At 39.2% G+C, this 121,896-nt stretch overlaps 4 protein-coding genes across 4 annotated transcripts; 1 reads left to right on the top strand and 3 right to left on the bottom strand.

The window, feature by feature from the left end:
* Positions 1-1,338: 1,338 nt before the first annotated feature.
* On the bottom strand, positions 1,339-22,870 carry abcc12 (ATP-binding cassette, sub-family C (CFTR/MRP), member 12). Its single transcript, XM_062419873.1, has 31 exons — positions 22,807-22,870; positions 19,375-19,431; positions 18,964-19,115; positions 18,702-18,848; positions 18,336-18,483; positions 17,170-17,406; positions 16,795-16,968; positions 16,366-16,513; positions 15,699-15,847; positions 15,298-15,405; positions 12,301-12,531; positions 12,145-12,216; positions 11,893-12,017; positions 10,767-10,839; positions 9,564-9,767; positions 9,302-9,436; positions 8,803-8,899; positions 7,507-7,557; positions 7,223-7,318; positions 7,010-7,113; positions 6,530-6,712; positions 6,194-6,420; positions 5,685-5,822; positions 5,388-5,577; positions 5,200-5,289; positions 4,072-4,261; positions 3,711-3,870; positions 3,540-3,618; positions 3,127-3,240; positions 2,671-2,835; positions 1,339-2,589 (listed from the first exon to the last, which is right to left on the bottom strand). The coding sequence occupies exons 2-31, from the start codon at positions 19,423-19,425 to the stop codon at positions 2,488-2,490; spliced, it is 4,140 nt and encodes a 1,379-aa protein (XP_062275857.1). The 5' UTR covers positions 19,426-19,431; positions 22,807-22,870; the 3' UTR covers positions 1,339-2,487.
* Positions 22,871-26,946: 4,076 nt separating this feature from the next.
* cep89 (centrosomal protein 89) lies at positions 26,947-82,431 on the bottom strand. The gene is given in 19 exon segments (XM_062416712.1): positions 26,947-27,961; positions 27,964-28,165; positions 36,615-36,763; positions 62,144-62,233; positions 65,345-65,486; positions 65,983-66,150; positions 68,147-68,327; positions 68,511-68,626; positions 69,670-69,773; positions 70,873-70,956; positions 71,673-71,723; positions 73,661-73,803; positions 74,475-74,714; positions 75,671-75,778; positions 77,036-77,087; positions 78,631-78,841; positions 80,490-80,636; positions 81,403-81,509; positions 82,314-82,431. Coding segments are annotated over 19 exon segments (2,577 nt in total). The 5' UTR covers positions 82,356-82,431; the 3' UTR covers positions 26,947-27,721.
* Positions 53,280-54,821, top strand: zgc:165481 (uncharacterized protein LOC100073327 homolog). The gene is made up of 2 exons (XM_062417342.1): positions 53,280-53,283; positions 54,076-54,821. The coding sequence occupies exons 1-2, from the start codon at positions 53,280-53,282 to the stop codon at positions 54,819-54,821; spliced, it is 750 nt and encodes a 249-aa protein (XP_062273326.1).
* A 3,169-nt stretch (positions 82,432-85,600) lies between the features above and the next one.
* Positions 85,601-108,876, bottom strand: rhpn2 (rhophilin, Rho GTPase binding protein 2). The gene is made up of 14 exons (XM_062416440.1): positions 108,765-108,876; positions 104,194-104,322; positions 98,817-98,892; positions 97,904-97,981; positions 97,020-97,144; positions 95,893-96,059; positions 93,429-93,616; positions 93,002-93,158; positions 90,864-90,983; positions 90,475-90,669; positions 89,945-90,021; positions 88,082-88,228; positions 86,624-86,779; positions 85,601-85,913 (listed from the first exon to the last, which is right to left on the bottom strand). Exons 1-14 carry the CDS (start codon positions 108,797-108,799, stop codon positions 85,647-85,649), a joined length of 1,917 nt encoding a protein of 638 aa, XP_062272424.1. The 5' UTR covers positions 108,800-108,876; the 3' UTR covers positions 85,601-85,646.
* Between the last annotated feature and the right edge of the window lie 13,020 nt (positions 108,877-121,896).

Genomic DNA, 121,896 nt, shown 5'->3' with positions numbered 1-121,896 from the left:
CACTTTCTTATTCAAGAAACATTTTTTTTCCCTTAGAGAACACCATTGTTTTGGTATTTTCTGTGCAATTTTTAAATTCATTAGTAGAATAAGCCTGAATATATGTCAACCTAACTAACAATAAAATAAAGAACACAGATTTTAAAATGTTGAACACACTGTTATCCTAAGATTTAAAAAAACAACAACTAAATACCAATATAATGAACATCATCAGATAGTAAATCAGCATGAAATCAGTGGGGACATTTAGAGTTCCATGTGTGAAATAAAATACATCTTCCTAGCATTTTTTTTAGAGAGGGATCTTTTCATCTGTGTCCAGGAAGGATCTATCACATTCAAAAACAAAAGAAATACAACAATGCCAGACTACATGAATAGTGATTGTGTTTTGGAACGAAACCCTTTAAACAAACACATTGTCAGTAATGTTTCCATCACTGGGCAGCCAAGGAGGACGACCAAAGGAAAACCTCTAGTGCCATCATGTGTCCTTAAGTGAGTTGACAGCTGAAGCACAGCAGACATAAGGATCCAAAAGGACTAAATTACTATTTAGTTTAGTTACTACTTAGCATTGCTAATTTCATTGACTAGAATGCAATATTGCTGTTAATAAAGCACATAGGGAAATTCTGTTTTAGTATTATTTTCAGTTTGGTTTGACTTGGATATAAACTTTAAACAGGTTTCACTAATACTTGTTCCTGCTTACTGTGCTCTAAGTAGACAACATTTATGGCCAAAACTGTTTCTTCATGCTCTGTTGCTTCAGATGAGCTGATAGCATTGTAAAGGCTTGTTTTTTTTTGGTAAAGTATTTTTAATATTCGACTTAAAAACAAGACTTATTTCCTGTTGCAGTTGAAGCTGTGTGGTAGGCAGCTCAATGGGGCAAAACTGGCAGGGATAAATCATTCCCAAACAGCAGCATATGTCTGAGATTAAATCATTTATACAGTGGGAATACACATGTGGGCTTGGAAATGGGGAAATTACCATTGTTGTTGGTGGTTTGATTCTCAGGACTGTAAAATTAACACTTCTAACACAGTATAGAAACATATCTACTCTATAAATACTGTATGTACAAAAAACATATTAATCTGTCTACATAGGTGCTTCTGTTTGAGTATTTTTGTGCCATCATGTTACTTTTTAAATTTACATAAATGGAGCTAAAATCCTTAGGGACCTGTGCCTTTGTTTCCACCTACCATGTAAAAATGTATGTTTAGGCAATTATAAATAATTTGTGTGCACTGATTTCAATGGATAGCATCAACATAACCTTGTTTTTATCTTTTTCGTCCTCAGCCAAACAGCTTATATTCATTTAAAATCCATCTGCTTAATTTCTATTGATTAATTGGTGATACACACAGCCCTCAAAGGGCCCACATAGATTATTCTTGTGTGTTTGCACCAGTTCAGATAAACATTAAGTATGTTTGCAACAGTGTTATAATTTGTTAAATAATACACAGTGCAGTATGTAGAAGATTATTTTCCATCTTCTTTTTCTTCGTCAGTTAGATTTCTATGCAATGGGGGAGAAATTTAAGCATGCCGTGCTCCGTTAGATTAGCTCTTAACATGCTTTTTTAAAGTGAGTCATCCCTTTATATCTTTATGTGTAAAGATTATATATCTTAATATGTATATTCTGTATCCCCATCGTCTTTATCATGACTGGAAGGTGGAGGATGGGGAGCAGAGAGATAAAAGAGGGATTGAGAGAGCACACTGGGGACGAGACCTCACCACTGAAACACAATAACCACAGCTGAAAGGAAAGTCATGCCTTGATAGGATTTCACTGAAGAAGTCCCTCTTTCTCATAAGGCACTGCCTGGATTTATTTCCTAATGTTTTCACGGAGGTCAACTGGTAACTGTTAATGCTAAAGAATTTATTTGAGACACTTTCCGGTGCAAACTACTGAATGGAAGAAAAAAGTGTGATACAGTAGATTGCACAGTTAAAATACAGCACACAGTAACAGAAGCTTACAAATCATAAGATTTATTACCACTGTTTGTATTAGCAGCCATATCTTGTCTGTGTAACCGTAGGCAGATAATGTGACATGAGGTAAATATTTGCTGTATACAGTTTTTTAACATGAATGAATGTAAGTTATTTTTAACTCATTAGATTTTAACTCCATGTGTTTGGTCAGCAAACTGGCATCAAACAAAAGAATAGAAAAATCAATAAATAATAAAAATGTATTTTAAATATACATCATACATCCTATCCACTCCTAAGAAAAACTCATAAAAGAACACTGTCCATGTATGTGTTTCAGCAGGCAGGAGAGATAAATATAGTACTATTTACACATAGTTTCAAAAGTGAAAAAACTAAATCGCATCAGCACTCTTTTGCAGCTATATCAACTGCCATCTTTGCTGTGTGATGACACAAGTCCAGATTATAACGTGGTTGTGTAAATGAATAAGTGTCAATATATTCCAGTGATTACTCTGTAGCAGTACCCATGGTGTTTGCAGCAGTCAGGAGTGAAGAGAACAGAGAGTCTGGTCTTTGAGTCAGCACTTCTGGATCGTCTAATTCTGCCACCTGTGAGATGCAACACGCACTGTAAGTCTATGGTTAGGGTTGCAGTGAATTTACCCGTGTGCATTTCTGTCTGTGTGTTACCTCTCCGTTGTCCATGACCAGAATACGATCCGCGTGCAGCACGGTGTTGATGCGGTGGGCGATGGTGAGCATGGTGCAGTCTTGAAAGGACTCTTTGATGGTGTTCTGGATCAGGGCGTCTGTCTCTGCATCGATGGACGCTGTTGCCTCATCCAACAAAATGATCTGTCGAACAAAGGTAGGGACGGTTAGTGATGAGGACAGAGGTGATGAGGGGGTTTGGGTTAGGGTTAGATGCATGATCCTTGAGGAGGAATTGTTTCATTATGTAGAACATAACAAAACGGTGAGTACTGAAGACATGATTAGACACGTTTTTTTTAGTTTGTGTGGTTTTGACATGTGGCAGCAGCAATCCAATGACTTACAGTGCAATACAATTGTAGTGTGCAAAAAAAGAGGAATCAGAAGTCAGAAGAGAAAGATAGACATAGACATATATACTTGTAGACAGACCTTGGAGTTGCGGAGTAGTGCTCTAGCCATACACATCAACTGTCTCTCTCCGACAGAGAAGTTCTCTCCATTCTCAAACACCTCTGCCTGTAGCTTCCCCTCCAGTTTGGTGATCTAAGGAAACAAAACAGTACTCATTGCACTGATTGTGTTACTGCTATTGCCACCTCTAAGAGTAACATAGAAAAACAGTGACTCATTTATTTGAAAAGGAAGAAGAGTCACTTAAGTATTTAAGTCTACAGCTTGATGACAAGTGTAAAGAAGTAAGATCAGTTTTTTATCAACTTCTTCTATGTTGTACACTAGCATCATGAACCATAAAATCAACAGCTTTATAGTGTAACTCTGGTTCCCACATTCTATTGCCTGCGACCCTATAAAGCAAAGATGTACACAGTACTGTTACATACTGAGTCCTTCATGTAGGTCTTCTCCAGCGCTGCCCAGATCTCCTCGTCACTATAGTTATCAAAGGGGTCTAGGTTGTACCTGCAGGCAAACACAGTTGGTTAGCTAGTGCTTATTCTTCCAAAGTGAAAACAGGGTGTAAACATAAAGCTGGGAGTCAGGGATAAGCTTACCTGACTGTGCCAATAAATAGCACGGGGTCCTGGGGGATGATGGACAGTTTACTGCGCAGATCCTGGAGACCAATGGCTGTGATGTCCACTCCGTCTATCAGGATGGTTCCTGCTGCTGGCTCAACCAGCCTGAACAGAGCCACCCCTAAAGAGGACTTCCCTACAGACACAAAGCATAGAGGAATGCTTTATAAACATAGCAACCTACAGCCATGGTCTCATAACTCCCTAATACCATAAAATTCTAATTGAAACCTAAGTCAATTGATTTGATCCTGAATTCGCTAAGACACAAGAGAAAACACTAAATTATACAAACATACAAAATTATGGGTAAACACTACTAGAGTCAGGACCTTACCAGAGCCTGTCCTTCCCACAATGCCCAGCTTCTCTCCAGCTCGGATTGCGAATTGTAGCCCATTCAGGACAATGGGTGTTTCCTCTCTGTACTTCATCTTGTAGTCCCGGAAGGTGATGGCTCCGCTCTTTGGCCAGTCCTCTGGGACTTGAGCTTCCTTTATGTGTCTGGGTCCCTCAGACTTACAATCCTGTACACAATAAATAACAATTACTTCATGAAAGTGGAGAGGAATGGACTCAATCAGAAATGAACTGCAAGATGAAACTCTTTGGCTTCATTGGTAAAATAGCAGAAATGGTGCAGCAAGTGTGCTTATTGAGTAGTTTAATGGACAGTCACATTAGGCAAGATACTGTTAACTGAAATACGGAGCTGATTTTATGGTTCTATGTACCTTTTTATTTTCAAAAACCATCCTTGGTAGACTTCCTGCTACAATTTCAGTGTCCCTGGAGTCTACTCAGAACAGAAACTGCACCTTCTATGCATGCTGGGCTTGGAAAAATATATGGAATGAGTGAATAAGGGAGAAATTTTGGACACAGCCAATGTATCTGAAGAGACTTCCTGGCTGAATAAAGGTTAAATAAAAGATCTACTGTGTGAAATAACAGCATATGCTCCCATGCAGCAAGCACCCATTCAAGCTACTTCACTTGCTCAATTTATCAGCACAATATTAAAATGTGGTTAACACTAAATAAAGAGTACAGTCTAAACCTGCTCTATGTATAAAGTGCCTTGAGATGATTTTTGTTGTGATTTGGCACTATATAAATAAAGATTGATTGATTATATAAGTAACCTATATTGTTTTGAGAAGACAAGAGGAAGAGTGTTTAGGGCGCTCATTGTAACGCTATATTGCAAACAGCTAACACAGATAGTCATAACTAAAATAATCTGACTTGTCCATTTAAGTGTGAAATTGCTACAAAGGATGATGTTTCCTCCTTCTTATTAGCCTCCATCCAGGTGAACCTAGAGGAAGTTGCTGTGTAATCACTGTGACCAGACCAGGAGGAGATACAAGAATGAATAGATGGATGGATTGGTGATAGTATCCAGGCAACCCATGTTTGAACTGAGATTATTTTTCTACAGCAATGAAGTTTAGAGTCTGACCGTGATGTATTCTAGCAGCCGCTCCACTGAGCTGAACCTCGCCTCCACCTCCGTCGCCTGCCTCACTACGTACTGAAGCATGCCTGTCAACTGGAAAACACACAAACATCATTTGTATGCACACGTTGCGGTTTGCTTGGAATGTGTCCTTGAAAAAATGTATGTATTGACATGTTATCTAAATGTACCTGTATGGTGTAGGACATGGCCAAGCCTTTCAAGGCCGGACTGATGACGTCGTTACTGCTAAGCACCACAAAGAGAGACACCATCAAGGTCATGGTTGAAGCCATGAAGTCAAGCCAGAAGGAGAGCCAACGAGTCCCAGAGTGAAACAGTAAAAAGTGGTTGGAGTTGATGTCATTCAAGGACTTGAACCTACAATATGAAAAAGGATAGGGTTTGTAATGTGAACATACTGCCTTAACCCACTGATAAAAAAAACTGTATAACACAGACGAGTATCAGGGACTCAGGTATCTTACAGTTTTATGTGGCTGTCTCTAACGTTGTAGGCGTGGATAGTGCTGAGACCTTGCAGGGTAGAGGCGGTGAGGGAGATGCAGGGAGAGCGACTGATGTTCTCCATTCTCTTCATCTCACGAACACTCCTCTGGAAGATACTGCAGAGAGACCGCAACTGGAATTCAGTGTACTGTACCTTCAACACTTTACTCTTTTACTGTCAATTTCTGTGCGTACTTTTAAGACACGAAGATCTAGATTTCTCCGTTTCTCCAAAGTCAGTTTCAATCTTGCAACACCAGCCCAGTATCATGTTACAAAACATATGAATGCAATAGCTGTGCTATGGTCTTAGCTGTAATATATATATAATACAGGTGGTCTAGTTGGGATAATGCAGTTGGAGTTTCCAATCCTTTGTAAAATAAATATTTGGCAGTATAGGTGGTTGGTCAACATTAGATTTGTTTACATGAGTTTCCCTATAGATTTTTTTTTTCACATCCAGACTTTAGTGATATTTACTCACAATAGAATGAGGGTGAACAAAGCTCCGATAACAACCACAGCTACCAGCATGGGGGGAAAGACAGATGAGATGATGATAATGGTGAAGGCGACCATAAGAGAAAACTGCAAAAAAGGGTCCATATTTAGGGGAAGCACACTGTCGACTTCCTCTTGATCTTTGGCGAAGCGGTTGAGGATGCGGCCTGTTGGGGTCGTGTCAAAGAAACTCATGGGACTGGTGATAATCTGAGAATGGTAAACAAACAAAAAATCTTCACTGCTACTGTATATTACCAGGTTTGAAAGCTGACATCTCTTTAAATATGAGAGGAGTGTTTCGGCCACACCACATTACCTTCCTAAACATATTGTCATGGAATTTGCAGGAGGCGTTCAAGGTGACGTGAGTGTAGAAGAAGCATTTGATGGTGGCAAGTGCCAACATGACAATCACCATCACTCCATAAATCATTTGGTAGAAGTGCAAGTCTGGGTTTTGTGAGACATCTCCCATGTCTGTCGTCGTCCTGTTGGCTGACTGGAACAAAACAAAGCACATTGAGGATGTTATTGGAAACTAGGGGCCAGAGAAATAAATGATGAACACAACTGTGGAGCAGTTTAGTCAATACTCAACAACGCATTGACTTGAAACAATACTTGTCATGGTTGTTTTTGCTTCATTTCTTAATTTTGAAAAAATCATTCTCTAAGATTTTAGTTTTCAACCCAATAATATAACAATATATAACAATATAATGATGTATAACTATAACTATAAATATATATAGGTTATGAATGAGTGTGTGCATGTCTGAGTGAGATATGTACTCACCCCATCACCTTGCCCTAACCAGTAGCTGAGCCACCAGTTGCTGAAGGCAGTGGATCCGATCATCAGCACGACGTTCAGGATTGTGAGGAAAGTGATGAAGTAACCTGCAGCAACATAGTCAAACCAAACGTCATCAGCCTGCTTGTACATCTGGAAATGTTGTATTTCTGTATAGAATCATGCTGATATATGTGTGTGTGTTTTTTATCGGACCTCCGGCTGCCTGGCAGTACTGATGGTAGATTCTCCAGGACACTGCGCCTTCTGAGGAGGACTCTTGACTGACCAGCTGGTTGCCTGCCCCAACAGCTGTTAAAGAGAAAGAAAACGGATTGTTTATTATATCATATTCATACAGACACTAGGAATAAAACAAAGAACTTGAATCTGCAGTAATGGTTTGGGACATAATCTTGCGTGCCCTTTGTATTTTAGTCTCCCACATTCAGATGGTACCATATGATGCAGAAACTTGAGTTATCACAAGCCAGGCTCACGTTTTTGGTTGGCCGCCTCTCCATCGTCCTTTTCATCTGACATGTCAAATGCTGGAAGGAAGCACAGATGTCGGTCATGTTTCCACTCAAACAGTATATGTTCTACAACTACTCAGACTTTAAGATACATTTCTGCCTTTTGAATAAATTCAAGTATAACATTGTACTAAATTCCATTACAAAAAGACTTGTCTGAAGCTAAACACTCCTGAGACTTTAACTCCTGACTTCTGTATTTTAAATGCACAATATGTCATTTCTGCCACTAGAGGTCTCTCAATCAAAACAATAACAAAAGATGGAGTTTGATGATGTAGTAGTGTGGGATCATGAGAGTTGTTGTCTTCATTGTCATCAAACAACCAGCTTCTCTTATTTAAGATTCTTTCTTATTTTAAGGTCTCCTCCTCTCCAATACAAACATACATGGTGATTTAAATTGATAAAAATACTGAATAAAGCATTTTAATGTTAAAAATCAGTGTTTCTCTAAGGCTGTTTGGTGGACACAGGATGTCCAAGAGGGACTGTGAGCCAAGCTGATAACATTTGCTCAGTGTGTTTCTCTGATAACTTAAAATCCAGACATCTGATGACTAAAATCCTTCATCCAGTTAGAAGATATACTTACAAACGACCATGATCTATAAAAAATATCGTCAAAATGTGTCTTAAAATGAAATAAAAGTCCAATTTAAAAGTAAAGTCAAACTTATGAGAAAAGGGTCGTGTCTAACAAAGAGTATACATGTACAAGAAGATAATCATCTTGGAGGTATGACGCCATTGATGGGTGACCAAAAAATTACAGATATCTCTGGGTTTAAAAAATTGTTGGAAACATTTGTACACAACTGTATAACATATATCAAATAGGTCTAGTCGTTTTTAGATATTTTAAAGTGGAATAGTTACATATTATAGCTTTAACAACATGAATAACAGTGTAATGAATGTCAGAATTGTAGGTCTGTTGCTCTATCTGCTATTGTGTATTGTTCCTCTTAACCCACCCTTTTGTCACCCATTGTCACTTTGTTACCGTTGGCTCTGCCTTTTACCTCCCCCTCGTTATATATTGGCTCTTTTACAAGCTTAAACTTTACCGATGACACATCTGTGGAGCAAAGTATAAAGCAACATGTTGCACCTATCTTACAATATCTCTGTGTCTGTGTTTGGACTTACTCTACTCTCGAAAACTGCTTTTAGGGATTCATTTCCAGTAGTTAGTACTGAATGTGCTACACTGTGTCCTGATGTGTGTGATGTTTTTTTCCTGGATTTATTCCCTACCTGGGTTCACAATGCCACTGTCTGCACGGTCTCTTAGCTCAACCTCCTTCAGCTGGGCAGGATCTTGCGGTGACGTCTCTTCTTCCTCTCTTTGAGTCTATGAACGGTGTGCAAAAACATGTTACTGCTGAAAATAACTAACTAGAGGAACGTGTGCTGTTGTAGAACATATGTTCCTCCCTCCTATAAACCTTTGACATCTCTGAATGATGATGTTGCACCTAATGCACCAGCAATTAAAAAAAACAAAAAACACATCATGGTTTATGTATATGACTGAAATGATGTAACGCATGGTCCTGTAAAATGACTGTATTGTACATTTTTATCAAATAAAAGTTACAAGTGTTTTACAGCCAGCTATTTTGTGAATAGTCTTTGAGCTAGTAAAACAATAAAGAATTGGTGACAAGGTTTTACAGCTAGTAAAAGAATGAGGAAATACATATGGTGAGAGTGGCACACAGTGTACATTAGAGTCACGTAGTGACAATCTTACTTTGGACTGCTCCATCTGGTAGTTGTTGATGAGCTGAGCGTAGCGTCTGTTCGCTGTCATCAGGGTCTGGTGGTTTCCTGCCTCCTGGATCTCCCCATCCTCCAGAACCAAAATGTCATCACAGAACTCCAGATACTGACAGATACAGGCAAGAACAGCTATGTCAAACAAATCATGCAAAAGCTCTACATGACTCGCCATACTGTGGTAGCAATCAGGCACAACTTTCTAATATTTACTATCAGTGCATTTTTCTACCTACCTGGAGCTGGTGTGTAACTAGTATTATGGATTTCCCCTGCAGCTCCTTCTTAATACATTCTTCAAAGATGTGTTTCCCCACATGGGCATCGACAGCAGATAGCGGATCATCAAGGAGGAAGATGTCTTTATTGGAGTAGACAGCTCTGGCCAGGCTGATCCTCTGCTTCTGCCCCCCTGACAGATTCAGACCTCGCTCTCCTATCTGCCAACAACACAGCAGGACGAGCAGTCCACTGATCACATGGTCTGCTAGCTACGGCTGAAAAGCCACTTTCCACATTCGCTACTTTCCCAGCCAGCCGGAACAAACAAAACTATAGCAAATCTTTGCAAAAAATAAATGAATAAAGCACAGGCAAGTACAAGAGTAAGCTCACAGGGACTCACTGCGGACTGACCCAGACTTGAGTTACAGGTTTGATTATGCCAGATTCAACCTGCCTAAATCAGTTGAACAGAGCAGTGTTTTTTTCACAGAGTAAGACCTTTTGCAAACTTTCTTTGCACAGTATGTGAGTGTTTTGTCTCCCAGAAAATGAACCTGAGCTACCAAATATAATACAGCATGGCATGTAATGAGTTTTAGTAGAAGTTAAAAAGTTTAAAAAAGGCCTAAAAACTGTTGAATTATGTAAATCATTGATTGTTCCAACTGATGTTTAAATAATGAGTGTTGGCTTAAGTAGAAGTAGCAAAGTTCAAGATCATCTTTACTGTCTGCTAGAAACATCTGCTGCGGCTCTTTTTTTCTTTTTTTTAGCTCCAGTTGTTGAGTTGTTTTTTTAAAATATTTTGGGTTATGTTTAGTTGCCTTAGAGCTCAAAACTAACAGCTTCAAACAAAAGTTTCTATTATTTTTGTCAAAATAAGCAGAATTTGAAGACTTGGCATCCCTTGATGAACCAATTTAGAATATACTGTAAAATGCATTGGTCAAATTATTATTATTAGTAGTATAATTTGTAATTCAAGGCCTGATTGCAATATTTTTGTCCAAACACTCAGAATGCCTAAATTACATTTTCAAAGAGAGCCTCTATGATCCTTCTCAGCACTGAATTAATTGTGTGAAACCAGACGTTCACAAGGAGCTTCACAGCGAGTGTCACTCTATAAAAGCTCTTCTTGACTTTGAAGAAATAATTAAAAAGTATTAAAACTGTGTGCTTGGAGAGTTCAGTGTACAGGAGGGGGCTCCTACCTCAGTTTGATCACCATATGGGAGGATTTTCAGGTCTGCTCTGAGGCTACAGGCATCGACAACTCTGTCGTATCTGTGAAGAGAAAATTAAATACAGTTAACTGCCTGAGGGACCAACAAGTAAAGTGTATTCATCAGATGGATTTCAAGGACAGGATTTAGTTGTTTAATTCAATTTTGTTAATATTGAAAAGTGACAAAATGGAATGTATCATTTTGCCATTTATTTGAAATACAGGATTCTGTCCTCAGAAAATGTAACATATTGAATGCAAAGTTAATACAAACACATACAGTTATCAGCAGCTCATTGTTGAGCAAACTCTTTATTTTATGTACTGTTCATTTAAGTTTACTGCCTAATAATAATAATAATAATAATAATAATAATAATAATAGGTATATATTATATATACAATTATATTATATAATACTAGTTTAGTCATTATAATTAACATCATTGAAAGAATTCAAAGCCACACTGGTTAATAAAATGTAAATCACTGCAGACATGCTCAGTTTATGTGAAGTTAAGACAACAAACTTGCTCTGTACTTCTTATTTGACTATTTCTGCAGAGCAACAGACAATGCCCATACAAGAGCATTGTGAGACTTTCAAGGCTGCAGTTCTGCATGACATTTTGGGAGACACTGTTGGGGTCAAGTGTATATTTACCATTCCTACAGTATTTACTTATTGCATAGTCACGATTACAGTGCAGGCACAGACGAAGTCATGAGTCGAAGCAGAATGACGAGAGAAAAAAAATACTGTGCACAGGTCAGCAGTCTCACTTCTTGCCCTACCTGGCAGGACAGAGTGACTCCCTGATGATAGTTCTATAAGATAACAGAGATTACCCCTGCTCTTCTTTCGCTAACTTGCCAGATGCAAGTTTACAAGGATAAGAGGTACTTACTCCCAGTTAAACATGTGTCACGTGAGATAACATTGAAAGGAGACCTATTCGAAATGAATAATCTACATGTTTGTTATTGCTGTAATGAGGACCTGTGGTAACTTATTAACATCTCATGCGGTATCCCCATAGTTTGTATAACCTCCCATTGTTTTCACATTATAATCAGAGATAATAATTTATGTAGGTTAAGTGATATATTACTTGGCCTGGTCAAAAGGTTCCCCCATCAGAATATTTTCCTGAACTGTTCCATGGAATATCCAGGCCTGTTGGGAAACGTAGGCAAATGTCCCATCAGCTACGAGGGAACCCTGTAGAAGGTGCATCTGAAATATAAAAATAAGATTGTGTAAAGTCATGAAAAATAATAGCCAATGAAAATGGCAGACATAAACATCAGAGGTTTACAAAGATGTTGAAAAAGGAATATTGGATAAAAAAAGAGGAACTAACCTGTTCCAAAATGCTAGAAATCAGTGACGTCTTCCCACTCCCCACGTTCCCACAGACGCCAAGCAAGTTTCCCTTTAGGAAATAACACAGGGCTTATTAGTTTATTAGTTTTACTTTTAACCCAATCTAGTTTAATCATTAAGTGGTAAAGCCTACCTTAGGCAATGTAAAGGAGATGTTTCTCAGGGTTGGCAAGGCTTCAGTCTTCTCATCCTGGGACGCTGTATCCACCTTGTTTCCCTTCACCCCATTGGCTGTACTGGGCGAGGGATCTGGCTTGCTGTCTGGTTTGGTCCAGGAAAATGTGGCGTTTTTCATCACCATAGCTAAATCACTGTCTTTCCTCTGCACCAGATAGGGTTCTGGATTCTGGATCAGCAATATTTTCTGGGGGGAAAAAACAAAACAAAATTGAGACTTTACTTGCAAACTGGGTAAAGGCTAGCTTTTCATTTGCAGTGAGCGACTCTGAATCCTCTACACAAGTATGTGCATAAACATAAACGTACAACACACACACAGTGACTCTGCGAAGACTGTGACTGGTCAAGTGTAAAACTAAAAAAAGAACTAAAGATACACAAGGCCTGCTGATGCATCATACCAGCCTCAGCTGAACTTTGGAATGCATTTTTTGCTCAGAGCGATTTCTGTGGATTTCTGTTTCAAGAGAATAGCTTCAGGGTCAGTATTAAGAGCACACATTGTTACAATGACTAAGAACCTTTTGGCACATTGTTATTGTATTAAGACAGACTTGAAAAAACATAACTTATCTTTTAAAGTCAAGTTGTACTGCAGGTTGGCATTACATGTTACAACAAGGCTATACAAGATGAATACATCTTGTTATTTAATCGAATAAAGGAATAGATCAACATTTTGGGAACTTTCGGTATTTGAGCAAGTTGATACTGCTCTCATATGCCTCAACAGCACCTTTTATATCACTAATTTACATAATACATCTTGTTTGTTTGAGCTGCACAAAGCCAAAGGGTTTTAAATGACAAATTGTGGTTTTACGCATAGTTTCGTCTTAGACTACTGCCTCACTGTGACGACAAGATACCAGGACTACAATGAGCTACACGTTACCAACATGATATAACATGTTAAATAGTAAGCTTTACAAGTGCTGGTAGACTGTAAAGCTCACTTCTGTTATCTTCAAACTGAGCTAGGCTAGCTGTTTCCCAATATTCAATATTTGTTCTAAGCTGAGCTAATTCATTCATACACGGTCGCCCATAAAGTTGGAATAAAATATTTTTTTACCTATTTCCATGAAATGATTGTGAAAATGTGATGTATTCTTGATAGATAAAGTGTTTATATTCTCAAAATTGTATTGATCAATCTCATTGTACCTGGTCAAAGGTGATTACTGATGTGTATAAATAGAAAATAAAAAGAGGAATGTGTCTGACAACAAAATTATTCCAACTTTATGGGCGACGGTGTATATTTAATGTTAATGTTGGAAAACATTGAGGTTTCCCCCATTTGCAATGATGCCAAGATAGAGTCAAAAGCATAACAGAGTGTTGATGTTGAGGATGTGTTGAAGATAATTCAATGTTTTTGGTGCAAAAAAAAAAAGCTAAAGACATATTTTCCCAGATTAGAATAAACCATTTGGGACCTGAAGCATAAGACAGTTAGTAGAGTGAGTTTGATGGGGTCCCGTGGTCCAGTCTAGCATAGATGTTATATAGGGTGTTTATCACACCTCTGTGCAGGAGAGGAACTATCAACTTTGTCATACTGAGTGCAATGGTGAGTGCCATATGAATCTAAGGTAGAGAATCTGAGGGCATAATTATAAACTGAGTCTATGGGTTTGAGAGTTGCAGTAGAACACTTGAACACTTGCTGAAATTGTCTGTCTGGCCAATGCCTAGCAGGTGTACAGTTTCACCCCCATCAAAAGTCTCATTCTCATTGCCCTCAAAAACCATAACAATATATATTTTTTATTTATATCCTGTGCAGTGAAGCTGATTTTTTAAACATGGAAACAAAAAACAGCTGCAGAGACAGTTTTCTTTAGCAGATAGCTCTCTGCTGAAGATCATGAACAAACATCATTAAGACTATACACATAACTGTTAAAGCTTAAAGCTAAATCAAACAAGAAACCAAGGATCAGTATCACAGGAGAGTTAGGTGTTTTTTTTGGTATTCTCACAGGCGCTTCTGCTTGCAGGACAGGCAGAGATACATCCATAGAGGCTTGAAAGTGACAGGTGATAAAAGCAGCATCACACCATGGGAAACTATGAGATAGTATAATCACTTTCCCACTTGGCAGGCAGTCAACTTAAACAAAAAGGAGCATTGACAATTTAAAAAAAAAAATTATATCAGGCAGCAGCTGCAGGTCAGGGATCCACCTGAGCAGCCTTTTAAAACCCGCCTGTGCCATCAACTCATAAAAAATTCAAACACAGTGTAAAAAATCCCAAAAAGTATTTAAAGTCAATATTGCAAGTTTACAGTGTCAAATTGTTTGTGGAGCAGGATAAAAGTGGAGAGTCAGGACAATGTACCTGACATGCTCTTGTGACATCTTGGTTGGTCAAACTGGACTTTGTAGTGATGTTTAAATGTAAATGTTTCATGAAGACAAATACCTAGTTATTTATACCCTATACTGTGACTCCATTAATATTGCTATCATTCAGTGTGAATTGGTGTAGACTGTAATCTCTTGCTCTAGAAAAAAGCATAAACTTGCATTGAGTCCTAGTTTAAGATTGACACGTGAATCTTGAAGGGCATTAAAAAAAAATCATAGGTACTTCACAGCAAGTTCAGCAAAATAATACAGAATAGTGTCATCTATGTAAAGATACACACTGCAGTCAGTTAGAGAGAGTTAGAGTTGTTTACAACTAATGCAACAGTAGACACTATACATAGGTCTGAAACCAGACTCCTAATAATCTCCTGACTGCACCTTCTTATACACAATACAAACAGGAGAGAGACATCAATCTCCTTGTGTAACTCCTGGTAATGAAGCAAATAAAAGTATTTCCCAAAATGTTGAACTATTTTAAAATGAGTTAGTTCAACATTGCTGTGTATCAATAAATAACATTTCAGCTGCAGTAACTTAATGAGCAGAGCACAAAGAGATAATGTTACCCTCAGTCGAGATATTGACACGGCAGCCTCGGCCAAGGACTTCACACACAAGGGCATCAGAGCCAGGCAGAACCTCATTGAATTGAAGATGGCGATGGTGGTGAAGGCCTGTTAGTAACACAAAGAATGATGCTTAAACACAACTTGACACAATGCCGGCAGTTTGCTCTTTAGGTTTGTTTTACAATTCACAGCAAATATACCATCAGCCTTAAATAGCTGTGTTAGCTCCATACAACATATAAGAATTAATCAATGATTATAAGGTTAAAATGTTGACATCCAGAGTTATTTGAGGGTGTTTACATCCACATCAAACTTAACTTAATGTAGGAAATACAGCCATTTGTAGGTATACAGTAATCCTCTTAATTTGAAGGGGCCATTGTTGTGGTACTCACATCAGATGTGTTGAGCTTTAAGCCCAACAAAGTGTGTACTGTGAAGGTGAGAATAGTGGCGAAGGTGGGGATGATGCTGGTGATGCTGGTATTGGCATTCTGGACGTAACCGGCCTTCTGCAGGTGTTTCTTCTCATGTTTCCTTAATTCTACAAGAAACAACATTAGATATTAGTCCTGCTGGAGCTGAAAACTGCAATCACATTTCAGCCCACACTTATCCACCACTCACCTTTTATTGTACTGTAGCAACTGGCTGCTAAATTATTTGTTAAAAAAAATAATCTAACATGTACTATAACTACACTATGGAGACCATATTTATCTTTAAAGCATTTTAATATGTTATAACTGAAGACATGTGGCCTCATTTCATTTTAAAAAATTGTCTTTAATATTGATGCTTTTACCTTGTAGCACTTTAAATGTAATGTGTGTTACAAATCAAATGTATTCTTATTATTATTACAGTTGTATAATACACATGACCCTGATTTTATTCCATCCTACTGAGGCAGTGAGCTTAATAAACAGGACAGTCTATTAATTGAATCTATTAATTTCAGGAACAGGACAGTTCTTACATCTATTAACGTCTTCCAGTCTGTAATTTGTCTTCTGGACTGGAAGACAAATTCATCATGTCGCCGCCTACGTAACTTCATACCTGCAATCGTCTTCTCAAAGGATTCCTCCCAGGCGTACATCTTGATTAGTTTGATACTGTTGAGAATCTCATTCATTGTGCGAACTCGGCTGTCCGTGATTACAATGGCTTTCCACCTGAATATGTTAATGAGCTTGGCCAGGATAAACTGAAAGCAGAAAAAACAACCGTATTAATATTAGTGACAGTAGTGATAATTAGTGACATACATCAAAATAGCAAATATAGTTCATCTGGGTATCCATGTATCTGAGTTAGTTAAGACCAATACCCAGAGAAAATAACAGAACATTGTTTTACAGAAAACTGAGATGTAGATTGTTGAACTCTAACCCGCGTTAAATTGTCCTTATCACCACAAACTATACATTTGTGCCATATGACTGAAATCAGTGTAGTAGAAATGATTCACTAGAAGAATGTGCAGACCTGTATGGGGATGAAGATGAGGTAGGCGCAGACTCCAGTCAGCGCAGTGTAGCCCAGAATGTGGCAGGCGTAGACCACACAGACAATAAAGAGCACTGGAGTGGACAGTATGAAGCTCAAAAACAATATTGCCTCAAAGACCCTGTGGCCGTCATTTGTCAAGACATTTATCATCTTGATCAGAGAGAAAGAAAGAGAGAGAGAAAAACAAATATTGAAATTCAAACTGAATCCTAGTAGGACATTAATTAAGATTTTTTAGAAATGTTGGTACACAAATGTTTTTCTTTACACTAATTACTGCTTCTCGCCAAGTGTAAGAAGAAATTACAACTCATTCTAAGCAGAACTGAAGAGTCAAACTGAAGACTTTACCTCTCCCATTGAAATGCCGCTGTGCACCCGCAGAGAGATGACTTTCTTGTAGGCCACTGCAGAGAAGGCACCTTTCAGTCGGACCGCTGTGCGCAGGTTCACGGCCCACATCGTGGATATTAGGTAGGCTTTGAGGAACTCTGTGGTGAACATGGCAAAGGACAGACCCACACCGTGATACACTTTGTAATTCTCTGGATTATCAACGTAGTTCAGAATCTCATAGACCACAACAGCCTGAAAGGAAAGAGAGAGACAGAGGTTTGTAACATTTCAATACAGAAACAAACAGCATTAAATAGTCTTGTTGTTGTGTAGTAAGCAAGGTCACAGCAGGTGCTATTGTGGCTTGGATCAATGTAAAAAAGAAACAAATAGTATTTTTTCTGTTCTTAGCGGTATACATAGTATGGAAACTTGAAAGTAGTAAGTTGTGTTTTTTCCGCTATTCATAAAAGCAGAAAACTACAGTCGAATGTGAATCACAAACTGTTTTTCTCTGTGTTTTGCAAACCTTTATCAGTCCCAAAACACTTTGTGACGTCACTCATAATGAGTTGAGTTGCATTTCTTAACTAGCTCTCCAAAATCTGTCAATTAACCATTACATGTTAACAAAGGTAGGAAATATGCTCAGGTGTAACTAGTCCTTAAAACAGTTACACAGTGCTAAAAAAAAAATTCTAAAATATAGTTCAAGTCCCGCTCCACTCAAAAATGTGCTTAACTAGTTTGGTCCAGTGTGAACTGTGTGGAAACCTGAAAGCTCCAGTGTACATACACTGAGAATGGACTGTACGGTGAAGTTGGAGAAATCTAGCATCCAGCAGTCAATCTTATATTTACAATTAACAATGTTTGCACATTCATCATTTCTGGTTTTCAACTTACATTAAACATGTATTAAAATGTGTCTGGGAGGGATTTTTAAATCAATATATACATATATTACTAATAATTGAAAGACATCCCTATACAGTGTTTGCTTAAAGTCTATTATAAAGCATTATTACCCATTAGTCACATCATCACCTTTGTGTTTTTCTTACTGAAAACTATTTCAAGAATGATTTAAAATCAATGTGCTAGCAGGATAAACTTCAGATGAAGCTGTTGGACTCAGCCGATAGATGAAGAAATTGAGATATAAAACGATGGGGACTCACCGGACCCAGAAACGCCATCACCATTGCAAAGACACCAGCAATTGCAGATAGAATCAGCCTGGTTCTTTGAAAGCGAAGGAACACTCGAACCAAAGACGCTTTCTCCAGGCCAACCTTTGCTACTTCTTCCTCCCAGAGTCTCTGAAGTCTGCACAACACACACCATCAGAGTTAAAACACTCTTTGCCGGGTAGCACAATACACAAATTCCCCATTGGATGTTTCCTCTCCTTTTCATGGTTTATTTTTTCTGATATAATTTCAGCCAGTAGTCTTGTGATTTTTTATGTCTACAAATACTGAAATTGTGTCAAATGACAGCAGAGAAATGTGGGGCATCATGAATAAGCATGAAGAGTGTCGCACCTTTCTCCGCTGGTGTCAGCAACGTCGAAAGGAGACAGGTTGAGAGATGTTACATCGATCTTATTCCTGAACATGCCCCACATCATGGGGGTCATCCAGGCAAACGTTGTAAAGGACAGGAAACCTGCATTGTCCAGAGGATGGGACCTAAACACAAGAAATGTACCCAGTATCAACCAACAGAACTGACATGTTACCTCAAAATTGTTTATGAAGTGCATCAATACAGGTGAAGTAGAAACAAGTAGAAAATCAAACTGACTCCGATGAGGACCAGCGGATGGGTTTGAGGGTCTGAAGGCTCTGCTTGTATTTTCTAAACGGGGAAGGATGGAGTCTTTCGCTGTATCCCGAAGCAATATGTTCTGGACTGGTGGCTTCAGATCCAGTTCTCCATTGGTCAACATTTTCTGTCTTTTGAGTCAGAAATACAAATATTATCAAACAGAAAGGCAGAGCTGAGCAGAGTATGCCTCAGAGGAGGTAGAAAAAACAGAGAGAGTGCTTTTTGTCAATATTCCAGCTAAGAGTCTGGAAAATGAGATCAAACACATCGGTCAGAAAAACAGGATACAGGAGGGACAATAGGAGAGGAAAGATCAGAGGCAGTGAAAGGAACATGTGGAGGGGTCAGGAGCATTCTGGGAGAAGTTGATGTTTGTTTTGTACTTACAAAAGAGACTCTTCGATTACGGTTTTTCTCCAAAGAATACTGCTTCTTCATTTTGTCCTGCACAGAGAGCAGCGAGCATGCAACGTGACTGTTTTAGCAGCCAGTAATATATTCGATGTAAAAACATTGCTTGGTTGCTTGAAGCCTAATTTCCCAGATAGATCATTTTGAGTGTATTTACTGTTGCTGGAGGCTGAGGATCACATTTCATCCTGTTATTACTATGTGTAATGATATGACTTTTCTTAAAGCTACTGTACATAACACATTAAAGTATGACATAACTGTAAGGATTGTTGTAAGCATTCATGATGTTTATGCATGACAAAACAAGGCATTACCAGTATATAACTTCTTAATTTACTTCAAATATCAAAAATTTGCGTGAAAAGTTATAAAGCGCTACAACCAACATGGTGTTACAGTATTTAGGAGCGTATTGATTTAAAGCTAAAATGCGACAGGACTCCACAATGGACATTTTGACAACTTTGTTAAAATACCTAATTGAGTGTTTGCAGTGTGGAGCAATATTGGATGTTTAATCAATAAGCTCTTGTTAATACCAGATTTGGTAAGACAAAAAATAATTCATTGTTTAATTAATTAAGTTTAATAAATCAATACTTTTTGATAAATGTAAGGATGAACTTGCAATACAATATGAATTCAACAGATTGTTACTTAATATAGTGGCATGAATGAAAGATGATGGTGAATGATGAATTTAAATGAAGGATATGTAATTATGTGGAAACTAAGAAACTTATTAAGTTTTACTGAGTTTTACTTTTAATGGAAATTTGAATTACTCCATCTGACATCAACCCTTGATTAAAGCAATATTTGGATCCTACTTTCATCCATGGAGGGCCTCAGCTGTCCATCCTTCAGAACCACGCGTACGCTCGCCAATTAGAAGATCTCAGAGAGCGTCGCTGGTCCGGGCGGGATGCTATGAGGATGGTCTGGGTCAACTGGTCTCCTGTCAGACTGCCTTGTCCAGTTATGATAAGTCTGCCTGCAGATTTTATCCCTCTCTGTTCTGATGAGTCGTAAAGGTTAACAGAGTTTATCTGCCAAAAAGCTCTCATAGGTTGATGACAGATGGAGGATAAAAGGCCAATTTAACTCGTTCTCTGTTTAATATCTGTTCAGGCAATTTTGTATTAAAGAGCACAAAGTCGTACGTTGTCTTTCTGAGAGTTTATTCGGTCGCCTGCAGACAGACTCCTTGCTGTCTCAAGTGTGAGATGGCACGAATGAGCCCAGAGCAGAGGAAGTTGTCAGATTATATACAATACATTATCTTGTGAAAAGGATGATCTTGTTCTACTATCAGAACAATGTAAGCACAATAGTCACATCATAATGTGTTGTACAATCAGGACAATGGTTAATCAGTAGATTTTAACATACAGGATGTTCACTCAATCAGCATTTCATGTAACAGATTATGACACACACAAACCTAATCATATGACATAGCTACTCATTTTATCAGAGAAGATGAATAATAAGAATTCCCATTACAGATCTCAGCGCACGCCAAAATCCTCAAAAATGTCAAAACAGGCTGAATGCTAAACTTACTGATGTGCTTACTTTAAGGGCCTTTCTCTGTACGTTTGCTGACAAAAACCACAAGATTACAAAAATGAGTTAAGAAGAAAAATTGGCGCGCAAACTAAGATAAGGTAAAGAATAACTAAAAGGTCAAAAGAATAATAGTAATATAAGGTGACAAAAGGAAGAGTGTGTGAGGTGAAGAGAGGAGCAAAGCAGAGGTGAAGTTAAAGCTGGTTTTACTCCCTGGGGAGGGTTTGTGTGTCAGCCAATCAGATTCATCACAGCTACTTTGAGGATCTAAATTTCTGGCTTTTTACCGTAAAACTTTTCATCATCATCATTCATTCATTATTTGATCCTGATTATGAATTGCATACTATAATATAGTAACACAGAACACAGGATGCATTACTCTGGCATTGATATGACATCAGCTTCCTTCATCCAGCTGCCACTCATTATGTAGTTCTGTCACTTTGGGTTTCTTTGTGGAATGTTAATGGATCTTTGTTTGTCCAAGAGAGAGACCGTGTCAGTCTCTACATCAAACCTGGTCCAATTGACTAATCTCAGGGTCAAAGGTGACTCTGACCAGATGATGTTCTGAGCGGTACTGATGCTGTGTCGACTACAAGTGTGTCAGAAGAAGAACTTACTTGATCCTATCCTGTACACACACACACACACACACACATTAGGACCAACTCTGGTTTTGTCTTGTTGGGGGGTACTAGCAGGAGAATTAGCTCTAACATACTTGTCTTTGATATTGAGAGGAAACTGGAGCACCCCGCGGAAACCCACACAGACACAGCGCTAACCACTGAGCCACCATGCTGCCCTCAGCATAACCTTTCTCTCACGCTTCATGAGTAACATCTAAAAATAAGGGCGTCAATGAATTACAGAGGCTTTCCTCCTACCAGCCTCTCATCTGCAATCTTACTGTGTCAAAGTGCCCACATCCAAAGTGATCATCCATGTGACCCTTATTAGTGTGTAATAAAACACAAAAAGGCAAAATGCTGTTTATATTGCATAACAGGCTTACATGCAAAATGGATGAATCTGTTGTAATGTGTCAGACTGTATTATGAGAGAAGGTATAATGCAAAATAGATATGATCATATAAGTAAGACTTTGTTTATTGTTCATGATCATAATTGTGACACACTCAGAACACATATTAGTTATTGCTTTACACAGACTTAAAGTACTGAAAGGAGTTTCTAAACTCATCTCAGCTCTAACAATGATCACTTAAGGACTCTTCATGCTAGGAGTTCAGGGCTTACACCTGCTGCACCTTTTAGAGATGCCACATACTGTAATGCGTGTGAGTAGCAACAATGCACCAGGTCCTGAAAAAATAAGACTACACCTATTTTAGAAAATTTTGTCTGCTCTCTGCTTTAAATTTAGATTCTAATCAAACCTCAAAACGTTCAAAAAGTGTTTAAATAAAATTAAAAAACATAATTTTGGCATTAAATGTGAAACAAAACATAACTAAATCTATTCACAGCTGTAACAGGGAACCATGGAATCCTTGCTATAATTCTATTATAAAACTGAGCTAAACTAGTCATAAAAAATGACATATAAGTTAGTATAGAACAGTTAAATATACTTATGTGAATAAAAGTAAATTAAATGGGACCAGATTAAAATAAGCTAAATTTAAATTAAAGTAAACTACCAAAATCTTGCCAAATCTTAAATTAAGTGACACAAGCATAATCTAACATACACTACGGTAACAAATCACTACGGTAACAAACAACCAAAACTTTTCAATACACGTTCAAACTGAACTAACTGTAAGTCTTGCTATTAAATGGCAGAGTGAAAGTGAACCATACCTCTGTGTGGAGGACGAGGACGATGCACTGCAACTTGTTCAACTAAACCCAAAGTTGACAGTGAGGCAGCATTTTGCTCTGCGTTACACAATTGGCTTTTTATAGAGATCAAAGGTTGGCCTGTTCAGAGGTAAATGTCCCTCTTCACTCACTGGAGGAAAAAACATGCAGTCAGTAAGACAAACCAAGTGATATCAGTGTAATTAAATCAGAGTAAGATATAAAGATTGTTAGTGGTGGTAGGTGGGGTGTCATCCTGATTCAAAATGAACAATTAACCACTAAAAAATGTAAAATAATTATGACATTTTGTGAAGTCACCAGAACTGTGCAGTGTGTATTCAGAGAGGGGCATAGAATTAATATGAGCTAATGGAAAGCCTCATTTTTAATTGTAAAAGCAGCTGATTGATTTTATTTGTCCACTGGAGGAGGTAACTGGTAAGAACTGGATTTTGGCCAGCATCTCATTGAGCTTGATATGTGGAGGAAATGGTAAATATGTGACTACAGCTGAGGCCACTGAACACAAAGACTACACTCCAGCTGAGGGGGAACCTCACTGGTCCAGTGTTATGAGGAAGCTTTTTTCTGCATAGTCATCCCTCCTAAATATAAGTCGGTGCTGAATAAGTGTGTGAAGAAAAACTGAAATGAAATTTGGCAACTTGGCAATATAGAGTACAGACAATCTGGTAGGTAACAGTGGGAAACTGCCCTCTGCTGCATATACTGTGGATCAGTCGAGATCAGCTTTGCAGGCAGGTGGCTGATAACTCTCAGGTGATCCACAGCAGGTGTAGCTTGTCTGGGTTTGGAGTGAATGAATAACAAACAGCAATTTTTTTACTTTCTGTATGGAGGAAGACATGATCAGTACTCTAAGCAAAATGAGCAGAAGTAAATACTCAATTACGATTGGAAACATTTTTTAAAAACATACAATCATACATATGTTTTCTGTGGCCCTGAAGCAGCTTTGTGAAGTTTGAGGAAACTGCTTGTGATCACTTGGAAATTTAAAGTCAGCAGATTTTCAAAGGAAAGACTGAATTATGGAGATTGAAAGATGTGGCTTTCCCTATTTAGGGACAGTCTAAAGAATGAAGCTTTCTAGTGGCATTATGGGAAGTGAGGTATCCAGAGTTTTGGAGCTTGACTCATAATAAGAACTTGAAGTCAAGATATCTTCACCCCTCCTGCATTGATGTAGTTTTTTTGTCCAGCAGTTGTGCTCCAACCTAATGGAAGAGCAATGCGAAATAGCTGGAGGACCCAACGAGTGCAGTAAATTGTAACATGCAATATGTGACATACAGAAAATAGTTGAGAGATCACAGACTATTTAAATGGAAGATAACTCACCCATCCAACCCTGGACACAGACTCTCTGAACTTCTTCCCTCAGGAAAAGTTTAAAAACTCTCACTCATTATACAGTGAAATGTAGTTCAGCTCAGTGGTGGTCCAGATTACTGCTTATATCACTTTATGCTGTATGGAAGACAGTTGTATAAGGCTGCAACAAATTATTATTTTCAGTATCTATTGATCAACCGATTAGTTTTTTTAATTAATCAGTTCAACACATTTTTTAAAAATCCCATTATAAATTCCCAAAGCATATAGTGATGTCTTATCAAAATAGTTGACCATTATTAATGGACTAATCGTTCCAGCTATAAAGGTATGGAGTACTTACAGATTTCACTTCAGAGTTTGGTGAGGCAGGTTTTTGCAGCTCGTTTAGTGTATCGGTGAAAAGAATACTGTTATCATGTCCGTCCATTTCTCATTAAATGTATTTGTCCTAAATGTATCATGTGCACATGATACTTAATCAGCCTGTCCTGTCCTTTAGCTGCCTATGTGTTGCACAATGCAAGTCATAACAGGGGTTTTATATTTCACGACAATGTGCACATGGGTTGTGATAGATCATTTTTATATTGTTCATCAAACGCTAGTCAAGGATTTCACACATGTTTTTAACTTAATACCTGGCAGAGCACTGAGTTTAATAACTCTTTTCAATGATAACACCTGTTTTGAAGAGGGATGAATGTGTAATTTAGATCAGAGAAATGTAGGTCTTCATATTTGACTTTCGTAATACAAAATTAATTAAATTTGGAATTCATCCTCTTCTAGATGATGAAGGGCAGAAGACTGTAATGTCTTTAATGAAGTGAATATAAGTGTCTCCTGCTATCTCTACAAGATTAGCTCTACTAAATATCAGATCACTACTCAACAAATCACTGTTAGTTAATGACGTCATTATGACCTATGATCCAGATTTTTTACTCCTTAGTGAAACATGGCTGACTGAATGTAGCTGTTGTGCTATTCTCAATGAGACAGCACCAACAAATGTTTGTTTTATGAACAAGTGTCGAACTGGTAAGAAAGGCGGGGGAGTTGCTGCCATCTTTAAATCTGTATTTCAGTGCAAGGAAATTACATTAGATGATTTTAGCTCTTTTGAATATCTCTGTTTTTTATTAAAAGGTGATCCAAAAGTTCTTTTTTTAATCATTTATAGACCTCCAAGATACTCAGGATGATGAGTGATGAGTTTGCTGAACTGCTGTCAGTTATCTGTACTGACTACAACTTTTTTATCATAGCTGGGGATTTTAACATTCACGTAGACAATAACATGGACAGTAATGCCAAAGAACTCTCTGCTCTACTTGACACTTTTGGCCTCTTGCAACATTTTGCAATTTTCTGTTAAATGTTCGTGTTATGTAAAGCACATTGAGTTGCCATTGTGTATGAAATGCGCTATATAAATAAAACTGCCTTGCCTTGCCTTGCCTATAAGTGACAGACTGTGAATAGGATTTTTATCAGGCTCCTCAGAGGTTTGGCTCCTATGAACGTGCCAATATGACTTTATGATGTTCAAGGATTTTGTCAAAATTGCTGTTCACCCTCACCGAATTCCACTTCCATCAGAAACAGGCCAAACGATAGAAAGTTTTAACATAGAGAGTCTGCAAACAACTTTTAAACACTGTGTTGAATCCAAAGATGAACAGTATGCCGGTGTCATAAGGTGTCAGCATGGCCTTCACTTTAAATGTATTTGTTGCATGTCTCATAAAGGCTGTGTTTTCACTTTTGTATTTGTTTTACGATTTGTGGTATTTTGAGCATGTTTTCATGTTTGTGGGTTTGCCCTTAGGGGCCACCATACATTTCAACATCGACATCCTTAAATTAAGTTTCCATCCTGTAAGAAAAGCCTGTAAGACCCACGTTCAGCACAGATTATGAGAAAGGTTGTCTAACGGCATTACTGCTAAGTCACGATTACGATGTGACTTAGTTAGTGTAATGATGCAGTTAATGTTGTGGAAATATCAGTCACATTGAATTGAGCAAGCTGTCATGTGACTGCTAATTTGCACTTGTGTTTTTTAGAGCATGAGCTGAAAATTTGTGACTGACGACACTGTGGCTGAGAGTGATGCTGTAACTCTGCTGATTGATTTGTTGGTCATATTTTCCAGCAGTCCTTTTGGCTGACTGTAGGCTGTTGCGATATGTAAGCGAGCTCACTAAGTTACACCAGGTATTAGCAGTATCCTTCATCTCTTAACGGCCACCATACATGTCTGAGCCACTGCTACGCCGTCACTTTAGGCCTGTGTTCGTCAGCAGGGATTTGTGGTGCAGCTCTACACAAAGTGCAGTCAACCTTGTGGTTCCAGTCTAATCCAGCAGGGCTGTGGTTATATTAAAGAGGTGATGTTATGGCGTCTTAGTCACTGTGTCATGACACCTTCTGGGTTAATGGTCTGTATTTGATAGAAAGTACTCAGATAAAATAAAAAACCAATGGTTCAAGTACGGCTTTGTAGTGAGAAAACAAATACTGCTGCACATGCTATTTTGATCACGTCTGATTCACGTTTTGAGTCGATGACAAAGAAAAGGACTGAGCCTTCGAATGTTGGAAAATCTGCTTTATTATTTACACAGTAGCAAGATAGTCACAACACTACTGTGTCTAAAGCACATTCTTTTGTGGGATGCAGTTAACAAATTTAGGATGTCACAAAATACAGCACAACACAATAGTTAACAAAAGTAATAATTATACAAAAAAAGAACTAAATATGTGCACCTCTATGTGTATTAACACTTATTTTACCTTAACACTTGTACTCTTAGTGTGCATTTATTTTTGACAAGCAAGTAAACTCCACTGAAATATCATCAAGTATCTCCTCTTAATAAGTCACTTGATATTCTTCACTTTAATCATACAGTCAGTTTGATTTCCTTTGATTAAAAGGTTTAAAGTCTGTGGATGTCTTTTATTATTATTTATGTCATTTAGTGTACCTGTTGCTTCTCCATGTCTGTACCGTACAGTATAGTGTTACTGCTGTAACCATCACATTACCACGTGTGTCCAGCAGATGGCAACATTGGCTACATTCTTTGGTAAACAAGAGCCCTAAACCAAGCTTAACAGTCCAACTTGCTCCACTACTGGGAATACGTGTCAGTTGGTCATATTTGGCATGGCCTGTAAAACCCTGAGTCTATTCTCAAAAGACAATTTTAATGAAATTACAAAACTCTTTGGACAACATACTGTTCAAGAAGTGGAGTTTTTCTGAGTGCACAGGCTGTAACAAAGTAAGGTGTGTTATTAAGTGATTAGTATGTTTCATTCTGACTTTTTTCCATTTTTTTTCAGTTTTTTATGTCCAAAGCAAGTTTTACTTACAGGACAAAAATGTGTTTAGTCAGCTTATCCACATTACTGTTGTCTCCCTTTACATGCTGGCTTCCACAGAGAGATTTCAGCTGTCATCGTATAAATGTCATTAAAATGTAGTTAAAACATTTGTGATTTGTTACAAAGTATGGTGCAAGTTTACAAGGATTTTATCTAAAATGCAATGTCAAGCTGGCAGGTTGATAGTGTAACTAGTGTATAGTAATATAACAAGTCTATTGTGTCAGTATGAATAGAGTCACACTGTGGGTTATGGCTCGAAGAGTTTTCACAATAGAAATTCAGCTCATGCTTGTGCTTCTCATCCAAGGAGTTGTTTTGGTCATCTGAGTCGGATTCAAGTACAGACCTTATCTTGAGCCCAGGGCTTTGATGAGAGGTGAGAGGTGGGGCTGGGGGGGGGGGCTGTGCGGGTGATGCTAGGTAGATGGGGTGGTCTCATCTGGAACTTGAGAAGGCCACCCGGGGGAGGTGCTGCCGGAAAGGGCCCAACCATGGAGGTCTCCGATGAGCCTAGAGTCTAAAAGAGTTTCCTTCATTTGCTGGTTCTCCCTGGTTGCTGCCTGCCACACCACCTCCAGCTCCTCTTCTACCTCCCTGGAGAAGCAAAGAGAGGAGGAAATTAAACACAAAATTAATTCTTCGGAAAATGTAATCTGACAAGGAAAAAAAAAAACTCAGAGAAAAAATAATACTATGTAGACTGACTTAAATTAAAATGAACGAAGAATGTGAATAGTGTTAATACACTGAAGGTAAGTGTGTGTGTTTGTGCGTGTAGTACGTGAGGTACCTGTGCTTAGCTTGAATAACAGGGGATGAACTGCATGGCTGTGGTCATGAAACTCCATTATGTGTCAATGGGATCAGGATGACCACAGGAAAACCTGAGAGTATCTCTACTGTCTTACACAGTGGAAATCAGTGGAGTCATCTCCGGTTCCTACAGTGCAATCGCCACCACCATCATGACTACAGCAGACAGTGGTGACATCCCAGAGGAGCAGCAAAGGCTCTCAAATTTCCATTTTCATACTTCTGTAACCATTGTGTAGCACTAAAGCACCTCAAATCCACCCATTCTCACCTGCCCTTATCCAAAAACAGACAGCTGCTGGAGATACAACAGCATGCATCTTCTTTCCCAATTATTTCTTAAGTAGTGCCTGAAGAATTGTATTTAGTAATGGATATAGAGAAAAAGGCCCACAGCAGCAATGAACACCAGGATGTGATAAAGCAGAATTGTGGCTGCAGGTGGTTCACAACACTGAGACGACAAAATGTAGAGTTTCAACATGAGTAAACTGTTTAAAATCTGTATTATTTTATATATACACACAGAGTGCTAACACAATATCCAGAGTACCTACAATGTGCAGAGCACTACATTGCTCTCATTATCTCATGAATGGTGCAGGTCTGAGCTCTTATCGGTTATCTTGTGGTGTCAGTTGCAATGCTTGTAAAAAGGCTGCCCACCCAACCAGACAGAAAACTAAATGGTAAATGGACTGTGTTTGTAGAGCGCCTTTCTAGTCTTCAGACCATTCAAAGCGCTTTTACACTACAAGCCTCATTCACCCATTCAGACACACATTCACACATTGATGGTGCAGCCTTTGGTAGGAATTTGTGGGTTCAGTATCTTTCCCAAGGACACTTCGACATGTTGGCTGGAGGAGCCGGAAATCAAACCACTGATATTCCAATTAGTGGGCGACCTGCTCTACCTCCTGAGCAACAAACGCCCCAAGACTAGCTGCTCAATTGTATTTTCAAAGTATAAAAAACATCAACATTTTAAGAAAACGAGTAATAAGGATTTAAATGGCTGTTATTAACAACACAGAGAAAGATGGAATAAATATATTAAATGTGCTCTTAGTTGTCGTCTAGTTTGAAATCCTTGAATGTGCGTGTGTATATGTCTGTGTGTTTGTGTGTAAGCCTAAAAATCAATGCCAGCAGTCAGTTTTTTTTTTTCCAGCTACCATCGGTGTCTATGACATGCAATAATGAAATCAAGATGCTATATCACTCTGAATGGCAGTGTTCTGTCCTGGTAAAACAAACCACACTTAGGATTGGATTAAACCTCATTACATCTTATGATTACACACACACACATTGATCAACTGGTGGCCCAAACACCCCTCCTTCAATAAGATATTATTAATAAAACATAGTTTTTTTCAAATCAGTGTGTCTGATGGCTTTATAGTAATTCCCGCTGGCCATAACACTCACCTCTGCAAGTATTAAGGATCGTTAAGCACAAGAGCACTTCCTCATCAAATAAACTCCCCAGGCACAATGCAGGAAGAAGTGGAGTGTTTCTAAATAAAGCAGCAATCATTGGGCTCAGCCAGGGTGTTATACTGCATTCAGATCATATGGGAATAACTGTCAGAGTGGCACGACGGACGTGTTCACACATTCAGACTCAACTGATGCCATAGGCGGCGCTTTTCTGAGGTTTCCTTCCATAATGAGTTATTTAACTTTGAGAAACATAAGCCTATTTAGCCAGTCAAATGAGCGATGTGATGACATTTGAGTAAAATGAGTTCAAGTTTCAATGTGTGAAATGTGCTCAAATACCACAAATTGTGGTAGAGAGAAAAATAAATCAACCATGTTAAATGTTTTTGTTTCTTGAGCTCGAGAAGTTACCCTTCACACTTCACATTCACGCAGCTTGTGTACAGAGGACCTTGGAATTCAATAGTCTTTATAAAAATAAATACAAGTATTATGAGATTATAAATGTTAGGTTTCACTGAGACGCTGTCAGAAGGATGTTGCAGTTATTTTGTCCATTACTTTGAGCTGTAATCTGTTTAAGGTATAAGACCATCAACCTAAGGTTCAGTCTACAGACAGAATCTGCCTTTTGTTGGTTTGTCACTGGTTCTAAAGGAGATGAAAAAACGAGGACATACGGTTATTTACTTTATTAATTTACATGTGTATTTGAGTTGCATGAATTGAAAATGACTAAACTAAAAACCTCACATTAATGACCACAAAACAATCTGTGCTTCAGAGTTTCAGTTTTAGCCACAAAATTGGATGAGATTATGAAATAGTGAGATATTTGAAAACTAAAAACAGCAGCCATAGATCTAGAAAATTATGATAATGTCTACTAACTTTGTATATTCTGCATATTATCGACAAAAAAAAACTCCTACACATCATGACATTCACATTTTTAAGTTTCTGCTTGTGCAATATACAGTATAAGATCAACTCAAACTAAATTCTCAACATGCTCATGGGCCAGTTCTAATCATTCTTTGGCTTTTTGGTTTTTTAAGTGCAAGAAAAACAACACTGGGACAAGTACAAGCATGCTGGATGAATTAACTTCTTTAAAAACCCACTACTTCACTAGGGCAGGAAAGAAGGAGAGATGGTGATAACAAAAGAGTAACAGCTCCATAGAGGCAGCATGTAATTACCTGTGTGTGCTGCAATTGTTACAATGGATGATGCATTAAAGCTCCTCTGTCATACGCTGCTCACACGTCAGCGACTGAAGCAATCAGCTGCTCTGTCTGGACTCAGTTTGCCTCTTATTATATGCTGGCACCAATTAGGTGAACATACTGCACCTCCACATTCTGAGAGCTACGTTCATAAATGTTTAAAAATGTACAGTGAACATCCACTTACGATGCATAGATAAGGGTTGGGGATGTAGTTTTGTAGTAGTAGTAGTAGTAATTTCACTGCCTTTAACGTTGCCGTCTGCTGTATTTTTGTACATGAGACAATGCAATCTCTTGAATCTTGAACCAGAACATTTGCTCATATAAATTAAGATTGTGAACCTACATGTTAGCATTATCATTATAAACATGTTAACATGCTGATGTTGGCATTTTGCCAAAAGCACCGCTGTGCCTCACAGAGCTGCAAGCATGTCTGGAGCCTCACGTGTCAAAAAAGTTGCATAAAGCCTTTTGTGCAAAATCTGATGAATTGAAAAACTGTACATTCTGAGTTTGTCAATGTTATAATACCTGCCAGTTAGTCTCAAGGTAAGAAAACTATGGTAAAAACAGCTGGGACCCTGTTTGTGAAGACATTTCTGGACAAGACTATGACCGTAATCTTTTTAGTCAAGTAGTTTTATTTGCATAACCAAACCTTACCCATACAGACGGGAGATCAAAAAAGGTCATATAAACACTTTTTATATCAGGGAAAGGAATCATTTTAAAGATGAGAACATCGACCTCTTCTGTTGTTTAGGACTTGATTCCTGTGGTCTCTCAGTGCCTCTGATACCAGAAATGTATCTTGAGAACAGACTAGACAATGTGGTGCCTCATTTTTAATTAAAGATGTTTCTTTCAGTCATTGACTGGGACCAAAAACATTCTGTCCCTCCCCTGTCTTTCCTGAGAGAAAAACCTCACAAACTCCACCGTCTGCTAATTACCTCCAACTCAAACTGCATGCGCACATGCGTTACCCATGGCAACCACCCTCATCATTGTTCCCTATGAAGCTGCGCAACAAACAAATAAATCTTGCAGCTATAAGAGATGGAAAATTCAATAGCAGCCTATGTTTGTGTGTGTTTGTATGCATGTTTTGGTGGGATATCTTTGGGGACCACTGGGCCACACAGCTGCAGTCTGACCTATAGAGAAAGACTCAGCAGCAGCTCCGATGCCACAGTACATATTCATTACAATCATAGTTTCAGTAAGCTGCAGCCATCTGAGGATTTGGTCTATCGCTCTGCAACAGAGCAACATGCTACTCATTATTCTTTGCCCTGTTAGCCCACAAACTAACATTATTCTGTGTTATTCTAAGTAGTAGAGTGTTTATATGGCAGGTCTGGCTGCGAGACAGCCACAGGGAACAGCACTTCCACTAGTACTGGACAATCATTTTAAGAAAGTCTTGGACCTCTGTTCTGTAACTGAGTAGAAGAGTGTCATATTAGTAAAAGTACTCATACAGTCATGTACAAATGATAGATCAAATCAGACACTGGCAGTATTAATAGTGTTAGTTGTGTGTCTGACATTTGTACATATCACCTGTTTTCCAAAATTGAATCTGCATATTCTTAGATCTGTTTCTGATGAGAGAATCCCATTACAAGTTTTGAATTTGACATCCAATTTTGCCCAGCACAAACTTGGTCTTAATCCCATTTTATTACCATGATAAAAGACACAAATTACATTGTACTGTAACACTATGAACTACTAACATATCAACTGTGGTTTATGTCAGTAGGTATGAGCCATAGCATCTAGGTGCAGGTTGCAGAAGGGATTATGGATAATCTATGTTATCTGAGTGCCGCTATTAGCAAAGTATTCCTTTGCCAGCCTTCTACCTGCATTAAACCACAAAACAAACCTTTCAGAGAGCAGCTGGAGAGCAATGGGCACAAAAAAATATGGTAGCTATGATTGCAAAGGTCACTATAGTGCATAATCAACATTCATCACGGTCATCTGGTAAAGAACATACTTGTCACAGTGTTATTAAGTGCTTTTCAGCAGATATTTTCTTGAAACAAGATGTAGGAAGTCATAAAAGACTTAGTTACTTCTAGAAATGTGTATCACTGAGGCTGATGTGATACGCATATTGATATTGATGCATTGCCAACAATGAAAGATACATATGACGAAACTACCATGTGATATGATTCACAATTGACACACAATTTGATTCAATGCAATAGAAAGGAATGATGCTATATGCAATTCAGTATGATACAGATAGTTTGATTTTATTTCTTAATGATACAGCAAACTCTAAATTAATTTAAAAAGCTCTATATTTACTTTAAGTATTGGTTTCTCCAGCACTGCAACTCAGTAAGCATTTCTGCTGGTCCTTTTTGACCTCTAAAAACAAAAGAAAATTTGACTTTTCACAAGTTTTTCTTAGTGTAGTGTTCTCTGTCTGTAGTTTACATGCATATCCTCCGTGACCCAAACAAATACTGTCAAAACAGTTTAATAATCCAATTACTCCGATGTGCGGAACTTTCAACCCTATAATGTTAGTTGCCAAGACACGAATAACACGAGAGCCACGTTCCCCCCTCTGATCCTCTCTGCTGTGCTGCAGCACACTCACAACCACTCCTCAACCTGTTGGGAAAGCAACGGATAATTGAGTACTACTAAAATGTGTTTATCTGCATTCACGGGCTTTAGCATTAATTATGTATCAGGTCCCCCATGTGTACGCCATTAACATAAAATAATGTCAGCGATTTTCACTGCTTATTTTCCAGTATGTGAAAACAGGAGAGATTAAAGCTGAAGCAACCAGGGGCCTCAACAGGCATGAAAGGAAGAGGACTGAATTAGAATTAGGACTGAGTTTCACCAAGTTGAACCAATTTTTAAAAAAGAAAAAGTTCACCCTGCATGTAACAGACAGGCGCTGTGCTCCCAGACTTCCCTAATCTATTCTGCCCATTTTACACTCATTTCAAACAAAATGTAAAATGTGATAATAATATTTCAAAAACCCTTCTTAAGAAAATCAAAGCTGTTCTCTAAACCCATTCTACATATTCTATACACCATTATCACATCATAACATTCACCACTTCACATACCATATACATGTTTTCAATTAATTAATCAACCTACAAATACTTTACACCTTTTACATAAACCCATAAAACCGTATATTCTTTACTCACTGTCAACCCATTCTTCATACATTTTTAACCCGTTCCAGCCATTTCAACCAATTATAAAGCTTTCCCCACAAACCGCCTGAACACATATTTCATCCAACCAATCCAAAATCTTTCTGAATGTTGTGTGTAATTAGCTAAAAGAAATCAAAATATGTAAAGTTAGTCAAACGAAAGTCAAAAGATAAAGATAATCTTCCCTCATATGTAGCAGTTCATTCTATGGTTTGTGGGTTGGTATAGGGAAGATAGGGCTGCTTTTAAGGGGGCAAGTGATCTGAAGGCTCAGTTCCCTCCTGAGCTCCTGGAAGTCTCAGGCTGTGCTGCCTCCCTGGAGGCTACGCAGAACTCAGCAGGCAGGCGGCCATCACAACCTATCAGTATCTCTGCGGCGGCGGCATGGGCAGAATACAAAGCAGTGGATCAGAGAGAAAAGAGAATGAGGATGATATAGATTTTTCCTCTATGTGGAGGTGAGAAGTTTGACTTCAGCCTAGCAGATCACTACTGGGCTGAACTCCCGAATCCCTAGCTGAGAGCAGGGAAAACTGCTTTCTCAAAACCGATGGGTCCTGAAGGGTACGGTGCATGTATAGGTAAAGGTGATCTGGTGGTGAAAGCGGTTTCTCAAAGCCAGTGATGCAGTGGTTAGTGGTTTGGTAAAACCAGTAGGTTTTAGTACTGTGCATAACGTGTGTAGTAGTGTGTGTGTGTGTGTGTGTGTGTGTGTGTGTGTGTGTGTGTGTGATTTCTTGATCACTCAGGATAGAGCACAACTGGATCTTCTAACAATCTGATTAGCTAGCTTTCATTTGATAGCTGCAGGCAGCGGGCCCAGAGAACAAGCTAAAAACAGACATACTGACAGGGGAATAAAGGGGAAGTGGGAGATTGTTTCAGGAGCAGCAAAGTACCAACAGGGATTTGTTTTTCCAGCAGTGTCACACTATACCTGTCATTTCAAGTAATGTAATTCTTTGCAATGTCTTTGTATAACGACCAGAGTTACAAACATGTTGGTTAATCTCACCAAGACAATTCAATTAGCTTAATGCAGCAGCCTGAGTTTATCATTTACAAGCAGCAACCTTCACAAGATCGCTCTTCTCTCCTTACAAGTGTTTTTTCTCAAGAGTCAACAAGAAAAAAAAACACTGCATACATAAATAGAACACGTGCAGTATAAATACATACTCATTCTCATTATATTCAGTACTAACACAAACCAATTATTGCTCACCAACTGATGTTGTTTGCACACCAGGAGATCTTTCTCTGTAATTCTAAAACAAAATGCTTGAGGCACTACTTCCTGCTGCAAAGCAGACGTGGTTGTTCATTGCCAGAAAACCCTCCAGATTAACTGATTTAGTGTGGAGAGAAATGTAAAAATGAAGCTGTATGATCTTCTGTGTTCGCCGGTTTACGGTGATGTCAGCATCTATCTCATGAACACGGCCATGACAGTAGAAACTGTACAGCATATAGAGATAATACAGTCTCAAAGGAGTTATTGTGTTGTTTTGGTTGCTGCACAATGTGTTGATGTTTTGTGTAGTTTTGTGTGTGTACTCCCATTTGTTGCGCATTGCATCGTTGAACTGTTGTGGGTAAATGATGTCTGTAGCCCAACAGATATTATATTCATTTTTTAATATAATTAACACATAATATGTTTGAAAAGATCTCTAATATTTAGTGATGAAAGAATTATGTAGAAGATGTGGTCTCAGCAGGATGTTTGACAGCTGAAATACAATCAGTGCTCTCTTGTGGACAAGATGTGTAATAGCAACACTGTTTCTAAATTAACTCGCACATCTAACTGCATCACAACATATCTTTGACAATGATGTGCTGTATTTTATTCTTATTTTACAGATACCGATACATCTGCATTATGTTAAGCTAAAATCAGCTGATAATTAACCATACAGATGTGCTGTGTGGTTATTCTTGTTGAAATATTAAACATTTCAGAATAAGACAGATGATTTACAGATCTATTGTCTAGACCTCTCTCTCTCTCTCTCTCTCTCTCTCTCTCTCTCTCTCTCTCTCTCTCTCTCTCTCTCTCTACTCAGTAATTGTTTTGTGTTGTTGATATGACCGGCTCTGCCTCCATGCACATTATTGCTGCCTGTCATTGTCTCTCTCCATTATTTCTTTTTTTACTAAGCTACACACACGAACACACACACACCATCACCTGTGTCTTTCTTTTCCTCCTCTCATTCACACACTCTCTCCCTACTCTCCTCCCTTTTTCCTGCTTGCCTGCCCCTTACCGCTCCTTCTCCACTCTCTCCTCCCTCTCTCTCTTTTTCCCTCTCCCTCCCCTCCTACCGCTTGGACTGCAGTAGTCTCTCCTCAGCCTCCTGTCTTTCTCTTAGCAGCCTCTGCAGGTGAAGGATCTCCCTCTGGTGGGAAGCTGTTCTCCCCTCCGCTGCCTCCTCCAACGCTGCCAGTCTGGTTGACGCCTGCCTCCGGTACACCTGCACAGCACAGCACACACACACACAGGAATGAGATGTGGAGTGTTGCTATGAAGGAGGTGGATTTACATGAAGGACAGTGCAGCTGAGACAAGTGGAATGGAGGAGGGGGAGTTGCAAACATTGGGACAAGGTGAGGAACAAAACACACACACACACACACACACACACACACACACACACACACTAACCTACAGATCTTTTGTGGAAAAGCTGGTACCGCATTTTTTGTTTATTTGTTGCAGGGTGTGTTCTTGTCTGTCTGTCTGTGTATGTGTGTTTCAAGAAAATAATAGTCCTTTAGACTTATATTGAAGTTGTTGTATCAACAGAGCAGCAACTGTTGGGGCTGCTGACAGTTTTTAACTACTGCTGGTGGTGCAGCACACACACTCATACAGGTGGAGTACATGTACTGTTCTGTGAATTGGTTTGCTGCGGCTGAGGGAGAATAACAGTCATGACAATAAAGCAAAAAACAGAGCAAGGCAAAGTGAAAACATTTTAAAGAGAGAAGAAGAGGTGGACGCACCCCTCCAAACACATAGAGGTTATAGATTGTGTGTTTTGCTGCTCTGCGGTTGAAGATTTAGTGATGAGGAAAACAAGGTCTGTGTAAGGACAGAGAGCTTGTGTGCTTAACTTCTACCAGGCTATTTATTTGTTTGTGTACGGAGGCGTTCATCACTATGTCTGCCTGGTAAAGGGTAAAACAATCAAGTTGTTTTGACTCTTTCACCCGACATCATCGTGGATTATAGACTGGCGCGCTTGTCTGGATTTGATTATGAGACATTTTGCAGAGGAGCAGTTAAGCACAACGTCTTGTTTTACTGCTGGTGATGAATTTGATACTGATTTATCTGCAAGGCTGTACTTCTGAAGCTACCATTTCCCTTTAAGTGTAGTAATTATGATACCAAATCAGACGACTGCTGAGTTGTAATTATCCAAACATGTTCCTATTGCACACAGAAAGCAACAGGAAGCATCTACCATCCATTTACTATGTGTCTGCTCTGCATGAAGTATTTTTGGGGAAAGGTGCCAACAGATTCCTTTTTTTTTTTATTGTACGGCCAACCAATCACAATCAAGGAAAAGGTGGTATCCATGCTATTCTCAACATCAAAAAACATGCAATAAGTAAGTACATGTGGAACGGACTTTGGAAAGCTAAGTAGTGGGATTAGATACAACACAGCTTCAGGTAGCTGAAATCAACAGTTTGCTATGAAAATGAGGCGCTGCACATGAACCACCTTTGAACTACACTTCCCCCTCAGTGACCCTAAAGAAATGTATCATAACGTTATCTATGACTACACGTAAGGTTTGTTTCTCACACTCTACTAACAATTTTCTAATAATAATAATAATCTAATATTCCATTTAATTTTGTCTTTTAAATGTTTGGGTTCTTTAGAAACACAGCTTGCTCTCAAAGAGGCTCCCTGATGAAAAACTTGGGGGAAAAATTCATTGCCTGCATGGGAAACACTTGACAACTGAGAACATATAAAAACAACTATTGCTTTGAGTGAAGGGGAGTAGGTAAAATGATTTTAGTAGCATGAGTGCAGAATGAGTGCAAATACAATGAAAAATAACAATAATCATCATTAAACATTGTAGGCAAACAACACATTCTACATTTGTAACAAAACAAACAACTGATAGTTACTTGTAACATAAAAACACAAACTCATAATGCTGATTTATTTCATTATTGGCTGTAATCCATGTGAGCTGATGCGAATATAATTAGGCTGAATTATAGTGAAATTAGCTGAAAATTGAATTATAGTGCTCATAGCTGAAAATTTATACCAGAGGAGAATATTTTACATATAGAAGAAAAAGAATAAGTTATACAAGTACATGTTAAAAAAAAAAGCTAAAACCATCATTTTTGCCAAATGACATCATCTTCGCTGTCAGTGATGTCTCTACAACTCCGAGGCCGGTTCCAAGAGATTTGCAACATGAGATCATTCCCTCTCGCGTTAATCACTCGCAAAGTCATCTGCAATTTGCAAGTGACACTCATTTGTGAAACGGAACAGAGGCACTATTTATAATCTGCATGTAAGCAAACTGCTTTTATGAAACAGGCTTCAGAAATATGTGCTTTCCAGGCTTTTGACAGGATTAGCCAGTGCATTCATTATCCAGCTTTACTTATGAACACGTCATCATTAGCTGATGGCTAGACATGTTGGGAAGACTTTTTTTTTGTGTGACAGTAGGCAATTTGAAAATGTCTGTTTTACTACTTTAAATTATTGATAGCAGCTGCAGTTGCCCAGGAGCTTATTGGTATTTTGGTACAGTCTTTCTTCGATCAAGCATCAGTAGTTTCAACCAATATCTAACAATTTGCATCGAAGCATCCTCAGTCTAACAACTGTTCATTTTAGATGTTGTAATGCTCTAGTTTTCACCTCAGTGTTGTTATCAGACCTGCTAACTGTGAGCTATGCTGGGCAGGTAAGAGGCCAAACAGTGCAGACGGTGTGGAAGCAAGGCATAAAATAAGCAAACACTGGGCTAAGCAGTTAATCATAGTGTCGAAAATAATGTGTCTGACTGATTAAGTATCTGATCCAGCTTTCATCTACCAACACCTTATAAACACAGCATACAGCTGTGAGTGCAGGCTGGTGTATGTGTATGTGTGTGTGTGTGTGTGTGTGTGTGTGTGTGTGTGTGTGTGTGTGTGTGTGTGTGTGTGTGTGTGTGTGTGTGTGTGTGTGTGTGTGTGTGTGTGTGTGTGTGTGTGTGTGTATGTGTGTGTGTGTATGTGTGTGTGTGTGTGTGTGTGTGTATCTGAGAGCAGGTACACAGCTCAGGACTTATGAACACACTGAAGAAGCACAAAGACAACATTGAACATTCAACAGATAGCTAACAGTAACAGTAACAATTCATCAGTATTAGTACATACTGTACATGCAGCAGCCTGATGTTCAATGTCACACAGGGTCTAGTTTCTAAAGAGCTGAAAAGGCAATACAGGCTCTCCCACGTAAGCCTGCAGAGGTGACATGCTCACCACTCTTCTTCATCAGTGACCATCTAAGTGGTTATTAGGTGGCGACATATGTCGTCAGCCACCGTCCTGCTGTAGTCTGACGTACTTAGAGGTCGGCAACAATGACAGGCTATTTTCTCTTGACCTACTTTAAGGGCAAGTTTATAAGTGTCTAGAATCAGCACAGTCTGTACAAGTGAAAGCTCTGATTTCTAAGTGTCTGAGAAAGTCATATTCTGTATCAAACTAAAACTCACCAACCATCCTAAATGTTTCCACAGCAGACAATACACTCAACATTTTAACTAAAATTTAAACAGGTTTGACAAACATGCTATATGGGGTCATCCAAAACTGTGCATGATATCCTTTCACTTACTATTTTTTTGTAGTTTGCTTGAGCTGGTCATTTAGCAGATGATGTATTTCCATAGAGGGTATTTGCAGTGCATGCACACACACACACACACACACACACACACACACACACACACACACACACACACACACACACACACACACACACACACACACACACACACACACACACACACACACACACACACACACACACACACACACACACACACACACACACACACACACACACACACACACACACACACACACACACACACACACACACACACACAAAGAGAGAAGTCAAAGACACGGAGCGGCGCTCAAGATCAAACATGTTTGATAAAAATGAGCACATGCCAGACACGTTCAAGATGCACTTAACAAACATTAGAGAGCTCAGGAACAGCAGATTGCCAGGCTTCTCTTTAACAGGGTGGCTACAGGGTCCTGCTGACAAGTGGATTCTGAATATGCATCTGAAAACTAATCTGAATCTGGTCTCATTATACAGTGAGCACTTGGCTAATTAAGAGCCTTAGCCCTAAGATGAATATGGCCCTAGCTCTCTTCCCACCTAGTGTGCTAATTCTCAGTTATGCTCAGTAATGAATAGAAGGGCTATTTTTCTGCTGAAGAACTATAATCTGGGAAGCTAAAAGTCTCCCAAGCTCCAGCTTGAAACTTCAACAAGCCTCCAGGGAGGCAGCAGGGCACCAGATCAGCCCAGCCGAAGCAGTGACATTTAACCCTCCCAGCAAGCTGAACAGCGCCAAAACAATATATACCCCCATCCAAGCTGAGCCCAGAGGCTGGCTGACCTTCTCCACAGTGTAACTACAAAAAATACTACAAATTCAGAATAAACAAGTTTTTGTTTTGTTTTTTGTTTTTTTAATCCAGTGGGGGATTGTAGCTTTATTACAGATGATTTTCATTATTTTTTTAACACCTGTTTACACCTGTTAGACCACAGAAGTTTAACTGAGCTCAGCCCGCAAACAGCATCTGACAACTGCTTAGTACAACTGTGGTCTTTTACTGTTGGCTACAAGATTTTTGCAGCAAGGACTAAAATGTGCTTTTCTATCAGTGTCAGACCCATTTCTCTCAATTGAAAGCTAATACTAAATTACTGGGTTTTTTTTTAGATTTTTAAGATAAACGTAACCTTCTGTTCAATTTGACGTTAAGTCACACAATTGTGCTGTATATTTTGTATGCGAGTATTAGCTGTAAGTGCATTTTGCTATACTGAACATTAGGGCTGAACAATTAATCAAAATTGCATTTTTTACCCTCGAACTGCAGGAGATACAATATTCGTTGTAGGAGTGCACATCAGAACAGACTCTAAACTGACAATAATGACTTATCTGTAATAAAAGCCAGAGGCTGCAGGTGAATGCTTTGGGGGAAAAATTGGAAATATGTTGTACCGACTAACAGCACACTTGGGTTGTTCCTCTGAAAAATGATCGCATGACTTCACTGATAAGTCACCTGATTCCTTGTGGCTTGACATGAAAATCCAGCTCAATTTGTGCTTTGAGATTTTCCAACCTGTTCAAAGCCAACCATGTAGCGCTGTCCTGCCTTATGCTGGAATACGATTTGTGCCGCAGTCAACAGCTGTGTTAAAGGATATAGTATGTATACACCCTCCTCTCCTTTTATTCGCCAACCTGCTGCTATTCTAATTTACACATCACATCCTCATTAACAATATCAAACCCTTTTATCCAATTCATTCATTCAAACAGTGTTCAAAATCCCCGCAGCAATCAACTCCATTCCATCAAAAGCAAAGCGTCATTGCATGTGTAAACAGATTAACCTTTCTGCTGCAATTGGCTGTCTCATATCCTTAACAAAAGAAAATACAGAAAAGGCAATGAAGCCGTTCCAAAGGGGAGTCAGAATTAAGCTGCAATGACATCCTGCTTTATACATATCTTGCAGCATCTAATAAGTAGATACATTGGATGGGAGCTTAGTGAAAAAAAACAAGAAGACAATACAGGTTGTAGACACAAGTTGTGACTAAAGGAACTAGCAAGATACTGTATGATTCTTACAGTTATTAGTGATGTGCAAGCAAGTCACTCCCTACAGTGCTCTGGTAATGAGTAAAACATTGTTCATTTACTGGACAGTTTCCAGTTCTTAGACATTGTAAGACTGTGGTTGTAATTCTGAGCTGCTGAGGCCAACAGACAAACACTGCGGTAGTACATCCAGTGGTTAACCACAGAACCATAGAAAACTAGGATAATACATAGAAGCTCCCAGTGGCCAACAGCAGAATCCTGTGGGTATCTGGGAAGCATCAAGGTGTGAATATATAAAACTTTACAACTGTGAAGCAGTGTGGGCTTTAAACAGCGAATTTAATGTAGGTCAGCTAACTTTTCTTGGCTCGGTAAAGACAATTCTCCTTCAAAGCCAGCCGTGTGCAGCATATAACACATGGAGAGTCTGAAGTGCCACCTCTTGTTAAAAATCCCTGACCTTTGCTGAAGAGTGAAGCTCTTACAGCATGGAGAGTCCACAGGTATGTAGGGGTTGGCTAGCAGTGGAAAAGATAATACTGTTGGGTAAGTGTTGCGTAGTAGTGTAGACTTGCAATGTTTGGGAGATTTTGGCTCTTCTGCTGATACAGCAATAATCTAGACCAACATGTCTACCGGCAGCACACAAACACACACATCACACACACACACACACACACACACACACAAACATGCACCTTCCTCGGCAGAGAACTGAGAAAAACGACACATCCCACAGCTCATCAGATTAACTCAGCTCTCCTGCTCAAGTGTGTCACAAACATCTGCCAGTGTTAAAGTCAATGTCACAATTACTTCTGGTCATAAACAAGACAACTGACAGGCCTGTCGATAGGGTGGTCTGCAGGGTGCTTCAGTCTGGGTGGTAAATTACCAAAAGCAAACAGTAAAACATTAAGCATACGACCACCATTGATTTGGAGTTGTATTGTAAAAATCTGGTTGGATGGCATAAAGCAGTGGAAAAGGCTGAGATGGGCCAGACTCAGTGGCAGCTGGGAAAACAAGTTTCCTGATTCATTAAGCACTAATGGTTTGACTGTGTCATATGGTTTGTTAGTATTTGCATGTTGTAGCTGTGGAGACGGCTGGTTTGGTTCTGTTTACCCCCTTAGCAGTATTCTTTGCTTATCGCTTGTCTGTCACATAAAATAATTTAGAAGGTAGGGGTAGAATATCAATGTTAATCTTTACACATATCTGGAAGTTATGTTCTGTATTTTTTGGAGTTCAGACCTTTAATCGGCATCTTAATAGTCCTTACCCCTAGCTCTGCCAGATATGTTGCTCCACAAATGTGTTCTACATTTTGATGAGAATGCAACAGGACACAACAGCGCAGTTGTGATGCAGATGTTGTACTGTGATATCAAGCTGAACTGTTTTCTGCCCAATTAGCAGCAGCAGTGATACAGGGATGCACAGTATATGAGAATACTCATACTCAATGTTTTTATTTTATTTTGTACTGGCTTCCAATATTTAATTAAGCTTGTTCCGATGGGCTGGATGAGCTAATGAGCTCTTGAACAGAGTACCAAACTTCTTAAGATGGATTTATGTTTCTGTGAGTGTCAGGGAAGCTCTGTCCAGAGAAAAGGGTTGACTTTTACCTCCTCAAAAATGCAACTATGCAGATTCCACATTAACACCACAAGAAATGTGATTGGTCAGTTTGGGATTTATGTTTCTTTTCCTTTAAAAATTGTTTATGGTGAAAACAACATGAGGGAAATGGAGGATGAGCCTCGTGATTACTGCTCTTTATCAGAGTAAATGAAATAGTTTAAATATGATTATTGACTGCTTTTGGTAGTTGAGTAGTACTACCATACTGAATCTATTGCTTTGTATGAAGACACAATTATTTTGGGAATTTATTAAAATCACAAAATGGGCTGATGATGAACTACAGACTCATAAAAGATTCATTAATCCTACAGTAGTAAACAGGTTAAAGGTGTAGTGTGTAGAACTGAACAAAATACTGGCTCTAGAGAGGGCCTTCTACATTTTTTAAGGAGTTTCGTGGCTGCCTTAGGCTTTCCTACACACTTGGAAGGAGAGGGGGAGGGGTATTCAGTTTGTTGCAATCTGCAACCTCGCCATTAGATGCCACTAAATCCTACACACTGCACCTTTAAACTAATGCTGCAATAAATAATACAATATAAATCTTCCTACACCAGAGGCCACTACCACAGGACATCAGGAACTCTCTGCCATGGGAGCATAAATCTACCATTATTCAACTATGCCTGCCAAAACTGTGACAGTAAGATGTTTAAATGATCGATTTCAGAGATCTGTTGACACATCATACAGCTTCCTTCGACCATTTACAAAATCCCCATTTCCACTTGTGTTGCACCTATGTGCATTTCATTTTAATGTTATGCTCTTACTATTATCTTGGGTTTTGTTCAATAGTGTTAACATATTGGTACACATTCACACATAAGTGTTAGCTCTGTTGTTGTTGCAGCAGGTTCTGTTAGTATTCACCTTTCTCTCTGCTTTAGACTGTGCTGTATTAAACCACATCCCCAAACATTCAGTAATTCCTTCTTGTGATAAAATATACTTTGACAAATGCAGTCCTGACTGAATATTGTTTGTGTCAGATGTGTCATTGTAGACACACAGATGTCTTTTGATAACAGTTTAAGATAAGAGAAAAGTGACTGAATTTGAGTTTAATGACAGAAACAGTCACATGGAGAAAAAGGAGTAGGGAGGCCACAATAAATCAATTGCATATGAAACACAGTTATACACTGTACTATCAAGCAAGGTTGAATACTGAGTAGTACCCCTAACAATAAACCTATTCAACTGGGATAATTAGTAGTTCATAGTGGAAAAGTACACTATTTAGGACTCTCTGGAGGCCTAGCACCAACCAAACAGTCAAGAGCCATCTCTCTCTATCCTTATCATATACATAGACAATGAATATTAACTGTTTTCATCACTAATAAGTTGCTATATCAAACTGTCAAATCCAATTTTGTCAAATGCTGTAAAAAAAAAAAAAAGAAGAAAAAAAAAAAGAAATCCCGGTCTGAACCACTTAAACAGAGGGGTTCCACCAGCATTAGAGCAACATACATTTTGATATTGATCTCTGTTGATTGCTTCTAATGTCAACGATCAAAACATTATAGATCGTTTTATTGTCAAACAAGTAAGTAACAGTGTGGCTGTATGGCTAAATGTGATTGCATTTATGCCTAGAAAGATATGTTGACTTTGAGAATGTATTATTATTTCAGAGCAGTATATAAGATGCTAGAATAGAAAAGCCCTGACAAATCAGAAGTGTCAAATATATTATTAGCAGAAGGTGAAGTTCTTGCGCTACCCATCGAATTTAGGTAGTACAGTTTAAGCTTATTTTACTCATTTAACAGGTTAACTCCAACAAAACATGAGGTTTACCAGTAGACTGCTCTGTTTTTACAAGTAATTGTCGTGAACAAAGATGAAAGATCTGCCAACAGCAGCATGAACCTAATCCTCCGGATCGATAGCATAATTTAGAGAAACATCATCGAGCAGATATTCTGACAGCAAAGGTCAAAGCTTTCATCAACAAATCTCACTGAGAGGAGGAGGGGAGAGGAGGGGACAGCTGAGCAGAGAACATCAGGGATGGGGAATGCAAGCACTTCATCTTGCCTTTCATATGTAAAGGGAGATTTGATAACCCACAAAGACACAAATGTGTTGCTAATCAGAAGGAAGATCGTCCGCAATTTAGCTTTTAGTGATATACAGTGGAGCGTTTTCTCTGCTGTTTCCATTTAAAACATATAGTATATTTTAGTAGATCATATGTTTGTGCTGAGAGCAAATTGTTAACTCAAGGAAAGCAAGATTGCCTAAATTCAGAAAACATTATCAGTGGAATCATCCTAAACCTACCATACTTTTTTCCAGTGGAAAGCATAAATGTACTATTTTCCACATATACTATAGCATGCTATAAATGCAGTTAAACACAATGTTTGATCTAGTTTGTCTTGCCAGGATCTATGTAGAATATTGACTGTGGTGTAATTGTGCTTGTAGCATCAGGGGCTCAGTGTTGTACAAACTTCTATAGACGGAGAAATGCAGCTTAGACGTTGCTTTTATCTTGGTGATCAAAGTCTTTCCCTATACGCAACAAAACTTGTTGATCAAAGCACATCTGCCTCTAAAATACCAACTTGTTACTGGTAGCTGTTCGTAGAATAAATTAATGTGATGCTTTATTGATTCCCCCGCCCCCCCCCCCGGGTAAATTCTCCTCCTATGAGAGCTCAGGGTCAGATGCAGAACAGCATGAACAGAGTTACACACAGAGGCTCATACTATTTTAACGGTATACGTGAAATTAGCATGGGGGTTTTTCTAATTACACAGTTAATGATTGGACATGTTTTACTGATGGAATCTGTCCATAAATTGTCATCACCACGGTGGGACAAAAAAGAAAAACCTGACCCTAAAAAAAAAGCTAATTCATGTAATAACACTTAATGAGAGTAAGACTGCTGAGTGGAAGTGAGAGAAATTGAGTGTTAACCAAAAGTTGCGTGATTTGTTTATTTGTAATAGACTAATAAAATGCATGTAATAGATTAATGCAACAAGATGGCAAAACAGATGTTCAACAACTAAAAAGCTTGTTTTTTTGTTTGGCAGTAAGCCACTGCAACAACCCAGAGGATGAATAATACACTACTGGAGATTGTAGATGGCACTCGTACTGCTTTAAGACATATGTCATATATCAATGGTATAATCAATTGGTATTTTCCTAAATTGACTGCTCTGCCTTTTCACCACAGATGATACAAGAGTGATACTGTATGGGAATGCAATAACCTCCAGTATCTGTTATCTACACCTGCTTTTAAATGCCTAAAGCCATCTGAAGGCGACAGGACACTAATCCATGTAGAGCAGTCTGTAAATTTAGCATCAGTCATGCCACAGCCACACTGACTACCTACAGTATACTGACTCAGGCCCAACCGACATTACACTGTTGCAAGATAAACACAAATATATTGGTGTCCAGGGTGCAACAGGTGTTCACACTGTATTTTCAGTTTCAGTAGGTGTGATGAAAAGCTGCATTAGGCCCATAAAAGGAAATGAGATTGATTTTATTGATTTATTTTAATTAAAATGCAGTGCTCTGAAGGCGGTGAATAAGGTTCCCTTTATATCATGCAGTATTCATCATGCAATAGCATCATTTCAGGTGGTTAGAAAAAAAATGTCAGCGATGATAAATATTTATCTTTTGCCTCTCCGTCCCCACAAGGGTTCACTTGTTTTTATTTTTGTTGATCTAGTATATTCTCTCACGTGCAATATGCTTCCAGTTTTGTCTGCTTAAATAATGCAAGTTTCTAGTTGCTTCACAGTACATCTGAGCTAAGGTATAAAACGTTGAGTAAATCTAGACCTCTGTATTTTGCTCAAGGATACTTTAAACCAGACTCTTAGTCTACCTAATCATTGCAGTACACAGCATACCCTCCTGTCTGGAAAATTCCAGTGTCAGTAAAATATTGCAAAGACCAATGTAATAAACCAGATGACACAAGAAGATGGAACTGGAGGCCCAAATTACTCTGGAGAGCAGGAGCACAATTTCATCCATTCCGGCATCATGACCCCTACAACTCTCCTCCAATCCACCAGATCCTAAATATCCAGCATCAGCCAATTTAAAATATTCACCCACCTGTGAGTTAGTCAACAGGTCAAAAACTAGAAATTAACTAGTATGTCAATCACTGTTCCAGACAATCAATCAGAGTGTGCACATACAAAGCACAACACTAGAAGTTCTCTTACATTATTTTCTCTTCATGTAAAGTTTCCTGAAGTAGCAATTTGATATTTTACCACACTATTGCTGTTAGTTAGTTACTATTAACAACTACAATTGACTTTTATATTTACTAATACACTGTATGTATTATGCTATTACTAGTCACTGCCCTTCATTATTTATTGTCAGTCATCCCTCTACAGCCTCGATCATGCACCCCCTTTTTTACCTCTCTACCAATCTTACAATACACAGAGATCATTGTGCCCAGTTAGCTAACCCCTGCAGCTTGGTAACCTAGCAATAGTATCCAGTGTACAAATGAGAGTTGTTCAGTCTGTGACAGTTCATTGCTAATTGGGATGTTCTACAGTACTACTGGATATCTGGGAATGTCTGTGTAGACCTCTGACAGAGAAAAACAGCAAATTAATACGGAAGATAATACATTGGTGTCAACTGCAGTTTCTGTAATGGCCATTAGATGGTGCTTCCTTTAACAGCAAATATGGTGGCCATTAGATGGTGCTTGCTTTAACAGCAAATATGGTGGCAAGCAGTAAACCCAAATACAACCTTGCTGTGATCTCGGATGTTGCATCTGTGTTTTACTAAAGTATATTTAACAGCTGACTTTACTGGATCACCATTGTTTCTGACATATCAGAAGCTTTTAGAGGCAGACCTTCAAACATACAGTTGGATTTGTATTGTTCTTCACACAGTGCAAACAATAGACAAAAAGAGAATACAGTGAACCTGCATATACGGCCAATAAAATAATGCATCCTGACATTTATTTCTATCTGACCACATTGCAGCAGTAAAAGGGCTGCCTGGCATGACAAAGCCAACTCTATAATTCTTCAGCAGCCACATCAACACATTCTTCCCCCATTGTAATAGAAAGGGTGTACGCTAATGAGATTGTGTTCATCCGCATTGCAGAACTGTGGCAGGTAAAGCATGGAAATCAGTAGGTTGGTGAGCCAGAGCAGCCCAACTTGTTTTCTCCCAGCTGCAAAAGAAGCTGGGCTGCTCTGGACTATCCATCTGGTCACCTGCAAGGACATTGTGTTGTGTGTCCAGCAAAGTGATGACATGGGCAATATTGCAGGGAACATGTGTTGCATGGTGATGCAATAGACTGTGGTGAATGAATGAAAGAGCTTAGCATATGGGGCATACTCTGCAATGCAATTAGTCAACTCAAAGCGCACTGTTTAGCTTTATCATCAAAAATTGGTGACATATTAAAACTAGGAATATTACCTTGCTGTTGTATGCCTGTGCCAATCAGTCAAGTTGCAGTTTACATCCATGTCTGTCCAGACTCATATAATATTCGTAGTGAAAAACTGAAGGAATTTAAGAAATTAAGTGTATTTCCTTGCGCGTGTTCACATGCTTGGCATATAAAAGCTGATTCTGATAGAACACAAAGTTGTGGTCATGACAGTAGATGATGCTTCAGATATGGATGTTGTTGCAAAGAAGCTACAAATTCTAACGTGGATGCTTCACAAACATCTTCAACCATTCAAGATCTATAAAATCACCACAGTTTCAAGGTGGGCACCCACAATTAGTGTCACTAATTCAGTAATCTGCCAAATTTGAAATACAGTCATAATCTCCCCTTCTGTTCCTGAGTAATGGCATTGAGTATAGGAAAGCACTGATCCAATTTTCACCTGGGCTTTGGGAATCAGCCGATACAGACTACTGATCCAATACCAGTTTATAATTGATAAGCTGTATGGCTTAGTGTTTGGAAGAGACTGAAATCATTCTTTTATTTGTAAGTCAAAATTCAGGATGACTTAAAAATTGCTTTTCAACTTTGTAAAACTAAATGTAAGAATACCAGATCAGCCCATTGTCACCGATACCTGATTCAGCTATTTGACCAATATCCAATATCAGTGCATCTCTAGTTGAATAATGAATGCCAGAAAGTGTTTTTGTTGAAAATAATTATGTCACAGTGACACTGATCTTTGACTTGTTGCATATAAAATGTCATCGCTTCATCATTCTATCCTATTATAATCTGTGTATGAATTCTTGAGTTATGGCCAAAAACGTGTTTGGTGAGGTCACAGTGACCTTGACCTTTGACAACCAAATTATAATCAGTTCATCTAAGTCCAACTGGTGTCCAAGTGAATGTTTGTGCCAGATGTAATGAAATTCCCTTGAGACATTCCAGAGATCATGCATTCGTGAGTTTGGGACACATGTGAGGAGATAGTGACCTTGATCTTTGACCACCAAAATCTAATCAGTTAATTCTTGAGTCGAAGTGGATATTTGTGCCAAAATTTAAGAAATTGCCTCAAGGTGTTCCTGAGATGCTGCATTCACAAAAATGGGATGGACAGACAACCCAAACCCATAATACATTTGCTTACAGCTGTTGCCGGCAAGGAAGAATAAAAATGTATAAATAAATAAAATACCTTTTACCTAAATAAGTTAATTACTGACTAACTGCTATCTAGATGAGTCTGTGCAGTCCAATCAAAGGTTTGAAACACAAGAACAGGGGTTAGTTTCATGTGTGGATCTTGGGGAAACTCGGAATGGGAACACATTTCTGGTAACTGCAATTGATGCATATTTGCAGTAGCTGATTGCAGTAAGATACAATCAAAGGTATAGTGCATCAGTAATAGAGGTTGGATGTTTGTTTAGCCTTTATGTTCAAGTTTATGTTACATTATGCATATCAAGGAGCTGCGTTTCTATTGTACATCCCAGTGTTCTGCCATTTCTTTACAACATTTATTTGTCTAGGACTTCAGGGAAAAACTGGGTAATTCTGCTCCTGGGATTGATGTAGCTCTTTCTGGCTCTTTCTGTCATCTTTCATGCAACAGACTAGCGACTGAAATATTTAACAGTCAGCAAATCACAGAGAGGGCTGCTGGGTGATTGCCAATGCAACATCAACCTATTCAATCTATATTTCATGGTCATGAATGAATGAATGACTGGCATGTCTTTATATAGCACCTTACTGACGGGAGGGGGACTTGTTAATGACCAAATAACTAACTATGAAGGAAGGAATCTCCGTCTGCATGTATGTGTGTCTTTCCTGTATCCCAACAACCGTTCATTCGATCTAGCAGTCCTAACTTCCTGACAATCCATAAAACTGTTGTCAGGTCTACATATGAGCCTAAACTCTAATCCCTCTTAAAAGAGCTACTGTAGGAATGAGCCCTGAATGTCTTGGAGGTGGATGGGGCTCATGCAAGCTGACGATGGAGCTGCTCAGCTCTCCTTGCTCAACCATGAGTCACTTGCACAGAACCAGATGGGAAGAAATGTTTAATTAACTTGAGACCTGAGAGAGTTGTGAGGAAAACCAGTGACAGCCTTACATTACCATTCAAGCCAGACCCAGAATCCACCTGGAGCATGGGGTTCTGACCCCAGCAAGACATTTTATCATTTCTAAGGACAACACTCGGTGAGAAAACATCACTAGGTCACAGGAGAGCTAACGGAAACAGCTTTTCACCATTGGATGCAAGAAGGTCAGTTAACAACCAGCCAAAATGCGGCCTGACCTGTGCCCAAACAAGTGATGAGCATCCTTGGATATCATGTCTGCCCCTAAAGAGGCAAGGCACATGCCTGGTCCTCAGAGACCACAGGTAATGATTGTTCCTGAGGACAATCTTTTGCGCTTTTCTGGAGAGGCTGAGAACTCTCACTCCCTCTTTTTTTCCAGGTAAGGCATGGCTGCTGTGTTGTCTGACCTCAATTGTCTGACAAAATGGACAACCCTGTGAACTGCTGTAAATTACAAAACCTCTGAATGCAAGGGAAAAGCTCCCCTCACCAGGACCAATAGGGACAGTGTGAGTGTGATCCTCTGTACCTTGAAGTGCACTTAAAGCAACATATCCAAGTGTTATAAGATATACTGATATTTTTTATTACATTAGTTGGGCTCATGTTAGCCATCGACAGTATTGTTCTATATATTATTTTCTTGCATATCATGACCAATTCTGCTGCTGCTCTTGCATTCTCAACACATGCCCCATATCCCAGTTGCATTTTAGGAACTCTTGTCATGTCATATTTCCTGGAAAACCAAAGTTCAGTTTGTTTTCTCATCGGAGTGTGTGAGGACACCATGAAACTAAATGCAAGAGTACACGAAACCATGTGATTTATTAGTGTATTGGCAACTAATATTAAACCCATATACAGTATTTGTAGAATTAACATCTATACTTGCAATCAGTCCAAGAAACAACATTGCTGCACCTAATAACGCAATGACACTATCAGAGAATTACTACTTCATCACTATTTTACCAGCATGTTACCACTATATGAGCTTTATCACTATGCCAACACATAAAACCTCACCAACATATTACTATCCTTCCTGTATCTGGTCACCACATCATAATAATCCAACTACGTCAAGATATTCATGTTACCAACAGACATTACCACGACATGTTATCACCAAGCAAAGACATTATTTCACTTTATTGCTTAACAAACTGCCTTGCATTATATTTCACTTAACATGAATGATAAATAATACAACATTGAATTATTAAGACTTAATACATTTTGAAGGACACATATTCCTAAGTTTATAATGTTGCAAGTTTAAACATTATAAATTTAGGGATATGGTCAAATGACATAAGAATACATTTATTTCACTCTAAAAAGCTTTAAAATGATGTGACCTAATACATAGATCAAAGCAGTAAAAACTTACTTTGGAAGTATTAAGTACTTTTGGAAGTTAATGAAGGACAGCAGGAAATTAATTGTAAGACTATATTAATTAGAGTAAGCATGCAGTGTAAAGTAACTTGCTTCCGCTCTAGTAAGCATTTAGAACATTCTGTTCTCATCTGTTCATTATATATTTTATAATTCAATCACTGTGATTATTCTGATACTTTATTTTTTGTTTTTTATGACTATGACAGTCTTGAAATCTTTTGTGTACCCGCAGATGACAGTGATCTCCTATTAGGTGGAGACTCATTAGCATTGTTGCTTGGTGTCTATGGATGCTTACAGCTATTTGAACTTATTAGTGATGATGCTTTGTCTCCATGGACGAACCTGTTCATTTGAGTTTTCTGGTCTTTAGAAAATTAATAGCTGTCAGTAATTTTTTTTCTGACATGCATTAAATTGGTTGTGATAAAGTTCCTGGTCATGGGTGACAACACCAAGTCATCTTCAAAAAATGTATTATTTTGCGGTATTGCTATTTTTAATTAGCATTTTTGGCACTCATCAATCACTTGTGCAATGTACAATGAATTATTTGTCATTTATTCCAGGAGGTTTGTTATAATGAATTTAATTTCCTGCATTTGATCTGGATTAATGCTAGCTAAACCACTAATTTGTTCAATGACATTAGTCAGCATAGCCAAAGTAAGTGTGAATGGCTTTTAACAAAGAAATGACATAGCATGTTTCAATATCCTAACAGACCACATTGAAAGTAAAAAGTGTTTTCAAATCATTCGACAGACAACAAATAAATCAAGTTAGAAGAGTACAACCTTCAATTTTGGGGCTGGTCATTTTAATTTAACTCCAGTAATATTACATTCTACACAAAAGAATGAATCAACAAAAATGTTGAAATATTAAGAAGCAGTTGTCCTTACCAACTCTCCCAAAAGATCAATAAATAGTATTGCTGGCTCTTGCTTTGCGACAAAGGGCCCTGGGATGACACCATGAGCCAATTCCCAAACCATAAATCATTCATCAGCAGCAGGTACAGAGTCTAGAAGCAGCCAGAGTGGAAGGCTGAGCCCTGACCTTTCCCTGCTGGGTAGAGATATGGCAGACACTGTTGTTCAGAAACATCAGCTTGTTTTAATGCCATCTCTAATGTTCTAGTCAAAGCCAAATCTAACATTCTAATAATTGAATATAATATAATAATAACTCCTAATTTCTCAATATGTGTCTATATCTTTCTCTCCTTCTCTAGAACATGACTTGAAGATGAGCTGTCCTCAGGCTGAGATAGAAGAAAAGGACTGTCCTCCACCAGAGGAATTGGAGTGTAAAATCTGTTACCAACGCTACAATGCGCACAACCGCAAGCCTAAGATCCTGGACTGCCTGCACCGGGTCTGCGCCCGGTGCCTCATAAAGATCCTGGACATTGCTGATGGTGCAGGCAGCATCTCCTGCCCCTTTTGTCGACACCAAACCGAGATCACAGAGTATGAGGTGTCAGCCCTGCCTGATGATGCTAACATCATGACCCATTTGGCAATGCGGGACAAATCCTGGAGCTCTGACCACAACAGAGAAGTGGTCCTTACTCCAAAGAGCTTGTCCTCCTCCAGCCTGTCTCACGAATCCTCCAACTGCCTGGTCATCACAATTATGGAAGTGCAGAGGGACTCGCAGCACTCCCCGAGCCGCAATGGCAGCTCTGACATTTACGCTGAGCAGAGCCTGGACTCAGTGTCGCTGGGCTCCAATGGGCCGGCTGATCAGGACGCCCTGTCCAAGCTGTGTAATCATGTCCCACGTATCCTGGTCTGGCTGCTGGGTTTCTTATATTTTGGCTCACTGCCTTTAGGAATCTACTTGTTGGTGATCCAGAGAGTGACTCTTGGCATTGTATGTGTTAGTTTGGTGCCATCAAGCCTGACAGTTTGCCTGGTTTATGGATTCTGCCAGTGTCTGTGCCAGGGCATGTGTGACTGCTCCACTAGGGTCTAGTAGGATGCTACCCAAGAACTGGTGGTCCTGGGATAAGATAAAGTTAGCTCCAGTAAACATGTATTTTGTGTGTTATGTGTATACTGTAGGGGGCCAAAGGTAAGATAATGTCCTCTCCTAAACATGTTTTATAACACTTCCTGTCAATTATCCTCATGCAAATAATGGGTAAATGAGAAGACATAAGAAGGCAACCTTTAGTGCTGGTGTTTTCTTCTATAAGACTGATACCTGTTGACAGTTTGGTGGAGGAGGAGCTGGAACAGAGCCACTGACAACTCTGTAGTGGGAGCAGCATCTATACCTACACTATTGTGATGTATTTTTGTGACTTTTTTTTTTGCTCTGTCTTGTGTACCACCTACGCTGACGTAAAAAATTGAGAGCAGACCTTACACAATGATGGCACTGATGGAGACCTGGGCCCTCACATATCAACATTGTGTGCCACAAAAACCTTGCAATCATTTTGAAGTGAGCAGTTACTTGTTACTACAGGGATGTCTGTATAAATGTGTTTATATGATGGACCACAGGAGCAAACTGAAAAGAAACAGTAGTATCTCGATAGTCTACACATTACCAATCTATTTATTTACTTAATTTCCTCAGGATCTTATTATATTAATGAACAAATGGATGCATACTTAGGCCAACAACAAAAACAGTGGTAAATAAATGTTGAAGGCGATTAAGGCCACCAGTTAAGAGCAAATATTTAAAAAATGAAATAGTTTCTTATTATTTAAAGAATTCTACTAATGTTTTATGGGTAGCATTATGATAACACTGTATGTTAGCAAATTCTCTTATTAAAGCTACAAGTAACTCAAAATTGAATAGATCTTGATTTGGGCTTGCCATCAGGCCCCTCAAGTATCATATTTTGAATGGAGGAAAAGCATTGATGCACTGACATCTATGGGTTGTCTGTTGAAACATCTTTAAAACCAGTTTGAAACAATCCATGTAAAAAAGAAAAGGGAATACTTCTCCTCCATAGGTGTGTGGTTGACTGGTCCTGAATTAGTTGAGATAATAGCGATTTACCAGCCTTTGTGTATTATTGAACCATGAAAGGAATATTAAAAGGGAAATATTGTTCAATTTGCTAGATTTATCACCATAAGAATTATGAATATTCCAAGTGAGGAAACACGACTAAATAGGAATTACCAATTGAACTGTGAATTGGCTGTGATACCTCATGTGTTATCAGTTATATTATTACAGCTGTAGCTTGAGGCTGAGGTGTGACAAGATTGTTAGTATTGCTCAATTGATGTGTTCCTCTCCTCTCTCTCTGCCTCAAATACACACAGACACCATTCAGGTTGTTGTGTTGAATCGATTTGGTGCATGTGACACATAAACCAGACTCATATCTCAGGTTTTTTGATAGTCTTTTAACATTTAGCAGCAATTTGAAACACTCAGTTTCATGTTGCTTTGAACATAGCGAAACTGCTCTGTAGTATTTTTGGTTCAGGTTATAAAAAGCTCATGGCATGGTGCATGTACTGCCATACATCAGCCAGCCTTGTGGGTTTGTTGTTGTGTCGTACCTCAAGGTTATGTGCATTATGTTGTGGCCTCTTGATTTTATCTCCATGTGACAAAAACACCCCTACCATCGAAACAGGTATTTACACAATAAACTGTTATTTTTGGACAATTATTAGATTTTTTTAAATGTCATTTCAACTGCTTTGCACAGTATTTATAATGTATTAAGAGGAGAAATGCATTAAAACTGTGTTTCTTCTGTATCATTAAGCTTCATGACAAATGACAGTGTTTTTAAAGCTTATCTTCTGAGACACTCTGGATCACTGCAGTCATTCCCGGCTGGATTTTGATGATAAGTTCAGCATGGCGGTCAAGACACTGTTGGATTTATCAATGTATATTACTTACAGGTGTGCTTTGCAGATGCACACATATGTGCATAATGACACTCACAGGCATTCTACGTTTTACTCATAGGAGTCAATTTACAACTTTTTTTACACAATGTTGATACCTGAGGGCCCTGGAGTGATAACTTTTAGATATATTCAGTGATAAACTTCAGGTAATGATATTTTTCATCAAAATGGAAATGCAGCATTTGGAGAAAAAAAATCATTTTGTGCTAAGCCTTGTCTGTATAATGTAAGTCCAGTTAATTCGCTGATGTTGAGGTTCTATATTTTCTTTTCTTATCTTTCCTTTGTCAACTTCTTTCTGCGTCTCTGTGCCCACTCTGCCATGTTTTCCTGTGTTTCTGTGTATGATCTAATATCAGCAGCTCTCCGCTTAGTGCCACACTACTTATTACAAAAGCTACTAGACAATGAAATAAATGGAGAATTATTTTCTATATGTTGCTTGTGTCATTGTTTGTATTACTCTGTCTGCTGGGCTGCATTCAATTTTAAATGTCGGCAACTTACAGCATCAGCATCACAGGTTAATCAAACATTTGTCTTATCAGGGAGACGTTATAAAAAGAGATTATCACACAGACACACAGTAATACTTATACAGCAATAAAATGTGGAGACTGGTTTATACAGCACAACCAACTGGAGACAAGCTAAATAAGAAGTGACATAAAAAAGAAACAAAGAAATGAGAGATGGCAGACAACAGCAGCAGGTCAGACAGTGGAAAGAGATTTTATTATCTGCCTGAGCTGGCAAAGCTGTTGGACAGAGTGCTTGTCAGCCAAGCATTTGTCCTGCTAGTTGCACTGTCTGACATCTACAGGACCCTGCCTTTCATCTTGGTTAGCCGAATGGCAGGTTGCATTAAAGAAACTCTCCTCCCCTCTTTTCAAAGGGGAGGAGAGTATCATATCGGTCCAAATAAAAGACGACCCTGAATATAAGAGAGCACGGTCACAGACCTTGCTGTTGACAGCTGATAGGGACCGTTTCTTTCTTGGCAAGTGGTACTAGTCAGCCACTTAAGTGTAGATTTAGCAAAAACAAGAATTTGCTTTCATTATTTTGTTTTTATGTCTTCAAAACATTTTGAAACATTTCATTAATTTCTGATAATCAGCATTTCTTAAATTTTAATATGGGATTACACTGTATTGACTTACTCTAGTTTACACAATTAGCTAAAGTGACACTGGGGTCAACAGTAAAACCACAAGCAGCAACAACAAGGAGGTTGAAGCTCAGAGGTCAGAACACTCAGAAAACAGAAGAACCTAGAAGATTGCAGGTCTCCAGCAGGTGTGTACAGTCAAGATGGTGGCGAAGAGAACAAAATTGGGGATTTATTCATCTTATATCATGGGTAATTTTAGTAGATCATAACATATCATGTATGGAATTAATGAGCAGATGCTCCAATTCTATGGATGTCAGTTTTTTAGGCCAACAAAGACCCACAACAGTCTAGGAAAGCCTTGTTTTTAGCCTAGCAGAGTGCCAGAAATGCCTTTTTCAATTTCGTAACATATCATAAAATGGCAAGGACTGATGAAAAGACAAAAGGTTCGTAAAGAATGGTGTTATAAAATAGGTTTTTTTTTAAATTGTGAATTGCCGCAACCACGAGAGGCCCTTGAGCATACAGTTAGAAATGTATTTACGCCTGGTGGAGAAAAGATATATTTATGTAATCTTCCACCCAAGGGAAGGTTCTTGGAAGATTAACGCAAATCAAGAATAGAGGAAATAACAACTGCAAGTCTTCTCAAACTGATGTCAAGCAGCATGGGTCATGCAAACAAGTGACCTAGCTATATTTAAACATGCACACACTGAAATATTTAACATTTTCAGGTGTTTCAAGAAGATGGCGGCATGAATTTTAATTACACATGAATAATGTAGTTGCAATCTGCCTTCTCTTTATAGCACACACTTCCAATCCATTCAGTTCATACAGCGGTGATACACATTAAACAATCATATGAGAACTAGAGTCAGGTGTAGAGTGTTTAGTTTGTGGCAAAAAAAAAAACAAGCAACTGCAGAAATGTGGTAGCATTTTAGTTTTGTATCAAAGGTGTAAGACGGAGATGGAAAAACTTTAAATTTACATTTCCATCTCAGAATCAATTACCTGCTAACTGCTGTGAGCAGAAGTGTCTCATCGAGTTCAGAGGCCCCCCGCTATCTACACTTAAATGTAAAGTGACTTTGCTGTGGAAAAATCCGACTGAGACAGGCAAAAAGGTTCGGTGACAAACGTATTGCGATTTAATTTTGATGTCTTTCAGGGAAACATTAAGCTTTAAAATGGGACATTTGTGAAAAGGCTCAGTGTAGTGTAGGCACCATCTTGTGGATTCTAATTGTCTTTTCAACACAGAGTTGAGAACTGGTTTGCCAGGTAATCAAACTGGGATGAGGTTGGGACTGACTCTGCATTTGGTACATTTTGTAAAACTGCATTTTTTGGGGTAAAGGCTAAACATGGGATTTACTAGAGGAATGTTAAGCCTTGGTTATATCTGATTTATTTATTTATTTATAAGCCACTGTGTTGGAAAAAAGTTTCCTTTTACTGTTCACTACTGCTGACATGTTTGTATATTTTTGCACTGAAAAATATTCATATCTTGGGTGTTTTCCCATTCTGAAATATGACAGGTTGATACCACACTCCCCTCCCATATGAAGCAGATACTGAATATTAGTTTTAAAATGTATATTAGTTCAATGTTTTGACTCAAGTACAAATTTTTACATCATTGAGACTTGGATCTGCCTGTTTCATTTTCTATTTGTTCCATCCATTTAATGTATATTCATTTCATTCTCTCGTCTAATATGTCGTTTTTCTGTGTTGTGAACTGAAAAGTAAAAAACTAGTAACTTGTGATGATATATTATTTTGTTTATGATTTACTAATGAATACATTCACACCAGAAGGTGTTTGTTTTTCATTTTGTCTCTTGTGGAGGTGGAAAGACATCTGAGGATTAGTTGAGGTGACAGACTGCTAGAGAATGCTGAAAAAAATAATAAAAGAATCAAAATGTCGGCAAAAAGAGCTTTCCAGCTGCAACCTCTGAACGACTTACAGTACCAGTCAAAAGTTGGACACGCTGTCTCATTCAAGTGAATCGGAAAGTGTGTCCAACCTTTTGACTGGTACAGTGTATGTAAACTGTCACTGCATATATGAATATTAAGGTTGAATTATGGCTCTGTGTTGTTGCCGTACATGTGTGAACCACGCAGTGTACAATGTGGGCAGCTCCCTGTATCCTGTAAGGTGTGTATGTCGAGCCTGAACACTCAAAAATGTCCCTGGAAATGGCAACAATTGTGACTGGCCAATTTGGCTTCATCTGTGTTTTTTTAACATGTTTGTCAGCATGGGGCAGATTGAAAACATGATGGTCCTATGGTGCAGAGAATGAAAGAGTACAAAACATTATTACAGTGTGTAGAGCTCAAATGATTAGTTGATTTATCAATTGATTCAGTAGGCTAGAAATAGATAAAAGATAGATAATCAATTACTCTTTCAAATGATTAATAAGTAGTTCTAGATTAAGTTCTAGATTCTTAAATGTGAAGATTTGCTGTCGTTCTTTGTTTTAAATAATTGTGAATTGAATATCCTCTGGATGAAGATGTCATCTAATGACCATTTTCCAAGTTTTTTGACATTTTAAAGACTAAATTATTAAGAAATCTGGTTATGGCTAACCAGAGGCTTTATTTGTTTAGGTTATGTTAAAACAATCCTTACATCATATACAGCTCCAGTATAACTGCAGCACATTGACCAAGAAGCATTATCTATTTTCTGGAGTGGTTATCAGTGAATGAGGGAGTAGACTGATGAAGTACGATGGGGGGAGGGTGGCTTTCTAAACATCTAGTGCTGCTCTTTCAATGGTCTGTCTCTGATCACCACCAATGGTACGCACATTCACACACACACACACACCTCTCTCTGGGCTGTTGCTATAGAGACACTAATAAAATTGTCAGAACCATTGAGATGTTTTTCCTTGCTGTAGCTTGAATGACACGAGCTGCTGACAGCTGAAACACAGAAAGCATATCCCCAGAGCAAGCCCTTAATGTGGCCTGACTAATGTCATGTTCCCCTTCAGAATACCAGTCAAACAAACAAAAAACAAACAAAGGCAGGACAACTGTCAGTCATAGAGCTAAGTGTCAAACGTTAAGATGGCAGTATAGATGTAGAAGTATAAATGTTGCCATGGTGATTCACTAAAATAGAATCCAGTTTATTTGTATGGAAAGGGATGTATGGACAAACCCATTTTATTAGTGTTGTTTTCATTTATATCAGAGGACAAAGCCATGACTTAAAGGTAAGAGTCTAATCCAATACACTTTTTGTCAAATTCAGCGAATATCTCCTCATGGTCTGCTAGCTGTCTGTTTCAGTCTTCATCATGTGACCATAATGTTGTTTTTAAAAAAGACTTGAAAAACTTTGAACCTGACTTTTAAGCAACTCCTAAGCCTCCACAGCCACTTCACACATAATGCATTTAACCCTTGAATAAGTACAAAATGAGACACTGTGATTTAAGGCCTCAGAACATTTTGGCTTGAAATAGTAAAAATGTCCTGACCCTAACCCGGAGTGAAAATAAAGGTCAATAACAACCCACACCGCCCACTGGGGAAACACTGAGTAATAAGCAGCAGCAACGGATGTAATCAACGCCTGACTCTCTGTTATAGCCTGTCCATCGTCACATATGACTAATAGCTAGCAGTGGCAGTGTCAGAAGGCTCCTCCATGATCAGTGGACCACAGAGAAATAAACCAGCACACACAGCACTGATGGTGTCATTAGAGATTCTGGTGCTAGTGTTTCTTTTACATTTAATATGCTGGTTCTGTTTGTTTTTGATTCCACACTCTGGGAAAATAAAGTCCTGAGAGATGTAATGAGTTCAGTTTGAGAGATCGGCAATCGGAGAGAAGCAAGTGTTTATCAATTTATGCTTTGAGTAGTGGAGACTGATAGAAGATGGTTTAAGAGGTGCAGTTGAGTGGGGTGATCAATAAGATGTCGACTGGAGGGCTATCTTGGACAAAAGTAACTTTAGGTAAAATGATGTGCTTGAGTTTGATCGATCGAGGCACAAGCTGTGGTTGTAGCCTCACAATCAGGCTTCGTTTTAAGGGTTAATAGAAAAGATTTTCCTCTTTTTTTTGCTTTAACAGGATCTCGCTCCAACTCCACAATTCTCTCTGCAGGTAACTATAACACAAACCGAAGCCATTGTACAACAGCAGCTTCTACAACATTCTCATGTGATAAAAAGGGTCTAACAAAGGGGGTTGATTGTGGTGTGAAAGTGATGTTCGAACTCACTTTGACCTCCTCCTGTAGTTTTCCGAATCGGATTGTGCCATTCAGAATCCTGCTCATGAATCCCTGCTTTTCTCCCTGAATGACCGAAGCCTGTGAAGGTAAAGAGGGAAGATGAGGGGTTACTGAACTAAGAAAGGAACACAGAGGGGGAGGCAGAACACACGATTGGATGAGGGGAGTGAGGGATTACGGGAGAGATTGACAGAGGAAAAGAAGGAAAGTCTGTTGAAACTGTTGCAGGAGTACTGTGTTGATAAATGGGTGAAGCAAAACAGACTATATTTGGTTTAGTATTGTTTAACCATTTAAATTCCTAAAACTGTGTGAAGGAACATTTCTAAAACTGTTCTAAAACTGTAAATACAAAAGCGATTTCTCATCTACTCATTTACAGCATTTTGTTAAATAAAGCAGTGGTGGCAACACAAAAGCTCCACGTTAGCCTTCTTAAAAATAAGAGAAATTCCAAAATCAGGCAAACAATGACTAAAATTAAATTGCAACTGTTGACCAAGTACAATATTTACATCATTATGCCTAACATGGAGCATTGTTACCTTAGTGTTTCACCTGACATGGGGGTGAGTAGATTAGGAGTTAATATTCATTTTGGTACAGTAATACAACATTTTTTGCTTGACATATTACCCTGCACATTATACCATACATGTCTTTCCTATCTGTTATTCAAGTGAAGAAAAGCAGGAAAATACAGCTATGAGTAAAACCAGAGCCGATCCTCTTTGTGAGGACATAACATGAACTGAACAACAGGGGCTGCGTCATGGATGTATTTTGAATCTAGAGACGTACCACCAGTGGGTGCTCCGTCTTCGAAGAAAGGTTTGATCTGAGGCTTATCCTGTGTGTCTAATAGCCATACTGCAAAACGTTCTTTTATTGCATAGGATATAACAAGGATTGTGCACCTAAGACAATACCAGTGTGGTTGATTGTGCCTTTATGCTGGATTTACTCATTTGAAAGGCTCAATCTTCTGTACCTACAATTATCTGCCTCTAAAAAGAAAGTACATATCCGCTTCTCTTATGAAAAGAAGGTGTAATTGTTTAATTGTGCAAAACATAAATGTTTAGGATAATTATTTGATTTAGAGGCGGTAGTAGTAGTGGCATTTTTAAATTTCAGCATTTCTACACTTTAATTTTTCTCAGCTTGCTGATATTCGACAAATCCAACCAATCAACTATCTTTCTGAGATTGTTCAAGTCATTAATTGTATAATTAGCAGGACTCTTCTAGGCAACTTGATATTCAATGCAAAATGCAGTCAAGAGAAACAGCAGACCTGCATCTAAATCTAAAGAAGCTTTTATTCATGTGCTTAAAAAGGTCACAGTCTGACATTGAACGCAACGACAATTAAAATTCACTTGATCAGCCAATCCGCTTAAAATCTACCCATATATGAATATATATAGATAAATATACACATACAGACACTTTCTGCAAGTGAAGTATAGCTCAGTATGGATTTAGTTCAGGGGTAGATCTGATTCTCAACAAGATGATTAACTGTAAAGAAATGGCACTGATGATTCACACACTGATTCCTAAACATTTACCACTGGCTCCTGGCTCTATCCAGCTCTACCTCAAATGCCTATGACTCATAAAATTATAATATAGTCTGATCTTTAATACACTAAATTGTATTTAATAATGCAAGAGGAGTTATCAAATTAATGTTATCCATCCATAAATCATTCCCCTACCCACTTATCCTAGATGGAGGGGTGGAATGACTGAAGTCTCACCAACACACAAAATTGACACAATCCATTAAAACCAGCGGAGAGAGAGAGAGAGAGAGAGAGAGAGAGAGAGAGAGAGAGAGAGAGAGAGAGAGAGAGAGAGAGAGAGAGAGAGAGAGAGAGAGAGAGAGAGAGAGAGAGAGAGAGAGAGAGAGAGAGAGATGGGGCGAGGAGTGATTGGGGACAGAGCAGCAGGTCTAAAGGAAGCTCAGAGGCCAGCAGGCGGATGGTGGAGATGATAATGATACGCCTCACTGCAATACTAAGAAAAATGCACAAAGCATACTGCAGCCATATGCACACTGTAAGTCTTATCAATGTGGTGCCTTTGCTGACCTGTGATCATTTTGCAGTTTTGTGAACATCTGGTTCAAATTTATGTTAAATTAATAAAAAAGCCACAATTCACCATCTCCTATTTTTTGTTATAAAATAGTCCGATATTGTGTTTATTTGTCATTATTGGTCACTATTTCTATAAGTTTGTAATTATCTATTTTTTACTTAGTCATTATTTTTCCTCAATTCACTCTGAGATGACTGTAGACTATACAAATAAAGATGAACTGATTTTACCCCTTGTTTATATACCTTCACTATTTATGCTCCTAAAAAAAACACAACCCTTTCAAAATACAGGAACCTTAGTAAATTCATTGGATTACTTATTTAGTCACACTTATCATGCATTACAGTTATTTGAGCAAGCCGCCTCTCACTGCTAACACAAAGATGACAGGAAAACGGCACTCACAGGGTTCTGCGCTGGTTTGATAAATGACACGCTCTGGGCACAGAAACAGGGAGCAAAAAGCTTAGTAAATTTGGCCCTCCGAGGTTTGTGCCTCTCTGAATCAACTGACAGTGCTACCATCAGCCACATGCTGCACAGCTGCGCCGTATTACTCATCAGCTCATCATCAGCCTTGTTGCTGGAGCATTTGAGTCCTACCTGTCTGCACACCGGTTACAAGCCTAACAAATGGAAAAGTGATCTGCTTTTGAACCCTGCCTGCTGAAGTTTTGTTGCCTGCATTTAAGTTCAATTATCTGTTGTCAAATACCTTATCTGGCACTCGTACCAGCACTGTTTGACCATTAATTAACATAGTTAGTGTTGCTCAGTGTGTATTCATTCTCAAAATGTGTACTCTTTGTAACTAGACTCATCTCTCTATTGTACAGTCTACTTTATGCATGATTTGATTTGTTGTTAAAGTGATGCTCCACAATTGCTAGTAGAGTAATGTCAGTACAATCATTTATACTACTTTATATCTGCATTGTCAAAAGTACAGTGTATAATAGTTTATTTCCCTGCAGTGAGAGAAATGTATGTGGAAGTAAATACTTGGTTTCATTAGGGTGTTAGTAATAGCATATAAAACATGTGCACCATGTATAATATAAAATCTTTAGTTTGTACCGTGTGCAATAGTTGGTCTCTCTCCTGGGAAATGTGCTCCGCTACAGAAGTGACAGCTCCCAGGTAGTGCCGAGCCTTTTCCTCTTTCAGCACAGACTCTTCCCTCTGCTGCTTCAATACACTTATCCTCCTCTTAGCCTTCCTGAATGATGGGATGACAGGCGCAAAGGAGAGAATGGGTAGGAGAGAATTGAAGAGAACGATCAAGAAAAGAGATGGAGAAAAGGGGGAAACAATGAAACAGAAATGGAAACAGCAGCACAGTTAGATTGGAGAAGGGGAGGACATTTATGAAAAATGTGGCAGAGAAATATGTTGACCTGTTTTTTAACATCTTATTACATTTTTTATTTTAGCCTTCTACTTAATTTTAATACCAGGCGGCTTGGTTTGAATCTAGTGTCCAATATTTTCAAACACACTGCAGGAGCTTTAATCCATGTAAATATATTTTTTTGATACACAAGTGTGTTGTTTGATTGTCTAAGAACTATTGTCTAAGGGGGTCCTTAATATGGATAAAATACTGGGTCCCAACACTTCTTTAAGAAGGCGTAATGGATTTGTATCCAAGTGGCATATCATCGACTTTATGTGGGATCATTTTAGAAAAAGAAAGAAGATCCTGCAGCTCGAACCTGTTGGCTTGTCTGACGAGCTCCAGCTCAGCCTCCATTCTCTTCATGTCACTGGTCAGGTTGGCTTTGTCCAGAGCCAGACTCCTATTCTCCTCCTGCAGGCTGGACACTCTGAGACGAAGCTCGTCCATCTCACTCTTATTTTTGATCTCCTGCTGCTCCAGTAGCCTGAGAGCCAAGAGCAGATACAGCATGTTATTACACAATACACAATGCTTATCTAAAGCTTTATTATTCACTATATAATGTACAAATGTCTTGGTCTCTCTTTTGAGACTTTAAGTATGTACTTTGTGTGTGTATGTGTATATAGATAGTTAATCATCTCTCCTGTAATATTATTCACGATTATATTATATACCCTGAAAGAGATGAAAACAGGCCAACTTCACAGTAAGCGGTATAATTGTAATACTTCTGTAGCTTCAGGACCACCTTAAACAGAACAACCTAGCTGAAAAAATTCAGTCATGTTTTTGTTCAGCACACAGCATTGAAGTAGCTCATCTCTGGGTTGTCAATGACCTTTTGTTGGCAGCTGATGCAGAGTCCTCCTTTCCTGATTCAGACCTTACTCCTTGACACTATGCACTTCCACACCACCACTGGACTGTCAGACTCTGCACTTAAGAGGTTTCAGTCCCACCTTTCCAGTAGGACTGAGTATGTCTCACTGGGAGGACACAGGTCTAAGATCGCTCCCTGTCATATGTGGTGTTCCTCGAGGACTTGCTCTTGGCACCCCGTTTACCCTCTATGCTGATGATACCCATCTGTATATCAAAACAGCCCCAAGCCCTTCTACAGCTATGTCACGTCTCAATCTCTGTCTTCAGGAGATAAAGGCCTGGATGAGCACACATTTCCTCCAGTTAAACAGCAGCAAAACTGAAGCTCTCCTTATTGGCACTCCACATGCCCCATAGCTAATCTCACCTTTGATGGGCAGGACATCCCCCTTTGCTCCTCAGTCACTAATCTTGGTGATAGGTTTGATCGTCAGCTAACTTTTGAGAAATGTATGACATCTATGCAAAATCTACCATCTCAAAAAGCATCTCTTAACTCTAACCTTCTCTAACCCTGTCAGACACACATAAACTTGCCCACACTTTTATCTCCTCAAGACTGTACTACTGCAATGCGCTCTTCACAGGGATCCCCGGCAGGAGCATCCAGAAGCTCCGGTACATTCAGTACAACGCTGCCAGGATCCTGATGAGAGTGCAAAAATACAAACACATAACATTCTGCTTTCACTGCACTGGCTTCCTGCCTCCCTCAGGATTGACTACAAAGTCCTGCTACTCACATACCAAATCATCAATGGACATGTGCATCTCTACCTACAGGAACTGATGATACAACAAACCTCCACCTGCTCCCTCAGATTTGCCAGCAGCTTGCTCCTCCAGGCCCCCACTACTAAGCTCTGCACCATGGAGGATTGAACCCTCTGCTCTTCTGTACCATGCTTGTGGAGCAGCTTTTCTAATCATCACAGCACCACCAAAACAGACACTAGTCTCTTTTTGGCCTAAAAACCCTCCATTCAGGAGGGCTTTTTCATCTCAACTTTTACTACTATTGTCCTTATGTTGTGTGTTCTATGTTATTAATACTGTTATACTTTGAGTTCCATGTTGAATGAAAAGTGCAGCACAAATTAAATGTATTATTACTTATTTTGATTAACTTGTGGATACCAAAGTTTTCTGTTAAATCCCTATCACATTCTTTTCACGTAGGTCAAATAGTCAAAAAAGCTATGATTCTGCTATATCACATCAATTTATTTGCTACATCCCCTTTCTATTGCAATTAAAAATGCAATTTTCAGGTGCTGCTCTTGTTTATTCTTCTTTTGTCTTGCTCTACCCTGGCACCCTCTGGGATGAATCAGTAATAAATTGAACTGAATTATTGGCAAACCTGTTTGGAAAATAAAAGAGGAGCATCCTTGGTATCTGGCACTTTTGAATGAGAATATGGAGCATCCAGCAAGCGAAAATGTGTACCTCTAATATAAACACTTTAATGTAGTGTTTTGCCTCAGCACTTCTTTTCTAAAAACATCTCAGTTCAAAACTGTTATTAATATTGATTAGTTCATCTTTTTAAAAGAGATAGAAATGTTGAATTAAACAAGATGATGTAGTGTCACCGTCTGAGTTTCCCTGCAATGTTGCAGTGTTCGTCCCAGGTGACGGCATCCTTCAAGCGGGCCTGCAGCACTTGCACCTCCCTCATATTTTTCTGCATCTCCCTCTTAGTCTCTTCAAGGTCCTCCTGCAAATGCTGCTTTTCTGCCTCTAGCAACATCAGTTGCTTGGACACTTTGGATACTGCAGAGAGGAGCAAATCCAGGTGCAAGGTGGAGAAAAAAAATAGATTAAGATAACAGAAGGAAAGAATGTGAGCAATGAAGAAAAAGAGAAACAATTCTTAGTTTCTTTTAAATTTTTGACTTTAAGATCTCTTCTTAAAATCTATCCACAGCTGGCTCCTGTACATCACTTATGCAGTACCTTCAGAGTGGTGTCTGCTATGATTGGCCTTGGCCTTAACATGCTGCGCCTCAAGCTGGTCAATCAGAAGCTGGTTCTCCTGCAAAACCAGGAAGGCCTGCTGCTGCAGTTGATGACTGTGGAGAGAAAGAGAGAGATTATAGCTACAACTCTGACGAAGACACAGTATTGTCGAAACATTAGTCTGTGTGCACTATTAAAGGCTGCAAATCAGGTGGTGGGCTCCAGTGTTGTCTCTCTCAAGTCTTCTGTCTCTGATCTGAGAACCACCTGATTCATCTGCACATTACTGTTACATGCACAGAGAACCACCTTTTTACACATTATGGTCAGTTAAGGTTCTAGTAGAGCTAGATTATTTTGAAACCATCCAATGTCCTTTCTCCTTCCTCCTTCCTAGGAAATATCTCACAGAAGTTATACATTTCAAAAGATAAAGTATGCTACTGATAAATGAATGTATTCATAACTGCAGTCATTTGGTTTGTTATAAGACAATGAAACATAACTAATTATTTCTGTATGCTGTAGTGCACCAGAGTACAATCAATGAACTCTCAACAGAATGAGGACAAGCAGTCATATAGTTCAAAGCAAATGGCCTGACGCATTTCCAATTAAGCCTGACAAATCTGTAGCATTTAGATAGAGATGAAAGATGAGGAGACACTTGGTTTGTATTAAAATCATCACAGTGTCATTACACTGCAATTGCTGCTTTGTCTTGCCTCTTAGGAAAGTTAAGTAAGATAAGCAATATCTTCTACATTCACATGGATAAATGTATAGTAATCATCATCACTGACTGGTGATATGTCTGTGAAAGGAATTGGTTGCATATGTTTGTGACCAAAGGTATGCTTTCACTTGTTGTGTTATGTTTTTTTTATCATGAAAACTGAGTAATAAGTTTAATATTTATTCTTGTTTAATGTCGCTGACGCAATATTACGAGCTAGTAAGATCATAAGAGGCATTTTCTTCAGGGAGCAAAAAAGAATATGTTTTACTACTTTTAATTTATAATTTCGGTAAAAGATCCAGAGACAGCCAAGCAGTAGGAGGTATTTAATTTTCACTACTTCAGGAGTATCTGGTGACCGCCGAGCAAGTGCTGACAATGCTGAATTACTACACACACACACACACTTCTTCTCACCAGTCTTTCTGGCTGACCCCTCCGATCTTTCCAATTTCATCATGGAGTCTCTCATTTTCTTTGATAACCTCCTCCACGTGAACGCGCAATCTCTTCACCTCCTCCTGTGGTAAGCAGACAAAGATAAATGAAGACCTCAAAGACCCTGATTTCAAGGATGCAAGATGGGCAGTTTTAGTGGAGACAGCAAAAGAAAAACAAAAAGAGTAATCTCTTATTTTACTACCATCCCTCTGCAAAGATTAAGGATGCCCCTGGCGAGATACCATCCTTAATTGAGACTACAGCTGGGCGGATCAGTACCATCTCCACTAAGCTTGGACCTGCTTCTCTCAGTGGAACCATTTTCATCACTAGCAAAGTATGAAGGTCTACTGTTGGTGAAACAACACTTGTTTTTGGACAATCTTTGATTTATTTGTCATCTAATATATTTAACTGTAATGTATTTAACTGTTCTTCATTTATTTGGACAGTTGAAATAAATATATTATTCTTATACCATGAAAGAGCTTGTGGTTGTATAAGCAGACAAACTAAACTTAATTTCTACTTCATTACACCATTTACAATAGTGGCTTTACAGCATTTAAAAGAACAGATATTCATAGTTCCTCTCTAAAACCATGAATAATCATTTAAGTTATGCACAAGCCATTTTACTCTGCCAGTGATTACATCATAAATGCATCATCCTCAATGCAGTGTGAGCTACTTTCAACGACAAAATGTTAAAGATGTGCAGAAAGAGAAAAATATACACTCTTTGGCATTTGCTATTACTGCCTGTACCCCACCTACCGGGCTCCCACTGTACTAAAAATCCATTAAAAAGAGCTTTCAGAAACCTGGCATCCTTGTCCAATGTAATCTGTCATGTTCACCGACAACTGTAGTGCAGGTTTTGATCCCATGTGTCGCATTTTTTCATGGCCAAATGTTAAATGCTAATTAACTGTTCGCTGCTTTTGTCTCTGATAACACAGCCTATATAACGTTCTCTTAGGGAATAACACACACACACACACACACACACACACACACACACACACACACACACACACACACACACACACACACACACACACACACACACACACACACACACACACAAAGTACACACACACACAAAGTACACACACACACACACACACAAAGTACACACACACACACACACAAAGTACACACACACACACACATTACCTCTGTGGTTCGCAGAAGTGCATCTTTCTCATTCATCCTGTCTTCATAAGCCAGCAGCAGAGGAGATAAATACTTCATGTCTAGCTATAAAAAATTTTAAAAAAAGGACAAAAGAGCATTGATCCAGATTAGCTAAAAAAATCAAAGGCATGAATCTTTGCCCATACAGGCTCTATTCAAGATAGGACAATCCTTTAATAGCACTTTTTATCCCTGTGCTTCCAAACTATCAGTTATTGTCTCGGCCAAGCGGGTATGATTTCACATTAAATCCATTTCATGAGGTAGATACAGATGGAAAACGGCAGCCATGTTAATCTGAAGACCAAGTTTTTAAATTACAAAGCACCATATCACACAACTTGATTAGCTAAATTTGACTATTAACCCACAATACAGTGAGACTAGTGTCCAGCTGTATTAAACTCATGTAAAGCTTTTACATAACTAATGAGTCCTTCATCCAAAGTGTGTGAAGGAGCAATATTACAGGTCCCCACTCCCTAGAGCTGTGAGACTGTACAGCCAGCACTGCTCCCAGTAAATCTCACTTTAATCAGTGCAATAACAATATCATCTTTGATATATTACCACTCAATACCAATGTTACTCTTGTAAGTAATGTCAATAATAATATCATGATTATTTTATTATATATTTTTTGCTATTATTGTTCTTATTGTCTTCCTTATTGATGCTCTTCTAGTTTACTGTCCACTTGCTGCTGTAATACTGCAAATTTCCCCATTGTGGGACTAATAAAGGAATATCTCATCTTATCTTATCTTATCTTATCTTACCAGCCAGGGAGGAGGAGATCCTGTCTTTGGTAAGCCACTGATTCTGGAGCTCTGCAAGAGACAGAGAAAATATAGTTAGTCATCATAACTACATCAATTATATTGTCTTAGCTAGATGGTTAATATGACAGCTTTGAATGCTGTCTTTCAGAAAGACACTGTAAATATATAATAACGTGTAAAATATCCACAGAATTGAACATTAAAGATTGGTAGTATACCAAATAGAAAACAACTTAGATCACTGAGGAACAAGCTGTTTTACATTGATCTGCTTTGTGTGTATAGGGGCTTGAAGAATTTCTCACAAAAGCTAGAGCAACGCAGAAACTAACAGCTTTAATAACAAGACAAATCAAAAGTAAATCACAATACTGTATTTATGTGCCCTGCTGTATGGATGCAAACAAAGTTAAACTTCTCCCATCTCTTATTACAGCATTATTCTACTGTATAACTACTCCCTCGTCTTTTCCCTTACGAATCTCTTTCAGCAGCCACACTTCAGCTGTCAGTAATGAGGGTGAGCAGAGACATGCAGCACCAGGGGTAGCGATGATGAGAGCAGGAGATCATGGTGTGAAGGCGCAGCATGAGGTAATCATGATTAAAACCACGGCCCTGCTTTCTTTGTGATGTAAAATACACAACAACCCAGAATGGGCAGACAGCCACACAGACGGGAACAAGAAACTCCTTTAGTCTAACAAATCAGATGGAAGGACGGACAAAGGAAAGACTTTATTTCACTCAGCGGGGCTCTGGATCAAAGAAGAATATCTTTAAGGCTGGTTTCTGAGAAAATTATTTTTTTTCTGTGATAAAGCCGCTAATATAAAGTGATGTACTGATTGGAGATTCTGTAACAGAGCTGATTAAATTAGACTGAGGGGAGAGGTGATAAAAATAATAGATGATAGAATAAGACAAACTAAAAAATACTGTAGGTGAACTGGGAAGAGTGGAAGAATACAGTAGAAGACTTACATCTGTTTTCATTTCATTCTGGCAACTTGACATTGAGGGAGACAGGCTGATTAATAACAGAGAGGTTTCTGATGCATTTTCTCAACAGCAGGGACTGTACAAGTGAGCTTTTTACTGAAGGCTGACTGCTATTCAGGGGGCACGAGAGTGTCCAACTTAGAGACGTCAGAAATGCTTCTCAGTTTTTTTGCAGATGATGTGGTTCTGTTGGCTTCAATACATCATGGCCTACAACAGGCACTGGGTCAGTTTGCAGCCAAATGTGATGCAGTCGGGATGATGATTCAGCTCCTCCAAATCTTTGGCCATGGTAACCTGCTGGAAAAAGGTGAACTACCCCCTAAGGGTGGAGAGAGAGTTGCTGCCCCAAGTGAGGGAGTTTAAGTATCTTGGGGTCTTATTTGCAAGTGAGGGAATGGGATTGACGGGAGGATTGGTGCAGCATCAGCAGTGATGCAGTTGTTGTACTGGACCATTTTGGTGAAGAAAGAGCTGAGCCTGAAGGCAAAGCTCTCAATTTACCAGTCAGTCTACGTTCCAACCCTCACCTATGGTCACAAGCTTTGGGTAGTGACCGAAAGAATGAGATCATGGATACAAGCAGCCGAAATGAGTTTCTTGGCTCAGCCTTAGAGATAGGTTTAGGAGTTCAGACAGCTGGGGGAGGCTAGCAGTAGCCTTCGAAAAGTTCGCAGCTGAGGTGGTTTAGGCACCTGGTCAGGATGCCTCCAGGAAACCTCCCTCCAGAGGTGTTCAGAGCACATCCAACTGGTGAGAGACCCCATGGTAGACCCAGAACATGCTGGACAGATTATATATCTCTCCTGGCTGGGAATGCCTTGGGATCCCCCAGGAGGAGCTGGTGAGCGTTGCTGGGGAGAAGGCCGTCTGGGTTTCATTGCTCAGCTTCAGGAAGAAGAACTTCAAGAATACCAAAAATGGGCTTAACCTCACAAACCTATTATGCTTCAACAGAAGACTCATCCCATAGCTTGTCTTACCTCCTGTTTGGACAGTGGTCTGAAGCGGGTTTGGTAGCGGCTCAGTTCCACATTCAGACGGTGTACTGTCATTTTGAGAGCGTCGTTTTCATCCACCAGCTCCTGAGCATGTTGCCTCAAATTCTGCAGCTCTGCCTGGCTGCCTGTAAGCACAACACATCAGGTCATAAATACTTTTGAGACGTTCAATAATGCTCTAATGCAAAACCGTTAAATAGAAAATATACTAGAATAAGCCAAGAGATATTCTCTGTATTGGTGTTTCAGGTGGAAGGTGTTAAGGACTTGGTTAAAATTTCCACTACACTACACGAAATGGCAGGACAGCCAAGTGAGGTCATCCCTCAACATGTGTTGAGTCCATTTGGTCTGCAGGCTGATGCTGAATTCCAACCAAAGGGAGGAAAACAGAATTTCCCTTGGGGTACAATAAAGAATACATAACCGCTGCCTCACTGGCAGAGAATAGCGGTCTAACTTCAGTACTTTTCCATGCTGCTTCCTCCTGCACACCAGGAGGTCTTAGTCTCTAACCACCGAGCCAACCCGCTAACCATTCAGATGGCCAATTTTCCATCATTCCTGTAACACTTGATTCCCCCCCCTTTCATGCTTCTTTTTCAGGATTCCCTCACCCTCTTCTTATCACGCTGAGGAAATAAAGGATCTGAGCCATATTACTCGCAAAACGGCTTCATTCCCTTTTTGTGACTCATTTTTTTCTGTCATTCATTCATCCTCATTACTATTCATTTTCCCTTCCCTCATTTTCCATTGTATACATTTACTCCTTTCAGTGGCTCCTCTACTGTACCTGCAGAGAACCTCATGTTTGAGGAGGCCTGGCTCTGACTGAGCTCCTGTTCAAGGCGTTGCAGTCTCTCCTCCAGCAGTCTCTGTTCTTCCACCATCCTCGTGTTTCTCTCTGTCAGGACTGGCACTACGTCCTTTGGCATGTCACAGCAGGCCTCGCTGGACTCTGGAGATGGCTTGATGTGGTATTTTAGGTTTTTGGCTTGGCTGGATTGGCTCGGGTGGTTGCTGGTTATGCTGGCTGAAATGGGAAGTATAAATTCTTTAATGGCAGAACATTTTCTAAATACAAGGAAATGTGGAAATGTACCCTTAAAAATGTATTTTCATTGCAGAAACAAGATTACTTCTTGGAATATAGTTATAAAGTGTCTAAGATGGCCATTGCATCTTGTCATAAGATCTTATAGAATGGGACCACGACAGCTATTTGTTTGTGAACTGGCAACAAGTGTTTTACTGATATCTAAATGTTATGTGTCAAACAAGTAATTCTAGTAATTAGAAAAAGAGAAAAATAACAAAAAGCTTTAACATGGAGTAATATGACAGGTGGTTAAAAGTGCTGCATGATGGAAGAAGGACAAAAAGAAAAGATTAAAAGTATGTACAATCTACTGTTTAAATAAACCTGTCCACTCTGTAAGAGGCAGTATGTTGTCCTTCAAAAAAAACAATTCCTTTCTCATTTAAGGTGAGAAAACAAACTCCCACATGAACAAAATCTCAGTGGCATACAGAACCCTGCTGGGAAAAACATATACATTATGTATTCACAACATCTTTTTTTGTAAGTCAAATGATTTTCACCCTTATGTAGAAGAGTGTTCCCAGTTGGGGCTTAAAACCTCTGCAAAATTTAATGTGCTCTCAAACCTGCATACTACATAATACATGCTTGCTAGAAAATATGCCTTGCTTTGTGTGTACATTTTAATCTGAGACAAATGTGTCATTAACACATGGCCACTCAGAGGCTACCCAGAAGCTGCTATCAGAAAACTGCACTGCAGCTGTTAACTGTGGTATGAAGCAGGAGGTAGGACTAAAGGGAAGAATACATCATAGGTTCAGGTTAGGCGGCAGCTAATATCCCATTGCACACACAGACTTAACTAGTGGCTGTAAGGAAAAGAGGAGAAAAAAGGGCAAAAGTCAAAATGACAGACAGCAGGCTACATTAGGACCTCCACCTACATGGCACATCTTCTTTTCGACTTCCAGAGCTCATCCTGACAGAGGTTTTCTTCTTAGATGAAACACGACTAGATTTAGGAGAGTGGACATCAGTTTCCTCAGTGAAATCTAAGAGATGAGAAACATCATTCAATCATTAAATAAATATAATTACATAGAAAGTACTGAGCCCTGCTGACTTTATTTAATAACCCTATTTTACCATAAATTGTATATTGTTATGAAAAAGTCACTCTCCCCATGGCCTGAATGTTTTACTTTATAACACAGCCAGCCCGTATGTCGTATACACACTTTAGTGATTAAGCTGAGAACATTTTAGGGACACATTTTAATTTGGCACCACCAAAAGCCTAAGGCCAGCTCTGGTAATAACAGCTATAATGAGGCTTTCCATTTAGCTCTAATGACGTATGGCTATATTATGGCTGTTATGAAAGTGAACATTGGCTGAATAAGAGCTTTATCTTATTCCTTGGCTATGGACTATGGTGTGTCTTCTTTAATTTTTCTTTTTATGGGAGGAAATCCTAATGGGCCTGTACATAATAACGTGAAAGGAAAAACTTCCAGATAAGTCTGATAGTGGTGGACATCAAAATATGTATTGTTGCAGAGAGGTCAATAACTTTGTTTTATTGAATCTCAATCACACTTTAATTTGAGAGTGCAGCAAAAATACACTAACACCAGAACACAGTGTTGCTACATTTTGGTTGAGAGATTTATAGAGTTTATTCTGTCAGGTAACAATTAATAATTGCAAGAATCTTGACATCTCTGTATACTATCAGTTACTAATGTTAACAGTTCCCCTTCACCTCAGTGAAGCAGTGAGTATCAGCTAAAATGACTATAATATGTAAAATGAGTGGACCCTAAGAATTTAGAAAGGTCATACTCTGTGAAGTACCATGTTTGCTTAAATAACTAAAAATAAATGGTGATAGTTTAATTTTGAAGCTTTTCTACTGGCTGAGCACCATCTATCTCTAAATTAGTGTTAAAACTAACTACACAAACAGAAACACAGTTTGATCAGTAAATACTAGTCAATAGTCAAATGTCTTTTTTAAAATATCTAGGTTTGATTGATTTATCTCTTCTAAGAACATACATTGAAAATCTCCATTATGTAGATGTTGACTACTCCAGTTGTTTTATCAGGCTTACTCTGTCCGCTTTCAAAGAGTGACTATGGATTGCTAAATCACAATTACACTACACTAAGAAATGTGTTACATTTATTGGTGGGTTTATTTTTCCTCTACAGCCAGGTCATGAATTATGACTGTGATCATGTACTTGTATACAGCAGTACTACCTGCCATTATTGTTGCCCACCCATTAGTGACAAGTCATTACCTGGAGAAGGCTCTCTTCTGTCAGGCATCTGAGTCGGCAGGGGCATGCTGGTCTGGAAGACAGACAGATAGATAGATAGTGAGTATGTCTTTTCAAAGCCACTCTGCCTGGGTGGCTATTTGGAGGGCTATTTCAGAGACCACTGCATTATGTCAAGATGTGGACAAGAAGATCTTCAGACAGTACAATCTCGTCAGTATTGTGAATCTTCAGAGACATATTAAAGCAATGTGAATGAGTCACAGTGGTGAGTGTAATGTAGGGAAGAAAAGGAAAACAATACACATGCAAGTATTACTGAAGAATGTCAGCTGTTCTATAACAAACTATGACATGTTTATTTCACACCATAGTCATAAATCCAATGGCCAGAGGCTCTACTATTACATGATCAGATACTATATATAAACACACACTGGCTCACATTGTCACCTTGAGAGATAAAGAGGGCAGCTGATAAATGTGGCTGTCTGTTTATGGTCCTGTAGATTTATGAGGGCATTGCCTGATGTTTACAATGGTACTTATTTTTATGGCAGTGCGTCATTCTGTTGAACACATTAAACTATATGTGCTGGTATACTGACCCACGCTATATGACAGATCACTGAATAGAAACATAATGTGCTGCGTGGTTAAAATGGTTTCAGCTGACGTTGACGAGTGACTGCTGTTAATAAAGCAGCAGGAAGCGAGACTCAGTGATAGTCTGGAAAGACTGGAAAGGCTGGAAAGGCTGACTGGAGGAAATCAAGCCCACTGAGACCATTATAGGTGAGCGACCATTTACAACAGTATACAGGATAAGAACATGAATAATAGACAAAGAGTCTGCAACAGTAGATTCTTGGGATATAATCACTGCCATAATGGGAGGAAATCTCACAAAATTACAGGTACAGACCTTAAAATAGACTTGAGTATGAGTCGATGAAGCAAGACATTTCAGCAACTACTGTAGGTAAATCAATCACAATTACTAATGCAGCTGCAGCTTAAAGAGGGTCAATTATAACACAAATTGTTGCAAATAATTAAGTTAAATGTCAAATATTGGAATACTGCACTAGCACAGAGGAGGTGGAAAAACTGCATTGGTGAAGAGGAACAACAGCCACAAGCAGACTCCCACCTTACGAATCACTAATGAGTTGACTGAAAACCTGTGACTGTGACTGAGAATAGCTATACATCCCCCTTATTCTAAGTACAACTGTGCCCCCTAGTGGATCAGATCAGTGGTTTGACGTTTCATAGCAGGGAAGCACAGGTGTAACTAATGACATTAACAATGGGTCTAGTCTATTAAAGGTTCAAGTAATCCATGACAGGGTCCTGGAACTGGTTCACCTTAAGGTTATTAATTACACACACAGAACAGTTTTTGGTCTTTTGCTGTTGGCCACTGAGCAGCCCATGATAGGGGTGTAACCAATCTGCTTATATGCTCTTTGACACCAGTTATTTATTGGAAAAATGTTTGTCATTTACTTTTATTGGCAACATTTTTGCGACTAGGATTGGAACCTGCAACCCGTCTAGTAAGAAAACTTGGTCACACAAAGCAATTAGACATTTTTACTGTAGAAGCTCACCTTAAGTTTTAGAGGCAGGGCATAGACCGGTTCTGTGACTGGACAGTTATCTTGTCTGTCCAGACTTTGATAGATATGTTCCTCCTTGCCCTCTTCATTCTCCTCCTCGTCTTCTTCCTCCTCCCCCTCCTCCTCGTCTTCCAATTCCCCCTCAGAGTGGTCAGGGGAGGACAGACGTGGCCGGTCAGTCAAATCTTCAGACCATCTGTCTCTGAGGAAGTAAAGAAAGTAATATCTCGGAGAGACAGTGGAGAGAAAAAAAAGCTTGCAGTTTCTTACTTCATTAAGTTTTCCTACAAGATGGTCAACTTCATTATACGGCCAATTACTGCTAATAGAAAAGGGACAAAGTAATCCAAGGTACTTAATTTTGCAGTTGAAAAATTTTGATGAAAATTGATGACATCGAGGTTAGTGACACTCACAACCATAAAGTGAAATTGATGATAATGCTGTGAAATCATCCAAAAGACTTAGATGTAAATTAAATCAGGAACAAGAAAATTAAAAACAAAAATTGCAGTTAATCTGCTTTTCTAAATAGCTCACATTATGGTTAATCTTAGCCAGTAGAAATATTCATGTTATATGAATAAGAACATAACACTGACTATGAAAAAGCCTGATCTACAATAATTTATACAGACAATACTTTGGCAGTCCTGTTGATCAGATGTGTTGATATACTCTTAAATGTGTGTGGTATTCAAGACACTTAAAAAATCTGGGGGAAACTCTATCTTTTACTCATGCAAATCCTGGGGTCTCTGAGGATAGATGAGAGCAGCTTTCATGGGAGTCTTTTAATGTCTGACACGCAGCTGATTGAACTGATCTGATACATCACAACATTCCTGAGTGATTACAGATGAAACTCAAGTGTATCACTCTCTCCATGTTTGTTTTCTGATTCACCATCTAGATAAAAATCGTTTAATTGTTGGTCTGATCAAAGAAACAAACAACATTATTTATTTAGTGGAAAGATTTTTCTTTTCATGATCTGTTGTTTCCTTCATTAACTTTTATTATGGATCAAATTTAAGTAGCCTCAGGGAGAGTCTATCTGTTAGCAAGAAACACATTTTAAAACACATTTATAGTTCACAAAATGTATCATCATTTTTATTCAGCCACATGTGAGGCTGAAAATTCCACATCATTTCAAGTTTCCCTGAAACATGTAGCCTAATAAATAATTTCCAGTGTTCAAAGAGACTCATCGTATTCTGGGTTATTAAATAATGAATTTGAAATCAGAATATCAATAAATACATACATAAATAGATAATAAATATTATAAACACACCCTGCCAGTAGAAATGGTTCAGGTATCTGCGCAGGACACAGTATACAATCTAAATACAGAATACAGATTACTATTCATGTGCAGCTGTTTGTTAAACAGGTAACAGGCTGCAGAGAGGAAACAGCTGCTCTGGCAGTGATAACTGTGCACCTTCATTAATATTAGCACAGCGCACACGTGTGCTGACACAAACTCCATCAAATGTCCCTACAGCTGTTAAAGCCGACTTGACAGCTGATACAGCTGTGATCAGCTGTCACTGTGATCAGAAGCAGACGCTGCTTCACAAGATGCTCCAGAGGAACATATTTGCTTGTTTCCTCTCTCCTCAAATTGTTACCATGCGTCTCTCCATCCTCAATAGGACTAAGACGCATGGATAAGACACAAGTGAGGGAAACGCTGATGCAATTAAAAGACTTGGGGATGCACATGTGTCATTAATTACTTTAATACACTTGATGAATTCAAGTCCAGGTGAGGTTCAAACTTGAAGTCACCTGTTGTAAACAGATTGTAATAACGGTGTGTTTGCTACGGGTGTGTTTACCGGGGGTAAAGTGCTGTGCTGATGTTCGGTTCAGATATGAAGGACTCGGATCGATCGCTCTCAGAGAACGACCTCTGTCGCAAAGGTGGTATGGCCCATGTCTGTCCAGTGAGCGATGAAGACAAGATGGCTGCTGCCAAGGCTGATCTGTAGATGAAAAAAAAAATTCAATTCATATGAAGACAGACACTTTTAGAAATGAAAGGCTTTTACAGTTTTGTTTCCTTTATCCACTTGATTTAAAAACACTGTGGGAAAAAGTGAGCATATCCCTCAGTTTCCCTACTAAAACTTTGACAGCATTGTTATATTTTTTTACTCTTTTATGTGGGAGTATGTTGACCCCAGAGGGCACATTTGTGGAGCAATAACTATGGAAGCCAGATGTGTTGAGGAAACAAACTGTCTTATGTGAAATGTTTTACAGATTGAGACTAGAATTTAACATTTCTAACACATTTCAATGGTGAGTAGCTGTACAGACATCATTAAGACAAAGGAAAAACAGAAAAAACTGTAGGCTGGTGATTCACTGGGCAATGTAGAGGCACCAATTTGACAGCCACAAAATTGCCCAATGAGTCTCCTTAAAAGCCACCATGTTCTGAGGGGTAACAAGGAAAAGAAGATGCTGCGTTTCCTCTACATTCATTCAGCAGTTTTGCACAAAACCTGTAAGAACATTAACAAGATGATGATATGAAATTAACCAAATGGGATTATTGAACTCAATTTCCTAGCATAGACCAAATATATACAAATTAAAAGTAGCCAAACGGTTGAAATTTAGTGTTTCATCCCAATAAACGTAGATGTTGCACCAAACACTAAATAAGCAGCGGTTTTGACTGCTGGAGAAAACACTGCACACTGAGAGGATGTTGGAGTTCACGTGACAGACAGCATGAGGTACCTGGGTCTCTCAGGTGAGGGGTCGGGGCTGCGTGGGGGTGGGGTACGAGGCACAGCAGCCTTGGGGGCAATGGAGGCAGCAGGGAGCAAACCATGAGCTATATGTTTCTACGTAACACACACACAAACACAGAGGTTAGGGAGAAGTTACAGCATCACAGACATAAAACACAAGAACATAGGTGATGTTGGTCCTGTGGTGATTGTTGAGTACAATGAATCAATCAAACTTTATTTGAATAGTTCATACAGGTCAGTGCAATTCAAAGTGCTTCACAGATGACTGATAAGCCAATAATAAGACAGAACCAGAGGACAGTCAAAAAAAACTATTTGAGACTAATGCACACGTGAAATAAGGTCAATGATGTCTGAGGGTATATGTATGTATGTGTGGTTATGACTTAAGCCACTTTCGGGGAAACAAACCAGACTTAACACCAGTTGATTTGGAACAAAAGCTGTGGTCCCAGTTAAGGTAAGTCTCCATGAAATGAACGTAAGCCTATTTAAATAGTCCAAAAGTGGCAGAGGTAAGACTGTTTGTGTGTGTGTTTTTGAGAGAGAGAGAGAGAGAGAGAGAGAGAGAGAGAGAGAGAGAGAGAGAGAGAGAGAGAGAAAGAGAGAGAGATAGAGAGAGAGAGAAGCAGTAAGGAAGGTCACGAAATCACATCACAACCACTTCAATAAGACACCAAACAACAGGCTAAACATGTCTGTTAGCCATAACAGGTTCAGAATTCAGCAGTCATTGACTTCCCATTGAAAACAGCAGGGAAATAGAGGAGAATAAATCACTTGACCAACAAGCTAACTAACCTACCGTGATTCTAGTGTTAGCTAGCTGTTAACTTAAATAAGCAGTAAACATTTAGACGCTTAGCTTGAAAGAAGGAATTATTTGAAACTTACAAACTCCTTGTCTTTTTCCCTCCTGAAGCTGAATTTTAACATGGTGGAAAGTAACGTTAAGTTGTCGGCACTTGTTGTTGTTGCTTTAACCTTAAGCTCCAGACTCCCTTTTACCGAGCATTTCTGTCGGTGAACAGCTACATTAGCAAAGTTAGCTTTTCATTCTTGTATCTGCCGTTTTACACAGTAAAACATTAAAGCAAACGGAGAAGAGCTAACTATAGTCAACCATTCAACAGGCAGGCTGCTTGCAGATTTCTCGTCTCTAGACGCTACGCCACAAAAATGCACCTCGCTTCAAGAGTTGTGCTGATTGGCTACTCGCTGCGACTTCAGCCAATCAGAGACTTGTTTAATACACTTAGCAACGAAGTCCTTCATAACCAGCCGCCTGGCCGGTAGGGGGCAATATAGTTTAATTTAATGATAAACCACAACTCAACTGACTCAATAAACTCAATACTCAAACTCAACCAGCATACTGTATTAAGATTTTAAATGTACTCTTAAAAACACTTTTCAAAAATTGAACGAAAGGTTTTAAAGTATTCTACAATAACTAAATAAAGTAACATAACTGCACCTCAGCACAATTTATGTTGAAAACCTACATAGATATTAAAATAGAGATCTAGGCAATTAAACTTTCCAAAATATAACCATATCATGTCTGCTTGATAGAATTAAAGATTTGCATGAAATGACAAGCCCGTTACAATGTCATCATAATATATCTCATAAGTTCTGTGCGTGGTAATTATCATGGCATACTATATTCTCTGTCCACCCTTCTGCCTGGAAATGTTCATTTTCAGTGTGAGTTTTACAGTATCAAGTGTGACCCGTTGTTCTTGGGAAATATCCAGTCTTTACAAACAGACTATGAATGGTATGGGTTTAAAAGGGCCTGATGTGTAAAACTTTATCACATGGTGTGTCTCTTCTGTTTCCATGATGGTGGATTAATAAGTCATGTGAGTTCAGGCCAGACTCACAACAGTTAATAACACCAGAGTTGACTCGGTGTGTGTTACCTCACTGAGGGCTGGGGTCAAACTTCATTCCAGTCATTCCCCACCTGCTCGGTGACTACAGAAACTGACATACACAAAACCACAAATATATAAAGAAATAAAAATGACAGATATTAGTTTTGTCCCCCTCTTTTATTGAGCTTTGAGTTTACATGTGAGACACAAAGAATTGCCACAAAAGCATTCACACCACAGTTTCTATGCAGCACAAAGTACAGAGAAAGAAGCAAAAGCAACCTGAAACCTTGCTAAGAACAGGTGCCTTTATCCTCTGCATATACATGAAGGCATTTAAGATCACAATGCACTGTGAAATGCATGTAAAGATCTGTTATATCTACAGTATGATGTGTTGCATTTGCAAGAGAACACTTATTAGCACGTATTAATATGAATCAATCACTGCACATTCTTATTATACACTTAACTGTGACCCTTTCCTTCATGGTTTAAGCATAAATGGCACTTAAGACACCATATTAAGTAAACAGAGACAGTAAAGAGTGTTACATATTCTCAGTGTTATGGTTTAAAAACATTTACATTTTTAAAATATCTTTACATAGACAAAATGTACCAGTATATAAGTTCACCAAAGGATTAAGCAAGGCTAGTAAAATACATTCCTCCAAGAAACCAACCAAGAAATCCAACGTGCAAAAATTCACAACTTGACCATTCACAAGCTAGTTCTGAAACCTACAGCTTAAAAGATACATATATATATATATTTTTGTGTGTTTTTTGTTACATAAATAATTTGATTATCAAATGTGTATAAGAATCTACTTTGTAGATAAAGAGATAGTCCAACACTGCGGAGTGTCAGTAAAATGTGGGATGCGACTAGGATTACACACAGGTAGAGAAAAATAGTGGAAACCTGGCTGTGGTCTTTGATCAAAGTCACTGTTTGGTGACTGGCTGTCCAGGCGCTATACAGGAATGTCATCAGTCTACCCACATACTTCCCTTGTGGAGATAAAATAACCTTTAACTAAATCAAGATTCACATTAACAGAGACACAAAGCTTGTGCTCTTCTTACAAACTGGTAAACTGCCAGACATCAGCAGCACTTAGAAAAGGAGGGCCAGAAGTGGGGTGAGCTACTGAGATGAGTCGGCATGGTAATGGTACATCCTGGCATCTCAGCGACAGGGAGGCATTTTGGTCTGTGGCATCACTGGTACATCAAGCAAACCTAAAACATCAACATTTCCATTTACATTGTGTCCCAGGCGTGGCACTCAGCTGAAACAATGATCCTTTAAGGCTGTCTCACAAATACAAAAGTGACAATAATATGTAACCAAAGTGTGTGTGTGTGTGTGTGTGTGTGTGTGTGTGTGTGTGTGTGTGTGTGTGTGTGTGTGTGTGTGTGTGTGTGTGTGTGTGTGTGTGTGTGTGCATATATATAGATATATTTGATTTTTTAGCAGCTTATAGAAAATTGCATTCATCAACTCTCTCCCCAGACAAAAAAACTACTGCACAGTACAATTTGTCTCCCTCAATCACTGTTTAACATACTGCAACAAGGCTAATTTATTCCTACTCCATCTATTTAGAAAATATGTATTTAAACCTCAAAACTGATCAGAAGCAATCCCTGGTTGATGACCAAATGTGTACAGTATGAAAAATACATGTATTGAGGAGACACAAAAAAGTACCTTCTAACTGCACAGTGCACAGCTACATCAGTACACAATGGGGCAGACAAGCGACCGCTTAAACCACAATTAAATCACCCCCTTGCAGTCAAGTGAAAACCGACACTGGGTGTGTTTGTACAACGTTGTTTTCGTCCTTCATTTCATCTGGAGCGTTTCTTCAGGAAACTGTACTGAGATGACAGTTTGACTTAGGAGTCTGTCTCAGTGCTGTGTATATATATAGATTGGAATGATAACGGGTATGTTTTTTTTCCCACAGTGCAGTAGTACTGTGCTGTACGCATACTGGCATGGTACAGAGTGATTTCCCATAATGTTTGCTGTACAGTCTAGTTTACTTAAGATATAGTTAACTGTGCTGGAAGTGCGCACATGTGCCTACATCAGCACCCATGTACAGTATTTGGTGCAGTCACTTTCCAAGCTGGCAGAAATGTAGACATTACGCTGGTGATATACAAGCTACATACACTACTGCTACTACAGTGGAAAAACCAAAGGGCACCGACGCTGTACCATAGCAGGTCCAGTATGGGTATAGCACAGTGCTGTATACAGCCTTATTAGGCTCAGTATGTGTACTGCACGACGCTAGCTGGCAGTAAAAAGCCTGCAGCCAGCTCAGTAGAGGACACTGTCGTTATTGTAGGCGCTGGAGCTGGGGAAGGTGGGACGAGGTTTATTCCAGGGCAGGGCACCAGAGTGGTCGGCTGTGGGAAGGCTGAGGGTGCTGGCGCTCTTCAGTTTGTTCTTCAGGCCCCAGCTGATGAATGATGACTTCTTGGTTACTTTGCGGGACTTGGGGTTCTTGTCGTCATCATCGAAGGCCAGACAAATCATGGAGTAGGTCTTGGGCAGGTTTCCGCAGAAGGTGGCACTCTTGGTTGGCTGGACAGAGAGAGATTGACAGTGACATTTAATGGAAAGAAGCAGATGTGTTTTTGATTTGTTTTTGTCACAGTTTTATAGGATCAATAAATACCCAGAATCATAACAAACTGTACTTGTGCCTGATATGATTTGTAGGGGGCTATACAAAATATTAGAGGACACACAGTAAAATGCAGCCAGCTACTACTTGAAAATCTGAAGAGTTTAATAAATCTCTTCCTAACAAGCTGATATAAAAATGTTTAGGACATTTTATGACATATAACTATTTATTACAAATCTCCTGTGTTGCACTGCTGTACTGTCCAACCTGTGCAGTCTATGTATGTCCTGAATGAGAATGAGCCTTAAATAAAAAGTCTTCAGCTCTGTGTCCTGATATTTAGACTACCAGCCCATAAACCATTTTATATGCAATCCAAATATAAAAAAGCTGCTCTGGCTTTACAATTGCCAGCTTATTCTCTGGACACATTATTTACACAGCTGAGATCTGTTGAATACACTAAATTAAATCCAGAGAGCGATTCTCATGGGAAACTGTACTGACTACTTAGCTACCTCACAGATAAATTTGAAACTCTAATAATACTGTTAAGTTATCTAAGGCAAAGACCAATTTTGCTGTCACTATGTGTCAGTCAGGGAAACCAGACAGGTGACTTTCCTCTCGCCAATAGGAGGGAAGGAAAGGGGAGATGGCATACCATGGGAGGGTTGCTGTCCATCATGCTGACCACCTGGATGTCGATCCCCTCCTCGTTGACGTCCTTCAGCAGCCGCATCACCTCGCTCACACCCATCCACTTGCAGTCAGTGTCGCCCACAGCAACAATGTAGTCACCCTCTTTGAGCCCGTCAGCCTGAAAATGACACGAGAAAGTACAGGAATAAGATAGGAGGCCAGAGAAACGTCCTGATACAGCAGAAGGCAGAGTAAATATTTACAGCTGAAGCTTTGTTGGGCTGGAAAGTGAATCAGGTTCACCTACTTTCCTTCAACACCCTGAAGGCAGCTCAGTTCAGCAGAGCAAACACTGATGTTTAGTCGGACAGAGAAATCCCAAACAAAGCTTTTTTGTAGCAGCAAAACACTTGGTAGTGTGTGTGTGTGTGTGTGTGTGTGTGTGTGTGTGTGTGTGTGTGTGTGTGTGTGTGTGTGTGTGTGTGCGTGTGTGTGTGTGTGTGTGTGTGTGTGTGTGTGTGTGTGTGTGTGTGTGTGTGTGTGTGTGCAGGATCACGACTCTCCAAACTGTACCAGAGTACATCATTTCATAGCTCAGGGAAATCTATCTTATCTGCATGAGATCAGCTATTTCTGTCTGATTACTTGATCTGTGTTCACCAGACGCAGGACAACAGTTCCAGAGAATCAGTCACTCTAAATAAAAACTCCTGTTGAATACGGTTTTAAAAGTTATAAAGAGTTTGGCCTAGTTAGGCTTATATAATGCTACTAATGTGTGTCGCTGCATAACCCATGGGGCTCAACAAGATTCTACTCTTTGTCAGCACCTCTTAATGAGCTGTCAGACTGAAAGGATTGCAGAGAGTAAATACTCTCTGATTCTTAATTAAATTAGTAGCCAGAGTGCCTGCGGAGGAGGAGGGAGTGCCTACAAGTTTTCTTTGAGGCTGAATCCTATTAAGGTTTCTGAGAATGACTATATTTAATCAAAGGATCACTGAGCAGATAAGACTGTGTAATTTGAACTTATTTGATATTTAGACTGCAAGCATGCCTGAGATTTCGAGCTGTTAGTTCTCCCACCGTAGACAAAGCCACTCCCTGCTAGTTAATCCTGCTGCAGGGAGTTAATATTAAGCAACCTATGCATCTCGTTTTGTTAAAGTTTGACAGAAAAAAAAGGACTAAGCATGGTGCCTGAAATATTTTCTGTTCACCAGAATGACACAGCTCTAATAATTTATCACAACCTGCATAAGATGAAAACCTATCCTCCGTGTGAAACTCTAAATGCATGGGTTAATGAAAGCGGAAGTAAGCTATGACCTACAATAGGTGATCATAGTTTACCATCCTAAGGCAAAAAAGATCCTTTCAAAACACCATACATATGAATTTGCACGTTTTATTCCATTTGCTACAAACTATCTCGAAACCATTTCAAGTCTCTGATTCTGAGGAATAGGGGATAACTCACCGCAGCTGGGCAGAGGGGGTCTAATGAAACCACCTGGACGGGTGATTCTCCTTTTAGGGTGAAGCCAAGGTCTCTGTCTTCTGTGCAAAGTCGTATTGTCCGTGGGGCTGTCCACCGCTGCTTGGCTGAGAAGACTGACAGAGGTCCCTGTGTGGAGACAGTGTGGGGGATGCTGGGGTTAATATGACAGCAGGGTTTCAACACTCTAAAGGATGATATCCTGTTCTCCTGTAAGAGTTTTAGAGTTCAAAGATGTTGGTTACAGCCTTAGGGGGGAACTGAAAATCCAACACATTTAATACCCTCTGATCCCTGCACAGGGTAGTTTAACATGATTAAAGTCCACACCTGTGATCTATTAGCCCAGCAGTACATAGACCTCGTAATAAGCACAGACTAGAGGTCATGTGACCATGAGTATATTTAAATTACCAATCTCTCTCACATCTGCCCCTACAGGTTTCTGAAGTAGCAGTATGTAGAAGTATTTTTTTTAGATTGACAACCTCACCTCACTAGTCACACAAGTTCAATATATTGTACGTTACTTACGTCTGCTTGTCTGCTGAGATGCAGGTATGCAGTACTTTCCATATTGTACAGTAAGAGCTACAGTTTAGGCTGCATTTTCTTTAGCAATGAATCTACAATAAATCTACAACTTTTATTACAAATCTTTTAGTTTACTAAATGTTAAATAAATGGTTTTATAAACTGTAATTACTGGAGAACTGCTTTTGCCAGGTAAACAGGCAAAAATACCCCAAATTATTACACTGACCACCTTTTAAAAGTAAGCATATTTAGGAAGCTGCAAAAAACAAGTCAGCTGTCTTTTAGTTGCAAACTTATTTAAACAGTAATTACAATTGTCATCAGCTTTTTTTCCATTGAGCACACAGAACAAATTACAAGCTTGGCCTACTTTTCCATTTAGGCTGCTGAAGTGAACGGCTGTTTTCCATGAACATGCTGCTTATCTGATGGGAAAATCTCTCCTCTGGTAAATCCTGACAATCAATCCTATGTGACTGCAGAATGTCACCTGTCGTATGGAGATATACCGCTGGGTTTAAATTTTCAATCTCTCATCTCTCTGTAGATTTGGAAGGATTTGAGTCTTGCTGTTGAAACTCTTAATGAAGTCCTTCATACGGAGCAAGATGCGATTTTACAATCAGAGGACCCGAGATGATCCCTTAAACCAGCTGTCTGGGATCTTCAGCTCTAACCTTTGACCTCATTACTAATTATTTGCTTGTGAAGAAATAAAGCTTGTTCTTTTGTTATAGTAATTGTAATGTAAATGTGTTGGATGAAAGAATTGGCAAAGTGGCAATTGAATATCTGTAGCACAGGATTTGGACAGTTGACTTCCAGTGACAGCGGATGTTAGTGCCCCCATCCCAGCCACCACCATAACAATGAGAACAGTAACCAGTGTGTTGGTGCTAAACTTTTTTTTCTCCACGATAGCAGCCCTTAATTGTAATGGCAACTCCTGACCGAATTCTGCTTGTGTGTGAAAACCAGAATAACCCAAGTGGTGTTCAAGCACCTCTGTCAATGGTTAGTGTTAGTGTTGCATTTGTTGCTTTGGATAAAAGTCCAGGAAGCTTGAAAGTGAGAGAAGACTTTGGACGGGCTGGTGGCCGAACGAGCCAAAGCCTCCAGGAGACTCACCCCTGAGTGGTTGTATTCAGAAATAACAAAAAATACACTCTGGATGTTAAGAAAATAACATTCCACATCTAAAAGAACAAATCCAGAGTTTTGTGTCATTTGCTGAATAAACCAACCAACACATATACAAAATAAAACAGCAATGTGTAAGTAAAATTAGTAAATTAGTAGCCCACATACCAGCCTCTGGAAGAAGTCGGTGACTTTCACCTTTGTGGCAGCAGGAACCTCCATCTCTGCTTTGTGATCTGTTTTTGCTGTTGAAAGACGGGGGAAAAAAACACAAAGCTGTCATTCAACAGTGTTTACTGTCGCAACCACAACTGTTGCCCTGCAGAGAGGCGAGCCGGGAGTTAGCGGTGTAAACATTACATCATCTGTACCTGAACATAAATGTCAGTTATCACGTCTGATGGCAGCAGGTGTGGTACACAACATAGCAGTCATTTAAGAACCGTTTCCTGAGGGACAAACCTCACAAATCAACACAGCACTTTGGTCTTCCTTGGGTCATTCGTGAAGTGTTTGTTGTGGTGACACTAAGGTCTGTGGTCAGTTTCTATGTCAACCAGAGGAAGAATAGCTGTCACTTCAGTGACGCTTAACGGAAACTCAAATAAACTTTCAATAGTTCTTCAATACAATAATACATTTCCTGTAGTTGTCTTATTTTATCAAAACTTCTCATGTATTGTCTCAAAAACACTTACAGATAATGTCTGGTGCCTCCATGTAGTCAGTAAACTCCTCCTCGCTTTCATTTTCAGAGGATTTTTTGAGTGAGCGCTGGTGACTGGCTTTTAAAATGTCCTGCAGGACCTCCAGTTTGTTCAAGTGGTGGCACAAACTGTAGATCCTCAGAGCCTCCTCATGGCCCAGGATGGCCGTACGAATGTGTGCTTTACCTGGGAGAAGGAAGAAAATATGCCAGAGGAAGGAAGAGAAGAGAGGGATACAGGAGAAGTGAACAAGAGAATAAAGAGGAGAGGACAGAGATTAACAGGGAGAGTCAGGTGAATTGTCCTCAGCACTCTACTGTGTTTTTATTTTCTTCCATCTTCGCATTCTGCTTGTGCTCAGCCTGTGTGAAAACTCTTACCAATGCGCTCGCGTTCCTCTTTCTTCTTCAGGATGTCCAGAGGAGAGCGTCCCTCAGGAAGGCGGTCATAGACCTGAGACAAGGTCTTCTCCTGCTGGTCCTCATCATCACTGGGACCCACTGGACACACAGAGAACAAAAAGAATCAATAACTGATTCATATTTCTTAAATGTAAATGATTGAAACATTGAATCATCTCCCATTAAGACTGCAGTCACTGTTGAAATAAATGGCTAATACTACACAATTGAACATCTTGTTATTACATCATAATTGCAAAAAATGAATCACCTGGATATAAAAACTTTTGACCTAAACCATTTTGAGCCTGTATACAGAAAACACATAAACCAAAAATGTCCCCTCTCCTTGAGCTCCTGTTTGACCAATTTAACAAGTATAATAAGGCATCAGGACTTTCCAGCAGCTTCATCCGACCAGTCTGCTTCATAGAGAATATAAAGCATTTATTTATCAGTGTTTGTGGTTCATCTGTTTACTCCGTCAATTTTCATTCTGACCTACTTCTGTACTGAGTCCTCTCCACAGTCCTGTGGTTAATTGCTTTATTCTCCTCGTTCACACAGGAATCCGTTAATGAGGAGCCAAATTCAAAGTTGCTTCGCTCTGTTGTGCCCCTATTCAGCCCCGTCCCATTTATAGTACGATGACCAACTATGAGCATCCACTGTATAGTATAATCAGCAGTATTTCATCTTCAAATTTGCTTTCATTTAAATCTCCTTTTTAGATTTAGAATGGGTAAATGTGCAGTGAGAAATAACTGCTGATGCTGATGTAAATTAGGAATTATGAAACCAGTATATGATTAGAAATGGGTATTATTTTAATGTACTTTTTATATTTTCAATTAACTGATTAATTCAAGTCAGTAACATATTAAAGATGAATGAAGAAGAATGACTAACCCCTATCACTTATCACACAGACCACACTGATGTTTTTTCTCAATGTTATATAGCCTGACCAACTGTCCTAAACCCCATAGGTATTTAACCTACAACATAAAAAGAAAAGCTAAACTCATTAAGAACTAAAGTAGTATAATACAGCTATTTAAAAAGGCATCAGCATCAATCACTGGAGGGCATTTGTTCACTCACAAAAACATCCTTCCCTTCCTCTCTCGCTCACTTGCTCTCTCTGCCACTTGATTATGTAGTCAGCATTAAGAGGCTGCATAACTGTAATCCCTCAGCAGTCTACGGTACTTCCACTCAATTTCACTCCCTCCAACCGTGTCTTTTTTCCCCCTCCTTACTCTGCCCACACTGCCACCAACCAGAGTTCCCAGAAACCTAGCCACTCTTTACCACGGGGACTGTTTGTGTGTGTGTGTGTGTGTGTGTGTGTGTGTGTGTGTGTGTGTGTGTGTGTGTGTGTGTGTGTGTGTGTGTGTGTGTGTGTGTGTGTGTGTGTGTAGCTCTAAATGGCTGTTATGTAAGAGCGTTGTGGCTGGCAGTGGTTCAGTCCAGCCATCTGACATGACCAACCCAGTGGCCCATACAGTATTCTTAAGAGAAAGATCAAGTTTTCCAGGGTGTTCAAAATCAGGCAGCTAAAGTGTCAGGATAGTTTTATAACTCAAATGCCAAAAGCTGGGCTACGGTCCTGAAACAAGTACACTAAAACTTGTATATTAGGTGTTCAGATGGAGTGGGCATAGAAATTGTTTAGTGGGATTAAAACTATACAGATAGTATATCCACCTATTAACTCATTGTGGCAACACAGTGGTGTTGTACAAAAGAGAAGAGATGGAATGCAGGGGGTTACCTGAAAACCCTGACCCTACACACACCTCCTGCTCTGACTATGAGGATTAGCAGAAAAAATAACTTGTTTTACTTACACAATGTATGTGTATTTGATGAAGCATAAATCTAGAATTGAAACCACCATGGTTACATTACCCTCAGTTTCACTGCTGACTATCCAAGCCAAGGCAAGTTGTTTGCCGTGATTAAACCATTGAGGCTTCAATTTTTTTGGTTGGGCTAGTTTGTTATTTTGGGGATATTTTCAACTAATTCTTAATTTATTTCCAAGAGGTTTGCTCAGTTATCTCTCAGACATCAAGTCTGCACAAAAGTTCTTAATAAACAGTTTTTCTTACGCGGGTGGTCAAGCAGCGCTGAGGCTACAAAGTAGTGTGCCATGGAGCGGTAGTGGTTGGTTTTGACTTGCGACATGGTGGACCAGAACAACGGGACATTGTCTTTGATTGGCGTCTGGATCATGGACTGATGGACTTGGTCATAGATTTCTGAGACCTGGCAGGGAAAAGAAGATAAAGTTACTGAAAGCACATTAAAAGCATTGATGTTGATAAAATCACTAACTGAAATGAGGAATCTGACTCTGGAGTGACTGGAGTGACTCCAAAGCCCAAAGCCCAGAGCCCAGAGTGATTATTCCTTAACATATATACATATACATACAGTATATACATACAATATATCCTAATGCAATCAGAGCTGGAGAAAGAATACTGTACCTGCATGATGTAAGCACTGTGTCTGTGTGAATTTGCTGCTATTTACCTTGGCAGCCTCCTGAGCCATTTTGAGCAGAGAGAAGAACTGGTTTCGGATTCCAGGCAGTGCAGTCTTCTCGAACAGACACTCCTGAGCCTGAGCTAGCATCATCCGAATCAACATGCTGAGCATGGCTGGACTCATATCGTAGCTGGGAGTATGGGTGAATGTCTCCTTTAGGTGGTTCAAAACACCTGAGGGAGAACGAGAGGTCAGCACAGTTCGACAGCTATTCCAAACAAATAAAAATCCTATGTAACAACCATGTTAGCTAAAGACAAAAGAGTTAAATGTGCCTAAACAATGATAAAGAAACACAAGGCTTCTTTACTTTCTGCAGCTAGAATCTGTACTTAAGTCCTTTTGGACAGTTTAAAAAACATTTCATGTTCAAAAGACAAGCACATAACCCCCCGAAATGTTCATGTGAAGACAAAAATATGAGCACTGAGACTCTGCACACTAAGGATTTCAATTTTTTTCAAGTATTTTACTTGTATTTTGAGGCCTGGTAAATTCAGGGCCCTTTCATGTAATCCAAGCAGACAATCCAAAAATAATCTGCTATTTGTCCTAATTTGTTACTGATCTTATTTGTCCAAGCCCTAATCGTAATTTCAGTCACAGTCACAAACCAACAGTGCTTTAGTTTGGGTTTTGGTCTCATGTGGATTGCAGCTGAAGAGGGAAAAGAGAGCGACTGTAATATATATGTATTCTGTCTAACCCAGAATTATGACATGCAATTCCCCAACATTCAACAAGGCACTGATTGAAGACTAGGAGAGTACACATTAATGCCCCTTTCACACATGCACTGCAACCCTGAAGTTAAATGGACATTACCCTGAGGAGCTGCATGTTAGAATGCAAATGTTCAAATAAGTTGAGTCAGTGTGAATACAGCAGGTAATTTTCAAGAGAATTCACAGCGAGCGAGTGGGTGTGTTGATGATGTTTCTATCATGCAACTGATGGGACACCGGAAGAATGCAAAACATCGGAGTGTGAAGAGGAAGGGTCATTTACATGAAAATGTCTAACTGGGGAGACGGCGAGATTCTGGAACTTCTGTCGGTAAGGGACGATGCCAAAATTGTCAGACAAACTGAAGGAACAGGAAGTGACTCAGTTGTTTATGACCAAATTAGGAACTGGTTGATTGACGACTGCACATAGACAAACAGATCTAACAGATCTAACATGCACAATCTCCTGATGTGTGCTACAAGTCTGAATGGGCAACTCCAGACAATGGCTGTGGCTTAAGAAGGACTGGTGATCAAGCTTTTAAAACTACTGTTTTTGTCTAGGTAACCTATTGTTTTTTACATTCATGTTTCATAAAAAGGAGCGTTTTATGGGCAATCCTCAATTAGTCTATTTGGGAAAGGCCTATAGTTTGTTGGTCCACAGAATTACAGATTGTTTTTTTTCATTATGCTTTTATAATGATCCTAATGAGTGACACTCTCTCACACAGATGTTTCCACATTGAGAGTTGAATGATTGAATTCTGATTTTGAAAGAAGAAAAGCCCACTGCTAACATGAGATCAATGTCTGTGTGCTTCTTTAAAAACGAGCTAAGACACAAACCCTCTTAAATTAGTTTTTCCATGTTCGATTGAAGCAATAAGGCCATCTGTGTTCCAACTGAGAACGCCTCCCTCTTATTTACAGATTAAAAACTTGGCAACAGAAAGCTGTAGACAACTTAATAACAGAGCACTGCCTCGCTAGTCTTCTAGCGTATAGTTCGAGGTTCTGCCATTGCTGGATGACTCCTCCCATCCTTTAAACCACTTCTGTGCCACTGGCTAAAGGGAACTGCAGCAGCCTATGCTCTGCCGAGGGCCAAGCTGGGACCCCTCTACAGCTACAGCTAGCATCACCTCCTGTCACTTTCCAGCTTAGTTTATTACTGGCTCTTTACACTGGTGACAATGTACCTCCAAACAGAGTAATTGTTTTTTTTTATTACGAGTCTAAATTACAGCCATCAAAGCAACATAACTTAAGCCCTGGCATGGTAAGAGCTGTAATTATACTGCAATTCTGCTTGTGCTGCCAAGTCATAATTCTATTGAGGCTTGTCTGAGCTTCCTGAAACTTCTAAAAGGTTGGGAAACCGGTTCATATGACTGGTGATTCTCTGGAAGACAAGAAGCAGCATTCAGTCTCCGTCATTGAGCAGAAATCAGAGGGTGGAGACTGGCACATATTCTACACAGAAGGCTATGTTTGCACTAGTACTCTATTTCTAAACAGTGTGTCTTTTAATTGTTAAGGTCACTGTAAAAGGAAAGGAATGTTTTCAGTTTCAATATGACCCACTGTATGTGGGTCAGTAACCTTAGTTTTTAATTTGACTTAGAATGTAGTCTTTGAATGTTGGAAGTGAAACTAATACCCATTCTCGGTTGGTGAGAGGGTAATTATCTGATTAAGCCTGTTCTATCTCTACATACCTGCAGCTTTCTGGAAGGAAGAGATGGCTTCCTCCAGGCCGACTATGGTCTGTCGGTCGCTGCGAGTACCGATCTGAGAGTAGAGGGCGGCCATGTTGAAGAGGATGCTGGCCTTCTCTAGAGACAGGTTCTGTTGGCACACCGGCACTCCGGTGAAGGAGTCGTACCTTAGAGAAAGAAACCAGATTGATTTTTGTCAAGCAGATTTCAAAACAATCACAAATATAAAAATAAATAAAGGGAATAAATAAAGTTAAGTAAATAGCAAAAAGAGTTTTTCATAGGGTAAATAAAAGATTTTACATAGTGTATTTACACATTTCTAATTCCAAGTGATCTAAGAGTTTAAACTACGTTTAGACTTTCTTCTTTCCATCTTTTTCTCTTCCTCATAGCTAAAGGTTTCAGAGGGTTTAAGCCTTTAAGCTCATCTTCCCCCTCAACTCATGAATGAATGAATGAAATGCCTTTGACATGAAGTTTTTACGTGGCCAGAGCCTTTAAGTCCTAAATGTAGCAAAAGTTTCTCTAAATAAATGAAAATAAATCTGAACAGGTTCCATCTACTCCCACAAAATCCACATTCAATACTGGTGAATAATCTCATAACAAATAACCAACATGAACTTTTTGCGCTCTTTATTTAGAACCATTATGTTCAGTTAAAAGTTGTTTTTGCTGCTGACCTTGATCATTTTTTTCGTTTCAAGTGCCTACTGTACTTCTCTCTCGGCCAAAACAGATTTTTTTCTTATCTGCCTGTGCCAGGTTGCTATTAAACCAATCTTTTTTATTTATCAGACTAGGTACAGCCTGCTGGCTTTAGGCAGAGAAACACTAGTTGATCCGTGGATTTAAAAAAAACATGACTGAGGTTTAAAGATCTTGCAATACCTGGTGTAGGGTGCCATAGTAAGTAGATTAATGAGCAGGACTGATCCCGTTATATCACCTGCTGTCTTTCTGCTGTGCCCTATTTTCTATACTTCCCAAATTACAGTTAAGTTGATATTTATGTCATCTTGTTATTAGCAATATCCCTTTAAGTGCTGTTTGAAATTGCTTTTAAATATGGTTTATTATTATTATTGCCATTGTTCTTATGTGGCAGTTATTGCTGTGTGTACCATGTGAAGAAGATGCCAGTCTGGCGGTTTGGGGAGAAGAATCGACTCTCCATCAGAGGAAGATGGCTGAAGTACTTTGCCAGCAGCTCAACTCCTGCCTCGTTTCGACTCGGCGTTCTGCAAGCCTAAACCATGGAAGGAAAGAGAGAGATATCTGATAAAGTCTGCGATAATGTGGCTCACATTGAGGACACATTAAAGAATCAGTTCTCCCAAATCACACACATAAAAAATAATCACGTACAATAGTGTTATCTAGAAATGTGGATGGATTTATTTTTACATACTTAAGCTTTATATATCTGCCTCTGAGCATGAATACAACCGTAGTGATTTATGTTTGCTTGTGCTGTTCAAACCAAGTACCACCAAACACTACTCAACACCATCCCCACAAACATCAGTAGTTCTATTGTAGAAAGCAAATCTGTTGACAGTGACAGTCTGTGGATAAGAGGCGTTGCTGTTTTTCAGATGTTTCAGATGTGGTTTCAGATGAGCACCAGATAGTACAGGATAACAATTCCATTCACCTCCATTGTATTTGGGTGGCGGCAGTCATCCCAGAGACCAATATCTAAAAACCGATACTATCTGCATGTCTAAAGAGAACTTGGGTGAGAAAATGTTTTTGTGACTTGGGTGGACCGACCCCTTTAATTCCAGACGTCTCAAGACAAAAGGATTTCATGGCGCTTTGTGTGATAGAAAATGTTATGAATGCTGCTCATATTAAAACCTATTAAAATAAACAGCAAACAGTGTTCATAAGCACTGGATTAATCTGAAACTAAGCTTTGTTTTCTTGGTGGTAATTTAGAGACCACTAGTGTAGAAAAGAAAAGCTTTTTATATCATGTCACATGAGATTAAATGTACACTACCTGTCGAAGGTCCATCAGATCAGCGATCTCATCTTCAAAATTGTTCCCGTCCTCGCTGTAGTGCTCCAAGATGATGTCCTGTCCAAAACAATCAAAGCTCAACATCACAAACACTGTTATTCCAGCCACTTGTTATCAAGTGTTCTGGAGCTTTAACCTGCAACCTTTAAGTCACAAGGAAGCTTCTCTTACAACTACTTCACACTGTCACATCATTCCTTTACATTACCACAGAAGCCAAGTACTATCTCAGCTGTGCCAAGTAGGTTAGCGAGGGCCGTTTTACTGAAATGCTGCGTAGCTAAATGATAACTTTATACTCTTGATTACTACTGACCCACTTTTCATAAGCAAGATCAAACTTTATATATTGCATTGTTCTTGAATAAATAAATAGTTAACATAATGCAGTAGCAGATGTATAATGTGACCCAAATACTTTAATTAGATTTTCATTTTGAAGTAAATCCTGATTAGAGACCAAGTTAGCAATATTTGTAAGCCTATGTCTCCATATTTATGTTCCTGTTGGTTAGTTTTAACTTCCTGCTCGTCTGTGAAGATAGTCTGTGTTTATGATGTCACTATGTTTAAGACATTAACCCTAACCCTTGTTTAACTGGTGATCAGGACATGCTGGTGAGCACTGTTCTTCTGTCTTCTCTACAGCTCAGTGAGATGTCAGTTGTTGCCTTGAAAACTTTTTAGCTATTTCCCATTAAAGCTAACCCACCTTTGCAGCAATGGTTGCAATGATGATTAAATCATGATAAACATGTTCCAAATTTTAAATTTAGCTATATTATGGTTACTTTGAGAGAAATCAAACGGCTGCATTACATCAAATGTCTTTATCCACATTTCACAGTATGTAAGAGCGAAGGGTGAAACTGTGGTATTTTTTCTTCTGTACCTTGAATGGAGTAGAGAAATCAACTTCTTTTGTCTCCTTCAGACCCAGAGCAATGAGGGGGATGTTGGCCGTTTCACTGTAGGCAAATCACAGAGATAGAAATTATACACATGATACAGCAGGACCTCACACATAAAAGGACAACTCAGTACTTATCTAATTCTCAAATAAGAAAATTATTAAAAGCAAGACCAAGAAGCAAAAAACATAAATATCCACCATTAATCCACTTGCACATTAAGGTGTCCTTGTAGTAACAGCCTGATCACACCAGCGACCACTTTATCCCTTGAGAAAGTTCAAATTTTAGAGTAATCTTAAGTGTAGTTTCAAAGAGGGGAAATCTGGATAAGGCAGATGGTGCTAACACAGCAGGAGGTAGGATTAAAGGTGAATGGGACCACCACGTCCTCTTTTACTGCAAAGTTTCACACCTCCCAGTTAATTAATCGTTGCAGAGCTGCAGCCCTGCTTCAACAATGCTAATGAGTTTTTTCTTCATTTTGACACACCAAGCCGAAAACAGGCTACCATTAAACACCAGATAAACATCTCACTCATATCTCAGCTAAAACTATAATGCTTTGGAGTTTCTGTGGTCGTATGAACCTGGAGGTCCTTGCTACTGACAGATGGAGAGCAGGTTGAGCTTGTTATCAGAGCTGAGGAAATACAACCTGCCAGATACCTGCTGCCGTTTGGACAGAGCCTATAAAAAAAAAAAAAAACCCCTTCTGAAAGCAGGAGAATGAGGTGTGACTACATAAATGACCACTTAAAAACAAAACAAACTTGTGTATCGTCCGGTTAGGAACAGGTTATCTAAAAACAACTTTCAGGTAATGCAAGATTCCGTTTTAACATTGCAAACATCAACAAATCATCATATTATCCCACATCTATTTTAATCAGGACTACTTATATCAAAGAGACGCTCAGCCTTTCCACAGCACAAGATGTCAAAACCACAAAAAAACAACTCATTCATCACTTGATGATAAGGCGGCATTCCTCTGGCATACTGGCTCAGTGAATCACAGAAAACCTCATTCATCAGAAACACTGTCGGAGCGAGATAGAGGCTGCAGTGTAATCCATTAGTACTTGTAGATGAGATCACTCTGGTCTTTTCTCTGGTTTGGCAGAGGGAGGGGGGGCTGCATGGGGGATGAGGATATCTGTTCTGTTGGGAATCTGAAATGTTAAAAGCCTCTCAGCCGCTCACTACCCCTACTTGCACACACCACCCTTCGTTAAAGTGCCAGTGCGCCAGACATGAAACAGACGAGCATAGCTTTGGCCGACCTGCCGAGCTCTGGTTTGCACCACAGAGAGCACAGCACAACTTAAACCCTTTACTAATTATCAAAAACTATGTGGAGTCACAATTTCACCATATACAGTTAAGATTATTTTGTTATTTTGTTTTTTCACTCTATACTGATACACTCCAGGCTATTGTACAATGTGTTGGCTGCTTGGATTGTTTAACTTCTATTGAAGTTGAGTAGTGACTTGTGTAGCAACAGGTCACGGCCAGTAAGCGCTGATCTCCCGCTAAATAACGCAAGTGAGTTATGGGAGATAGTTTACATTTTTGAAAAATACACTTAGTTGCTCTCTCACCAAAATTTTAATGAGGAGACCCTCACATATGTGTCCACTATAAATGAAGCTAGTGTCAAGAGACAGCTAACCTAGCTTAGTGTAAAGACTGAAAACAGAGGGAAACAGCTAGCCTATCTGTCCAAAAGTTACAAAAAAATCAGCCAAAATATATCTCTCCTATTTGTTTAATCCATACAGTAAAAATGAGTTATGATTTTTCAAGGGGTTTATTTTGGACAGAGCAAGTCTAGCAGTTTCCAAAGCATAGTCATTGTGTGAAACTAAGCTAGCTGTGTCCTGACCTAATATTTAACAGGGAGTGGTATCAATGTTTTCATTTTACTCTTGATAAGAAAGCAAATAAGCAGTATGTCTATCTGTGGAAGTAACAATATCTATTAGCATAATGCAAAATAATATGTTAAGCAGTGTAGGCAGTAGAGAAGGAACTCGAGGACTAATCAAAATATTATTTCCTGGTGCAGAGGTGCTGAAACCCCTGGTTATTCTCACTGGTGACTGATTCACTGAACTTTTATCAAAAAAGTTATTAGTCTAGGCAAAGCGCCCCCCACCCCTCTTCAAAAAAAAAAGTACATATTAATATTAAACCCATTCTGTCTCCTGTAGCAAAGTTAATAAAGCAGTCTGTAGTGCTGATATCTTTGTCTTTTTTCGTTCGTCATCACTTAAGCCGTGCTGATTCAGAGCACATTAAGGAAAGTTCAGCTTGTTTTCAAGGTCAAGAACATTACACACAAGAACTGAACAAATAAGTAAGGCTTGATTACTAACACTAAAGTACTATCACATTCCTTAATGCAAGTAAAAAGCAGAATCATTCATTTAGTTCCCATGTTCGATGAGACTGTCAGGATTGCAGTGATTGGGTGTTATTTTTTTAGAGTCACTAACTTCATGTACAACATGTGTACTGTCTGCACCAGTCACATTTACTGTACGTGCTTTCTGTTAGTCATTACCTCATGCCAAAACCAGCTGAATCTAGTCTGAGTGAGAAATACCATCAGAGACCCTATTCAGATAACGGTGGACTGGTGGGAAAAGCCTAGGAAAGCGAGGAGAGGTTTTTGTTCTTGCACTTAAGACAGAGGTTATGTTTCAGGCAGCGACAAGGAGGCTCATGCTCTATTGTGACCGTAGAGCGTCATCTCACTGACACACCTGCTCAGAAATAACAGGATTGGACTTTCTCAACATATCCAATATTCCCATACACCGTACATGTTACCTACACTCTCCGTTTATGTATGGCCATTTGTAAATCAGGTAGTGCGAATATGATGATGCTAACACTTTGCACGTGTTTAAACTTCTTTCAAAACAGACACACAATGGAGGACAGGTGATGGTAGTTTCACAACCTGCCTATTGTCTCTGGATGGAGCAGGTGTTTTTCTAAGAACCAAGGAAGCTGAATGTTCCCACACTCGAGCCTGTCTGATCCCATGTGACAGAGGACACTTGAAGTTAAAGTTGGTAGCGAGACGCAGCTGCTGAATGTTGATATCATGCAAACTGAACTAAGTGTCTTTTTTTCTTAGTGGCTGGAGTGCAATATTTTATTTTCCAATAATTAGAGATTTTACTTGTTTCTTTGGACTCTAAAATCCTTTATACACAACACATTAAAAGTTGGTAAAATAATCAGCTAAATCACTGAGTGGAACACAAATTACATTCAGGAATAGATTTGCCTCTATGGATTCCTGAGCTGTAAAATCTATCTTCTTACGAACAGACACAGGGAGTCCCCCCTGTCTGCAGGGCTGCTGATTTATTAAAACCAGGTTAAAACCTCCTGGACCGAGACCTTGCAAGCAAAACAAACTAATCATTTAATCAGGGTTTTTTGTCTTGCCTGCAGAAGTGGGTACTCTGGGTTCATGAGCAGATTTTTGTCCGAATTTAGAGGAAAAAAACTCAGCTGGGTCAGCAGCTTTTTAGAAAATCCCTAATAAATGTTTTGAGAATGAAAGAAACCGTCTGATTGCATCACTCTGTCAACCATGTCCAATTACTGTCAATGACCCTCAGCATGGTTACCATAGTTACCAACATACAACACCCCATCCCACATAATCCTCCACAATCTCCCTACCTTCTTCTCATCATTTTGTTGATTGGTTGTCATTGGTTACTTGGCATCTTCTATTTTTTGTGCATGTATCAAGTGTTTTTATATTAATCATGGGTGGAGTGAGTATGAATGTTGTATTACCTAATGTGTGCTTATGAGAATGTGTGGTTACTATGTGTGTAGCATATATATAGTGTGTGTGTATAGGTGTGAGCAGATGGTTTATAGAGGTTTCAAGTGTTCTTAATAAGAAGAACCACCTGGAAGCAGACATCAAGGCAGGAAGTCTGTGGTAGAGAGCTAGAGGCCAAGAGAAAAGCAGTTTTCTAAAATATTATATGTTCATAATGGAATAAATTGAATGGCCTTCTGTTCGTCATTTGCCACCCAGCCACTGAAGTGCTCACATCAAAGCACCACAGTTAAACAGGCAGATCTCCATAGAATACGTTTCACCACTATTATAAACACCCACGTTTCCGTATCAGTCCTCAATTTATTCAAGTCTACTCGACACGTGACAGAGACACAGCGTGAATCCCCATAACATACATACAGCAAAATCATTCACACCCTATAAACTTGGCTCGACTTTACAGAAAGAAAACACCAAAGTCTATCACCGATCACCTAACACTTATCACACACCCACACACATGCCCACATGATCATCAGGCTGCAGAGAGCGAAGCCCTGTGTGAGATTCTTATCTTATTTTGCATACACGTTCAGCTCATCGTTTCCTTTTTGCTCTGTCCTTTGTGTCTTTAAAAACCAGCCGGTCCAGTTTAACAACAACAAACTCTTTTGCTTTGTCTTCGTGTTTTTCTGCATGTATCCCTCTTCCTTCATACACCCATTTTCTCTGCTGCTCTGTCATCAAGTGTCTTTCATCTGCAAGAGTCCTTGATGACTTAAATACAGTGTCAGAGCCATCAGTCTCCTGCTGGCCGCCAATCAACACTTTGTGTCTGTACCCGCCTGAGCTTCAGATCTCTAGATTAAGGATTTCTTTTAGTGGAACGAAGATCACAATTTCCACTCCTCACTTCTGTAAATTTAGGAAATAAAAATTAGGACCAGATTTACTTTAAGATTAAAGTTAAATTTGTACAGAATATTCAAGACTTTGGGGTCAGTGGTGGCCTTATTATGTGGCAGGAGGACTGGTGCCACACTCATTTATGGCTACCACAGAGAGCTCTGGCTGGTGTGTGTGCATTTCCATCATGCAATCTATTTAATAGTCTCATCGCAGGCTGTTAGCATGAAAATAAACCTGTAAATAATCCATAATTGGAAGTCATTTGAATCCATTGCCTGCAGACACATTGCTACTGAAGACCAAACCGCAGCCCTCCTCACTGGTGAAGTCAATTGTGAACAAACAGCGCAGAATGTTAGTTGCATGGCTAACAGGAAACCGCACAAACGATGTACAATCAAAGTCTCACGAGATCTTCTGCTTTGGTGAGTGATTGTTTTTTTCATTTGATGTACATTTCATAAACGTCCTCAACAAGCCTGTACAGTGGGTGTAACTTTGGGCTCCTATAATTTGACTTTCTCCCTTTTTTAAATGATTTTTTCATTATAGTGGTGGCATATTGTACCAGCTATGGCAGCAATAGAAGTAGTAGTAGAAGTAACAGTAATATTTTTACTTACTGGGTGTTCTGGTAGACCTCCACTGAGCTGTTGAGTCCTTCCAGCTGTCCCATCAGAAGCTGTAGGTTGGAGTTAACATAACTCAGCTCCAACAGAACCATCTCTTTAACCTTGTTGTTAGATGTCGCCCTGCGTGGGGGGAGAGTTTGGGGAGGGAGAGACAGATGCAGAGAAAGAAAAAGACAGAGGCAGAAAGGTCATAAATAGGTTGAAATAAAGAGAGGGAGGAGGGAAAGAAAAGAAATATCAGGCTTGTTATTATCCAGTCCCGTGCAGCCAAACTCCTGCAGCTGATTATTAAAACAAGCGTTCCTCCCCACATGTTCTGGACCACAGACCTGCGTCACTGTGACCCGCTGTGCACTTGATTTATTCCCCTGCACGCAACAGCATAACCAAGATCTCTGAATCACAACTGTAGTAGTCTAGTTGTAAATAAAATCCACTGTGACAGAACAAATTATCATGTGATGATATTTTATGTTTCGTTACAGATGAACATAAAATAATTGACACAATGGGGAGTGTCAGAGTATCAGTAGAGGTCAGAGGTGATCCTATATGTATTAACTACTTACAGTATATATATATATTAGATTTTAATGGAATTAATTTGTATATTATAATAATATGTACATGTTTGCATGTGTTGAGTTGAGGAAGAGCACATTAATACAATATGTTCCTGTATGTGTGTGCGTGTATCTGTGTGCACACAAGTGGTTAGGACTCACTGCAGATTAGAGATAAGGTTGCAATGATATCTCTACCCAGTGTGTTTCTGCTTGTGTGTGTGCCTGTCAGTGGCTGGTTCCTTTGTAAAGCTAAATTTATGATGCAGCGCTGGAAAACACAAACAACCTTTCACATGCATCCATTGTGTGAAGGTACCACACACAGACACACGCACACACACACACACACACACACACACACACACACACACACACACACACACACACACACACACACACACACACACACACACACACACACACACACACACACACACACACACACACACACACCTACACCTCAGTGGTCTCACCAATATTCTTATCTGTGTTTTACAGTGAAGCAGTACACATTATCTGTGGGTCCTGACTAATGGGACACATACACACACACCCACACTTGTCCCAAACCTGTAAGTCTGGAGATGTTTCAGTGAGAGCCTGTCACCTGATCTCTCTCTACCCTGTAATTACAGAGGATGTGATATTTAACAAGAGAATTGAAATGTTAAGAAGCGCTGGCAGGCAAGAGTTAAAAAAAAAAAAAAAAAAAAGAATCAGTTCAGCTGAAGGTTAGAGAGCTTGAGAGAGAAAAGTAGGTTTTAACCAATATGGTCTTTGACAGCTCATATCAATGTTATTTCCACAGAAAAAAAACACAAGTTACAACAAAAAACTAGGTTACAAACTCCATTCAAACAGGATCTTAGTGCTTATATTTCAGGTAAGCACAGCTACACTACATTACCATATTCCTGACTCTAGTTATTCCCTCCGTACAACACACTGGAACATAACAGAGTTGTCAACCCTTGCTGAAGTTTTCCCACCACACCATCACTTCCTTGTGGCCTGCAGAGGGGGTTTCTGGAGAGGTTGGGTCTGGGGAAAACATCAGGGTGGAGGAGGCAGAGGTGCTGTGGTTTGGACAGGATGGACGTCAGCTCTCCAGCCCAGAGGCTGTTATTAATATCTAATTTAATATCTAATATCATCCAACAGTGTGTGTGAGACTCAAACTGCAAACCAGAAAATGCGGTTTTGCTCAGGTTTTCCCCATCCTCTTCTAAGAAAAGATTGTTTTCTTTTAGCAGAGTTACAGTTTGTAGTTTTTCCCTCAAGGCTTTTGATCTGACGACAGATATCTGGTTAAAATGGATGATGACTGACAGAGATAAAAACGATTTATGATACTGTGTAATGTATTGCATATACCTGGTCTGTGCTAAATGTTTGTTTTTTTAGAAGAGAAGAGAAGAGAAGAGAAGAGAAAACTGGTCTGACCAGACTGACTCCACCTGTTGCTGATAGAGAGAGGAATGCAGAACAAGAGATATGAAGGGGGAAAAAAAGTAAGGTAGGGAAATTGAGAGCAACAAAAGGCAAAAAAAAGAAGCATGCACGCAATATACTCAAGAATTTAAGTTCAACCTGGAGTTGAATAGTCATAATGACTATGAAATGAAAGTCTTCATGACAGCATCTTTTAATGATGCTATTTTCACATAGAGCACAAGCTCACGTCATTTTCTGGACCTCTCACACAGATGGAAGCTCACAGGTAGAAATACAGTCAGGCTACATATGATTTGAGGCCTTAGAAAATAAATTGAGAGCATACCTGAGCCTCAAAAAATGCATTCAAGCTGTTCTCTCTGCTGCAGCTGGACTGGCAGATGCACACACACATGCACGCACACACAAACACACACACACAGAGTCCATTTGCCCCTGGCCTAAGCTGGCCAGACTATGTGAGGCACTGGAGGAATGTGGATGCTTCTGAGGCTGACAGTAGGCTTAGACAGACCTCATGCACACACACTGTATACACACACACACACACACACACACACACACACACACACACACACACACACACACACACACACACACACACACACACACACACACACACACACACACACACACACACACACACACACACACACACACATACACACACACACACAGGTCACCAGACCAATCTGAATGCAAACGGAAAAAGACTTGATCCTGGAATATCAGTGGGAGAAGAAGCTGAGGCTACACTCACAGTAACACAGACTGTTAACTGTCCTGACTTTTGTGACAAAACATCCCGGCCAATCACAGCGCAAAAAACACAGTACTGCACACAGTAACAGGAACAACTGTAACCCTAAGCCTGCAATAAACACCACTTTTATGACACTAATAACCATCTATTTCTGTCGACACTTGTGCAGGAGCTTTCCTCTGAACTCCAGTATTTGGCTTAAAATATGCAACAATAAAAAGTCTTATGACTCTAGATGTTTTCTGCCGACTATTTTTATGTCTCCAGACCGCAAGCAGCTGACAGACTTGCTTTGTTTTTTTCCGGTATAGCAGGTTCTGGTGGAGTTCAGGAAAACAAATCATCCTCCTTTGTCACAGCTCGGAAACAGACTGGAAATCAGACTAACCAACAAATCTGCTGTATGTGTAATATGGAAGATGCACTTAGATAAGATTTTAATTTTCTAAAACGTACTGTTACCTAACTTCTGTTTTCAAGTTTGCACGGGCAAGCACTGACTTCTTAAGATCAGACATGTGGCGTTTATGTGTAGCTTATATGTCATAACTTTGTCAATCCCTTTGTGTAAATGAGGCAGTAATAACAGATACTGATTACAGAGCATCTGCGCCATGTTACAAAGCATTTCTAAAAGTCAACTCTGCTCTAGAGACAAACAAAGGCCTCTGCTTTGAAAGCTACAGAGGAGAAGGAGGGGTAAATACCTGCACACAATGCATTGTTGCTCAAGTGCCCCTGAGCGCTCTTAAACCATACATGCATCATTTTTGACTCGTGGATCAGAGCTTCAGCTTAGCTTAAAGCTTTATTGACACTGTTCTTTGCAGAAAACCGAGCATACATTTTGCTTTGCTGGTGACTGTATAGTATATGTTTCTGAAAAGATATAAGAAGTCATAATACAAAAGTTTAAATACACTGTGCCAGGCTGAACAAAAAGCCTGAGGTTGGGCAGTGTTTGAGAGGACAGTTAACCTCCTCATTTTTCTGTCATACTGCACCTGCTGAGAAATCTGATTTAAAAATGATGTCATTCCACCCTACAAGACTGAGTATTTCAGCAGGGAGAAGACTTAGTTTCCAAATCCAGAGAATAGAGACACAGTCTGGGAGCTGCTGAATATAACTCATCCTATTTAACACTTAATTCACCTTTAAGGACAGAAAAAGTCTCAAATGTACAGTTGTTAATGTAGCTGCATAGACCAGAACACAACAAATGGAAAACGTATCTTTAAAAAAATCACGACAGGACGTTTCATAACTTTGCAATCAAGCAAGATGTTTACATTTCACAGCGTCTCTAAGCCACAATGCATAGTAGCTCTTTGTTTTCAGTCTACATGGAATGCTCCTCTTCAAGATTGTTGTCACCTAATATCATCTGGCCCTCTCTGTGTTGTTTTGAATGAGACATGACAACCCATGACAGAACGATGAAAGAAGTAAAGTCCCAACATCAACAGACCACACATGCAGTTTAACAGAGGTCACACCTAACACACGGTGACATAACTGACTGACAATACAGCAGAACAAATGATAGATGAAGGTGCGAGAGATAAACGTTTAACAAATGCAAATGCATATCTGTGTTTGCATGTGTGTAATGTTGCCGTGACTTATCCTTATTCCTTTGTTTTTCTTACATATGCAGATTACAGAATGATTCAATCTGCCCACTTTTCCACTCTAACAAAGTGGGAAGATTGAAGCGCATCAAAGTTCTGTACAGTGTGTTTGCAAGTACTGTCAGTCATCAGTTTAGTTCTTACTTCAGCAGGTTCTCGGCTCCGGCCCTCATCCTCATCTGCTTGATGATCTGCTGGTTTACACCGGCTCGCTTATTCTGCAGTTTGCTGCGTCCAGTTTGGGCAAACGGGCTACAACCCTGAGACAAAGAAAAGCATCAACAAACATGTCAGCAAAAGATTACAACTCATTAAAATGTAGCAAGTGAAAAAATACATTTAATTCATGCTTTTTACATTACAATGACTTGGAATCATAAAATAGCTCACATTTCTTTGAGTCATTCAAACTCTGTGTTCATCTTTATTTATTCATACCAGTCGTGTCCCAGGCTATTTATTTTCATATAAAAGGTTGTTGCCAGACAACCATGAGCAGTGGCTGTATGAGCATCAAATGATACATTCATATGACGTTAACATTTTTTTTAGTATTTGGCTTTTAAATCAATTAATAAGAGTTATGACTTTATCTTCCCTCCCTGATAACACTGTAAAAGTAAGTTGGGTGTGGTCCGAGCTGCACCTTGTTATACTGTACTCGAGTTAAACATATGCTGCTTTCCCTCCCTCTGTGTTTACACGTAACGGCCTGTATGAGGCTGTACTGTGTGTCCTTGTCCCTATCACCGCCACTAAGTGTCCCAGCCTTACTAAGTCAACAGGCTGTCAGTCACAGTGGTACAGATAAACTGGTCTCAGGCATTCATGGTGACTGACTCACAGTGCAGCAGAGGTGTGGTTTGTAATGAACATCAGAGCAGAGCGAAAAAATTAAAAAAAGAAAAAAGAAAGACGCACAGAGAGCAGTCGGCTCAGTAAAACCAGTTAGTTTGCAGTTTGCAGCTCTTTTACATTATAGTTATATCTGAGTAAGTCTGATGTCAACAGCAGAATGAACAACCAACAGTGACAAGGCAAAGACGGGAGGTCACAGCATTAAAAAACATGGACCAAATATTCCTGTGACCACAGAATAAACAACGACAAAAAAAAACAACCAAAAACATGACTGCACTTCTTTCTTTTTTTCATTTCAAGCTGAAAGTCAGTGAGAGGAAGATACTCAACAGTTACAGGGAGGATTCACAGAGTCATATTGAGCAGAAGTGATGACAGCCTGACTCAAATTTCCAAATAACTTTATTAAGTTCAGATAGTCAAATTCTCTGATACTTCCCTACTTTGTTAAATTTGGCATGCCCGACTGTCCTACAGTGACAGCTTCTCTGCAACTGACATGATGCTATCCTCTCAGAGATTTCACACACATTTCAGTCAATGAGTAGGATGTGACCTCCACTGCTTTCCCACATATGAACACTGTGATTATTGCCTCAGCACCACCTGTGACATCTTCTATATATACAACCCAGACATGCAGCTGGTCCTCTCTCTTCCTGTACAATGAGTAAGCAAAAAGAAAGGTAGGTAAGTAAGAATACCAGTCTTGAGAACATATTTCAACACAACAATACAAAAGGTCAACTTGTTGCAGCATGGGTCACATTTGACTGGAAGTTTTCCTGCGCTATATCCACTCAACCGTGTCATTCCAGTGTTCCTGTGCAAACACTGTATTGACCTGGGAGGGTAATGATTAACCATTTATACAAATGAATGCCTTGTTAATTACACAATGGTGGCATATCAAGCCACTCAGAGGAGGGGGGGGCGTGGCGCAGCTTGTAGCTATTTTTAGAGTGACAGCGAAGAGAAGACGTGAGCGCGCCAGAGTGGGCGTGGACTCGTTTAACACGTCAATCATTACATCAAAAGTTGAGTGTATGTGTGCCAGGGAGTGGTTAGTGATGGTTACCACAGCAGCACGTCCGGTTTGCATTTTAATTATGTAGTATGTGATTATACGTCATCCTGTGATAGCATTCCAAAGTGATGATCTGATCTATTGTAGTGACGCCACTTTTTATTAGTGGCCATTCCCATCGCTGGTAATGGTCATCGAGATTTACGTATCATCCATAAACCTGCTGAGCGGCTGAGTCGGAATGATGAGTTTTGTTTATTGGATGCTGTCATACAATAGATACTTTCAGTCTACAGCATTTCTGATGTTGATACTTAAATAAGGATAGGTCTGTCTTTAAGCAACACCCACACAGTATGAACAGTTTCTGGGATAAAGGAAAAGTACTGCATAACATTTTTTATTACATAATCCAGGTTAAAAACATTCCTCTTTTCATGTGCTTATTATTGAGCTCTTTTAAAGCACTTTAAATGTTAATCTTTCATTTTACCGTATGTTCTTTTAATAATTTTATGCTGCATACTCATATTTTATGCTCTATTCTAGTCTAGCTTTTTGTTTTATCTCTTTTTATTTTAATGTACTTTGTTTTATTTTTATTATAATTGGGTTTTATTTTTTTTAAATTGTATATTTTAATGCTTCCAATTTTTACTCGTCATTTTTACTTTTTATTATAATTGGGTTTTTTTTGTTTTTTTATTGTATGTTTTTATGCTTAAAAATTCTTACTGTTAAATCATCTGATATCTGTTTTTATGTTAAGCATATTGAGTTGCCCCCGTGTATGAAATTCGCTATATAAATAAAGCTGCCTTGCGTTACATCTCACAACACTGTACGATCCACTCAAATGCTAATTTAATCAGCATCATATTGAGTTATGCTGATGCCTTACCTAACCCACCGAACCCCTCCTACCAAATGGCACCCTCAAACAGTGCAGCCTTTCTCTGTAGGCGTACAAAACACTTAATTAGAGCAAAAACACAAAAGGCAGGCCGGTCCGTTGCCATATCCATCAAACAGCAAGTCATTCAGCTGTTGTATAACTACCGCTTCATAAAGAACATGCGGAGCGATGGCTCATGGGGTGGTTAGTTTATACAACTAGTGATTATAATGGCAAGCGGCCAGGATGAGGCTTCAGACATGAACCAGTTATGGCAAAAGATGGACTCAGGATTGTTTGGTTGACCTATAAATGAAGTCAGTATCTCAATATTCAAGCCTCTCTGTGATGAATTGAATGACAAGCTGACAATCCATGTAGGCTATGTTCTATCACTGAATTGACACTTTGAATCCGCTCCAGGCGTGGTTATAAGGACATCTTGAGAGGTTGTTCAAAAGGGAATACGCTTCTATCAATTCCAGAAGAAACGTCTTCATATGCAGTGAACTCCTGCAAGAAATCATCTTTAATTTGCCTTTTTTTCCAATACAGATCCTGCTGAGGGAATTTGAGTGTTTCTCAGAGTCGAGGGAGCCGGTCTGGTCTGTAAACCAGGACACATGTTGTCAATTTGTGTCTGTGGTCTGGCTGAAGGACGGCCTCGAGCCAGCTGCTACGTCAATGCTCTCGTTGGCCGAGGAGGACGAGGAGAAGAAACATGCCGATTCGGCTGTTTGTCCCGCCATCTTTCCATCCTGCAGCCGTGCAGTCGGACCTCGGCCAGCTGGAGGTGAAACAGTGGATGGCTGGGACGGAAGCCCTGAACCGCAACAGCTCCCTGCAGCATCGCTTGAACCCAACGAGGCCTTGTAAATCATTAAACTCATTTTCACCCAGTAGAAAAAGAAAAAAAAAGGGACAAGAAAATGGAAGCAAAAGATCGTCTTGGCTCGAGTTGGATAAAATTTGACCGAAAATGTTTCCAAATTGCAAATCTCTTTAACGTGACTAAATGAGAATGCGTTGCTCTCTGGTTTCGGCAAACATCCCCTTTTCATACTGAGAAGACCTTGTGCAATTAAAGACTGCTGAGTGTTCAACACAAAGGAAAAGAAAAGAGAGAAAATGCAAAGAAGGGTGAGAACAATGGAGCGAGCAGGATGAGTTAGGCTCTATAGTGTGTGTTACAGTAATAAAAGAAACAGTTTATAACTGAGGCTTTAGGCTGTAGTACTTTCTCCCAACATGCCCTGTGACAGTGCCAGACGCTGGCTCCCACTGACCTTTTTATAGACACAGGAAGTGCAGCACAGAGCCTAAATCCAGACAGCGTTCAGAAGGGGATTCGGGGGGATTGAAATACACAAAGGCCCTGTTCAGATGCACATCTAGACATGCTTGCCTGTAAAAACACTCCAGTTGAGGACACCAACAGCATGGCAGACAGGCAACACAGTAAAAACACATTAGATAATCACCCAACCACTGCCAAGTGCTTTTCTCATAGCCTCAAACTGGACAAAGTTACGGCTCCTCTCGGCAAGGTAAAAATGTTACAGTAGCAGGTTAAAAGGTGGAAAACAGGTTAGAGGTGTTTCTCTGCTGGTCCTGATGCAATGAATGCGAAATGCTTTGATGATTGCCATTGCGCAATGTCAACTCTTCGCCGATTTACATGATCAACAGGCTATGACTTCAACACAAACACAGGTGGGGAAACGCTCTTTTTGTCTTTAGATAACCTGTCACCTTCCATTTACATCTCAATCATTCGGCTGATGCTGTTATCCAAAGCACCTTCACTGTGTGCAACTGGAAGATACAGACAATCAATAAGGAGGTCAAAGGTCTAGTGGTCTTACAATGTAAATACAACAAACATTTCTGATGATGCAGTAATTAAGAAAATTAAATAGAGCGAGCTCAGAAGAAACATTGAGCAAATTTTGTACAAAAACCAGGCCAGAATTATCCAAGAGCAGTGAGCTAAAGTTTACCAAGGTGTCAACAAAGCTTTTTTTGAGCTTCCTATTAACACATCAGTCACACCTCTGACAGCCAGCAGGAAGCAGATAATGGTAATTATGGGATGTCTGGTCACTGCCCTGTCTTTTTTCTGATTATCAGTCACTGATATGGAGATTCCTACTGCTATTCTTGGGTTAACACGCACGCACGCGCACACACACACACACACACACACACCCAGTGACACCTGTATCTGACAGTGCATTGGTTTCTGTCACATCAGGAGCAGCTGTAGTATCTGTTGAACCTAATTTAAGACTGAAACCATGATAACAGTAAAATACTAACATCAGAATTTATACTTAGCTGTGTTTAATGCGTTATTTAAAAATATATCCTTTCGCTCCATATTTGTAATGTACCGTTGTGTTTTATTTCAAATATTTATTTTTTTCTAATAGAGCTACAACCAGCTATTGTATGAAAAGTGCAATAAAATAAATCAGCTTAACCTTATGAAGGCTATAGTTAAAAACGTAAAAGGTCATGTTAGCCTACATATTAATTAGCCCAACTACAAGAAAGTAAGCTAACGAGTAATATTATTATTATATTTGAACGAGTTGAATATAAAATTGGTGTCTGGGGCACCGTTAAATACATTTTGTCATGCCAGAAACAATATAAAATCATTATTTTCCCGCTCACATATAATATAAACTGTTTTTCTCTCTGTCTCTCTGTCTCTGTGTATATTCGCTTAAAGTGGCTTTTTGAGAAGCAAAACTTACCTTTTTGAAATAACTGCTGTCTCCTCCGCTGTCTTTGATGCCGTTCGGTAATAGAGCGTCCGTCATCTTGAATGCTCGGACTGTGAGACTCAAAACAAGAAGAAAAAAGCTAACTAATGTGTTCAAAGTGTTTGTTTTTTTTAAAAGCAGGCTGCTACTGTTCAACAGGTGAGTATTCTCTCTCCTCCGATCACTGGGTCAACTCTGACTTCACTCCACTCAGACAGGGACTTTTCCATCTGACACCACAAACTCCGCCCACACGGAGAAAACACAAGGGCTGCTGGGGTGGTGCATTCACAAGCTCACACACCCACACGCCCACACACACACGCACACACATACCTGTTTCATTCATACAGCACAGGACGTGGACTACCCAACTGCAAATTCTGTTCAATAATATAATATATATCATATATACTTCACTGATTTACAGGCAACAAAGATAGAAGCTCCACCGTATTTGACACTTGTAAATAACCTACTATATTAGCATTGAAATGTCCCTTTAAATTACAATGAATTATAAAGTGAACTCAATTACACAACAAGAGAGACAGTCAAATCAAATAGCCTTGCAGTCTGTGGATAGAAATGACCAAATGCAATTAGTCCATAATTCAATATAACCATAGTATCAATTATTATTTTCAATTATAGGCTATAGGATAATAAGTAGGCACTTTATTTAAAGCACTAAAAATAATACTATCTATCACCTTAACCATTATCCCTCTTACTGAGAAACACACAGACCCCAGAGTACTACTTTTTGTCTCACAAGTGCTTTATTCTATCATTCCAATTTTTCATGATTTTGTCAATCATTTGTTCCTAATGTCTTCATGTCATTGTTTCTGTTTCTGTTTTAATTAGTACGCTTAATAAATATCAATGTATTGGGGTATACTGGATCATGATTGGCCTACAGAGTTGTGATGTCACAAATCATGCTGGTAAGTTAAGTCTTGACTTTCAGTGAGCTCAGAGAAACGTTCCTCCTCCAACAGATGAATGTGAATGTGTGTTTTAATCTCTTCACAATGAAGCTCAAACATAACAGTGAAGGGAAAATACCAAAAATAAATAAATAAATAAAAATTGAGTGAATGGAGACTTTGACAAAGGTAAATCTGATTTAAATATATAGAAACAAAAACGTTTTTGTTTTTTGTTTTAAAAAAAAAAAAAAAAAAAGCAAATATAGTATAGCAAAGCACTCATATCACTCAAGGCATTTGGCAGAGGTGCTAGATATGCAAAAACTTGCAAAATGGCTTTTCCACATGGAGACTCCTGTTTGGCGTGATCTAGTTTTTAAACTTCCTGCACTATGACAATAAATGACGTGCTCTTCTAATGAAGGAAATTAAAAAATGTTTTGAAAAATATGCAAAAATGTAGCATTATCACAAGGAAGTAAAAATGCACAGTTCAACAAGTGTAATTCCTTTGCAGACTGACAACAACATACATCTCCCACATAGATACAAAGACAGTTGGACTGCAGGATATAGACATTAACAGACCAACATGATTAAAAAGTAATAAAAATGTACAGCATTTGTGATGATTAAATTATTTGGTTGCCTGGCAACATCAGCAGAGATGAGCTGTGGTTGAGTCAGCCACTGGGGCTTTTTTATGATTGAGTTTCTGATCAGTGAAAAGGTTTGTGGGTGAACTGGAAACAACCCCTCTGCTGTTGACCTGGCAGCCCTCTGTCTGTTGAGGGGCACCACAGTTGTATTAGTTGTAGTGTGTTTCAGTGTTTAGCTCATTGGTTTGCACTCGTCTGAGGTGAATAAGAGTCTGCTCGTGTGTCGCTGGTTTTGCCAGTTAGAAAACAAGTTAAATTCCTGCTCATGAAAGGTGGTCATTAATGTCACAAGAGGATTATTGATCATAGCTGAACGTGAGGGTTCAGTTTTGAGCAAGGGAACATGGGTGTTGCTGTGGTTGTAAACTAAGCCAAAGCTGTCTTTGTCTGGAACTTTTCTGCACCCAAACAGAGGGTTTAGAAACGTTGTAACTGATTTATTTCTAACCTCATTCAGCATCTGTGTGGCTGAATGATTATATTTCCATTCGACTCATGAATGCTAAAAAAAAACAGTTTTTTGTCTTCTGGGGTGAATTGAATAGTTAGGTACATAAAGACCATAGTTAGAAATGGCATGTCAGTCATTCACATAGTACAATTACTGACAGAGAACATTTTAATGTTTCACAGAAGAAGTCTAAACTGGGCAGGAGATTGAAGTTCAAGTTGGAACTGACCATTTGCTGTATTCAGGTGTCACACATTCCCACAGTGCTGAGCCAGTTAATCACAATCCTGCAAAAACCAGCCAAGCCAGTTTTTCTAGTGACCAGTTTACACTTTGCCAAAGACATTTTCACTAGTGTTGGCGGCTATTAATACATGTAAGCTCCTTGTTTCCTTCAGTTTCAAAGGCAGAGTTTTTTGGTTACAACAAGCAAGCAAAAGCAAGTTTTACTTAGTCATAATCTGTCAACAAATGAACACTTCTTGTCCATGGTCATATTTGTTGCTTGTTATGTTTGAGAAATAAACTTGTTATTGACTTGATGATCTGAAAAATAGTGCAATGAGTGACTAACTGATCACTGTACCATTGCCTATTTCTGCTGTCTTTGCAATGGTATTGACATGGGTCACATAATGCATTTCAAAGCACAGGTTCAAGAGCTTCTGCATCTGTGATTATACAAATTTGGAGCCACTCAAAGCATATCTAACTGTGCTGTAAAGACGTACTGTTACAGTTACTCAGTTAATTGATAACATTTAAGTATTAGCTTGTTGTTTGTGAGAATCTGTTGTCAGAGCAACCATGATCAGTCAGCGCAAAGATGGATATTGTTGTACTAAACAATACTCACCACTAGATGGAGGTAGAGGTTGAAAACTAGGCATTATCGTTGTCCATTATTGTAATTCCCTTGTGAATCACTGGATGATGTGCTTCCCTCTTTCGTTTTCAGTTTCTTCACATAATTCTACATAACTCTACTATCATAGCCAACATACATAAATGAATTTGTTTGATAAGCTGTATCTCATATACAGGTATATATCCATGCAGACCACCAGCATGACTTTGCCAGATACACTCATTGAACATTTCATTATCTGTGCAATTGAATGGTGTTCCTAATATTCTATATACTCTATGAACATACATGAGGGAGGCAAAATATTAGAAAAACGTCTTAATATAATGCACTACGGTACATCTCCACTACCCACTTTATAATAAATATAAATTAAAATCATGACCTTTCCAACATTGCCAACAAAAAATGAAAATGTGGAAGCTTCGCTGTTGTATTGGATTGCATTAGATTGCACAGGTAATACAGTGGTGGGAAAGTGTTGCCATGCCAATGAGTCAGCCCTAGAACAACTACATCTAAACAAAACAGTCATCAATTATTTCTTTAGCTCTTCAGTTGCACTTACTCAAGTCAAAATGTTACACAAGACAATGTTTTACTGGCATTTCTCACATTTGACTTCTGACAGCAGGAAAAGCACAGGTGTCCCTAGTAATATTGACAGTAGCTCTGTTATAGTTAAAAGTACCCTTCTTGACCATTATTGGCCATAGAGCAACATTTTGATGAGCAGATCTTTGTTGGTATCTCATGCTCTAACAGTCCAAATATATATGTGCACAGTATTGCAAATGCGGAGTGCATGCAAGCTGTACGACGACTCCCCCATTTCACAGGATGGATATTGTGTGTTTAATTGTGTTTGTTTACAAGATAGCTCCTCAGGGTATCTTAAGTGCTCTGTGAACAGTTTGCACAACACCAGCACTCAGGAACATGTACAACTAAATGACATGAAGCTATTGTTAATCAGCCACATGTGCATTTCTTGCTATGATATACATGCTGTGAAAAAAGACCCAGGGGCTGGGGTTTTGTTGCCCTTCAGCTTCATTTGATGTAATATGACAATGTAGAGATTGATTTTTAAAAGATCTAGACCTTGTGTTAAAAAAAGGCATTGTTGCACTGACATCTATGGGTCAGAGCTAAAACTTCTAACATTGTTGTCTGCTGTACTTGTGATCATACCCAACTCAGTAGCAAGATTGTTTGCTTTTCAACTTTTTTTTAAAATCAGAAAATGAGCAGACCTTCAAATGTATTAAAAGACAATCCGTCCAATCAAAGGCAGCGGTAGAATTGTGCAGCATTAACTTGAACTATGCACTTGCATAACCATGGAAACTGGGACTATAAAAAAACTAAGCTCCCTTTGACATTGCATGCAATGACAGGAGGCCATGTCATCTGACATTAGCTGTTTATATGATTTACCTCAGCAGGCCCTGCAATTATAGAGCCAATTTAAATATTGTTCCTACAGTCACAGAAATCTGCAGTGTGGTGATTTTCTTACATTTCTAAATATGAGCAGCGTTTTCCATTCACAGCATATTTTTACAGTGTTTTACTGCTGAAGATATTCAATATTTCAATGTTTTAGAAACATCCATCCATCCATCCATATTCTTTCCGCTTATCCGGGGTCGAGTCGGGGTTTTTTTTAGAAACAGTCAAAATTAAAGATAATTCATATTGATGGTAAAACTCGGCTTTCTGCATCATCATTTCAAAAATCTTGTCATCAGCCTTCAGAAACCCATGTTTGTCAAACCATATAGAAGTCCCTGCCTGTTAAAGAGTGCAGTGAACTGAGGGTGCTTTGCCTTTCCGCTCATTTCTCTTCTCCTCACAACGAAGCACAAAGCCAATTGTAAGCGAACTGCTTCCCGGCTGCTTTTCTAAAGGCAGAGGGGGCATGGCGGTGAACAACGGGCACCGGCGTTCAACCCCCGGCCCAACAGGAAGTGCTGCGGGGTTGCTATGCAGCTCTGCTCCCCAACTGCAAGAACTCTGGGTTCCCTGTTAACAAATAATGTTTGGTGTGGGCAGTATGGCAAACCATTTGAGCAGGCACTCCAGAAGCTCTACAGTAAGAATAGATCAAGGGTGGGATGAAAGAGGGAATGAGAGAGAGTGATATCCTTGGCTGCAAAGTGGTGTCGAGGTTATGGCCTCATCTCCTTCATTTCTCTTTTTATCCCTCTTTCCTCATTCCTCCTTTTTTGTTTCTATGCACCACTTATCCATCCCTACCTGTCGCTCCTCTCCTTTCTCCATTCCCTTCCTTTCAACCTCTGGTCTTCACTTCCATCATTGTCTTGTTGCGTCCTCTTTCTCGCCCGCTCTACTTCTGAAACTTGCTACATACTAATCAGTGTCTAGATGCAGCACAAGTGATGATTCAGTAAATAACCTGCACCTCAGTACATCATTCTCCACAATTGCAGTAATGGCAATACAAATTAACCCACTAACAGTATGAATTTGATTTATGGTATTTACATTGGTCTATATTGCAGCAAGCAACACATAAAATACATTTGGTATCGCATTGCTGCTGGTTATTATTAGAGCTTGAATCCACTGATGATTCATTCATTCCCTCAAATTACAGGTGTTCTGTGGAGCTTTCTTGCAAAATGACAGGCTTTATTATAAGCTGAAGTATAAAATGTACTAAAGTCGGTTTGACTTCTTGTTCTCACCAACTGTATAACAGTCTCTCTAAGAGGTAGATGAAAATGAAGTCATTCTTGTCACAAACAATGGACTGTAACTGGACTGTCACACACTTGCCACACTCAGTAGTACTGTAGCTGCAGCAGCTACTGAATCTTGGTGCGCCACAGCCAACAATCACAAGGCGCTCAACTGTCTAACGTGTCACTTTCTATTTGTCTTCTTAAGAGTTTAGCATGAAACATGCAAAACTGAATGGAATGACAAAAAGTCAGCACCAATTACAACAGAGTGGACTTCATCTTCTTTAACATCATATACTGTACTGCATGGCATTGCCTAAATAATGTGCGGCATCTACTGCTGCTGTCTCCCTCTCACATGTTCAACCTCAGACTCTTTCTAATCTCTGTGGTTGTGTCCCAGTTTATAGGATGGATCCTCTGAAGTCTGCATTTTTAGACTTTAGAAGTACTTTATGATGGCCCACAAAAAATGCAGCAAAATTGCACCCAAATTGCAGGCAGTTTAAATCAGAGAAAGGAGCTGAGACTCACTCATAACTTTAATCAAATAAACTGTGTTTTTAAATTCTGTGAGTTAACATTTGGGCACATTTTATCTTATTCAGTATCCTGTTCCCCTCATTTCTACTTGTGAAGCAGCATCTCTTTTATATACAAAGAGTTTTAGTGGTAAACCCACAAAAACACCACAATAACTGAGATTACAGTAAACTATTTATGGTGCAGATACAGTGAGGTTGTGAAAGATAGACCTAATATGTCTTCAAGTGTTCTCTGCTGTATTTACAAGATTTTTTGAAATGAGACAGGCCTTATCAGCCCATTATGAACTACTGAGCGTAGAAACATTGGCTTTGTAGTATTAAGCATCTGAAGTGTGGGTTCTCATCAAACAATGTGATATACAGTACAGAGAGGGGAATAGACAGCTCTCGTCATCCAAGGCCAGAGGAGGCCTCCAACCCCTGACTCTTCTCCTACTTCATTTTCCTCTTACTTCTTCTGCTCTTCTTCCTTCTCTATTCCCTGTCTTTTTGCTCCTCCTGTCTCCTCCCCATCTTCCTTGTCTCACTCCTCCTGCCGCTGTACTGGGATACTGTGATGTATTTGTTTACAGCGCAACTCCTCCCCTTATGCCACCACCACCACAGTATTTTGGCTGTTTTCCCCTCCATCTCCTCCTCTTCCTCGTCCCCTTCTGCCATCACACTAAAGCCAGTGTTTCAGCATGCCTTTCTGTCGCCAACAAAGCTTCTCCTCTCTTTGTTGGGGCCTCTTTTTGGAGAGAGAGGCCGGCCTCCAAGTTAATTGTGGATTCGTTAGCATTCGCCTGCCACTACATAACGATTTAACTCCTTAAACTGTAGATCAAGTGGTGTGTGTGTGTGTGTGTGTGTGTGTGTGTGTGTGTGTGTGTGTGTGTGTGTGTGTGTGTGTGTGTGTGTGTGTGTGTGTGTGTGTGTGTAGCCTCAAACAGAAAAGAATAACAAACATTAAAATAACAGACACATTGCTTACTGCCACAGAAATATTAAACAAAATTAAATTGCTTATTAAAAATGATTGCAGCAAAAAGCTGTAACAAAGCTCACAGAGAGAGGATTGCTCACATTGACACTTGGAGATACTCAGTGTGACTACAGTCCTCTAGAGAATAGCTGAGCCTCGCTCAAAAGCAACAGAAGAATATTGCTCATTTATATTCCCCTTCAGGTTTTGCCTGCTACTATGTAAATTTCATAAAGCAAACTTTCAGGTAAATATATGTTGAAGTGGTAAGAAATTAATCAGAATAAAGAGTCTACAGCAGTCCAGTGAGGCTGTACTCACTCACAGCAGTGCTTTGAACTAGTTGGTAGATGCTACATAGTAAAGTCCGTCAGTCATTAAACATTTAAATCAAAATCACAAATGTGAACCTCATGGTGGCATGTGGGGAAAAGTCAGGAGATCACTAACAAGATTAGGATTCATCATCTGAGAAGCATGAATGTTTATATAAAAGTTTGTGCCATTCACAGAATAAGTGAAAAAGTCATGTGATAACCAAATGTGATACATTTCATGGCATTTGTTGAGATATTTAAGTCTGGCC

Source organism: Scomber scombrus, chromosome 1 (assembly GCF_963691925.1).
Source record: "Scomber scombrus chromosome 1, fScoSco1.1, whole genome shotgun sequence".
Lineage (NCBI taxonomy): Eukaryota > Metazoa > Chordata > Actinopteri > Scombriformes > Scombridae > Scomber > Scomber scombrus.
Note: the sequence above shows the minus strand (reverse complement) of the source record. Positions and strands in the feature narration are given on the sequence as shown.

Coding starts and splice junctions, on each gene's coding strand:
- rhpn2 (XM_062416440.1), bottom strand. CDS start 108,799: ATGAGGATGAGGGCCGGAGCCGAGAACCTGCTGAA. Junction 104,323..108,764: donor GGAGCCGAGAACCTGCTGAA/GTAAGAACTAAA, acceptor CCCCCCACGCAG/GGCGACATCTAACAACAAGG. Junction 98,893..104,193: donor GAGGTCTACCAGAACACCCA/GTAAGTAAAAAT, acceptor ATTTGCCTACAG/TGAAACGGCCAACATCCCCC.
- abcc12 (XM_062419873.1), bottom strand. CDS start 19,425: ATGAAGAAGCAGTATTCTTTGGAGAAAAACCGTAATCGAAGAGTCTCT. Junction 18,484..18,701: donor GCTGACACCAGCGGAGAAAG/GTGCGACACTCT, acceptor TGTGTTGTGCAG/ACTTCAGAGACTCTGGGAGG. Junction 6,713..7,009: donor GGTTAGGGCAAGGTGATGGG/GTGAGTACATAT, acceptor GTTTTGTTCCAG/TCAGCCAACAGGACGACGAC.